Below are 144,179 nucleotides of genomic sequence, written 5' to 3' on the forward strand. Positions count from 1 at the left end.
TGTGGTAGTTTACCCAGACATGACAATTGTTAAAATTTTAGCAGAACACTGAGTTACATGAATGTTTTATGAGAAATTATGCCTCTTATTATGTGCAGAAATTGAACACATTCAAATGTTCTGGATTGGAACTCCCCCTTTCCAAAGCTGTACATGAAGTCTCTTGAAAGTATAGGAGTTCGTGTACTTCGTGGTGGAGGGTATACCAAGGCCTTGGCCTTAGTGACCCACCAGGAGAAATCATTTCAAAAACTCTCTGCAGCTAGTCTGTCTACTCCAAGGTCAGTAGAATGAGTGGCGAGCAACTACAGAGAGGAAAGAGTTGATAATGGTTCACTTTGTATGAAATTCACTGGAGTTTAAGTGTAATAATCTACATATAATGCCGCCATCCACAAATACCACTCAGCTTTTAAAAGTGGGGGGAGGGTGGATTTAATGTGGAAATTGTCCTTAGCTGGTTTCACACATACATGCTTTGATTATAAACCTGATGAAGACTAGCCATGATCAGGCAGCAGGGCTCTGATGTTAATTGGAAGAGGATATGGTATTATCACAATAAGGACAGAGATTTCCTCCATCAACATCCTACTGAGAAATCTGTCAAATGTGGCAGAAACTCACAATATTTTCAGGATTCAAATAACTTTCAGAGAAGTTACACTCCTATTGGGTCAAGTCCTCATTCAGAAACATTACTCAATTGAGACATCAATTTGTCCAATGAAGGCATTATGGACTACAGGGACCAAATAGGACTTTTGTTAAAACAAGTGAGGCTTTATGTTTCAATTATGATCCCAAGTCCTACCATTACTAAAGAGTGTTCTTGTAGTTTCTCATAATTCTTAGCCAAAGTCTCTGTACCACTTTCTGCTAGCTTCCCAGGTGGCGCTAGTGGTAAAGATCCCACCTGCCAATGCAGGAGACATAAGAGACACAGGTTCAATCCCTGGGTTGGAAAGAGCCCCTGGAGGAGGGCATGGCAACCCACTCCAGTATTCTTGCCTGGGAAATCCCATGGACCGAGGAGCCTGGCAGGCTACAGTCCGTAGGGTCGCAGAGTTGGACACGACTAAAGCAACTTGCACGCACTGCTTGAATGAGCTGCTCCAGCAAGGCTTACAATGTGACTGATTCTACATTATTTTCTGCTGCTAGAATCAATCACCTGTCTCAACTTGTGCATTCTCCTAGCTGTATAGGGATAGCCAGAGGTAGGCTTTGTGGACATAAGTGTACCTGCAAAGCTCTTGTCTCTTCACCTAGTACTTTCAGTGTTAAACTAGTTGTCAGAGTTTGGGCACGAATCAGTTGGACTGATTTAGGTATCTTGATGGGCTGTTATAAAAGATGAAAGGGAGAAACTAGCTCAGTTTGATGAACTGGTATCACTAGAACAAGGCTTGAAATTTAGTGTACAAGTGTGCATGTGTGTCCATGCATTTGGGATAGCAAACCAGCAATTTTTTACCTGATTTCCAGGATAAAGCTGGTTAAAGGGTAGTGGGGAATCTATAGATTACTGCTAGTTAAGTTCAACTGAAAAATCCTTTTAACTATTAAAAATTGGGGAATATTAGAAACAAAACACAACTCCACAGAAATATCAACATTTTCAGTAGATGAATTTCTATGCACATTTTCATAGAGTTGAGATCATGTGTATATATTGTCTTGTACTTGAACTTAAGATGCTCCGTGCATTTCCCTATATGTCATCTTTGAAATTATTTTTAATCTCAAAAATATTCTATTGTAGTTATATTCTAATATGGTTAACTGCTTTATTACTGTTCAGTTCAGTTGCTCAGTTGTGTCCAACTCTTTGTGACTCCATGGACTGCAGCACGCCAGGTTTCCTTGTCCATCATCAACCCTCGGAGCTTGCTCAAACTCATGTTCATCAAGTTGGTGATGCCATCCAATCATCTCATTCTCTGTCATCCCCTTCTCCTCCTGCTTTCAATCCTTCCCAGCATCAGAGTCTTTTCCAAGGAGTCAGTTCTTCACATCAGATGGCGAAAGTATTGGAGTTTCAGCTTCAGCATCAGTCCTTCAATGAATATTCAGGACTGATTTCCTTTAGGATTGACTGGATTATTACTGTTACACATAGGGTTTTACTGTAAAAAAGAATGCTATTATGAACATTTGTGCATAAGTGTACTTTTTCACTTTAAGATTTTTTCTGTAAAATAAAATGATGAGATAAAGAGTTTATATATTTTTAAGGCTCTGGTTAAATTTTACCAAATATTTGGTCAAAATGCTCTCCCAGCAGCAGTGTATGATAACGGTCCACCTTGCGGCATCATTGTCAGTACTGAATGTTTCTTTAAAGGAAAAAGTCCTTGCTATTTTGATGGTAAAACAGTATTCTAATTTTCTTCACATTTTAAAAATTACTAGTTATAGTTCCCCTTTTGTTTTCTCTTATCAACAACTTGTTTATGTCCTTTGCCTTTCCCCCCTTTTCCTACCACATTAATAAAATTATTTTGTTTTGTAAAGTCTCCATTAAGGCAGCAATAAAACACTCACTAGAGTTCATTTTATTGAATTGATTTTAGTATTTTATTTAAGGAAATATTCTGAAGACTATAGTTCATTATTTATAGGAAAAATATAAAGCATACATGTTTAAAGATCATTTTGTAGTGACATTATGGGAAATAGATTTCTCCAAATAACATAATTAGTTTTTTAGTGCTACCAGCGGAATGCATCCTGCAGAAACATGGTTTTACCTTCAGGTCTGAGCACACTGCCCTTACATCAAAAAGGAAAACAGGATAATAAAAAAACACAACTTTGACTAAATTTTTAGTAGACCACATCTGATTTGTTGAAGAGCAAGTTCTTTTATTTACCTCTTCAAGGAAGTGCTTATTTTTTTCACCTCTTTCTGAGCATCTTCATCCTTTAAAGAAAATACAAATACACAATAAAATTTCACACTTCACCCTGATACTCTAGGTACTTTGAAACAGACTTGTTGAACAAGGGTTACTTTTTGAAAGACCATCACAAAGAAAACTGTGCATGTCTTAGCACCAGGCATGATTTGGATCTCTGAGAATGTAAGTGATACAGAGAGCTATTTCCAGGCTCTTTCTCCAGGTGGTCTGGGGTGGTAGATACAGGAAGCAGAGCCCTTTCTGCGTAAGCTGACACACTGGATCCATCACGGTGTTAATGATAACGTTGTTTTCTTCTTCAACTATAACATGTGGAAAAGGTCTGAGTCCTACCTAGCAGCAGAATTTGAACAACTCTGAGATTCCTCTGTAAGATCCAGACAAGATTCCATGGTAAGATCCAAACTACCTATTTTTTATCAGGTAATTTAAGATTTAAAATCTGGAGATCCAACTAGTCCATCCTAAAGGAGACCAGTCCTGGGTGTTCACTGGAAGGACTGATGCTGAAGCTGAAACTCCAGTACTTTGGCCACCTCATGCGAAGAGCTGACTCATTGGAAAAGACCCTAATGCTAGGAGGGATTGGGGGCAGGAGGAGAAGGGGACGACAGAGGATGAGATGGCTGGATGGCATCACCTACTCGATGGACATGAGTTTGAGTGAACTCCGGGAGTTGGTGATGGACAGGGAGGCCTGGCGTGCTGCAATTCATGGGGTCGCAAAGAGTTGGACACGACTGAGTGACTGAACTGAACTGAATGTGTTTTATAGGACTCTATGTGTGTTATTATTTCCTTAAAACAAGTGTGGAAGTTATGAAGAGTGGAAATAAATTCAGATGGTAGGGTGCTCCTATGCATTTTTTGTGTTTGACAGACACTTACCAACCACCTATCAGAAAGGATTTAAGGTATTTAACATATTTAAAGAAAACAGGAGGAAAAACTGGACAGTTTTTGGAAGCAGTTGTTGGCTATATTTTTTTTTTAACAAACTGGAAGTTCTTCAATAGTTTTAATCATAAGCTTTAATACAGTGATTCTATTGCAATGACTGATGAAGTCTACCTTCTATCAAATCAGTATTTTTGAAGACTGTGAGAAAATAGGGCTAATGAATCTAGGTGAGTGATGCATTATTAAAAAGAACTTACAGAAAAGTCACAATTCAAGGTTAACTTTGTAATCCTAGGGCCAGCTCAGTGCCTGGCACCTAGAAGATTCTAAATAAGTGCCTATTAAATAGGCAGTTGGCTACCAGAGCTCAGTAACATTTTCTCAAATCTAGGAACCAATTTCTTACAGATAAATGATGGAGACGAAAGAACTGTTTCAATTAAATGCCTAAAGAAATAAATATACTCAAACTACAATAAAAGGTTTAAAATTAAGAGCATGGCTTAGCAATATCTGCCCTCTGGAGGCACCACAAAGAATTCCTCTAATTCCTACCCAATCCAACTGGTAACACCACACACACACCTTCCTTTTTTTACCTTCTTCCCAGGGCTTCCACCCCAGTCTTTAATTTATTTACCTTTCTTTTTTAAATGGATAGAGGACACTGGCAGTGCCTTTCAGCTAAAACAAACAACAAAACAAAACAAAACACCAGCTAAAACCACCACCTCCAGTCATGCTTGTCACTGCCTACAATGCACCCTATTTAGACCATTAATCCTCTTTGGTACTCACCCCAATACTGCTCTTCTCTGCTCTCTCTTCCCTGACTCAACCTCTCACTTCTCCCCCTTTTCCCAAACAAAGATCCCTGGAACTCCTGTTAGGAGACTTGTTTTGAAGTCATATTTGCATAACCAGCAAGGTACTTGCTAAGAGAATATTTCTGAGGGGGGCTCAGGAAGAGAATGAGGGAGTGGTTACGGCCAATGGCAGAGGGTAATTGCGCTCGACAGTTCCTCATATTTGTTAACAAACTCCTGATCACTCTCTTTTATTTTTGATGACTTTGGCACCTTGGTCACTCTCTCCGAGTTCTCCCACCACTGTTGGAGACTTCACTGTTCCCATGGTCTGCGTATCCCAGCCTTGCAGAAGGGTGCCTCTTCATCTTTCCTTCCTCCCCCATGAGCACACCCTGGGATGTGTCAGACCTAAAACTGCTCCATCTCTGAGACAGGGATCTTGTTCTCTAAACACTGCTTATCCTTGAGAGTCATTTACCTATCCATCTCTTCTCTCTCTCAAGAATTCAACATTTCAGCCATACTATACTTGCTGAAGCTGAAGTTCCAGTACTTTGATGTGAAGAGCCGACTCACTGAAAAAGACCCTGATGCTGGGAAAGACTGAGGACAGGAGGAGAAGGGCATGACAGAGGATGAGATGGTTGGATGGCATCACCAACTCAATGGACATGAGTCTGAGCAGACTCTGGGAGATGGTGAAGGAAGGACAGGCAAACCTGGTGTGCTGCAGTCCACGGGATCGCAAAGAGTCAGACACGAATGAGTGACTGAAAAACAACAATACACTTGTAGAGTGCTTTTTCACATCATAGTTACCAGTTCCAAGCCTTTGTTAGTTCTCTAGTATTTCATAAAATATGGTGTGTATACCACCCACATTGGTATCACCTGGGATATTTGAATTACTTATAAAGTATGCATAATTGTCCATGTTTTCATTCACCCTTGCCAAGTAGGTATGTATTTCAACAATAGAGTAATGAGAACACATTTTTTATGTTTCATTTTTTCAGTCACATTAAAAGGTGTTGTCTGATTAAGCCAAGTCTTTGTAAATATGTTTAGAGCTGTATAAAAAATGGAAACCGATTAATCCATTAACAGTGATGTAATAAAGGAAAACACCTCAATTACTCAGCACAATGTTTCACGACCTTTTAAAAATGTATTCTTTACTTTTTGGCTGTGCTGCTCTCTTCGTTGCTGCACAGGCTTTTGTCTAATCGCAGAGAGCGGGGGCTGCTCTCTAGCTGCGGTGCTCAGACTTCTCATTGCAGTGGCGTCTCTTGTTGCAGAGCTTGGGCTCTAGGGCGCAGGGACTTCAGTAGTTGAGGCTCCACGATTCAGGAGCACAGGCTCAGTAATTGCGGAGCACAGGATTAACTGTTCCATGGCATGTGAGATTTTCCCCAACCAGGGATCAAACCGATGTCTCCTGTACTGGCAGGCAGATTCTTTATCACTGAGCCACCAGGGAAGCCCCCATTTCATGATTTTTAAAAGACAAATACCCATGTATTAGATTTTTCATCAACAACTCTTATTAATCTCATTGTTTATTACATCTCACCAAAATCTGTCTTCAGCATTTCTAAGAATGCATCATAGTTTTACATCTTTACATGGCATTATTTTCAGTAATATATTTGGCAAAAGTCTAATTATATGTTGAATTTTGTACTAAAGGGTGCTTGATAGGTTCCCCCCGACCCGAGTATGAATTTTCTTATATAAAATCCAGATGAAGGCATTTCTACATTGACTTGAGGCCTGAGGAATTCTGAAGTGTAAGAACTTGAAGGCTGACTAAAGCATGATCACTTCATTCATAACACTAGAGTGTCTGATACAGTGAAAATCTTTGCATGTCCTGGAGCGTTGCTTTATGAGCAATGGGTTTCCCATGTTTATCTCACTTAATTGCTTCTCCAACATGAACTGTCTTGTAGTTTCCAAATGGCTTTCTCCTCCTGGTAAAGACTTGCTGCTTCCCTTCCTGTTTGACTCTGAGTTTTCTGTAAGGCTTGAGCGCTGGCTGACGGCTGCAGGGTTTCTCCCCTCTATGAGCTCTCTGCTGTTTACTAACATTAGTGCTGAGACTGAAGATTCCTCCACACTCTCTAGGGTTCCTCTCCGGTGTACGTTGTTTTATGATAGCTAAGGTTAGAGCATCAACTAAAGGCTTTACCACATAGATGATATTCATAGTTTCTCTGCAATGTGAATTCACTCATATCATTTCAAAGACAGACTTACTACTGGAGGTATTTCCATAATGATCACAAAGGGATTCTGTCTGGTGTGAGTTCTCTGGTATGAAGAAAAGGTAACTCTCTGGCCAAAGTGTTCCCCATGTTCGTTATAGGGTTTCTCCTCAGTGTGAGCTAACGTGTTAAGTTATTGCTGAGCTGTGAGCGAATACTTCCCCATTCTCATTATGTTCAAAGAACTCCTTTCCAGTGTGAAATTTCTGCTACTGATGAGAGGCTGTAAAAGGTTGGCCCACATCCATTCATCAACTCATTGATTTACATATGAATTATATGCTGATCATTCAGTGATAACCTTTAGTTAAAAGTCTTTGCAACACTGGTTACATTCAAAAGGTCTGTTATTCTCCTGCAGGTACACATGTCTTCTTTGTATTGAAGCATGTTCAATGCACAGCTATCTGATTAATTTTGAGGCCTTAATTATGCTTCAAGCACTTGATATTTGCCCATGTTTATGCAAATGTCCTCTTATAAGAAGCCAGGTTATTGTTTTGAGTTCAGGTTACTCCTTTCTTCCTCAAATTCAAACTATTTACTCTGACAGTGGAGGTGAAAAATATCTTTAAGGGATTAGATCTGATAGAGTGCCTGAAGAACTAAGGACAGATTCCTGACATTGTACAGGAGACAGGGATCAAGACCATCCCCAAGAAAAAGAAATACAAAAAAGCAAAATGGCTGTCTGAGGAGGCCTTACAAATAGCTGAGAAAAGAAGAGAAGCGAAAAGCAAAGGAGAAAAGGAAAGATATATCCATTTGAATGCAGAGTTCCAAAGAATAGCAAGGAAAGATAAGACAGACTTCTTCAGTGATCAGTGCAAAGAAATAGGGAAAAACAATAGATGGGGAAAGACTAGAGATCTCTTCAAGAAAATTAGAGATACCAAGGGAACATTTCATGCAAAGATGGGCTCAATAAAGGACAGAAATGGTATGGACCTAACAGAAGTAGAAGATATTAAGAAAAGGTGGCAAGAATACATGGAAAAACTGTACAAAAAAGATCTTCACGACCCAGATAATCATGATGGTGTGATCACTCACCTAGAGCCAGACATCCTGGAATGTGAAGTCAAGTGGGCCTTAGGGAGCATCTCTACAAACAAAGCTAGTGGAGGTGATGGAATCCCAGCTGAGCTATTTCAAATCCTAAAAGATGATGCTGTGAAAGTGCTGCACTTGATATGCCAGCAAATCTGGAAAACTTAGCAGTGGCCACAGGACTGGAAAAGGTCCATTTTCATTCCAATCCCAAAGAAAGGCAATGCCAAAGAATGCTCAAACTACCAGACAATTGCACTCATCTCACACACTAGCAAAGTAATGTTCAAAATTCTCCAAGCCAAGCTTCAGCAGTACGTGAACTGTGAACTTCCACATGTTCAAGCTGGCTTTAGAAAAGGCAGGGGAGCCAGAGATCAAATTGCCAACATCTGCTGGATCATGGAAAAAGCAAGAGAGTTCCAGAAAAACATCAATTTCTGCTTTCTTGACTATGCCAAAGCCTTTGACTGTGTGGATTACAATAAACTGTGGAAAATTCTTCAAGAGATGGGAATACCAGCACACCTGACCTGCCTCTTGAGAAATCTGTATGCAAGTCAGGAAGCAACAGTTAGAACTGGACATGGAACAACAGACTGGTTCCAAATAAGAAAAGGAGTACGGCAAACTTGTATATTGTCACCCTGCTTATTTAACTTATATGCAGAGTACATCATGAGAAATGCTGGGCTGGAGGAAGCACAAGCTGGAATCAAGATTGCTGGGAGAAATATCAATAACCTCAGATATGCAATTGACATCACCTTTATGGCAGAAAGTGAAGAAGAACTAAAGCTCTCTTGATGAAAGTGAAAGAGAAGAGTGAAAAAGTTGGCTTAAACTCAACATTCAGAAAACAACGATCATGGCATCTGGTCCCATCCCTTTATGGCAAATAGATGCGGAAACAGTGGCAGACTTTATTTTGGGGGGGGCTCCAAAATCACTACAGATGGTGATTGCAGCCATGAAATTAGAAGACGCTTGCTCCTTGGAAGGAAAGTTATGACCAACCTACACAGCATATTCAAAAGCAGAGACATTACTTTGCCAACAAAGGTCCGTCTAGTCAAGGCTATGGTTTTTCCAGCAGTCATGTATGGATGTGAGAGCTGGACTATAAAGAAAGCTGAGTGCTGAAGAATTTGATGCTTTTGAATTGTGGTGTTGGAGAAGACTCTTGAGAGTCCTTTGGACTGCAAGGAGTTCCAACCAGTCCATCCTGAAGGAGATCAGTCCTGAGTGTTCATTGGAAGGCATGATGTTGAAGCTGAAACTTTAATACTTTGGCCACCTGATGCAAAGAGCTGACTCATTTGAAAAGACCCTGATGTTGGGAAAGATTGAAGGTGGGAGGAGAAGGGGACAACAGAGGATGAGATGGTTGGATGGCATCACTGGCTCAATGGACATGAGTTATGTAAACTCCGGGAGTTGGTGATGGACAGGGAGGCCTGGCGTGCTGCAGTCCATGAGGTGGCAAAGAGTCGGATACAACTGAGCGACTGAACTGAACTGAACCCTGACACTAGGTGGCTTCTTCCTACAGATATTCTGCATGGAAGTTAGGTCCTAGCTTTTACGACTTTTCAGCCTAGACTCTGGCCTTGGGCAAGTCCTCTCCCTCCCCAGCCCTAGCTCTTCCCCTTGAACCAAGTGGGCAGGCACATCTGATTTTCAGAGCTCAACCCCCAGGCAGATCCTACGACTGATGTTTTCCATCAGTCATGTCTCTGTATGGTTTCCTCTGAGATGGGTCCAGCAGGCCCACTCTCCCTAAGTCCACAGTCTTGTCCTCAAAGGTCCTCATCTCCTGTGGCTGCAATGCTAAGAACTCAGCCACCACGTGCCCTCCTCTGTTCTCTCACCCAGGGACCATCGGAGCGCTAGGCCAGCAGAGCAGACCCTAGTGGACAGAGTGAGTCACATTGATAGCGAGGTTGCTGTCACCACCCTCTGCAGCTCGGCACTTTTTTCTATTAAAAGGCCAGGAATTCATATTTTTAACAAGCCTCCCACATCCAAGAAAGTTTTAAAGATTTAAACGACTGGGTTTAAATTCTAATTTCCTCAGAATCTCAGTTACCCGTCAGAACCTCAAGAAGGCTTTTCTTAGCCCCTGGTTCAGGTTGCAGTCCCAGTTTTATTTTCTCATAAGCTCGGTGCTTTCATCTCCATTACCCTCATCATACTTTATTGCTATTACTTGTTCAGTGCCTGCCTCAGACTGTAGAATTCATGGTGGCAAAGACAGGATCTGCTTTATTTCTCACTGTATCCCAAGCCTCTGACAGAGCAGCACCGTATTTGCAATATAAACGAGTAAAGGTAATTTTTTTCACTTACTCAAGCACACACATTTAAAAATACAGATTTATTTGATCTGAAAGTGTCAGAAAATATTACATTTTGAGAAAATACATCAATACTGTCCACTAAAGACTTCAGATAAATAAGAGAGAGACTTATATTAAGCCATTATACTCTGGGCATTTGAATAATGATTTATCAGACATCAACTTTACTAGACTGCATACTGGTTAAAAATGACTGATCCCAACTGATGCTATATGCTATATACAGTTATTTTAAGAAAATTAAGTTAATTACAGTTAAGTTCAGTTGCTCAGTCGTGTCTGACTCTTTGTGACCCCATGGATGGCAGCACACCAGGCTTCCTTGTCCATCACCAACTCCCGGAGCTTACTCAAACTCATGTCCATCGAGTCATGAGTTTCTTTTTTTTTTTAAGACATCATATTAAAAAAAATTAATTACAAGGAAGGCTAAAAAACTTCTTTAAGGTGTTTTTTATATAGCTAAGGCCATTAGATACTGAGAAAGCGTAAGAAATAATATATATATATGTATATTTTAGAAATAATATATTTTGAATGCAGATAAACAGAAGGTAAGAGACAAGGAGTGCAAATTGGAGTATGTAAACAGAGTAACACTTCCTACCTACAATTCAGGAAATGTCTGTTCAGAGAGTGGGAAAGTATCCACTCCAAAATGGCTTTATCAAAAAAAATTTCTTAGTATACAGGAAGAATATATTCTCCAGGCAAGAACAGCACAGAAGATAATGTACAAGAAATACATTTAAATGAGAAAAAAATAGGCAAATACAAATTTCTAACAAATGAGACCCTGGACAACATTGCTGGATTCCCTACAACAGGAAGATAGGTTAAGAGCTGGGGACTGACTATGCTTTCTAAACTTATCTGAAAAATGGATAGTCTTAACTAGGACAATCAAATATGAGATCTTAATTAAAACAGAACTTAGAACTGAAGATATTTAAAGTAGAATTAGGATTTTAGGGAAGTCTCTGATGGCCCAGTGGTTAGAATCAGTGCTTCCACTGCCAGGGCTCTGGGTTCAATCCCTGGTTGGGGAAGTAAGATCCCACAAGCCGAGTGGTGCAGCCAAAAACAAAATAAATTTAGGATTTTTTTCTTTTACTAAGAGTGGTTACTAAGGAAAGTGATGATTATCAATCTGTAGAACAGGTTGTAAATAAAGCCCAGGACTTTAAATTACAAGTAATTTCAAAGACAACAATATCACTTGCTTTGATTTCTACACTCCCAGAGGCATATTCTTTCTGTAGTTGTTTCTGGTACATTGTATTTATCGTCCAAAAAGAGTTTGTCTTAGAGGAGCAATGAATGTCATTTCAAAGTTTTATAACATTTTTAAAGTAGTTTTTTTTTCTTTACTGAATTAGCACATCCCTCACTGAAACACAAATCTTACACAATGTTTTTTCACATTTGAGCTTTCTCAGTTTGCTCTGAGCCAATAACTTGGACACTTCCTCTGGGCAAACAACTTTCAGGCCACTGAGGTCATCATTATTTCACTCAGTGATCATTCTCACATTGTCTCAGACACAGGAATCACTTCTATTTTAAAAGAAGGAATGCTTCCCAGGACCTGACATTACCTTTCTAGGGTCAAGAAAAGTCCACATGAATAATAAAATACCGTAATTTCAGATTCTGGAAACATAAAGCAGCTTACATGCACGAATCTGGGCTCTAGAGGCCCAAGGGCTGACAGTCCCAATATTAAGTGCTGTGTGACGAGCTCCAGGCTCCTTGATCAGGACAGAAGTCATTTCACAAATAACTGTGATGCCAAGAAGAGGGTACGAGTGCCATGGAAAGAAGCACAGATGCTATGCAAGTTCACAAAAGGGAGAGAAAACCAACGGCTGAGCTGCCTTTGTTGTAACGAATGCCAAAGCTAGATATGTTGGAAGGAAATAACTGGGTCAGCAAAATCACTGATGTGATATACTTCAGCTTAGAAAACCTTTACAGAAAGTGGATACTACAGATAACTTGCCTCATTCGAGTTTCTAACTGAAAAAGAAATTGAGATATTCCTGACAGTATCTGAACAACATTTAAAAAAAAACAAAAACTAGGAATATAAATTATTAGAAAAAAAAAGTAATGTGGGAAATATTTGCTAATACTGTTTTGCTTATTACATAAATAGTTCCACATGGCCCAGCTTTCTTAGCTACATTTATTACTAGCTCAGCTGGTAAAGAATCTACCTGCAATGCAGGAGACCCTGGTTTGATTCCTGGATGGAGAAGATTCCCTGGAGAAGGAATAGGCCACCCACTCCAGTATTCTTGGGCTTCCCTGGTGGTTTAGACGGTAAAGAATCTGCCTGCAATGTGGAAGACCTGGGTTCGATTCCTGGGTAGGGAAGCTCCCCTGGAGAAGGGATAGGCTACCCATTCCAGTATTCTTGGACTTCTCTGGTGGCTCAGAAAGGAAAGAATCTGCCTGCAATGTGAAAGACTTGGGTTCGATTCCTGGGTTGGGAAGATCCTCTGGAGGAGGGCATGGCAACCCATTCCAGTGTTCTTGCCTGGAGAATCCTCATGGACAGAGAAGCCCGGGAGGCTACAGTCCATGGGGTCGCAAAGAGTCGGACAAAACTGAGTGACTCAGCACAGCGTAGCTATTTAGTATTACTTATTAGCACTATTCTTTTTCTTTTGTATGGTATTAGTCTTTGGAGGCTTCCTACCAATACTTATGGAGTCCTTGTTATATGCCAGGCGCTGTATTTGGCACCAGGAAGAGAGCGATGAATGAAAACCACCTAGTTGCTACTTTCATGGAACAACCACGCAAATAACTATAGAATCACAACTGTGCCAAATGACAAGAAGGAAAAGCATGAGGTACCTTCTTGCCTGAGAGTGCCAGGGGAATCTTGCCTGAAGAAATGCTGTTTATGGTGAGGCTTGAAGGATGAAGGGAGTGGGGGGTGGTTCGTAAGGGAGTGCTTCAGAAAGAGGGAACACCATATGACAAGGGCGCAAGGCGGGAGGAGCACGGTGCAGAGGAGGAGAGACGGGAACTATGAAGCCTGAGAGGCTGAGCGGCGCCAGCCCTGAAAGGCGTGCTAAAAATTCTGAACTACATCCTAAAAGCAAAGTGTGTTCAAGCAAGGAAGTGACATGTGAGGCTTATGCTTAATCTATGGCTTTGGCTGACATTGAGAGCCAGCAATGACTGAGCAGGGGCAAGAGGCTATGAGACTGGCTGGAAGGTTTACATGATTGTAGCTCGGGTGAAAGAGGATGGTGCCCTGCTTGGAGGGCTGGCTGGAGACTGAGATGGGGAGAGAGAGAGGGGGCACACACGCATGCCTGGATGACTCAAGGCATGTTTTAGAACAACTCTGAGAACTTGGTGACAGGGGAGACATCTGGTTTGGGGGTGCTGAGAGACAAGGAAGAGTCAAAGAGCATTCCCAGCTTTCCTAGTTATGGGGATGGAGGTGCCGTTTACTAAGAGGGGCAGATGGAGGAAGAGTGGATGCAAAGGCCTAACGATGAGTTGAGTCTGAGATGTCTGTGAGTCATCCAAGCGGAGATGTCAAGCAGGACATTGGATAATCAGGTCTAGACCCAGAGGAGAGGTCTAGAGACACACACTTGAGGATCCCTGGTAGGTATGTAGCATTTGAAGCCATGGAGGATAGGTTTGGCTGGCAGGGAGAAGGAAAGGGAGATAAGACTTAGCAACCAAGGATCAAACCCTAAAGCTCATTAATTTGGCCCTCTTGTGAGAGCCCTAAATGTCATGCATAGATACTTGCATTTCACACCAGGTATTATCATATTAAATTACCATATCGCATTTTAATTTTGTACTCTAATAAGAATGCATAGGCTTCCCTGGTGGCTTAGTTGGTAAAGAATCACCTGCAATGTGGGGGACTTGGGTTTGATCCCTGGGTTGGGAAGATTCCCCTGGAGAAGGGAATGGCTACCCACTCTAGTATTCTGGCCAGGAGAATTCCATGGACTGTATAATCCATGGGGTTGCAAAGAGTCGGACATGACTGAGCAACTTTCATTTTAACTTTCTAATAAGAATGCATAGACACTTAGTTTAAAATGACTGCATGTAACCCAAACTGGCATTGCTCAGGAGAGATGTGAAAGACAATAGGGTCCAGACCACTAAAAAGGAGCAGGCAACCTGGGGGTACAAAACCTGTTTTCTGCTGAAAAAGTTACACAACCTGTCTTCTGGAGAAGGAGGGCTGTTTCCTTTCCAGGTGGCTCAGTGGTAAGAATCCGCCTGCCTACGCAGGAGACACAAAAGGCACAAGTTTGATCCCTGGGTCAGGAAGATCCCCCTAGAGAAGGAAATGGCAACCCAAGCCAGTATTCTTGCCTGAAAAATCCCACGGACAGAGGAGCCTGGCCAAAGGGTCACAAAGAGTTCAATGAGCCCAGCCCAGCACATGAGATGGGAACAGGAAAACATTTATCTATTTCTTTTTGTTCCCACAATACCTGTATACAGGAACACAGACTGAGCTGTTAACACTGTGAAATTCTTAAAACTTAGAGCACATCCAGAATTCTGAATTAGTGGGAAAAGAGGCAAGAAGTAATATGACTGCTTCTTTTTCATTAACGGGGTTCAAAGACTGAGAAAATGTTAGTACGTGTTTTTAGTCCTCTCCACGGCCTTGGACAGTCACAGCCTGCTGTGCACTGGGGACTGATGGTGGCCACTGCATGGACCCTCCTCCTGCTGTCGGGGGGGTGGCCTGTCTAGCTTGCTTGCTGCCTCCCCCAGTGTAATCACCAGCTCTGCAGAATTACACCTTCCTCCATCCTTCCTCTGGGACTTGTCTTACTCCCCGCTGTGTAACACCCAACGAGCATCACCATATCTTAACTGCTAGCTCACAACTGATTTTCACGGCTATTAAAGATACAAGGGGTCTCCTGGTGAAGGGTTATCTATAGCAGCTTTTAAAACTTCATAGTACATGTTAAATCCAAGTTAAAATCTTTTAGGATAGAGAAAAACTCCAGATGTATCTACGCCACTTGCTCGTAGTTGAGGCTGGAATTGTGCTAATAAAGTAAATAGTGCTCCTGGTTACTGTGTGGACTTACCTCTTTGGTGATACACGGAAGCAACATCGCCAAATTACAGAACTTCACAGCATTGTCGATTTGATTAAGATCGGCATAACACTAGAAATGAAAACAATAATATGAAGGGCAGCGCATTTTTGTGCAATGGATTCAAAGTGATCTTAGAAAAGTGTTCTTCATTACCTTGGCCATGAACATGTAATTGGACTTAGAAAACCCAGGCTGTAGTTCTTCAACCTGATTTTAAGAGAAAACAGAAAAGAGACTATCAGGGAAATATTAGAACACCAAGTAAAGGAGATATATTTCAATAAATCAGACATGAACCACGTTACCCTAAGAATTTAGGCTGGTTGTGTCACATTGGAATCATTTTATCAGCTCAAGTATCTTTTGGGTGGAAATACAGCTTTTGAGCTTACCCATTAAAATGGGATTGTTACTGTAGTCATAAAGCTTACAGAGCAATGAGATACTTTAAGATTTGGGGATCACCTTGTATAACCATCTTCCTCACTTCCCCTTCTCTATCCTTTCTTTTTTTTTTCCAGGGACAAAACAACTGGTGGTACAGTCCCCTCAGGACAAGTCCCTACAATCTCCTTAGGAAGCAGGAGTGGAGTGTGACTTGCATTCCACGGCAAGCATCTTCCACTACATTAATATTTGATTTCTGATGATTTCAACACATTCTGTACGAGCTGAATAATAACTGAGGCCCATGATGTCAAGTTCTTTTAAATAAAAGGCAGATGCTTAAAATAACTAGTCAAAGTGGCAAGCCACCTTGCAGATTTTAGTTAGTGGGTATGATAAAGTTCTTTACGCCTCATCTGCTAGTGTCTCATTTACCACTTCCTTTTCTTTACCTCTGGTAAATAAGAACTTCGCCAGATATGTGGTGTTGCTACTAGAGAACTCTTCTTAGAACCTAAGCCTGTCTTTGCATTGGAGCCAGATTTTGAAGCTCCCAGGTTGGGACCCCGACCCCCAACACAGAAGGAGGCAGAAGCCAAAAGGAGGATGCTTTAAAAAAATTTACAAATATATGCTTGTTTTACAACTTATCAGACATATTCAAAATTAAAAAGTGAAAGCTTCTCTGTTTCAATTTTATTCTCAATTATGATCTATTTCCCCAGGGGCAACCACTCTTAACAGTTTGACAAATGCATCCTATAGACCTTTAAGCAGAGGAACTCCCTGCCTCCCACCTCCTACCTCCCCACTACTCAAGATGACTCATTTCTGAAAAAAAAATTTAAATAGGAGCATTTCCTACTTATTGGTCCCACACTCTTTTTTCCCCTCAACATATCACAGACACAAACACAAATCTACCTCATTGTTTCTAGGAGCTGTATTTCATACTACATATACACTATGATTAAATTAAGCATCGCCGTTAGACATTTAGACTTATTTTTCACTATTACTAACAATGATCAATGTACACACTTGCTCCTACATGCCCGTGTGATGTGTGCAGGAGAGATTCCCAGAAGTTGGATTTCGGAGTCAAAAGATACCTACATTTTAAGGATGAACAGAGGGGAAAGCAAGAGCTAGGGTTCTGAGGAATGTTCCAATACCTTATGAGAGCACATCCCTTGTAAAGGCCACTTATTCCCTGCAGAATCCAAGAGAAGGGTCCTGGGAGGAGGAGGAGGAGGACAAAGTCTCTTGGGCTAGGAAGCCAGACTAGGTGTAACTCTTTAAGACTGAGTGGATGAACAGTGTGTGGATCTGGCCTAGAACCTGTTAGCGAAACACCGGAGCTGCCAACAGACTGAAGGCAGTTGCTGTTCAGCCCTGGCCAAAGCCTTGAAAGCCCAACAGAGCCATCCATGGTGCCAGTGGGTTCTGGTCCTCCCGCTTCTTCTCTCTTGTCCAATTATTTCCATTTTAACTCTTTGAGTTAAAAAATTTTAAATTTCTTTAATGTTGTTCCCACATGGAGATGATGAATGCTCACTAAACTTACTGTGATAATCATTTCGTGATATATATAAGTCAAATCGTTATTCTGTACACTTTAAACTTATGCAGTGCTACATGTCCATTATACTGCAATAAAAGCAGAAGAAAAAAAAAGAAGGACCTGGATTAAACTTTATTTGATTGATGTCCAGTAGCTGCCCTCATTCTGTCCAAATCCTATCTAGATAACTTGTCCCAACAGAGGCACATCAGCAGCTTAATTCTTTAATGTTGGCATTTTAATTTCACATATATACTTTAATACTTATGTCTAATTAACCAGAAAGATCATAAGTCAGAGCACCTCTTTTTGTGCTTATGGTTAAAAAAAAAAGAAATCCAAAGGAACAAAATCACTGAGGACAGTGCAGCTGTGAAATTAAAAGACGCTTACTCCTCAGAAGGAAAACCCTGACAAACCTAGACAGTGTATTAAAAAGCAGAGACATCACTGCTGACAAAGGTCCGTATAGTCAGTTTTTTGGTTTTGCCATCTGAGCCACCCTATGGCTGATTCATGTTGATGTTTAACAGAAAACAACAAAATTATGTAAAGCATTTATCCTTCAGTTAATAAATAAATAAATAAATATCTTTAAAAGCTATGGTTTTTCCAGTAATCATGCATGGATGTGAGAGGTGGACCACAGGGAAGGCTGAGCGTTAAAGAATTGATGTTTTTGAATCGTAGTATTGGAGAAGACTCTTGAGAGTCTCTTGGGCAGTAAGGAGATCAAACCAGTCAATCCCAAAGGAAATCAAGCCTGAATATTCATTGGAAGGACTGATGCTGAAGCTGAAGCTCCAATACTCTGGCCATCTGAAGGGAAGAGCCAACTCATTGAAAAGACCCTGATGCTGGGAAAGATTGAAAGCAGGATGACAGGGTGCAGGAGAGGGAAGCCTGGTCTGCTGCAGCCATGGGGTGGCAAAGAGCTGGACACGACTTAGTGACTGAACAACAACAAAGGAACAGAGGCAGGCTGCTAACAACACTTACATAGTAAAATGGAGCAGATTCTGACCTTTGCCAAAGGCATTAGCTGCATAACAAGGAAGGCTGGGCTATTCAATAGAATGTTTTAATTAACAGGCAGTTTCTATGATGTTCTTCAAACTATGCCATAACATCTGGTAGAAAATACTGTACTTGCTTACTTCATCTTGGTCATCCAAGTTCCCCAAAGGCAGGAGCTGTTACGGTCATTTCTGTGTTCCCTTTATTTGGTATTAGGTGTATGCTTAAAAAACACTGCTGAATAAATCAGCTTTGTTTTAAAACATCTCATGAACTCATGCAGCAGCCCTCTGTCATATCAAGTCACAGAAGACAGCTTAGCAGCTGGTGAAACCACTAAGGAAGATTTGGGGATCTTGTGACTGCTAACAGTGAGTGACATCAGGATGGTCAAAATTGCCACACCTGTCTTCTACCACACACACCCATCCAGGAGTGCTCCAACATGTCACGGGCTGCACATGAAGGACCTTGAGATCTATAAAAACAGGTCAAGCTTTAAAACCGCGTTGTACCACAATTCCAATCATAGGTATTTACCTAAGAAAATTTAAAACATGTCTACATGAAAGCTTGCCTATGAATGATCATAAACACTTTATTCATAACAGCTCCAAGCTGGGAACAACTCAAATGTCCATCAATTGGTAAATGCATAAGTAAATTGTTATAAATCCATGTGATGGAATATTATGAGGCAATCACAAATACATTCAATAAATTGACTGCCTCTCAAAACATGCAGAGCAAAGGAAGCCAGATATACAAAGTATCAAAGCTATGATTCCATTTATACAAAACTTTAAAATAGGCCAAGTGGTGGTAGTTACATAAGTATACCAACTTGTCAAATTTCACAGAACTATACACATAAAATGGGTGTATATAATTGTACATAAACTATATCTTAATATATTCAGATATTCTGAAGTAATTAGTCTGGGTTGTAGCCTGGATTAGCATTTTTTAAAGCTCTCCATACAATTCAAATGTATCAGTTCTGTTCAGTTCGCATAGACAAGGTTAAAAACCACTGACTGAGGGAATCAGGCCATAATTTTGGATGAAGTGGGAAGCATGCTATATCTTAAAAGAATCCCATTTGCAGATGTCTTGGTCTCAAACCACCTCCCTAGATGTTTTGAGGCTATGGAGAACTAGATTTCACTGGTTATATAAAAAAAATAACAGCAATATCAGCAATGTTTCTTTTAGTTAGAGCCCTTAGTGTGTGAGACCATGGGCCAAGAAAACTACATGTATTATTTCATGTAATTTTCACAAAAACAAAATTAGGTATTATTATGCCTACCTTACTGATAAAGAATTTAAGGTTAGGAGAAATAAACAAACAGGTCCATATCATATTAACAGTAAAAGTCTCAGCTCTTAAACTGTCTGATTCTAAAACTAGAGCTCTCTCTCTACAGGAGTGAACGGCATGGCTCTGGAGCTGTATTCCTGTGAACCTCTTTGGAGGCAATGGAGTGGGGCAGGACTTAAACAGTCTGGGTTCTGATAACATGACTTCCTGTTGGGACCAGAGGGGGTGCAGAAACATGGAGTGTGGGAGCCATGGTATGTGCTGTTTCTTTCTCCTTGCTTGTCCCCCCAGGCTTCTCAGTTCCTCCACAGCCCTCAGCCCTCAGCACTCTAGGCTGCTCGGTACCCTCGTGTGCTGCAGTAAATATGGGGTGAAGCACTCCTGATGCCTTCTCACCCTCTTGACAAACACTGTGGAACGCATTTCAGACAATATCTAAGTCATAACGGAATGGTGAGGTCCTCAAGATGGTTCGACGAGGTGTTTACAATGAGGGTTTCCCTGCTGGCTCAGACAGTGAAGAATCTGCCTGCAATGCAGGAGACTCAGGTTCAGTCCCTGGGTGGGGAAGATCCCCTGGAGAAGGGAATGGCTACCCACCCCAGTATTCCTTCCTGGAGAATTCCATGGTCAGAGGAGCCTGGTGGGCTAGAGTCCATGGGCTCTCAGACAGACAGACACAACTGAGCGACTAACTTTCTTTCTTTTCTTTTACATTTTAATGAAGTTAAAATTCTCTGAGCCTTTATTGAGCACTTATGAGGTCCTGGGCACTCTCTAAGCAATCTGATTGGATTAACTTATTTAACCTTCACAACAATACTATCACCTCCATGTTATTGATTAAACTGAGACAGAAAGATATTAAGCAACTTGCCCACTGTCAGTCAGCCAGTAAAAAGCAGAACTGGGATTTAACCAGGTGGTCTGGTTTCAGAGTTTGTACCTCTATATCACTGTGCTTCTTACTTACTTTTGATTTTATCTGTGTGATACTGCAGGTGCAGAAGCACCTTAAGAACTTTTGTTCCATGTCCTGAAAACCTGACCCTCTAATTATAACTCTGATACCATCAAAAATGGGTTTAAAGTTCAAATGAGATTTTTGCTAATGAACATGTGATTAGTCACTTAGTTGTGTCTGAGTCTTTGTGACCCCATGGAGTGTAGCCCACCAGGCTCCTCAGTCCATGGGGATTCTCCAGGCAAGAATACTGGAGTGGGTAGCTGTTACCTTCTCCAAGGAATCTTCCCAACCCAGGAATTGGACCCAGGTCTCCCACATTGCAGGCAGATTCTTTACCAGCTGGGCCACCAGGGAAGCCCAAGAACACTGGAGTGGGTAGCCTACCCCTTCTCCAGGGAAACCTCCCAACCCAGCAATTGAACCAGGGTCTCCTGCATTGCAGGCTGATTCTTTACCAGCTGGGCTACCAGGGAAGCCCCATAAACACAGCAACTTTTATAAATCATTTTAAATGCACGATGATCTATATCCTTATAAAATTTAACAAGGGAAAACTAATTCTTGATGTTAGAAAGAAGCTGAAGGGATAATACAGTATCAGACTTCACTCATGTCTTTGACCTGCTACTGTGTGACACTGGAAAAAGTTACATTCCTGATGTCTTACAAAATTCCCTTTCTTACAAAACAAAAACCATCACACTAAATAAAAAAGAAGAAACATACAGCCCTTGTACTTATATATCCATACTTTATCCCACTGGGTACAGGCTTGATTTCAGAATACTTATTTCTTCAAAAAGCTACTAGCCATTGTTCAGAGAAGTGAAGTATATTTGCTATCTTAGAATATGATTTTTAAACTCCCTCTAGGTTCTACAAAATCGAGCCCCAAAATATACCAAAAAATACTAGCCTTTAAAATATATTTGACAATACTGTTCAGAGCCTGATTTTCTCTATATTGTAACAAATCTGAAGTAGGCAGGAGGGAAAAGAAAAATCAGTAAGATTCCATAATTGGTTCCAGAGAAAAATGAAGAGATTAGCCCAACAGCAAGTTGGTTAAATGTGTGGATATATTATACATTCTCATGTGTGCACACATACATATTACTATTTAGAGTTTATCAGCAGAGCAATTGTACATTTTAGGATGGTAATGAAAATCCTGGTTTGGTCTGATGCCCCACGAATCCATAGAACCGTCTGCAATTCAAAGAGTAACTTTTAAAATAACTCATCTTCTTGGCAACTTTTATATTTAAGATTAAACTGGTTCTATGTTAGGATAATCAGGAGTATTTTGGACCAAGTCTAATAATCAGGAGGGTTTCCCAGGTGGGCCCAGTGGTAAAGAATCCATCTGCCAATGCAAGAGAAGCAGGAGACATGGGTTCGATCCCGCGGACGGGAAGATCCCCTGGAGGAGGAAATGGAAACCTATGCCAGCATTCTTGATGGGAAAATCCCATGGACAGAGGAGCCTGGCAGGCTACAGACCATGGGGTGCCAAAGAGTTGGACATGACTGAGCAACTGAGCATGCACGCTTTCTAAAAATTAGGACGTGAATGCTTTTGTACATAAACAGTCTGGAGAGCTATACTGGATTTGGCAGTAAGGGCTGCCACACCTAGGACTTAGCACAGAACTATCCTCTAAGAAGTAGTTTGAACATGCCACAATGAGGACACAATCTGGGGCTTCAGTTAGAGGTCTACACATGGACAAGAGAAAGATTTTCTTGACAGCAATGGTAGGTGGGCCTGATGAAGACAGGAGCCAGACTGACATTGAAATAATGGATAGGCAAAACATACCTTAAGGAAATTTTGCAAAGCTTCTTGTACAGTTGAGGATGGTATACTTCCAAACAGAGTAGCAGCCATTTTTCTCTCAATCCAGCTCAGTTTTGAGACCTGCAAATACACAGCAACATCACTCAGACCGCTGACCACCTTTTGAATAATCTCTCCTCAGATGCACGCGTGTATGCACCTATGGAGGGGATGCACACAATATCAGGCTGCCAGTTTCAGTTTAGTCATTCAGTCCTGTCTGACCCTTTGTGACCCCATGGACTGCAGCATGCCAGGCTTCCCTGTCCTTCACCACCTCCTGGTGCTTGCTCAAACTCATGTCCATAGAGTTGGTGATGCCGTCCAAACATCTTATCCTTTGTTGTCCCCTTCTCCTGCCTTCAATCTTGCCCAGCATCAGAGTCTTTGCAAATGAGTCCGTTTTTCGCATCAGGTAGCCAAAGTATTGGAGTTTCAGCTTCAGCATCAGTCCTTCCAATGAATATTCAGGACTGATTTCCTTTAGGATGGGCTGTTTGGATCACCTTGCTGTCCAAGGGACTCTCAAGAGACTTCTCCAACACCACAGTTCAAAAGCATCAATTCTTTGGCTCCCAGCTTTCTTTATAGTCCAGTTCTCAAATCCATGTACGACTACTGGAAAAACCATCGCTTTGACTAGACAAACCCTTGTTGGCAAAGTACTGTCTCTGCTTTTTAATATGCTATCTAGGTTGGCCATAGCCTTTCTTCCAAGGAGCAAGCATCTTTTAATTTCATGGCTGAAGTCACCATCTGCAGTGATTTTGGAGATCCCCCCAAAATAAAGTCTCTTCCTGTTTGCATTGTTTCCCCATCTATTTGCCAAGAAGTGATGGGACCAGATGCCATGATCTTAGATTTTTGAATGTTGAGTTTTAAATCAACTTTTTCACTCTCCTCTTTGACTTTCATCAAGAGGCTCTTTAGTTCTTCTTCACTTTCTGCAATAAGGGTGGTGTCATCTGCATATCTGAGATATTGATATTTCTCCTAGCAATCTTGATTCCAGCTTGTGCTTCATTCAGTCTGGCATTTCACATGATATACTCTGCATGTAAGTTAAATATGCAGGGTGACAATATACAGCCTTGACGTACTCCTTTCCCGATTTGGAACCAGTCTGTTGCATCATGTCCAGTTCTAACTGTTGCTTACTAATCTGCATACAGATTTCTCAGGAGGCAGGTCAGGTGGTCTGGTATTCCCATCTCTCTCAGAATTTTCCACAGTTTGTTGTGATCCACACAGTCAAAGGCTTTGGCATAGTCAATAAACAGAAATAGATGTTTTTCTGGAACTCTCTTTTTCAGTGATCCAGCAGATGTTAGCAACCAGATCTCTGGTTCCTCTGCCTTTTTAAAATCCAGCTTGAACATCTGGAAGTTCACAGTTCACATACTGTTGAAGCCTGGCTTGGAGAATTTTGAGCATTACTTTACTAGTGTGTGAGATGAGTGCAACTGTGCAGTAATTTGAGCATTCCTTGGCATTGCCTTTCTTTGGGATTGGAATGAAAATGGACCTTTTCCAGTCCTGTGGCCACTGCTGAGTTTTCCAAATGTGCTGGCATATTGAGGGCAGCACTTTCACAGCATCATCTTTTAGGATTTGAAATAGCTCAACTGGAATTCCATCACCTCCACTAGCTTTGTTCGTAGTGATGCTTCCTAAGGCCCACTTGACTTCACATTCCAGGATGTCTGGCTCTAGGTGAGTGATCACACCATCGTGATTATCTGGGTCGTGAAGATCTTTTTTGTACAGTTTTTCTGTGTATTCTTGCCACCTTTTCTTAATATCTTCTGCTTCTGTTAGGTCCATACCATTTCTTTTCTTTCCTTTTTTTTTTTTACTTTATGTTACTTTACAATACTGTATTGGTTTTGCCATACATCAACATGAATCCGCCACAGGTGTACAAGAGTTCCCAATCCTGAACCCTCCTCCCACCTCCCTTCCCATACCATCTCTCTGGGTCCTCCCAGTGCACCAGCGCCAAGCATCCTGTATCCTGCATCAAACCTAGACTGGCGATTTGTTTCTTACATGATATTATACATGCTTCAATGCCATTCTCCCAAATCATCCCACCCTCTCCCTCTCCCACAGAGTCCAAAAGTCTGTTCTATACATCTGTGTCTCTTTTGCTGTCTTGCATACAGGGTTATCGTTACCATCTTTCTAAACTCCATATATACGCGTTAGTATACTGTATTGGTGTTTTTCTTTCTGGCTTACTTCACTCTGTATAATCGGCTCCAGTTTCATCCACCTCATTAGAACTGATTCAAACGTATTCTTTTTAATGGCTGAGTAATACTCCATTGTGTATATGTACCACAGCTTTCTTATCCATTCATCTGCTGAGGTCTATACCATTTCTGTCCTTTATTGAGCCCATCTTTGCATGAAATGTTCCCTTAGTATCTTTAATTTTCTTTAAGAGATCTCTAGTCTTTCCCCTTCTAGTGTTTTCCTCTATTTCTTTGCACTGATCACTGGAGAGGGCTTTCTTATCTCTCCTTGCTATTCTTTGGAACTTTGCATTCAAAGGGGTATATCTTTCCTTTTCTCCTTTTCCTTTCACTTCTCTTTTCTCAGCTATTTGTAAGGCCTCCTCAGACAATCATTTTGCCTTTTTGCATTTCTTCTTCTTGGGGATGGTCTTGATCACTGCCTCCTGTACAATGTCATGAACACCCGTCCATAGTTCTTCAGGCACTCTATCAGATCTAATCCCTTGAATCTATTTGTCACTTCCACTGTATAATCATAAGGGATTTGATTCCAATCATGCCTGAATGGTCTAGTGGTTTTCCCTACTTTCTTCAATTTAAGTCTGATTTTGGCAAGAAGGAGTTCATGATCTGAGCCACAATCAGCTCCCAGTCTTGTTTTTGCTGACTGTATGGAGCTTCTCCATCTTTGGCTGCAAAGAATATAATCAATCTGATTTCGGTATTGACTATCTGGTGATGTCCATGTGTAGAGTCTTCTCTTGTGTTGTTGGAAGGTGTTTGCTATGACCTGTTTGATCTATTGGCAAAACTCTGTTGGCCTTTGCCCTTCTTCATTTTGTACTCCAAGGCCAAATTTGCCTATTACTCCAGGTATCTCTTGACTTCCTACTTTTGCATTCCTGTCCCCTATAATGAAAGGACATCTTTTTTGGGTGTTCTAGAAGGTCTTATAGGTCTTCATAGAACCATTCAACTTCAGCTTCTTCAGCATTACTAGTTATGGCACAGACTGGGATTACTGTGATATTGAATGGTTTGCCTTGGAAATGAATAGAGATCATTCTGTTCTATTCTCATCATGAATCAAGGTAAATTGGAAGTGGTCAAGCAGCAGATGGCAAGAGTGAACATCAACATTTTAGGAATCAGTGAACTAAAATGGACTGGAATGGCGAATTTAATTCAGATGACCATTATATCTACTACTGTGGGCAAGAATCCCTTAGAAGAAATGGAGTAGCCCTTATAGTCAACAAAAGAGTCCGAAATGCATACAATACAATATATATAAATATATATCCATGTTATATACACTAGAAATATAACCTTTATGGTATTATTTCTTGCCTTCCTTTTTCATAATTCTAACAAACCATGAGCTCTAAAAGCACTGGTTACCAAACCAATCTAAAATACTCTTAAGCAGGCTTGTATCCAAAGAAAGGGGTTGGGGGTGGGGAATGATGCTGATCCTGTTTGTTCACGTGATTCTTGACTGTGAGATGGTGAATAGTATTTCCTTGTACAGAATACAGTAGCTACAGGACTCAGCCTTTGCCATGTTCCCAACCTGACCAGAATGCAGCAGCTCAGAAACGTAAACAGGCCAAGGCTCCTCAATCCAGAAGGAGTGTGCCATGAGGGCAATGTATTTATAATTCAGGGGAATTTTTAAAAAAGCAACAACCACCAAAATTAAATCTCATATTGTCATTTGTTTTTTGCTTTCTTTTTAAATTTTTTCACTTTTAACAAATATGAATAGTAAATATATAATATAAAAGATTAAAGGGATTCAGAAATGAGTACTTAAAAGGGGAACTATGCTCTCCACAACCCCATCAAATGTCTTCCTTCTCAAGGCCATTTTCAAGGGTACTAGGTAGCCATTGTTTTGTTGTTGTTCAGTTGCCCAGTTGTGTCCAGCTCTTTGCAACCCTATGGAATGCAGCATGCTAGCCCTCTGAGGTAGCCATTCAATTCAGTTCAGTTCAGTCACTCAGTCGTGTCTGACTCTTTGCAACCCCATGGTCTGCAGCACACCAGGCCTCCCTGTCCATCACCAACTCCAGGAGTTTACTCAAACTCATGTCCATCGAGTCAGTAATGCCATCCAGGCATTTCATCCCCTGTCAGCCCCTTCTCCTCCTGCCTCCAATCTTCCCAGCATCAGGGTCTTTTCAAAGAGTCAGTTCTTTGCATCAGGTGGCCAAAGTATTGGAGTTTCAGCTTCAGCATCAGTGCTTCCAAAGAATATTCAGGACTGACTTCCTTTAAGAAGGTAGCCATTAATCCCTATTTTAAAAAAATTATTCTATAAATATTTTATAATAACTTCAAATGGACTGTAACCTTTAAGAAGTGTGAATTACTATGTTGTACACCTGAAACTTACATAATATTGTACATCAACTATAGCTCAGTTAAAAAAAAAGAGGTACTAACTATTGATATTATGTAACTATTAACATCGGAGAAGGCAATGGCACCCCACTCCAATATTCTTGCCTGGAAAATCCCATGGATGGAGGAGCCTGGTAGGCTGCAGTCTATGGGGTCGCTAAGGGTCGGACATGACTGACTGAATTCATTTTCACTTTTCACGTTCATGCATTGGAGAAGGAAATGGCAACCCACTCCAGTGTTCTTGCCTATAGAATCCCAGGGACGGGGGAGCCTGGTAGGCTGCCGACTATGAGGTCGCACAGAGTTGGACACGACTGAATCGACTTAGCAGCAGCAGCAGCAACTATTAACTTATGTAAGCTATAAGGATACACCGTATAGCACAGGGGATATAACCAACATTTTATGATAACTTTAAATGTAGTATAATCTAAAAGCAAAAATAAACAAATGGGATCTAATTAAAATTAAAAGCTTCTGTACAACAAAGGAAAATATAAGCAAGGTGAAAAGACAGCCTTCTGAATGGGAGAAAATAATAGCAAATGAAGTAACTGACAAACAACTAATCTCAAAAATATACAAGCAACTTATGCAGCTCAATTCCAGAAAAATAAACGACCCAATCAAAAAATGGGCCAAAGAACTAAATAGACATTTCTCCAAAGAAGACATACGGATGGCTAACAAACACATGAAAAGATGCTCAACATCACTCATTATTAGAGAAATGCAAATCAAAACCACAATGAGGTACCACTTCACACCAGTCAGAATGGCTGCGATCCAAAAATCTGCAAGCAATAAATGCTGGAGAGGGTGTGGAGAAAAGGGAACCCTCCTACACTGTTGGTGGGAATGCAAACTAGTACAGCCACTATGGAGAACAGTGTGGAGATTCCTTAAAAAATTGCAAATAGAACTTATGACCCAGCAATCCCACTGCTGGGCATACACACCAAGGAAACCAGAATTGAAAGAGACACATGTACCCCAATGTTCATCGCAGCACTGTTTATAATAGCCAGGACATGGAAACAACCTAGATGTCCATCAGCAGATGAATGGATAAGAAAGCTGTGTTACATATACACAATGGAGTATTACTCAGCCGTAAAAAAGAATTCATTTGAATCAGTTCTGATGAGATGGATGAAACTGGAGCCGATTATACAGAGTGAAGTAAGCCAGAAAGAAAAACACCAATACAGTATACTAACACATATATATGGAATTTAGGAAGATGGCAATGACGACCCTGTATGCAAGACAGGAAAAAAGACACAGATGTGTATAACGGACTTTTGGACTCAGAGGGAGAGGGAGAGGGTGGGATGATTTGGGAGAATGGCATTCTAACATGTATACTATCATGTAAGAATTGAATCGCCAGTCTATGTCTGACGCAGGATACAGCATGCTTGGGGCTGGTGCATGGAGATGACCCAGAGAGATGTTATGGGGAGGGAGGTGGGAGGGGGGTTCAGGTTTGGGAACTCATGTAAGAATTAAAGATTTTAAAATTTAAAAAATAAAAAAACTGAAAAAAAAAAAAGACAAAAAAAACCCCCAAAAAACTTTAAATGTAGTATAATCTATACAAGCGGCTTCCCAGGTGGCCCTAGTGGTAAAGAACTTGTCTACCAATGCAGGAGACGTAAGAAACTCTGGTTAAATCCCTGGGTCAGGAAGATCCCCTGGAGGAGGGCATGACAACCCACTCCAGTATTCTTGCCTGGGAAATCCTATGGACAGAAGATCCTGGTGGGCCACAGTCCCTGGCATCACAAGGAGTCTGACACAAACCAACTGAACACACACGCATAATCTGTAAAAACTACATTCACCACGTTCTACACCTGAAACTAAGATGATAACCATAAGTCAACCATACTTCAAAAAGAATACTGCTGCTGCTACGTCACTTTAGTCGTGTCTGACTCTGTGCGACCCCAGAGACGGCAGCCCACCAGGCTCCCCTGTCCCTGGGATTCTCCAGAGTTGGTATACCCCCAAAATTATTCTCTGGCTTTTCTACATATTGTTACTTTATTGCTATGCTTATTTTTTCTTTTTTGAACTAGAAAAAGAAGATATCTTGTTCATCTCCTTCTTTGACTTGTTTTCTCTTAACATTATAGGTTTTAAGAGTTCATCTAGAGTAATTGAAGTTCAGTCATTTAAACAGCTCTGAGACATCCATCATTTAAACATATATCAATGATTTTTCACCCACTCTTTTTTTCAGTGGACATTTGGGTCTTTTTCCATTTTTTTGCTCTTAGAAACAAGGCTGCTACAGCCATTCTTATATATCCTTCTAACGCACATTTGCAAGAGTTTCTATAGGGTAGGTACCAGTGTCATACAGTAAACAAACAATCAAATTCAAGAGATAATACCCAATTGTTTCTAAGATGGTTACATCAATTTGTACTCCCACAACAATGTAAGAATTTCTATTATTCCATATTTTTGAAACATCTCATATTAATAATTTAAACTTTTATCAAATGGGAATAAAATGGCATCTCCTTATTTAATTATCATTTCCTATTATTTCTAATTCAAGATTTATGGTTTTTAAGCTGTTTTGTTTCTGAATTTCTAATACTGATATAATTGCTTTATGATCAGAAAACCCGTATGATATCAATTCTGACTTGCTTCATGATCTCATGTATGGTTAATTTTGTAAACATTCTGCATATGCTTGAAGAATGTATGTCCTCTTTGGCTAGCTACATGTTTTCAACTATGTTTATTAGATCAAAATTATTAAATGTGAGGCTCTAATCAATGTTTTAGATACTTATTAGCACTTTTTTGTCTCTTATTCTTATTAATTATCAAAGGAGGGGGTGAAAATCCACCACTATGTAGTATCCTTACTTCCTTTCTGTGTCTTTTGATCTCCCCTTCATATTTTGTCTGTTCCTCTGTGCTGCTTCCTGGCAACGCTTTCAGATTTATCCTGCTGCTGCTGCTGCTAAGTCGCTTCAGTCGTGTCCGACTCTGTGCGACCCCATAGACGGCAGCCCACCAAGCTCCCCCATCCCTGGGATCCTCCAGGCAAGAACACTGGAGTGGGTTGCCATTTCCTTCTCTAATGCATGAAAGTGAAAAGTGAAAGTGAAGTCGGTTAGTTGTGTCCGACTCTTCGCGACCCCATGGACTGCAGCCTACCAATCCCATGCATGGGATTTTCCAGGCAAGAGTACTGGACTGGGGTGCCACTGCCTTCTCCATCAGATTTATCCTAAAGGTCGTTAATTCTCTCTTTAGCAGTACCTATCTACTACTAAATCCTTCCACTGAATTTTCATTTAATCACAAATAATATACTTCTTTTTAAAATCTATTTTTAATTGGAGGATAATTGCTTTACAATGTTGTATTGGTTATTGCTGTACAATAGTGTGGATCAGCCATATGGATACATGTATCCACTCCCTCTTGAACCTCCCTCCCACCCCTCTGGCTGTCACAGAGCACTGGGTTGAGCTGCCTGTGTTATGCAGCAATTTCCCACTAGCTATCTATTTTACATATGGCAATGTATATTAAAAACTGTATATACAATTGTATATAAAAATGTTATATGCAAAAATATACATTAAAATTGTTTCTTTTTTTTCATATCTACCTGTTCATTTTTGTAGTCTCATGTTCTTTATCCATTTTCCCCTGATTCATTTTATTTTTAGGAACACATTATATGGGGCTTCCCTGGTAGCTCAGCTGGTAAAGAATCCGCCTGCAATGCAGGAGACCCCGGTTTGACTCCTGGGTTGGGAAGATCCTCTGGAGAAAGGGTAGGCTACCCACTCCAGTATTCTTGGGCTTCCCTGGTGGCTCAGATGGTAAGGAATCCACCTGCAATGTGAGAGACCTGGGTCCGATCCCTGGGTTGGGAAGATCCCCTGGAGAAGGGAATAGCTACTCAATCTAGTATTTTTGATATACATAGATCTATCAGAAACTGTTCTATCTCTTTCATATCGATCTGATCATTTTTATAGTCTCATGCTCCTTATCCATTTTCCCCTAATTCATTTTATTTTTGGGAACACAATATGTAGATAGCTGTTTAAAACACTGTTTAATACTCTGTATTCCATGTTTGCAAAATCTGAAGTCCTTTCAGATTTGTACTTCTCTTCTTTCTGTTTGTTTGTTTGTTCTACTGACTGCCATATATGATGTTTCCTTGTATGTATTCTGTTATTTTTGACTATGATATGAGCTCAACTCGGTAAGAATGTTCTAAGGCTTGTGTGTGAAGGTACAATCCTCCAGGAAGGATTAGCATCAGCTTCTGCCATTTGCCTATGGCATGAAGATCAGGTTCCATTTGGAATTAAATTTTCCTTCTTGGGTTTTTGGTTTTTTTTTTTTAAGCCTAATCCAATAGTGTACATTCTAGGTCCAGGCTCCTATGAGTCTGGGTCAACAATTTTTAAATCAGGGGAGTCCCTTACCATCATGATACTATTTTTAAAAAAATATTTAAAACTGGCATAATAGAAACTGCTTACATAAAAGGATGAAATGTGATAAGAAATATAAAGTATAAAATGCACACGTGACATACACAGCAGGTGCTCATTAAAAGTAAAACCTCCTGCTTTATCTCTAATCCTCTATAAGCCACAATTAAAAAAAAGCTTCATCTTCTGCCTACCCCAGTTTTCTCATTCAGAAATAGCATTTCTCTTTGGGGCAATTTTTCATGCAGCTGTTAAGATATACTTTCACATTCTGTTAACTTTCTGTAAATGAGTGTCATTTAACACACTGGGTCTCAGACTTACCAGCTGCTTTTATTTATTTCTATACATCTTAGGTCCCTATCTAAATTAAGTTCCTTGACAATAAGGATGGTTTTTTATTTACGTTCTGGCCAGTGAGCACATAATTTATGCTCAGTAAACTCAGATAAATGAAAAAATCCTCTCACAAAACAGACAGCAGTACATCAGTCTAGGGTATACGGGTGTAGGTGGCTGATCACCATCTGAGAAAAGATACATCAAGGGAAACACTGTGACTACTTCTAGGGAAAAGGGAAAGGCGGTAAAGAAAAAGGACATATACATTGATAAAATCAAACAGCCTATGTGGCCCTTCCGACTGGCTCAGCAGTAAAGAATCCACCAGCAATGCAGGTGATTCAGGAGATGTGGGTTCAATTCCTGAGTCAGGAAGATCTCCTGGAGGAGGGCAAGGCAACCCACTCCAGTATTCTTGCCTTGAGAATCCCATGGACAAAGGACCCTGATGGACTACAGGGCGTGGTGTCACGAAGAGTCAGACACAACTAAAGCAACTGAGCATATTGTATGTAATGCAACATATATTTATATAATATGTTAAACTTATAAACTCATAAAATATGTACTGATTTCACAATTTTCTCTATAGCAGGCACTAGGTAAAACAAGAGTAAGCCACTGAAAATCTATCATATAATCATAATATATTCAAATAAGATTTATAGATAGAAGCATTCAACTTACAGAATAACAGTATCTTCCCTTGAGGTAATACAAAAAGGGTTCTTCAGGTAAAAATTCGATTGCTTTATCTAGATGTTCCTGAAAGACAATTCAAAAGAAAATGTCATCTCCCAAGTTTCAGGCAGTGGTGAATGGAACTCTGCCTACCAATTTCAAAGGGACTTTATGATATTGTTTCTTCCTTCTCTTTATCATTAATACAATTAAGCTTATCAATAATCCAATCATCAAAATGCTCACAACTAGAAGTATGATTATGATTTAATAAGGCTACAGAGGATGTCATTTTAAAAAGAGAAAACATCCAAGTCGCATTTTTGTCTGCCTATGACTTGCTACCTCATACTTACTGATTGTCAAATGATGTGGGTACAATGGAGAAAAAGAAGGGCAGAACCAGGTGATAGAGGAATCTACCCACCTGACATTGTCAAATGGGTCTAGGGAGCTGGAAAACAAAGAACTCTTTGCCCATCCTTACAATTATTGACCCTGAGGGGTTATTTACTGAGTGACTGTTTATTGTTGCTGTTCAATTGCTAAGTCATATCTATGCTTTGTGGCCCCATGGACTATAGCATGCCGGGCTCCTCTGTCCTACACTGTCTCCTGGAGTTTGCTCAAATTCATGTCCATTGCATTAGAGATGCTATCTAACCAACTCATCCTGGGCGGCCCTCTTCTCCTTTTGCCTTCAATCTTGCCAGGCATCAGAGGCTTTTCCAATGAGTTAGTTCTTTGCATCAGGTAGCCAAAGTATTGGAGCTTCAGCTCCAGCATCAGCCCTTCCAGTGAATATTCAGGTTTGATCTCATTTAGGATGGACTGGTTGGATCTCCTTGCAGTCCAAGAGACTCTCAAGAGTCTTTTCCAACACCGCAATTCAAAAGTATCAATTCTTCAGCACTCAGCCTTCTTTATGGTCCAACTTTCACAACCACACATGACTACTGGAAAAACCATAGCTTTGCCTTTACAGACCTTTGCTGGCAGTGTGGCGTCTGCTTTTTAATATGCTGTCTAGGTTTGTCTTAGCTTTTCTTCCAAGAAGCAAGCATCTTTTCATTTCATGGCTGCAGTCACCATCTGCAGTGAGCCCATTTAGAGCCCATCTGCCTTTAGAGCCCAAGAAAATAAAACCTGTCACTGTTTCCACTTTTTCCCCATCTATTTGCCATGAAGTAATGAGATCGGGTGCCATGATCTTAGTTTTTTGAATGGTGAGTTTCAAGTCAGCTTTTTCACTCTCCTCTTTCACCCTTATCAAGAGGCTCTTTAGATTCTCTTTACTTTCATTGGAGCAGTATCATCATATCAGAGCTTGTAGATATTTGTCCCAGAAATCTTGATTCCAGCTGGTGAGTCAGTCAGTCCAGTATTTCACATGATGTACTTTACAAAGAAGTTAAATAACCAGGGTGACAATATACAGTCTTGATGTACTCCTTTCCCAGTTTTGAACCAGTCAGTTGTTCCATGTCCAATTCTAACTGTTGCTTCTTGACCCACGAACAGGCGCTTCTCAGGAGACAGGTATGGTGGTCTGGTACTCCCATCTCTTTGAAAATTTTCCAGTTGCTGAACCACACAGTCAAAGGCTTTAGCATAGTCAATGGAGCAGAAGTAGATATTTTTCTGGATCTCCCTTGCTTTCTCCATGATGTAACAAACATTGGCAATCTGGTCTCTAGTTCCTCTGCCTCTTCGAAATCCAGCTTGTACATCTGGAAGTTCTCGGTTCACGTACTGCTGAAGCCTAACTTGAAGGAGTCTAAACATAACTTTGCTAGCATGTGAGTGCAATTGTATGGTAGCTTGAACATTCTTTGCCATTGCACTTCTTGGATTGGAATGAAAATTGATCTTTTCCAGTCCGGTAACCACTGTGACTAAAACTACAGGCACATTATGAATAATGAGTATGTTCAGTACTCATTTTACTCATGCATTATGGCAAATTTAAGCCCTACATTGAATTCTACTCCTCCTAACAAATTAATTTGTAGAAAATGTTAATGAATTAATTCCAGCCATGTTTATGATGTAGGTGAACTCACGACCAAAAGGCTAAGACTCTGTCTTTAGAAAAACAACACTCATTTACTTTGTGACTTCTTTCAGGTTCTATAGTAATAATAATAATAATAATAATAATTTTTAATCAACCAAAGAGCTTGATTCTTTTTGGCACAGTGTTTTTAAAGACTGACATTTCATTTAAGTAAAAAAGATGAAGTCCTAGAGATAAATTGGTTGAACAATTTGATTTATACTTGTTAATGGAACATTACAAGCTACATTAAAACATTTTTAATATCAAGAAATACCTTGAAGCGATATCCACAGTTAATTTTGTTTTGTAAGCCCTCAAACTCAGATACATAGCCACACAAAACTGCATACCTGAAAAGGATAAAAACAGTGGACACTGGGTAAATTTTTAATGAAATATCATGAAATTTAACATTTAAAAAACATATCTAAACTATTCATTAATATTTAACAAAAGTATTCATATAGATGCAAGGACCCTAAAAATAATAAATACTTGACATAAACATGAGGCCAGTTTCCTCGTCTATAACTGGGGATACTAACACCTTATATCTTGTATATATGCTGTGAGATAAAATATCTAAAATGTAATTGCTTAGAATAGTGCCTGGCATGAGTGAATTTCATGAAAGATGAGATGCTGCTGTCACAATCATCAACATCAAAGTCACTAAGAGACTCTCAGGAAAGTCTAATCAAATTAAAAGTATTAAACTGAAAAATATACTGCATCAACAGATTCCTGTTTCTTTTTCATAAAATAAAAAGTTCACGGTTCCCTTTAATGTCATTTGAAAATTAAAATAAATATCATCACTAAAAACAAAAACCAATAAAATTTTTTTTAAATACTAAAATCAAAGATAATTTTAGACTACGTTTTTTCAAAAATTCCCCAGGCCCTTCAATCCTTCACTGGAAACACACTACTACAATATTGCATCTCGTGAATTCTTTACCTTTTTTCCATTAGGAATATAAAATTTACATCAGTGCAGCCATGAAATTAAAAGACGCTTACTCCTTGGAAGAAAAGTTATGACCAACCTAGACAGTATATTCAAAAGCAGAGATATTACTTTGCCGATTAAGGTCCGTCTAATCAAGGCTATGGTTTTTCCTGTGGTCATGTATGGATGTGAGAGTTGGACTGTGAAGAAGGCTGAGTGCCGAAGAATTGATGCTTTTGAACTGTGGTGTTGGAGAAGAGTCTTGAGAGTCCCTTGGACTGCAAGGAGATCCAACCAGTCCATTCTAAACGAGATCAGCCCTGGGATTTCTTTGGAAGGAACGATGCTAAAGCTGAAACTCCAGTACTTTGGCCACCTCATGCGAAGAGTTGACTCATTGGAAAAGACTCTGATGCTGGGAGGGATTCGGGGCAGGAGGAGAGGGGGACAACGGAGGATGAGATGGCTGGATGGCATCACGGACTCGATGGACGTGAGTTTGAGTGAACTCCGGGAGTTGGTGATGGACAGGGAGGCCTGGCGTGCTGAGATTCATGGGGTCACAAAGAGTCAGACACGACTGAGTGACTAAACTGAACTGAACTGAATTACTTGACTATAAATTGGATACAATATTTGTTCAGCAAACTGCTTCCTCTAAAAATTGGGCATATATTACTTTTTATATTCAGACTATTTCTGTACAAAAGTATTTAGAGTTTTTCTGTCTGAGGCTGTATATTGTCACCCTGCTTATTTAACTTATATGCAAATATCAGTATTTCAAAAGTAGGTCCTAATTTTCCCTTGCATTGTCATAACTGAAGAGGAAAATGCAATTTTGGGTGTTATTTATCTTGGTTGTTTCTGTGGATACACATATGAACATTCAAATAAGAAGTTGAAGACAACAATTTTCTTAATTTGGAATACTCAGCCCATTCCTGGACACAGAAGATCACACAATTCACAAAAACTTCTGCACAACCAATAAAATGACCCCTTTTCAGTTATAACTTTTTTGACCTCTTAATTTTCATTAGAAAATCAATAATCTCCTAACAGTAAAAGCAAGCGTTATGACAAAAGCAACCTATTAAAGGTGAGCCGAGAACTTACCTATATTAGGAGATACTACTTAAATTACTATATTTAAGTACTATCTTAAATTACGATAATACATTTATCATAACTGTTGTTGTTTAGCCACTCAGCCATGCCTGACTCTTTTGTGACCCCATGGCTCCTCTGTCCATGGGATTTCCCAGGCAAGAACACTCGAGTGGGTTACCATTTCCTTCTCCAGGGGATCTTCCCAACCCAGGGATTGAACCTGAATCTCCTGCGTTGGCAGGCACATTCTTCACCACTAAGCCACCTGGGAAGCCCATCACAACTGTAGCAATATTGATATACAATATTGAAAAATTTTATAATGAACCAATATTAATACATTATTGTTAACTACGCTCATGCTTCCTTCCAATTTCCATCTGTTTTTCCCTCATGTCCTTAAATTCTGACATTTTTCTCTCCACCCCTCCTTTCATATTTATCCCTGTTAATTCATATCTTTTCTAGTATCTCTTTCCCATGTGAAAATCTTTTAATTACTCCCGTCATCCATTATCCATCCTGTTTCTCCTAATTTTGTGCCAGTTGCAACCTTTATAAGAATACCTTCCATATCTTCACCCACTGAAAAAATGACTGAACACACTAGTGTCTAAGATTCAGATCTGGCATGATAGAATAATGATATTGTCAACAGATATTCTGTTGAATAATTGAGGCTCAAACCATTCTCACAGCACAGGTAACCCAGAATCTTGCCTGTACTTTAACATTGTCTCCAAGAAGATTACAGGTGAACTTGTCTTCATGCTTTCCTTAAATCCAGATAATTCTCTACTCTATCCACTAGCAAAGAAAAAACAGATCATGTCACATTTTTAGAAAAATCTATGTTGGATCTACTTGAACTTCATCATTCACAGAAAACCCAACCAACTATTTGTGTGGGAGTCAAAGGAAAAGATTTGATGTTCACTGATCTATAGTGGTGGAATAAATCTTCTGTTTTGCGAAAAATCAGAAAAGCTTATGTACATCTGATCTAGCTTTACAGAGTTCTTTCAGCACATTCTTTACAAGTTACTCTAAGTGAAGGGGAAAAAAAGGAAAAAACACGACTTATGAAAACCATAATATGAAATATGTGCATTTTCCCTTATAAATAATCTGTCACCAGAGTCTTACTTTTTTTTAAGTCTGATTCTTTAAAGTCTAAAGTATTATTTATCTTCTTACAAACCATAAATTCAAAGTTCACCTGACCACTTTTCCCCAAAGAATCATCATTTCTTTTCTGGCAATCAATCTCACCTATATCTACATGTATGTGGTATATAGGTTGTTCTTTTTGATATTGTTTGTCTTGAAAAATGTAATTTAAAATTTTACTTTGTAAACTCTTAGGTTGATGGGAACAAGTAAGAAACTATATACAATATGGTCTATGACCTCCATCTAGAGGTTGTTCTAACTATATTTGCTTTAACAAAAATTCTGTATTTTGTTTTCATCTATAGCAAATATTTTAATAATTGTCAAGCAGCCCTGTCTCAACAACTAGTAAGCAACTATTAAATCAACTCCAAGAAGCACTTTTGATTTAGTACCAATGCTATTTATGTTGTGAAAAAGCAGAGGAAGAGTAATGTAAAAGATGAAATACTGAGTATATACAAATATAAGATCTGGCTTTTATTTTCCCCACTTATTGTGTGACCCTTGGTTACTAATCACAACACCACACGACACACACATATACCAGCCCCCACACACAAACACCATCCACACAGACTGCCTTGCTTACACTTGCCATAAAATGGAAACATGTTGTTCTGCAAAACACATGCATGTGGATATAATTTGTGAACAGTAGAGCACAATGAATATGCAAGACATTATTTATAATTAAGGTCAGGCCTGATTAGTTAACAAACTGCGAATCCATTGCTAATTTTGCTGTCTTGATTCGAGAGGTATTTTAGACCCATACAACAAAAACAACAGAATTTTACAGAAAGCTTATGTAGCTTTAAAGTTACAAGGCAATTTAACTTGGAAAATATGAAGATGAAAAACAAGTTTTTAAATAACATTTGTTTTTCAATTATTCCCTTGATATCAATCCTTTATGAAATTATTTCTAATGATTGCTCTTTTATTTCAAATTGAAGGCTTATAAACCATCACAGCACCCTGTAAACCGTGAGTCAACAAACTTATGCTTCAGGGTTAGGTGGTAAACATTTTAGGTTGTGGGATCAGAGAGTCTGTTACAACTATTCAACATCATTGCTATGCACAAATGCACAGGGATGGCTGTGTTCCAATCAAATTTTATTTACAAAAGCAGGCAGTTGCATTTGGCCTGGCGGCCATGGTTTGTCATTTATGCTGAATGAATGAGAAAAAGTCTTAACAAATTGAGGAAAATTCCAGCAGAATAAGACATTTTCATGATATTTTATTACAATTGACTATGGAATCAGTCAACCTAAATTTCACCTATTGCTTCTCAAATCAATGTTTTAATTTTTCTTTCCCATCAGCCTAAACCTCTATTACTATATTCAATTGAATGAGGATTCTTAAATCTAGTAGGTACATCATAATAAATTCTAAAAATTAAGATAAAATTGACTTTTGAATTTATTAAATTTTATTAACTGACCAGATTTTAAATGTTTTTTAATTAAAAAGTTATACTGAATAAAAAATAACGTGAACCACAAATGAATCAGTGCTCTGTGTGTTTCTGTGTGTATAAGGACCAGATTTCCCGCATGGTCAAATACCATGGTTATAAATAAGGCAGTTGTGTGCCAGCTAAGTCGCTTTAGTCTTGTTCATCTCTTTGTGACCCCATGGGCTGTAGCCTGCCAGGTTCTTTTGTCTGTGGGGATTCTCCAGGCAAGAATACTGGAGTGAGTCACCTCCAGGGCATGGACAGAGGAGCCTGGTGGGCTACAATCCATAGGGTGGCAAAGAGTTGGCCATGACTGAAGCGACTTTGCACACAGGCACACACACAAAAGTGAAAACAGACGAACAAAGTAGCCAGATCAGTGGAAGACAGGCTGGGAAATACACTAAGGAAGAGTTAAGCATAATCTGTCCTCACACAGTGAATTTTAAAGTGTTTATGATGCCTTCAGGGAAGATTCAGGATTGTTCTTGTATGGAAATTTGGAAGTTCACACTGATTAGTATCCTCAAGTTGAGGATTAACATCAAACGTAATGTGATTCTTCACTGACACAGATTCATGTATGGGAGGAGGGCTTCCCTGGTGGTCCAGACAGTAAAGAATCCACCCCCAGTGCGGGAGACCTGGGTTCAGTCCCTGGGTTGGGAAGATGTTCTGGAGGAGGGCATGGCAACCCACTCTAGTATTCTTGCCTGGAGAATCCCCATGGACAGAGGAGCCTGGTGGGCTACAATCCATGGGGTTGCAAAGAGTCAGACATGACTGAGCGAATAAGCACACACAGCACATAGGAAAAGGCAGAGGACACCAGAGAAAGAGGAAGTTGTCTAAGAGAAGGCAAAGAATTCTCTGTAGCAGAAGAGAGCTGGAGGGGGGTATTTCTGCAAATAGAATTGCTTAGGGTACCTGGAGTCTTGTCCCACCTTCTCATGGGAGAGGGAATGGGGTAGGCTTGTATCTCATTTTATGCCATGTGATGGCAGCTTCAAAAGATTTGCTGTTATTTTGGTATGTCCCTTAGAGTCTGTCCTTTAGTGTTTGGGGGACATAAAAAATGTTCTGATTCCTGCCCAGGGAATTTTAAAATGAGAGTTTGTGAGTGGTGCTCCCCCTGCTGGTAGCAATGAAAAGAAACAGGTCTGCTTTGAGAAAATGGATTGCAATTTTGAATTGGAGAAAATACGAATTTCCTGGAGAATAAACGTGAACCTGCAGGAAAAAAGCCACTTTAAGAGAGATTTTGCCTGAAGCATCTCTGAATAATAAAATAATCCCAAAGAGGTGTGGATTTCTGAAAACCTAGGTCTGAGAGAAGGGTCATAGATAAATTTATTACTAGCACCTAACATATCTATATTGCTGGGGAAAAAAAATAATTAAGGAACTGAGAAATGTTGCAAAAATGCAACTGTGAGTAAAATGAAATATTCATTAAAAACAATACATTTATTCTTGTGTTTTATAATTCTAAATATACAAAGGATCCAAAACAAAACAATACTCTCAAGAATAAATTTCTTGTCCCAAGGATACCCACCTACAACCATCCAACTAATTAAATTTCCTTTGTTTGAGTTTTCTTATATTAGAAATGGCTTTTCTTTCACTTATGGAGTGTGTATACCTTGTCATCAAGGTATAATGGCTGATGTGCTTTTATTCTTTGAAGCATTCTCCCTACATTTAGAAACATGGCATCATTTTAGCATTTGTTTCCAAACAAAATCTTATACAAATATAATTTAATTAGAATTTATCATATTCAAAGTTATTGGACTTGGTAGATTCAGTTATGAAATATTCAATGAAAGTTTATCTTAAAAACATTTAAAATATATATACTGAAAAATACATGAGAATAAACAGAACAATTATTGCATAAATTTTATGTACTTACCATAGATGACAATATCCATTCTTGGGTGCTCTCATAATAGCTTTTTCACCTAATGTCTTTCCTGAAAGATAAATGTACTTACAGTTTGGTACCTTCATGTGAGTTGGTAGGAGGTAAATTATTGAATTAAGCCAGTAGTTCCCAAAAGTATGGTCCTAATACCAGAAGTCATTACCTAGAATCTTGTTATAAAAGCAAATTTGGGGCCACATAGAAGACTTACTCGATCATAACCTCTGAGACAGCTATCTGCATTAACTGGCCTTTAGCGGGTTAATGGCCTTTATTTCTGATACAAATTCAAGTGTAGACTCATTGGACTAAGTGATTTAACCAAATGCAAAAGTCATTCGATCATTATTAATAGATACTGCTTTATAATTAACTCAACCAACATTTACTGAGTACTTTCTAAATGTCATTGTGTGAGCCCCTGGGAATAAAAAGTCAAATAAAACACAATTCTTGACCTCTAAGAATTCATTGTTCAGTAGGCAGCAGGTATATAAACAAAGAAATTATGTATAAAGATAAAGGTTAAAAAGAGCACAGCAGAGAATGGAGAGAGCAACTCTATCTAAAGGAGTAAGGGAAGGTGTCCCAGAGAAGCTCTTATCGAACCATTCATGATAGTGAACACACTCAGTGCATAAATAATTCCCCTAAATAATTTAACTTCATTTTAGAATAACTTTTAATAATCTGTTAATTTCTGGATAGAGGTTTGTCTAAACCACATTCTCAAAATCTTTCTCAAAAAGCTGCTGTTTTATTTCATACACTCTCCTTTTCTCTGCTCTTTTTCTTTTGCTTGAAGAGCAATGATGTGATCCAATGATTTGAAAAATGCTCTTCTAAATAAGTAGTTTAGATAATCTTTATAAATAAAGATCTTTTATTCTAAAATCATTCTCCTATTTGTTAAGGTGGTATTCTATAGCTCTCTCCATTAAGAGAACCACGCAGTGTAGAAATCTACACAAATTGGAAAAAAATTAAAAAGCAGTCTCTTAAAATGACAACTGATATTACATTGTGGGCATATATTAGAAGAGTTAATAATTTGATAATGAGTGCTTGAAAAACATAAATATTTTTAATGTATAAACATTAAAACTACATCAACATCTTACCTACATTACCAAGTGAACAAAAATAGCTTTGAGGGCACTGCCTAAAATAGAGGCAATTCCATCGCTCTGAGAATATAAAAGGGAGCCAGGTAGTATACATACTGGTTTTGTACCCTCACTGATGCCGCTTCAGCCTGAAAAGAAACCTATTTCCCATAAAAAAATTTTTATTTTGTGGTCTATTTGTGTCCATCATCCAATCTTGAAAGTTACAAATATGTTCTTTTAGATATGATTCATATTTGATTTGCAAGACAAGTGTGATCAGTCATAGGACTTCAACAGATGTACTGCAAAAATGGGACACCACAGTTAGCAGGTTAGGAAAGAATTTTATACTCTCCAGGGATCCAATCTTCCCTCCACATAACAAGTTCAAATATACTGTCAGGAGGAGCAAGAGTCAGCAAACTCTTCCTCCTTCATACTGAGTGCCCATGCCCTTCAACTCCAGTCTCCAATTTCCTGCTTCTCTGCCAGGCACTTATTACCTGTGCACTGAATTACAATTGCCTTTCTCTGTACTGATCTTGTCAGATCATTTAGCATTCTGGCTGTTATTCTTTTGTTGTTACTTTAGAAAACAGGATGATATAATGAACAATCATGGACTCATCACTCTGCTTAAACAATTGTCAACTCAAGGCTTATCTTGTTTTACTGAGATGAATTTTGAAAAAACATTAAAGTCTGAGTAGTTATTTCTTTGTGGTACCTGGAGTTCTATGTTATAGGAAGTAAGAAGGGTTATTTTAATTTTGGTGAAAGACCTACTATTATTATTGCTTCTCAAATTATTACCACTTAATGTATCATCTTTCTACGATTTTATAAATTTTGAAAGCCGGAATTTGAGTTTTTCAGTTGCCTATTTTAATATACTCAAATATTTTTAAAGACCATATACTTTTATCTAAAAATTCATTTGTGTTTACTATAACAATTACTACCTGAGAATAATTAATATTCACAAAATACTTACCAATATTAGCATAATGCTTCTTTTCTTGTGTATTTGTAGATAGCTCATACATGTCTCCATAAGCACGAGCAAACCGCCAAATAAACTCTATTTCATCTCTAAACTGAACACACAGAACTGCCCATTAGATAAACTTAGTAATGTGACTATACCACTGCAACCTTTTAAAAAAATTAGGTAGGTAAACTGGTACTTAGAAATGACTGCATTCATGTGCATATCACACTTTAAATTGAAATATTCATGGCTATAAAGTGTGATCTAGTGTAGTGTTACATTTGGGTCTTAGAAACCAATGAATATTATGCAGACACCAGTTCCGCACCTATGAAGAAGAGAAAACTAAGTGTTAGAATTTATGAATTCTCTCTGGGTGGTAGTATCCTCTCCTTGCTTTCCTTTCTAACTTAACTACTGTCAATATGATGCCTCAATGGGCATTTCACATAATATCTGTAAGTTATTAGAGATTACATATATTCAAAAGAGCAGTCATATTTTTTTTACCTAAATTACCTAAAGAACAATGCTAGAGATTTAAAAACTTGAGTTCATGTATTTAGAGTTTCTATATCCTCAAAAGTTAGCCTTAAATTTCTCATGGGAAAGAAGATTTATGGATCTTTGTGATATTGCAAAATCCTTTCTTCCCCTTTGGTGGTGGTGGTGGTGGTGGGAAGGATGAGCTTTGTTAATTCAGTCCAACACTAAACACTGAAAAATGATTACTAGTAGAAACACAGTGAAATACTAATGGCTGTTACATTAATAACTGAAAGATAGTGAGCTTAAAGTGTAGCTTTTCCTCCCTCGAGAAGCAGTACATCTTGCCCTTTATCTGTTATAAAATATTTTAAAAATGTATCAAATTGATAAAATCAATGTCAATCTGTATAATCAACCAGATCTCTGGTTCTCGTTTTTATGACCTTTGAGCCTAATAAACCCTTTGTTGTTGTTGTGTCTGACTCCAAGTTGAGACCAACCCTTTGCTACTCCATGGGACTGCAGCACGCCAGGTTCCTCTCTTCTCTACTATCTCCAGGAGTTTGCACAAATTCATGTCCATCGTGTCGACGATGCCATCCAACCATCTCATCCTCTGTTGCCCTCTTCTCCTCCTTCCTTCAATCTTTTCCAACATCAGGGTTTTTTCCAATGAGTCAGCTTTTCCCACCAGGTGGCCAAAATACATATTGGAGCTTCAGCTTCAGCATCAGTCCTTCCAATGAATATTCAGGGTTGACTTACTTTAGGATTGACTGATTTGATCTCCTTGCTGTCTAAGGGACTCTCAAGAGTTTTCTTCACAAGTTTGAAAACATCAGTTCCTTGATGTTCAGTTTTCTTTACAGCCCAACTCTCGCATCTATACATGACTACTGTAAAAACTATAGCTTTGGCTATATGAACTTTTGTCAGCAAAGTGATATCTCAGCTTTTTAATATGCTGTCTAGGTTTGTCATACCTTTTCTTCCAAGGAGCAAGTGTCTTTCAATTTCATGGCTGCAGTCACCATCTGCAGTGATTTTTTAGCCCAAGAAAATAAAATCTGTCACTGTTTCCACTTTTTCCCCATCTATATGCCATGAAGGGATGCGACTGAATGCCATGATCTTGGTTTTCTGAATAAACTTTTTTATTTAGTTTAAAAAAATTTTTAGTAATATTATTTAAAAAATTTACACCAGTCATTTCACTTTTGTAAACTGTGACACAATTGTTGTGGTCATAACATGAATGGAAAAGTAAATTAAATAAAAATTAAAACTATACAAACAAGTTATTATCACGTATATCTCACCTTTTCTTTGTGGTCACAAAGCAGCTCAAAACTCTCCACTTTTTTGCCCTCATTCACTCGTAAATTATCAGCCATCTGAATAAGGGCATCTAAATTTAATTCCTCCACATGAGTGTTAAACGCCTTAGGGACTGGAAAACTCTGTTCTTCGGTGTCAGTATTAGCTGTAACATACCTAAAATTGCAGAAATAATCATCAACTCTCTGGAAAGTTATACTTTAATGGCCAGAGAGATCCTTTTGAAATGTAAGTCAAATCATTCTACTCTTAGGCTTGAAATCCTGCAATGGTACCTCCTTTCACTCAGAGAAAGCTCATGGACTAATCCCTGGAGGAGGGCATGACAACCCACCCCAGTATTCTTGCCTGGAGAATCACAGCAGCCTGTACAGTCTGTGGGGTCACAAAGGGTCAGACACGACTGAGCGACGAATCACATTTCCTAATAACAAAACTGGATGAGATTTGCCTCCCACCTCAATCGACTCTCTGACCTTATCTCCCAGCTTGTTTCTCATTCAGTCCATTGCATGCTGGCTGCCCAGCTACTCCTTAAACAAACCAGGACATTCCTACATCAAGACCTTTGCTTTCTGTTCCCACTGATGGGATGGCTCTTCCTTCAGTGCTGTGCTGCACTTAGTCACGCAGCTGTGTCCAACTCTTTGCAACCCCATGGACAGTAGCCCACCGTGTCCAGGGGGATTCTCCAGGCAAGAATACTGGCGTGGGTTAGCATGCCCTTCTCCAGGGACTCTTCCTAACCCAGGGATCAAACCCAGGTCTCCTGCATTGCAGGCGGATTCTTTACCATCTGAGCCATAACTCACACCTTCACCTCCTTCAAGTCTCTGTTGAACGTCATATCTCAATATAGCTCATCCAGACCACTTTATTTAACGTTGCAACCATTACTTCCCAACCCATGTGCATTTCCTTCACCAATCTCCCTTATCGTGCTTGACTTTTTTTTTAATCTTCTGTAGTACATACTGTCTTCTGATACATTGTGTATTCTACTAACCTACTACATGTGTTATTTTTTGTCAGGATCTCTCCCACTAGAATGCATGCTCCCTCACAACATGATCCCTAAAACAATTCTTTGTTTTATTAACTGATGTCATCAAGTGCCTAGAACAGCACCTGACACATAGGGGATACTCACTGGATACTGCTGAATGAATGATATAGAGTTGTAGGAACTCGGAGGCAGTCAGGTATATATATAAATTAAATATATATATATATTCATGTATTTACATATACATATGTATATACACACATATATTCACACACGCACACACATATATATATATACGTATAAATTTGTGGTTCAAGATGATGTTCTAACCCTTAGCTTAGTTGTTAAAAATTCATGCTACCTCTCACATTTCCTTTTTGGTGGCATATAATGCAACAATTTATTTTCATTTATTCACACATTACCTTGTTCTAAAAAAGATCTTAAGGAAGTATATAAGGATATATAACACAGAAGAGAATGAATTAGAAGTGGTGGGAAAAGATAAAAACAAAGTCAAATGTGAATAAGGCCAATAAAAAAGTACATATACTTTAGATACCTATACCCTTGCTAAAAGGCACATAAATGTGACTTCACATCTTCTAATAGCTGAAGCAGTCACAGTCTCCAGCAGATACTAACAAAGAGAAAGGAAGCAAGTTCTCGAGAGAAGTACACCTATTTTCAATACTGACTCAAATAAATTTTCTTCAAAGTCCTTATAAAGAAGACACTATATGATATTCAACTTCTGTAACAACATTATTAATGGCAACTTCATTCTTCTAATTGCTCAAACCAAAAATTTAGAATCATCCTTGACTTCTTTGTCTAACCTAAGCAACGTTCAGAAATCTCTGTTGTTTCTATCTTCAAAATATATCCAGGATCCAGCTGCCTTTACCCACTGCTCCCCTGGTCTAGACCACCACCAGGTTACCTGTATTAATGCAATCCTGTCATGTCTCCCTGCTTTAGTCCTTGACCATTATAGTTTATTCTCAACATAGGAGCCACAATGGTCCTCTAAAAAGCTGAATCAGATCATGTAACCCTTTGCTCAAAACCCTCCAATGGGTGACAAAAGCATAGTAAGAATGTTAAGTCCTTAGAGTTATCTATAGGATCCTTTATAATTGAGTCCACTACCTCTGACCTCATCTATCACTCTCCTGCTTGATCAGCACTCCAGGAATACTGGCTTCCTTCCTGCTTTAATATCTTCGTGTTTGCTGGTCTTTCTGCCTGCTATGTTCTCCACTGAGTATCTATGTTAACTTACCTCCTCACCTGTTGGACACCCTTATTCAAACATAATCTTCATATTATGGCAGAAGCTATGGTTACCTACATAGCATACATTAGATATCTACAAATTGCGGGACTAACAGAGTTTAGCAAGTTGGCTGCATATAATACTGAAATATGAGTCAGTTTCATTTCTAATATATTAGCAGCAAAAGCCTAAAAAACAAAATTAAATAAAGTATTTCACTTATGATGATCTCAGAGAATGCCAGACACCCAGGAATAAACTTAATAAAACATGTAGAAATTATATGGAGAAGATATAAAAGATATATTAAAAACTGCTTATAAAAGAACCTAAATTCATGAAAAAATATATCATGTTCATGGCTACAAACAACTGATATTATAAATGAATGAATTCTCTCTAGATTACAGATTCAATGTAACTCCAATTTTATAAACCTAAGAAGAAATTTCATACAATTTAATGAAATGATTCTAAAAGTTACATGAAAAGGTAAACAGCCTAGAATAGTCAAAGCACTGTTAAGAAAGAGAACAGGGAGAGAAGACTTACCTCACCAGATATTAGACCTATCTTGCAGCTACAATAATTAAAGACAGACTGCAATTGGTAAAAGGATGGATGAGTAACTGAAAACAGAACAGAGTCAAGAAACAACCTCATACGCAAATGAAAAGTATGCTATAAGACAGACATGGCATGTCAGATTAGTCTTGCTTTAGCAGGTGGTTTCACAGATGCTTATTATATTGTTTATAATAGCAAACTAAGTAAATGAGTAAAAGTGGCACATGCATGGACCATTAATCAGAGTTTGCATAAACTAAAGAGTTTTTAGTACAATTCTGTGCACCTGAGATACAGTAAGAAAATAATAACCAGAAGAAAGAAACTAGTTTAATATTAGACACTATTACTTAAACTAAAACCCACCAAACAGTACACTTTAGAAGGGTGAATTTTATGTTATACAAATAATATCTCAATAGAGATGATATTTTTTATAAGAAAAAACTGAATATTCTATAGCCATTAAATCAATTAAACCAGAATTTGTATGTCTATTCTAATAGAGAGAGGGAAAACACAGAATAGCTATATAGAGAGTTCCATCAATATATGCAAAGAATTTGATTTATTCAAATTCTAAGGAATTAAAAAAGAGGAAACATTACTTACATCGTTTTATGAAGCTAGTAAAACTAATGCCAAAACCAAATAAGTACAGTAAAATAAGTAATAAAAATTATAGGCCAATTTCACATATAAATTTTGACACAAAAATCCTCCAGAATATCAGCCAAAAAATTTCAACACACATGAGAGGATGCATCATAACCAAATTGAGTTTATCTCATGAATTACAAGCACAGTTAACATTAGAAAATTTCTCTAGTGTAACAGATAAAATGAGGAAAACTATATGATCTTTATAATGGTCACCAAAATTTTTTTTTCAATGAATTCAATACCATTTCAAGACAAAAGAAATACCAAACCCATAAACAAGGAACAGAACTTCTTATACTAGAATATAAACCCCAAACCATGATACAGTTCACATATAATGATGAAACTTTATAAGCATTCTCTTTAAAATCAGAAATAGAGAAGGATATCCAATATTGTTGCTTCTATTTAACAGAGCACTGCAGGTTCTGTTAGCACAATATTAAAAGAAAAACAAAAAATAGATAAGAATTGGGAAATAAGAAACACAACTGGCATTATTTGAAGATTATTCAATAAAAAGAAAATCTAGCTCCCTTCACCCAGCAAGAACACCACAAGAAGTTGTCTGTGAACCAGAAAGTAGGTTTTCACCAGATACTGAATCTGCTGTAACCTTGATCATGAGCTTCCCAGCCTCCAGAACTGTGAAAAAGAAATTTATGTTGTTTATAAGCTACCCATTCTATGGTACTTTTAGCAGCTCAAACAGACAGACAGTATTCAGTATTTAAATTGAAAGAAAATCTAACAGAGTTTACAGATGAGTAAATAAAACTAACATATATGATCAATTATCCCCATGGACAGAGGAGCCTGGCAGGCTATAGTCTATGGGAAAGCAAAGAATCAGACATGACTGAGTGACTAAGCACACAAGTTCCTATATCTGTAGAACAAGTTACAAAATGTAATTTTATAAAATATAGCCTTTTACTATAGGACTATATACAGGAAAAATACACAGTATCCAGGAAAAAATTCCACAAGAAGTTTGTAAGATTTTTCTATAGAAAATTATAAAATATCATCAGAGAACATTAAAACATGTTTAAATAGATAGGAAAAGATGTCATATCCACTGACAGAAAACCTTAACTTTAAACCAGTTTCATATGGTACCAAATTAATAGTTTTAACATAATTCCAATCAAAACCACAATGGTATTTTCCTATGGAACTTACCTGACTCTAAACAATATGGAAGCACAAGTGTAAAAAGAACCAAACCACTACTCAAGGAAATAGACAGATTCAATGCAATCCCAATCAAATTACCAATGACATTTTTTACAGAACTAGAACTTAAAATTATAAAATTTGCATATAAACAGAAAAAACTCCCAACAGCTCAACCAATCTTGAGAAAGAAGAATGAAGCTAGAGGGATCAGGCATCCTGACTTCAGAGTACACTACAAAGCTACAGTAATCAAAACAGTGTGTTACTGGCACAAAAATAGACATATAAATCAATGGAACGGAACAGAAAGCCCAGAAATAAGCCACGCACTTATGGGCAATTAATTTACAACGGAGGCAATAATATAAAATGGACAATAACCAGTCTCTTTAATAAGTAGTGCTAGGAAAACTGGACAGTTACATGTAAAAGAAAGAAGTTATAACATTCTCTAACACCATATACAAAAATTAACTCAGAATGGATTAAAGAAGACCAGATGTAAGACCTAAATGTAAGACCAGATACTATAAAACTCCTAAAAGAAAACACAGGCAGAACACTCTTTGACATAAATTGCAGCAATATTTTTTGGGGGGATGTATCTCCTAAAGTAATGGAAATAAAAGCAAAAACAAACAAATGGAACCTAATTAAACTTAAAAGCATTTGCACATCAAAGGAAACCATAAAGAAAAATGAAAAGACAACTGATACTGTGAGAAAATGTTTGCAAACAGTGCTACTGGCAAGGGATTAATTTCCAAAATATATAAATAGCTCATACAGCTTAACATAAAAAAATAATAAAAAATGGGCAGAAGACAAGTAGACATTTCTCCAAAGAAGATATAGAGATGACCAATAGACACATGAAAAAATGCTCAATATCACTAATTATTAGAGAAATGCAAACCAAAACTACAATGGATATCACTTCACACCAGTCAGAATAGCTATCATTAAAGAGTCTATAAGTAATAAGTGCTGGAGATGGTATGGAGAAAAATAAATCCTCCTACACTGTTGGTGGGAATGTAAATTTGTACAACCACTATGGAGAACAGTATGGAAAGTTCTTAAAAAATAAAAAATTGAGTTACCATATGATCCTGCAATCCCACTCTTGAGCATATATCCAGAGAAAACTCTACAGCAAAAAATCATTTTACTGTACACTTGAAACAACCACAAAATTGTAAATTAACTGTACTTCAAAAAAAATTTTTTTAAGAGAAAAAAATAAGAAGAGCCAAGACAGTTTTAAAGAACAGATATCAGGACTATCATACAGAGAATAAAGCAATGATAAATCAGTGTGGTATTGGCATGACAATAGACAAACTGGCCAGAAAAACTAAAAAGAGAACAACTAGCCTGGTCTCTCCTCCACATTAAAAAAACACCCAAGTGCAAAAAAAATTGTGAAAAGGAATCTTCTACTTATAATTGGGCATTATTAAAAATTATAAGAAAGTTTTAAAAGCAAACTTTAAAAATAGGGCCTGGGAAATAAATATGCCTTGGAAAATATACAACACACATACTGACTTTGCGTTAGAGCTTAGATTTCTACTGGGGGCAAAACAACAACAACAACAACAACATTTCATAGGTTATCTAATATCTAACAGTCTTCCAACACTCTTTCAGCAGGCCTGGAAAAGTCTGCCCTCAAATGTCAAATTTACTTACAAACATTCATCTTCCAATAGGACTTTTCTGGCTTATTTTCTGCTCCAAATTTGACTAAGAATTGTGCCATTTTATGTATCTCTTTATTGTTGCACAATTGATTCCTTGCTTTAACAGAACAATAGCATATTTGCAGGCATAGTTTTATTATTTAAAGAGAAAATGACATTATTTGCTGTGAAAATAGTGTATTTATAGAAATATATCAGTAGTGAGTTGCATCAGAATATGCAAAAACATGTCTGCCTTCAGTACTGTGGCCTCTCTCCATATCAGGCATTCTGATTTAGTTCCTTTTGCCTAACCTTACCCACACACACCTAACTGCTCCTACATTAGAGACAGATGTCAGCAAGGAACCTCTAGGCCCTCATTCCTCCATGGAAACACTAAATGACAGACAGATTGAAACAGCTTTGTGGGAGATCTAAAAAGTACTCAAGGATTTGCAGCAATCAAGAAAAACCCATATTCAAACGGCAGAACACTTCACAGTGTTTTCACTCACCCTTGCTTCACCCTTCCCTGGTATGGCACAGCATGGCTGGGAAAAAGTCATGCAGTTCTCAGCTCCTCCCTTAGGACAGAAGGAAGTGAGTGCATCTGGTTTGCAATGTTCTAGCATGTTGAGGGGCTTCCCAGAAAACTAGTTTCTGTTTGGCTTTCCTTAGAGTTCAGGCAGAAATGAAGGCATAATATGGGCATCATATTAGAGGCCAGCGAAAGTTGTGGCAATTACTGTGACATGTGAGAGCTACAGGGGAACCATAGACTAATGGATGCCTGGGCACAAGAGATTATGGGGAGAGGAATATTATAAGACACCTATGGTGCCAAGAAGAACAGAATGAGATTCTTATTGAAAAGATATTTTAAAATGGTTATGTATTTGGGGGAAAGCACATACTCAGGCCCTCAGAAAACTAATGCCTAGGAAAGACCTGAAAAGCCCATAAGTCTTTGTAATGGGCTAATTAGTGGGTCTTCCCTGTATACAGCCAATCTGCAAATCTAGAATAGATGGCTATTTTTTCAAAATGTACAATTTTCAACAAAAGATCACAAAGAATACAAAGTTCAGGGAAAGACTGCCCTTCAAATGAACAAAATAAATTTCCAGAACCTGACTCTAAAGAAATACAGCCTTTGTGCTTATTGAGACAACAATTTTTAAAACAATAGCCTTAAATATGTTCAAAGAGTTAAAGGAAAAAAATGGAGAAAGAACAAAAGGAAATTGGGAAAATAAATGAACAAAAAGAGAAAACAAAGAGCTAGAAATTATTAAAAAGAGGACCAACAGAAATTCTGGAACATGAAAAGCAGTAAGCAGAGAAATCCACTGCTGCTGCTGCTGCTGCTGCTAAGTCACTTCAGTCGTGTCCGACTCTGTGCGACCCCATAGACGGCAGCCCACCAGGCTCCCCCGTCCCTGGGATTCTCCACTAGAAAGGATCAAGAAAATACTTGAACAAGCAGAAGAAAGAAGCAGGAAATCTGACGATAAAACACTTAAAACTATTGAGTCTGAAGAGTCAAAAGAAAAAAAGAATGAAGAAATAGAGCCTAGGAGACTTTACGGAACATCATAAATCAGGCCAATGTATATATTATAAGAGTCACAGAAGGAGAAGAAAGAAAGATGCAGAGAGCTTATTTTGAAGAATAATGGCCAAAAACTCCCCAAATTTGAGAAAAGACATGGATATATAAATACAAGAAGTTCGATTAACTCCAAATAGGATGAACGCAAAGAGATTCACACCAAGACACATACTCAAACTGAGGGACATTATGACAAATCATAAAAATCTTGAAATCAGCAAAAGAAAAGCAAATCATTACAAAAGAAGTGAAGTAAAGAAGTAAAGTTGCTCAGTCGTGTCTGACTCTTTGCGACCCCATGGACTGTAGCCTACCAGACTCTTCCCATGGGATTTTCCAGGCAAGAGTACTGGAGTGTGTTGCCATTTCCAAAGTGATCCTCAATAAAATCACCACCAGGCTTCTCAGAAGAAACCTTGCAAACCTAAAGACAACAGGATGATATATTTAAAGGGCTGAAAGAAAAAAACTATCAGCCAAGAAGTATATATCCTTAAAGGAAAACTGTTCTTGAAAACATGATAGAGAAATTAAGGCATTCCCAAATAAACAAAAAAATGAGGGTGCTCATTACCCCTACACCTGCCTTACAAGAAATGGTAAAGGGAGTTCTTCAAGTTAAAACAGGCTATTAGGCAGGACTAACTTGAAGTCATATGAAAATACAGTCTTCTGGTAACAGTAAATAAAAATGTGGTTAAATATAAAAATTAGCATTATTGTAATTCTGGCTCATAATTCCATTTTTATTCTCTTACAGTATTTAAAAGAGAAAAGTATTAATGTAAAAAAAGGAGTATAAAAATAATGATAAATCTAGCTAACAGCTATACAACTATATAGACGTAATACGTGCTATCAATAACATAAATAGGGGAGTAAAGTTATAAAGGAGAAAGCTTTTATATACAGTTGAAGTTAAGTTGGTATCAGTTTAAAATAGATTGCTATTACTTTAGGACGTTATTCATAATGCCCACGCTAAACACACAAACATATCTACAGAATATACACAAAAGTAAATGAGAAAGGAATAAAAAAATGTATCACTATAAAAAAATTAAGTCAACACAAAGGAACGGAGTAAGGGGGGAATGAAGGACAACAGGGTATAAGATACATGGAAACGAAATAACAAAAAGGCAGCTACTAGTAATTGGATTTAAATGTAAATGGATTAAATTCTCCAATCAAAAGACTCAGGCTGGTAGTATGGATGAAATATCAGGATCAACTGTATGGGGTCTATAAAAGACTCACTTTAGAATTGAGGACACATAGGTAGAAAGTAAAAGGATGAAAAAAGATATTCAATGTAAAATAATATCCAAAAGAGAACAGGGGTGGCTATATTAATATCAGATAAAATCAACTAAGTCTAAAACTTATGAGACAAAGAAGAACATTTTATAATTATAAAAGATTCAATTTAACAAGCATATATAACAATAATAAACATATATATAATAAACATTAGAGCTTCTAAATATATGAAGCAAACACTGGCATAATCGAAGCGAGAAATAGCAACATAAAAATATAAAACTCTTTAGAGAAAACAAAGGAAAAGCTTCATGGCATTGTATTTGGCAATGACTTCTTGGATATGACATCAAAAGCACAAACAAAATAAAAAATAGATAAACAGCTTCAAAATGTGTCAAAGGACACAATCAATAGTGAAAGGCAATCCACACAATGGGAGAAAATGCAAATCAAAACCATAAAGAGATACACCTCACCCTCATTAGGACAGCTATTATCAAAAAAAACAAAATAACAAGTATTGACAGGGATGTGAAGAAACTTGAGTCCTTTTGTGTTCTTAGAGGAATATAAAATGGTGCAGTTACTATGGAAAAAAGTAGGATAGTTCTTTAGAAAATTAAAATAGATTTATCATATGATCTAGTAATTCCATTTCTAGGTGTAAATCAAAAGAACTGAAAGTAGGGCCTAGAGGAGATAATTTATATACCCGTGTTCACAGCAGCATTATTCATTATTCAAAAGGCAGAAGCAACCAAAGTAAACATCAACAGAGAGTGAAAGAGAAAAATGTGGTACATATATACAATGGAACACTATTCCGCCTTAAACAGGGAAATGCTGACACATGCTACAGTATGGGTGAAACTTGGGAACACTATGCCAAGTGAAACAAGCCGATCACAAAAAGACAAATACTGTATAACTCCACTTATAGGAGGTACCTAGAGGAATCAAATTTACAGAGACAGCAAGTAGAATAGCAGCTGTCAAGAAGCTAGGGGAAGAGAGGACTGGGGAGCTATTACTTATTGGGTATGCTACTGCTGCTACTGCTAAGTCGCTTCAGTCGTGTCCAACTCTGCGACCCCATAGACGGCAGCCCACCAGGCTCCCCCGTCCCTGGGATCCTCCAGGCAAGAACACTGGAGTGGGGTGCCATTTCCTTCTCCCATGCATGAAAGTGAAAAGTGAAAGTGAAGTCGCTCGGCTATGTCCGACTCATGACAGATAGTGATGGTTGCACAACAGTATGAATGCACTTAATGCCACCAACCTTAAAAGTGGCTATAATAATGAACTTTGTGTGTGCATTTCACACAACAAAAAAATTAAAATAGAAAAGGAAGTATGACACACTAAAAGGAAAAAAAACATGAGTAGAATTATCTTAGTACAAATGATATTAACTTAGGGGGCATTTTATTATGACAAATAATTGAAAATAATTCAAATTTGTTCCCTCTACAGAAACCAATTTTTTCTAAATATTTTTAATTCTTATATGACTTTCCATGTTATTCTGATGAACATATTTATAAACTTTATTAATAGAATGGAAAAAACTAAATATTCACTTCAAAATTAAAATTTTGGAGACATGTTTTAAAATAAAAATTTTATTAAAATTTTTTTAAAATAAAAATTTTGGAAAAAAATCTAAAAATTTTCGCTTTAAAAAAGTCATAAAAATCTCTGATTTCAGAGTTTTCTGAATTCTCATATACATACACAAATGTGTATTAAAACTATTTAATTAATATATCTGGTTTCAATATATTCTATTTCTGACAGTATATTTTTATTTATGATTTGATCCTTGTGTAGTATAAAAACATTGTCTATCAGTGGGATGTCTGGCATGAGAAATAGGGCTAGCAAGGCTGATATAAATAGGAATTAGTAAACTAATATAGATCTATAGATTATATAGGAATACTATTTTAATGACTAGAGTAGATTAAAGGAGATGTTAAACTCTCTAAGAATGTAACACATTTAGAAGACCTATTTATCAAAACTTGATGTTATTTTCAGACCACAAAAGCATTACAACAGTAACTCAGAAATTTGGGACTAGGCAATCGGTAAGCAGTAAATCTGTTAAAAGCCAGAAACAGATGAATAATCGTTGACTTCCATATTCCAATGTTAATAAACTATCTTTAAAAAATACAGAAATTAACATTAGACTGTAATGTAGAAATCTTTTTCAGAAAGTGCAATCAAGCTTAGCAACGGAGACTTCTTGAAACCTGAGCAGTGATTTCTATAGCCTATATACTATGCCTGCAGGGAGAGCTTCTTGTTTGAGCTGCCCTTCCAAGAGAGGGTAAAGTCTAAGGTTGACCTTATTTTAGGAATTTCATTAAGTGAAGATTTGTCTTCATCTTTAAATGAGAGAGCATTGTTTTTGTCTTCAAAGGGATCTGAGGTAACCATTTTGAGGTAAGGCAAAGCCACTAGCATTTTTACAAAATGAAGTAAATTCAACATTATGGAGAATAGGGAAAGTTGCACTTTGAGAGGGATGCTGTTGAACCATAGCTGGAGAAGCGTTTCTACTGTGACTTTGAGAAGAGGGATAAACAGAATTGCTTCTTAACTGGTCTCCTTCTTGATTATCATTGTCAATTCCATGTTGTTCAGAGGAACAGGAAATAAAACTTGGAGTAAGCATGGTTGCTGTGCTTTGACACAAGGTAGCAACAGTGTCCGGATAGGCAGAGGAATTCCTTTTTGATTTAGAACTCATAAAATATGTAGTGTTATATTCAGGAGAATAAGAGTGTATATATTTTTCAGCACCAGTAATATTCGAGTTTTTGGAAATGATTTCCACTTCATTTGGATTAAATATGCATGAACTACTTGCATCAAAAGTACTAGCAGTCTCATAACAGGAAATTATACTTAATTTCGGGGCAGAGAAAACACTTCTGGATCTAAAGTGAAAATGTTCTGAGGCCGACTTTAAATCACTGAAGCTGGTTTTTTCTTCAGAATCAAAGTTAGCTCTACTTTGTACACAATGAAGGGACGTACTGCTTTTCCGAAATTTAGGAAATAAAGAATGTCTTCTTTCAAGGAAAGCTGAGTAAAAAGACATGCTTGATGAAGATGAGGAAATTTTACTTCCTTTACGTGAACGGCCTTTAAGCATCGGAGAAGGATGAGCTGCTTTAAAATCAAGAAATTTTGTTGGCTGAAAAACAGAAGAGGCTCCACGATGCAGGAGGTCTGAAGTAAGTTGATCTGCAGGACATTTTGGTGGGCAGTTCTGCTCCTCTTTGCAGCAACTGGAGTGAGAAAAGTGTCAAATGAGGAAAAAAGAACAGGGAGCACAGGTGGAAACCTGCCAAGCGTCCTGAAGAATAATAGCTACCTTATCAATATGGAAACAGGGAATAAGAAATTAAGACAGGTGAAGTTGATGGTTACCCAGATGTACCCCCAAAGAATGCCTAAGTCTAAAAGATTATTTCTAACTACCTACCCAGTACCTGCCCACTCTACTAAACCTTGGGGAGATAAATTGAAAGACTCAGGGTGGTAGGCAGAAAGAAAGGTCAGGGGAAAATAGAATAGAGGGCACCAAAACAAACGGGTTCCCTGTAGGTGAAGGGGGAACTTCCTGTTTTTAAAATAATTAAGTCATAATATCTGTTTCAGACTAGTGAACTAACAGATTTGAAGGAGTTGATAAGTACAATAAACGTATACCCCACTGGCTAATGCTATTTTAAAATATTAATCATGGATAAAGCAGAAGCTCTCTGGAGAGAATAGTTCAGATAAATATCCAGATATTCAGTTACTGTGGGAAACTAAAGGAAGCCTTAAAGCTTGGTTTATGAACATTTCAATGTTCTTTAGCACATGAAACATATGGAGACGTGTTTTGTTTTCTTTTTAAAGGCTTACCTTAAGCATTTTCCCATACTGAATTTAATACAAAGCAAATCTTTCCCTTCCTTTCTAAGCCATCATCCTTAGCCATAAAAATGTCCTGTGTAGGTGGAACAGGTTAGATGCTGAATGCTTAAGCTGCATATAGAATTAACACGGCAATAACATAGAATATGATGATAGCAGATTCTAGAATCTAATGACATCAGTTTAAAATAAAATTGTTCTATGGCTCATCTTTCTGAAAAACTGCAATTCATGTGACTGTGGAATGTGTATTCTAACTTCAAAGCTAAATTTATCTTGGCAATTAAGCATGGTATCCAATTACACGGGCCACATGCACAGATTATGGAGGTCTACTGTTATACTGTAACCCATTTAAAGGCAAGATTAACAAAACTATTAGAATACCGTCCTCTTCCTTTTCCACCTATGACATAAGACACTCCCTCAACAAGCTTCTCCATATCCTGCATACTGTAATACTACATCTTGCTTTTGTTCCCTTTCTAACAACCTTCTTTGGGAAACCCTTGAATAAATCCCTTTCAAAGCTCTCTAATTCTCACCGTACCATTGTCAGTTTATAGTCTAATTTTATCCAACATTCAAATGAATTAATCTGTTCCTGTTTCATGGTTGCTGGTAGAAGACACATGATTCTTGCATAAGAGACAGAGGACTTTGCTACTCACAGCAAATTAAGCAGTGTGATCACCCGCTTATTTATGTTGGTTTTCCTTGACCTCAGGACCCACAAGGGCAATGTGGAGAGCCCAGAGACACTTAATATCTAGTGAGCTGCGTTTCAAAGAAGGCACACCAAGCTCAGGGAATCCCCCACTTTTAGAGCAAGCAGTAACCAAATCTGTTCAATCTGTTTTTAGTCCAGAAGGGAAACACTGCCTTATTCTTCAGAGTTTCTCATCACAAACCAGAGAATGGCCTGGAGAGAGAGGCCGCACCAACCTTACACCCGTCACAAAAATGAACTCAAAATGGGCCACAAACTTATATATAATATGTAAAACTATGAAGCTCCTAGAAGATAACATGGGAGAAAACCTAGATGAATTTGGCAATGACTTTTTAAATAACAATACCAAAGGCATGATCCATGAAAGAAACAGCTGATAAGCTTCTGCTCTGAGAAAGATAATGTCAAGAGAATGAGAAGCTACAGACTAAGAGAAAGTATTTGCAAAATACTTGCAAAGAATAGGGACTTGAAAAGGGACCGTTATCCAAAATATACAATGACCTCTTAAAACTCAACAATATAAAAATGAACAATCTCATTTAAAAAATGGGCCACAGACCTTAACAGATACCTCACCAAGGATGCACAAATGGTAAACAAGCATATGAAACGATGTTCCACGATATGTCATTAGAGAAATAGAAACTAAAGCAACAATGTGATGCTATTGCATACCTATTAGAATGGTCAAAATCCAACACTGACAACACCAAATGCTGTGAGGATGTACAGCAGCAGGAGTTCATTGCTTCTGGGAATTCAAAATGGTAGAGCCACTTTGGAAAACAGCTGGAGGTTTTCTACATAACTAAGCATATACTTACCATACAATCCAGTAATCATGCTCCTTGGTAATTCCCCAAATGAAACGAAAATTTCTGTCTACTCAAAAACCTGTACATGAATGGTTACTGCAGCAATTTTCATAATTACTAAAACTTGGACCCGACCAAGATGTCCTTCAGTAGGCGAATGGATAAACTGTGGTATATCCAGACAATGGAACATTATTCAGTGCTAAAAAGAAATGTGCTATTAATGCACTATGAAAAAGTACAGAGGAAACTTAAATACACATTACTAAGTAAAAGACATCAAGTTGACTACATACTATATGATTCCAACAATATGACATTCTAGAAAAGGCAAAACAGTAGAGGAAGTATAAAGATCAGAGGTTGCCAAGGGTTTAAGGGGAGAGAGGGATAAACTGGCAGAGCACAGAGGATTTTTAGGGCAGTGTAAGACCAGCAAGAACAAATGGTTCTTCTAGAATACATGAGTTTGAAAACTAGATAATTCTATTAAGTGAGCAAGGTTGTATGGCCCAGGTAGTCTCTTAAAGCCCAAATGAAATGGACAAACAATGAATTTTATTATGGGGTATTACTTTAACCTAAACGGAAATAAAATCTAATTTTTGAAAGGGAGATTTCTAAAGCTTTATATAACACTGTGATACAAATAACACCGTTTTTTTGGCCTGGGGTGGGGTGGGGTTTAATGCCTGAACAAGACAGACAAGACTGAAGCTTCTGGAAAAACTATTTGTTCTTGCTGGTCTTGTATCTCTCCTCGAACTTGAACTTGGCTTCTCGTCAGGCTTTGCATTTGACAGCAGGGTCTCTGAAGATATTCTTGTTGGCAACAGTTTCGTCCAAGGGGATACCCACAGAGTACATTGTGGGCCTGAGGTGATTATCATGATAAACTTTCACGAAAGACTTGATCTTTGACCTCTTGGCCATGGCAGCTGTCACTCTGCAGGGAGAGTGATTAGTTCCAGCCACCAGGGCATGGCTGTGGGCTGTGTCTGAGGTGCTGTCTTCAATGCTCTTCACGATGACCACTTTGTGTCCTTAGTAGTGACTGGCCAGGGCCAGCATCGCATTCCCGGGTTTCATGAACTTGCTCATATCGGCAGCTACCACTCAGGACGACGGCAGAAAACTAAATAATTATTTTAAACCCATGGTTTGATAGAGCAATACAAGTAAAAGATTGACAGCCTGGCATATTTCAGTCCAGGGGGTCACAAAGAGACGGATATGACTAGGGGATTGAACAACAACAAGCATTGACCTCAAAAGACTTGATTAATCATTTGCATTTCTTCATGTATGAAATCACCTTTAAATCCCTTCTCTTTGTTTCCTTTCTCTAGATCCCTCCTCCTTCTCCCAATTCTATATTCAGCAGATCACCTATTAATTTAAGTAATAGTTATTGTCATCTACTCGGCTTTCCTGGCAGCTCAGCAATAAAGCATCTGCCTGTAATACAGGAGCCACAGAAGACGGAGGGTTCGATTCCTGGGTTGGGAAGATTCCCTGGGGAAGAGAATGGCAATCCATTCCAGTATTCTTGCCTGGAGAATCCAATGGACAGAGGAGCGTGATGGGCTGCAGTCCATAGGGTCACAGAGTCAGACATGACTGAAGTGACTTGGCACATACACATGGTGGTAGGCATAAGAACAGGAGTTAGGAATACAGTGATGAAAACATCCTTGCCCTGATGAATTTCAGGCTATGTTACATTCACTAGTGCATCCTTATTTACTTTCCTATTTTACTCCTTAGAAACATTAGTCAGGCACAATTCCTTTTTTTCATAAATCATTTGTTTTTCCCCCAAAGGATATTATTCATGCTTTGACTTTAGAATCCAATGAATTATCCCATGTAAGGATGAGTCACTGAGTCACTTGTACATTCTCGACTCTTTTTAGGTCTGTACTGCCCAATTCAGCAGCCACTGCTGCCATGTGACTGTTTAATTTTAAATTAATTACAATAAAATGAGATTAAAACTTTTCAGTTCCTCAGCTGCACAAGCTACACTTCAAGTGCTTAAGAGTTACGCATGGCTTGTGGCTACCATACTGGGCAGACAGATTTAGATCTTTTCTACGATCACAGAAAGTTTTATTAGACCACTTATTGGACAGTTCTTAATTACATGAGGGGTCAGAGACTGGCCACATTTAAAATCAGGTTGCACGTGTTGGCAAACGATCACTGTCTTCCTCATACTCATGTGACACCACCAGCACTAGTAAGTTACTTATATTCTCTTTGTCAATGAGCTCTAAACTAAAATACTGACCTCCACTGAATATGGTTTTAATTATAACATAAGCCACAACAATCACTCCTTTTTAATGCCTTGTTATTAAATAGTAACAGCATATATGACTGGGAATGTATAATGAAAATACCTAAATAATAGCAATACTGCAATAAAGAATCAATTTAACATAGAAAACATCTTAAAGAAACTTACCCTCCCTCACTTTCTGCTTCCTCTGAACTATTACTTGTTGCTGAACTTTGAACTGTGGCAAGCCTTCTTTTTCTAGCTCTGTGCTGAGGACTTATCTTGTGAACAGTTACCTTCCCTCCAAGTTCACCTTGTATATACTCCTCCAGCTTTGGAATGGCTTCTTTAAGAACTCTGATTTCCTTTTTGAGTTCTTCCATATTTGTCAGTAATTCATTTAACTTCTCCAGTATTTGAAGCTGCCTTCCTTGAAAGATCTCTGTTGTTCCTTGGCCACTAGGCATTTCATCTTGCAAAGTCATCAGATCAAGCGAATTACCCAGAGAAAGAAATTTAGGCAAATCCATTGCTGTCCTTGGTTTACGAACCTTGTGATACCACAAAAGCAGCAAGCTGATTCCGGCAGTTCCCACCACAATGCCAAGTATCATTTCTCTATTTGTGGAATGAGGCATTTCTTAGGTTTTGTTTCTAAAAAAAAAAAAAAAAAAAGTAAATGAACATTATTTCTGTCTTTGCCCAGGACGAAAATACTGGAGTTTTTTTCCCCATCAACAAAAATCAAGTCTGCATCATCACAAAAAATTTAATAACACTTGATAAATCACAAACTAAAATAAATTATGAGTAATTGCCTCTGTACGGCAATTACTATCTGAGTTTCCCCAATGGCTCAGCAGTAAAGAATCCACTTATAATGCAGGAGATGTGGCAGAAACCACATCCCTGGGTCGGAAAGATCCCCTGGAAAAGGAAATGGCAACTCACTCTAGTATTCCTGCCTGGAAACTCCCATGGATAGAGAAGCCTGGCAGGTCGCAACAGAGGTGGACACGACTTAGTGACTAAACGACAACAAAAAACCAAACTGCCTCTATAATGTATGTGGGTGAGTAGAAATACTACCTTTAAGGATATTACTGACAGCCAATGTAAAATATCACCTTTAATTCAGAATCTGTATTCTATACATCTGATCTGAAATTTACTCTTTATCATGTATTGTTAAAGGGCATGACAGAGGTAAAAGCATCGTTATAAATTTCTGAAAAAAACTATTTCTGAATTCAAATTATGCCTAACTGTATCTGAACCTCTTATTTGTATAAAATTAACTTTGCGACGCTATGGACTGTAGCTAGTGTGCTAATGTCTGGGTTTTACTTTATCTTTCAGGAAAGCCCAAGAGAAAGCTTTTCCTTAGCATCTAGTTCACATTTCGTACTCCAGTTTAGAGTGATCAACAACATTTTAAAATGGGCTTTGGGATATATAATATAGAGAAAGTTTTGGCTTGCTTGTACCCACTTCATCTTCTGCTTTATTCAATGCGGAAAGCAGAAACTCGAATGTACGTGCAGGCTTCACCTCATTTCTTCTGACCAGGAGTTCTTCTGCTTCTTAGTCATAGTTCTACTTCTGTCTGAGGCCTTAATGCTTTTATTTTCTTTCAAATGTTCACTTACTTTTAAAGTAACAAAAAACTAATTTCTTTGACTCCTTCCTCCTTCTGAACTTTCACCATTTGCATTAAAGACCTAAGCTCTGGCTCATCTAATTCCACATAACCTCAGCTACCTTGACAAAATGCACCATAATCTTTCTTTACTTTATCCCTTCTTCACTAGTTTTATTGCTTATCACTGTTCTTAAAGTCAGAAGGCCACTAAAGGAAAACAATAGTATAAATCTTTCCGCCACATAAAGTTACAGCAAGAAGCTGTCATCTCCTGTCTCAGGAAGCAGGCCCTCACAAGATACTGAATCTGCCAGCGCCCTGATCTTGGATTTCTTAGACTATAAAATAACGAAAAATAAATTTTTGCTCTATATAAGCCACCCAATCTACAGGATTTTGTTATTGCAGTCGAAATGGCCTAAGACATCATCTCTAAAGCAGGCAGATTTTGAAAAAAAGGACTAAACAAAAAAACCAAGTAGAGCCTATAGTATCAAGCAGTCTAAAACATATATAGCTAAAAGGAAGTAGGGGTACCAAAAAAAAAAAACCAAAAACTTAAAGGAAAAATGGCCAAAAAAATTCCAAGTTGGACAAAGCCTATAAACCCAAAGAGCCAAGAAGATCAACATAATCCAAGAAAAATAAAATCAAACCAAGGCCACACATTATTAAAATGCTGAAAGCTAGTGGGAAATCTTAAAAGCACCCAGTGATGGGGGAAAAAAAGACACTACTTACAGAGAAAGAAGATAAGATTATAGCACACAGTGTCTCAGAGACGTCACCTTAGAAACTAATCAAGCAAGAAAGCAATGGAGTGACACCTTGAAAGGGCTGAAAGAAACGTTCAACTTGCATTTCTATACCCAGTAAAATATTTTTCAGAAATGAGGGTATTTTAAACAAAGAAGTATTTAAAATACTATTTTAAATATCATTTAAGATACTATTTATTTTAAAAATTGAACTATTTTAATATTTTAAAGACTATTTTAAACAAACAAAAGTTGAGAGAATCCTTTACCAGCAGCCATTCACGATAAAAAATGCTAATGGGGTTCATCAGGCAGAAGTAAAGTGATAACCATAGAAATTTGGAATTATGCAAAGGATGAAGAACATCAGTGGTGGCCAACATGTGGCAAAATATGAAAGTCATTTTTTTCTCATTTTAAGATCGATTCATTAAATACTTGCTTATTACAGCAAAAAATGACAGTAACATCATGAGGTTTTTATCAGATGTAGAAGTAAGAAAGTAGGATAACAACAGCACAAAGGATAAGGGAAAAAGAAAATCTGCTGTTGTAAGGGCCCTGGGTTATAAAGCAGTGTTATAGTAAGTTCAAGATCCCAGTTGTAAGCCCCAGGGCAACCACGCAAAAGATAAAAACAATCACACCAAAAAAACCCAAAAACTTCCATAAAAATATAAATAATCAGCCAAAAGTGGCAATAATAATGGGAAAACTGAAGCTATTTCAATTAGTCCACATGAAGTCAGGAAAAGAGGGAAAAGAACAAATGGGCAACCAGAAAACTAGAAGAAAAGAAATGTCATGACGATACTGGAAAACAGCACCAAAAGATGGAGAAATAACATTTTTGTTTGTCAATGGAAAAGATCCAGCTTTTTTTAAAGAAAGATTAAATAAATGACAGTAAAAGAGAGATTAGAGAATCGCTGCAATTAACATGAGAAGGCAAAGAGGATGGATGGTCTCCAGTGCACAAGTACAGAGGCCGACCTCTGATGAAACACAAACCATTCATTAGAGTAATGAAAGAGAAGACAGATTATGTAAGCAGGTTCAAGAAGGCGGGTAGATGTGATGGTGGGACCTTATGAAAGTTCTCTTCAATTGCTTCACTATTCTAAGTGAAATGGGAACAAAATAAACCACTGAGGGGGAGAATGGGAGGAAGTAGTACGGTAAAGATGCAAATTCTGAATTCAGTTGTATACCTGAAATACGCCTCCCTATGGCTCATAGCCTATAATCTCACATACTGAAGCGAAGCATTACTGGGATTACCTGGCGGTCCCGTGGGTTAGGACTGGGTGCTTCCACTGCAGTGGTCTGGGTTCAGTCCCTGGCTGGGTAACTAAGATATCACAAATTATACAGTGTGGCCAAAAATTGTTTTAATTGAAAAAAAAAAAAAAAGGCATTACTCTTATACTCTAAACAGTCAAATAAATATGTTTCAATGATGCCCTGTGGAAGAGAAAGACTAAGACTCTATTACCAAGAAGTCTTCCTAAAAGAAACTTTATTATTTATTTTTATTTTATTTGGCTATGCCGCACAGCACACAGAATCCTAGTTCCCTGATCAGGGATCAAACCTGTGCTCCCTGCAGTGAAACCATAGAGTCCTAACCACTGGACTGGCAAGGAAGTCCCAAGAATATCTCTCTTTAGATTCCTCTGTAATATACTAGACTACAAGCATTGAACACATGGATTACCCTATTTGGATATATTACTGCATCACAGGTTTAAATATAAAAGAACGAATGCTTTTTAAATAATAATTTTCCAGAAACTATCTTGCATATTGGTGAATATTATATCCAAGAGACTTAAGAATTACTTCTCCTGAAGCCAAAGGTTCCAGTAGCAAGCCTGTGTGCTTAATCTGGCCTACCTGAATTCAGGATATAGTTTGCGCTCGTGCTTTGTCGCTCAGTCTTGTTGGACTCTTTGAGAACCCATGGACCATAGCCTGTCAGGTTCCTCTGTCCATGGGATTCTCCAGGCAAGAATACTACAGTAAATTGCTATGCCCTCCTCCAGGGGGATCTTCCCAACCCAGGGATCCAACCCAGGTCTCCTGCATTGCAGGCAGTCGCTTTAACCTGAGCCACCAGGGAAGCCCAGATTAATCATATGCTAAGTATTATTTCTGCCACATGTTTCAATTTGTAAGGTGCTAATAATAATGTACAATAAGATACAATTTTATTACAAATTATTGGTAGCTAAAATTAATATGTAATACATAATTAAAAGATTTGCAGAGATGAGAATTAAGAATTCTGTTGACATAGTAAATCATCAAAATGTTGATTCTACAGAAACTTCTACATTAAAATTCCTTTGTAGAACATGTCATAAAAAATTAACTTCAGAAAACATTTAATTTTTATGTTCGTTTCAATTAAAATTAATTTTCAGATATGGAAAGTATGCTTTACCAAGTTATTTACCAGTGCTTTCAAACAGTATTTAGCATATACATTCACTTAGTTCTTCAGCAGATTCGTAGCGGGGAAATACATAAAATACAGAACTCTGATAAACTCGGAAGACAGATGAAAACTTGTGCAAATCAGGTAAAAGTACACAGTACGGGTTACAAGTGACCATGAGTTTTAAGCATAAGGGAATTCCCTGAGACCTTGAATTAGCGATTAGATTCCCCACAGCGACCTGGATAACTCGACACTTTCTAAGTGAATTCTAATAATACTCTTATTTCATTCGGTTTTCACTTTTTCCCTCCTACTTAATAATTCTTTATTTCGGGCTCCCTGATGTTTGCCTTATTTGCAAATGTTTGTCGAACTAAAAATCTAGCCTTCATTCTCTGTAAAACAAGTAGAGAATCCGAGTTTGCCAAAACAAAACAAAAAACGTTTGCCGAAGGCTGGAAGGTATGAAAGACCCAGGGAGCTCAAGCGAGAGGAAGGCAAGTGTCTCCGGCGGAAACTCAGCTGGGTCTGCTGCCTCCGCCTGGCTGAGGCAACACGCTGCCCACGCACCCCAAGCCGGGGGCCCGCGCGGAAATACTGGCGACCTCTGGGGTCGAAGGCGGCGCTGGAGGAAGCCGCTGTAAACCCGCTCTGCGGCCCCCAAAATACCCAGCACCGCGGGCCAGCGGGAGGATGCCCACTAGCAAGGCGGCGGCCGACAAGACGCCTGCACGACCCGGAAGTGCGGTGGCCGCCGCCGGAAGTGCCGCCTGGGCCCTCGGCTTTCGGTCCTTGCCCGCGTCCCACCCCGGCCCGCAGAGACGCACACTGCCAACCCGCTCCCGCACCTGTTTTCGCGGCGCTGGTCTCTCTGCCGTCGGAGACCTGGGACCTGCTAGCGGGGTGATCGGGAGCGAAGCGGCGGGCGGACAGTAGTCCGGGAGCTTCCGAGTCCCAAGGTCCAGCGCCGCGGTTGCAGCGTCCTGACCCAGCTACCGGAGGCGCCGGGGGAGGGGCCGGCTCCACTCGCCCCGCGGGCTCCCGCCTCTTCCCGCTGGCGGTCAACTCACCGGGGCGGGGGCCCGGCGCATCTTTTACAAAAGGAGACAAGTGCGCCCTACCTGGCGCCTCGACCCGCATCGGACTTTGCCGCCGGGTTGTCGCCTCCCCCAAAGCTCAATTCCCCGCCCTGACCACCGCGCCCTGGCTCAGGGCCATCCGCGGAGGTTCGGCGCGTTCTTGCTGCCTCCGGCGCGCTGTCGTCCATCGCTGAGGCTCCCCAAACCCACCTCCTTGCCTTAGTATCATTCTTTTTCTCTGCCGTTTTCTAGATAATAATCTTGAACCGTCCACATGACAGAGTCAAACGTGATGTCTTGCACGAATTACTGATCAAGTTATCCTAACTTTAACTCACTTTCTTTTTATTTTTAATTGGGGGATAATTGTTTTGCAATACTGTGTTGATATCTGCCATACATCACCATGAATCAGTCACAGGTATGCATATATATTCTGGGTCCTGAACACCAGCCCCCCCCACACCCCACGCCGCCCATCTCCCTCCCCATCCTTCCTGTCTAGGTTGTCACAGAGCGCTGGGTTGAACTCCCTGCGTCACACAGAATTCCCTCTTGCTATCTATTTTACATATGGTAATTGTATATTTCCAGTTAATTTTCTCAGTTCTTCTTACCCTCTCCTTTGTCCTTCCCCCAACCCCCACCATGGTCCTGAGTTGCGTTTAGGTAAAAACCTTTTTCTTCTCAGATGCTTAACAACAGAGATTTTATCCAGCTTCACCTTGTGTGGTTTGTGTCAACATAAGGAAAATAAGATTCTGTCAAATGGACTATTAAAAAAAACTGCACACTCACTCTTTCTGTATTGTCCTTGCTTTGAGCTTTAAATTTAGGCTTGCAGGAAACTTGGTCTTGAGTAGTAGATTTCCTACCAGTGTGTTGAATGGAATTAAAAATGGATGCATTTATCAACCCCTTCTCCCACAAAAACCACCAAAAAGCTGCTCTGAAGAGTCAGAAGACTAATTTCACAGTCCATATGAAGCTATTTACTAAAGGAGCTTCTATAGGACCTTTAAGACTATAAAATGTTTTCTGAGCTTTAGGAAAGCTATATTTAAGAGTAAGTAAGCCTGCTGCTACTGCTGCTAAGTCACTTCAGCTGTGTCCGACTCTGTGCGACCCCATAGACGGCAGCCTAGCCAAGTCATTTTATTAAAACTAAGTTATATTTTGGAAGACAGCAAACTAATGTGTGTGTGCTCAGTCTCTAGGTTGTGTCTGACTCTAACCCCTGGGACTGTAACCCGCTGGACTCTCCATGGGGTATTCTAGGCATGAGTACAGGAGTGGGTTGCCATTTCCTCCTCCACGGGGTCTTCCAAACCCAGGGATGGAACCAGCCTCTCCCCTTGAGTCTCCTGCATTGGCAAGTGGATTCTTTACCACTGAGCCACCTGGGAAGCCCCAAAGTCATTTTATTAAAGCAATGTTATATTTTGGAAGACAGCAGACTAATATTTAGCATCTAAGATTTGAAACTGCAAAGCAGTCCCTTCTAAGAACCACTTTTGTTCACATCTTGTGGTTTGCAAGGATATTACAATATGATGCTAATGTTTGCTCTATGTAAACAGAATACAAAATGTAAACCTGTCCAGCAGGTTTACATAGGTTTCTCTTTTAACAAGATTTTTTTCCTAAAGAAATTCATCTCTCTTCGATAACACTTAAAAGGTTTGGAAGCGCCTTGAGATGTAAGCTTTTCCAGGAGTCCATTCACTTGTTCACCACTGTTCCCCCAGCATACATCACAGAAGAGGTCTGCAACAAAAATGTGGAATACGGGCTGAGAACAGTACCTTACCAACCCCCTGCTCCAAAAGAAAGTGCTGACTTGTTCTTCACATTCAGGGAGTAGGGTAAAAGAGCCAGATTCTTTCATATGCCTGTGTGGCACCTGTTTCCCCTTGATTATGTTTCTTGAGCAGTAAAAATTATCTGAGACGTAGAAACTTAGTGGTAGCCATTGATCTTTGGCAAAGTTAAAACCAAAAAGTAAAACAAGAGGAGCTGTATTTGGCAGGCATTGTAGGAATGCTATGAAAGAGAAGGAATGACTCCACCTGCCTCTACTAGGAATGAGGTCTAAATGTCTGATGGGAAAAAGAAAATCACTAGGAATCTCAGTAGACTCAATGGACATCAGTTTGAACAAACTGTAGGAGACAGTGAAGGACAGGGAAGCCTGGCGAGCTACAGTCCATGGGGTCACAGAGCGGAACAGGACTGAGCAAATGAACAGCAACAACAAACGAATCTCAGAGACGTTGTTTGTCATGAACTGAATGTTTATTTTCCTCCAAAATTCATTATATTTAATGCTAATCCCCAATGTGGTGGTATTTGGAGGTGAGGCCTTTGGAAATAATTAGGTTATGAGACTGGACCTCTCTAGAATGTGATTGATGCCCTCATAAGGAGACATGGGGGCTGTTTCTTATTCTACCATGTGAGGATACAACGAGAAGCCAGCCATGTGCAACCCAGAAGAGGACCTTCACCAGAAACCAATGTTTCTGGTGCTATGATCTCTGATATCCCGCCTCCAGAATCATGAGAAATGAATCTTGGCTAGTTAAGTCACCCAGTCTATGGTAATTTGTTACAGCAGCCCAAACTAAAGGCATTTTGATTCATCAGCACTAGCACGGCATTACAGTCAGCTAACACCTCTGCCGTATGGGCCTTCACAATTTGTCCCCACCTACTTTTCCAGCTTTTCTCTACCATTTTCACCAGACATCAATTCTTCACTTCAGCTATAGGCAAACTACCTTATTTTCTTTCCATCAATCACATATTTCCCCAGTCTCTGTGTCCTTTTTAGGCTGCTCTCTGTGTCTGTAATACTCTGCTCTTTGCCACCTGTCAAAAACCAATTCATCTAATTTAATCTGCTTCCCTTGAGAAGCTACTTCACACACTCTCCTTCTCCCCCAAAGAAGTACTCCTCCACGCCCTGCCAAAACTCTGTGGAAGGGTGAGGAGTTCCTGTGAGCACAAACCCACTCCTGGCTGACTTTCTGCGCCCTGCTCTCAGGTACACTGGGTTATTATCACCGCTTGCTCACTCACTGCTGCGTCCTGGAGTCCGAACATATTCAAGGCAAGGATGTATTCATCTTTGTATCCCCAGCACCTGGCACAGTGCTCATATTCTATATTAATAAATATTTGAAAAGCTTTCTTTGAAAATATTATTTACTCTCAAGAGAAAGTGAAGTGAAGTTGCTCAGTCGTGTCCGACTCTTTGCGACCCCATGGAATGTAGCCCACCAGGCTCCTCCGTCCATGGGATTTTCCAGGCAAGAATACTGGAGTGGGTTGCCGTTTCCTTCTCCAGGGCATCTTCGCCACCCGGGGATTGAAACCGGGTCTCCCACATTGCAGGCAGATGCTTTACTCTCTGAGCCACCAGAGAAGACTTTTCAAGAGAAAAGCATTACGAAATCTGTAGTCCTTTGGATGGTGGAAACATGAGAAGTGTCAAGGGTGTGTGGTGCAGGGGGGAGTGTTTCATTTTTATTTCTTGGGTTCTACCTACATGGTTTTATTTCCAGGAAGAAACTGAATGACAAAGTTGGTGGATGAAGGAGCCATCCAGGCATAACTGAAGCTCCACGTTCCCCAGCTTAGGTCTATAAACTGGAGGGAGATCTAATAGCAACTGCAGCCACAACAGAAAGTTTGATGGACTCCTACACTCAGTTCCTGCTTTATTCTGTATATGAATCATCTTAGTTCATCTTCCCAACGGTCTTGTGAGGTAGGTTATTTTACAGATGAGGCTTTGCTGCCTGTGATGGAATGTTGGAAGGGGACTCTTCATAACACCTTCGGTAAGCACATCATAGCACTTCTCAAGTAATACCGTTCTGTCTGCGTGCCCTACTTTAGTTACTTGGCATTCAGCCTTCTCTGCTCCCTCTATGGGGATTGAACCTCCAGATCAGAGCATTTATCCCATGGAAGGCTTCCTCATTAGGGCTCTGCCACTATCTCTAAACCACAGGGTTTAAAGTTATGGCAGGTCTATCATATTCAGTGTAAGCTAGGAATAGAGTTTTGGGGAAAATAAGCCTGTCTAATATAAACAGTTTGGGGCTTTTTAAAATTATTGTTATATCAGGGATCTATAGAACACAAGAAAATTATTCCCAAAATTTCTGGAAAAATACCTATGACTACATTGGACCTGCCAAGGGAAAAATGCTTTTACTGAGAAAGGTATAAGGATAAGTTTATTAACTATTTCCATAAGACTAAGCAATTAGTATAATAAATTATCAGTCACATCATACAATAAAATAGCCCAATATTTTCATACTGAATGAATATTAAATGGTATTTTTAAAAGGCATGTATAAAAAGAAGCTAGCAACAATATTTATGTAATACAATGTAGCAATTCAATATTAATCAATTTGTTAAAAATATAACCACCTCATTAAAGTATAGAATTCTTATAAGAAAATTTTTGTTGTGTTAGAAAAATTAAGTTTTTGTTCAATGCCATATAAGTTGCCTGATTGATGCTAACCTTGGTCAATGATTATCAGCTGTTTTTCCATGACAGATAAAGATGGGGATGAAGCTTCTTCAGATATTGCAGGAGTTTTGTAAGTCACGTTCTTAACACTGAGTTTCTGAGTACAGCCTGTTCAAACAACCACTTTGGATATACTCTAAAGTGGAATTCAACCAACGCAGAGCAAAAAGTCAGCTTGTCCCTCCCTTCTGCATTCTTTCTTCATCTTGAGAGCAAGTGTTATGGGACATCTTTGACAGTATGTACGTCAACTGTATACGTCAAGGTCAGTTTCATTGTTTGTGGCAGATTGCAAAGAAGTCAAATGTTCGTCAGTTAGACAAAATATTGTTACAATATATGTATATATAAATTAGGCAAAATAACAGAATAGTTTTAATTATATATAAAACTAGAACAAACGATTTCATTTAGGACATGGATAGAAAGTCAATTTTGTGTATGGTTCTCCTGGGGAAAATTGGGGTTAGCAATTTTCCAGACCTACTGTCCTCAGACAATCCAAAGAAAACTTATTTTCCCTTTAGGAACAATATCTCATTCAGGAAATCGTTCAGTAGACAGAGGCAGCCTCTTGGTGTGCAAATCAGCTTATAGAGACAGTTACTTTCCTAATGCAATGGAGACACATTAACTAGTCTTCCACTTTTAAAACTTTTTCCATTTTATAAAAGTTGTGTTCCTATCTTTATAATTAAGGTGTGTATTTGGACTCTCATTCAAAGAAGTGAATCTAGAAAAAGAAGGAAATTCACCACTGTAATGATTTTTAGAAGAAAGCTTGTCTCATTAAGCAAGTGACCAAGTCATTTGTATTGTAATCAAAAATAATTGTAGTTTGACTGCTTAGAACTGGAACAATACTGTAAAAGTCATGCTATAGAAATTGTGGTTTGTTACTTAAGTAACCCCATAAAATCCTTTTAATCCATATGATAACATGCTCAATGGTTTTCAGCTGAATTCTAACAGAACTGCTGATGTCAGGAAGTTGTCTTCTGTACTATGGCCTTGGCTGCTTCCATTAAAAGAAAAAAGTGCCCTTGACTTTACCAGCTGCAGCAGATAATAACTGTCCAATGAAAGAGAAACACCCATCCTCCAGCTATGACGTCTGCTTACCAGCTAATGCTAACACATCCTACCGCCAGTCAGCCTCTGCCAGGTTTTTAGCAATGAAAGAACTACCTATTCAGTAATGGGGCTCTTTGACTTTCTCACATGAAGCAAAGCAACCCTTCTGATCCTCCCTAAAACAAAAAAGAAATTCTGACAGTAATAACATTTATTCTCTCTCTTACTAATGGAAACCTCCCATTTCTCAAAACAAACAAAAGGGTGCTAAGAGGAGCTTCTCTTCCAGATGTAATGACATCATACAGGAGACACAACTCAGAAGGCACAACTCATTTATATATTTCATAAATGAAAGACTGCTGACAAAAACTAACTCGAATAATTCAGTTATTCACATACAGACATTTTGCAGAGTGAAAATAGCTTCAAAACTTTTCATGAACCACTTAATTATGAGAATCCAACTTTAGACGTAAAGGCATTTCCCTTATTTTCCTCTGCTAAGTGTTTGCTATTATGGAGACGTGACCATAATTATGTACCACGATTTTCTCCTCTTTTTAGGAGGTAGAATCTATAAAGATCTTTCATCAAAATAATTTACTGCCACTGTGGCTTAAGTCATGGCTTTAAAGGCATCAAACATCTAAATAAAAAATGAAAATTTCAGTTGATCCAAATACTTTTAAATATTTTGGTACCACCTATTATCTTTCCTAAAACCCTGCCTCTCCTCTGTGTCAGTACCGTATCTCACAGCTATCACTATCAAACACTTCAAGAGAAAAATTTCCACTCACAGCCTTCACTTCCTGGCTTCTTACTCACATATCAGCTTGCTGCAGAAACCGCTAAGGCTACACTGATACTGCTCTCACAAGAAGGACAAGTTCTCATTTCCCCCAGATAGTGGCTTTTGGTCTCTTTAGAAAGTTTCTCAACTTCAGCGCTATTGATTTCTGTTGTTGTTTTTGGACTGGAGAATTATTTGCTGTAGGGAGAATTCTCTGTTTGGGGATATTTAGCAGCATCCTTGGCCTTGACCCATGAGTTAGTACGAGTATGATCGTGCTCAATCATGTCTGACTCTTTGCGACCCCATAGGCTGCACCCCACCAGGCTCCTCTGTCCATGGGATTTTCCAGGCAAGTATACTGAATTGGGTTGCCATTTCCTCCTCCAGGGGATCTGCCTAACCCAGGGATCAAACCCATGTCTCTTGCGTCTCCTGTATTGGCAGGTGGGTTCTTTACCATTGCACCACCTAGGAAGCTACCATATAGTAAGTACATTTTCCTAGTGAAATAAACAAAACTTGCTAAGCAATGCCCCAGCATTGAAAGAGGAGGCCCTAAACTCTTAATTCCTAAGTTTTGGAGAACTTTTTCTTAAAAGCATGGACCATTTGTTTTTCTACCCTCAGTACCTGAAGTTCAGTGACATAGATTGCAAATGAATAAATAGATTGATGGGCAAAGGAAAATATCTAGGTATCTAAAATTTTCACTTTTCAACCAGAAATTTTGGCAAGTTTGAACTTCTGTGATCAGCCTATGTGATTGCTTTTAAAAAATTATTTTAATTGGCTAATTCCAAGTAAGGTAATGTAAAGGGAGAAAGTCCCCTAGGCCATGTGACATGGAAATGCAAGGAAGCTGAAAGAGGAAATTTCCAAAATTAAATAGAAATTTTTTATTTCACCTCAGATACCTAAATCTTGCCTAAAGTCAGCTCTGTTTATCAAAAAGGCTTTTCTCATGAGAATTATACTATAGAGAGTTTGGAATTCTTTCAAAATATATGTACTCTTTGAAATGTTTTAGTGTCACTGGTTTCTGGTTTGCAAAGTGCACTAAGTCTTTTAGCTAGCATTTATAACTAAGAAGACAAACTGAAAGACTGGGATATGTAGGTGCATACAAATCAACTGAACTGCTTGCTGATTATGTACAGTCTCTGAGGACCAAAGCTCCCGATTCTTATTTCCAAGATGGGATCCAGGAATTTGTATGTCAAAATATTATCCTGAGTTGATGTTGCATAGACCACCCCTCAAGAAACAGAGCGTGTAGCTGAATTTCTAAAGTAAAAACAGGATCAGGCAGCCTTATTCTAGAGGAACAACTGTTGAATCTGGTTTTTATTCACTTTTGTTCTTTTATGCAAAAAGGGGTTCAAAGACCATGTTGAAAGGAACCAAATGAAATTCTGGTTTTGGAAACTAAGTATTTCATTAGGAGTGTTCTTTACTCTTTCTGCTACCAGAGGGAGAATGGTAAGAAAATAGTCCTTTTTCATTCAGCAGGAGACTAAATGGTCCCTGCTTCTCCAGCCTCTTCTGACAGGTGCACACCCCTGGCTCAGGGCCTGTGGTGCGGCTCTCGGCCATGTGTCCTAGCATGCCTGCAGGAGGTGAGATGCGGCAACCCTCACGTGAGCAGCACCTGCTCTTTCATTCTTGGCCAGCAGGTTTAGAGCTATCATCCAGATCAATCATTTATGTCACAATCGTTCTCTGCTCCCAAATTCCTTTGCTCCCACCATTTAATTCCCAGAATGTGTATAACCTGTGAACACAGTCAAAGATTTCACACAAGAGGTGTGAGAATGCTTTCTGCCTCCTTTATCAGACTCAGGACAGTTCACAGTCGTGGGGCACTTGGGAGCATTCAAAGCTTCTACATGTTAGTGTTTGATGGTTATCCCAACGGAGCAGGGATTTTCATTTTCACTTCACAGATGAGGAATCAGCCTCTCAGCGATTAAGTCACACAGTGGAAAACAATAGTCATTTCTCTAGAATAAGGCTGCCCTGATCTCATCTTTACTTTAGAAATTTGGCTACATATGATGTTTCTCAAAGGGTGGCCCATGCAACGTCAACTCATGACCTTATTTTGAAATGCAAACTCCTGGACCCCATCTCAGAACTAAGAATCTGAAGGTTTGGCGCTCAGAGAACCTATGTAATCAGCAAGCAACCTCATTGATTTATATGCACATAAATTTAAAAAGCTCAGTACTCTCGACTTACTATGAAGGGCGCTTTCTTGCCTCTCCTGCTGAAGCCTAGCTGCTAGTGTGCATTTCTGCTCCTTGTTGGCTGAATTGTGAGAGCAAGTTTAGGCCCAGATGATGAGTGAGCAGAAAGGTAAAACTGTGGTAGTTCATTTTTCATGCACAGATTCTGAAGTTCATTAATGTTTCCCACTTGTGCATTACTTATTTTAATCAGCTGGAAAAGAAAACTTTAAAGTGTTAAAGAGTATAAATAATACCCTTTATTGTTGAGAGACTAGCAATATACTATTCATTGTTTCATAAAGTTTTTATGAAATGTCTTTCAAATCTTGATCTTAGAGATGATAAAGCATGTTCATTATCTTCATCTAGCACTGATTTCCCATTCCTTAAGATTATTTCCAGTCCAGTGCTTTTGTGGAAAACACAACTTGTTCAGATCTTTGCTACAAGGTTTCATAGTGTGTTTGTAAATTCCTACACTCAGAAGCACTTAGGGAGAGAATCCCAGGGACAGAGGAGCCTGGTAGGAGGCCGTCTATGGGGTCGCACAGAGTCGGACACGACTGAAGTGACTTAGCAGCAGCAGCAGCAGCAGCAGGGAGGTCACTTAGGTGACATCTAAAGGAATATTTCTAGGGTTCTACATATAAAATCAAAGGCCTTGTTGGGGATGACACAAGGTCTTGTGACCTTTACTAGTACAGCATGGGGGAAAATCTGTTGCACTTTACTTAGAAGGAGTAAGCAAGTAAACACACTTTCAAATGAAAGCTTCGAATAACTGACAAGGACAATTTAAATCTGCAGGTTCAAAACACTTGAGAAGTTGGGAATTTGCTTTTCCAAATAGTGCCTCAATTTCTAACAACCATCGTCACAAAAAGTAAGAGCCTCCTGAAGTATATCTCAGGAATAAAAGAGTGATAAAATTTGGCAGCTTTTGAACTCATGGAGTAACCAGCGAAGATAACACAGACTCGAGTTCATTACATGAATTGATGAAAAATCATTCTTGTGATTCCAGGGAAATGGTGTCTCTCAGTACTTTTGGTTAATCCTAAACATTATGCTTTTATGAGACTTACTAGATTGGGTTCTAGGGAACATCACTTAGATCACTGAAAGTAAACAGGGAATAAGTTCATGAAGAGTTGTGGTAGGAAGAGGGAAAATGTAAAGAATGAAAATCTAGAAGAAGATGGGGTCACAAAATCACAGTACAGAGGCCACATCCTCAGTCCACATGTATACTCACTTACAATATCTAAATATTCATGGTAGTAAGTCTTTTATTTGATCTGTCATGGTATTATGCAAAAGCCACCTAAAACACTGAAGACAGAAACCCATATGGTAAGGCCGGACCCGGGGGGCCATGATGGGCCACCCCTCCTCGCCCTCCTGCCAGCAGGGGAGGTCCCTAACGGAAGGAGCCTCCCAGATCCCGGGGACCAATGACAGCACACTTCGGCCAGCTAAAGCTGCCCCACCGCAGCCACGTAGAAGGACCTGTCAGCCCGTGATGCCTCGGCCTGGCGACCTATCCGAACCCCTGTCCATCTAGCCTGACCATCCCTCGCAACAAACGTATAAAAACCACCCCCAACATGATCCGGGTGCGGACTTCCCCGACCTGCCTCGTTAGGGTCCGGGAACCCCGCCCAGTAGTGCTTCGCCATTAAAAAGCCTGTTAGACACTCTTTTGGTGTCCTGGTCATCTTTACTTAACACATATCAGGAGCAGAACTAGAATTAGAAGCAAGGGACTAAGAGGATGGTTCTGAGAGGACGTAGCCTTCTCCTGTTGGATGTAAACATCTCACGGAACATCCAACTCAGACAAAGATACACAACAAAAAGGCCAAACACATTCCCCTCTTGCAAAATGAGTAACTTCGAATTCTTCACTGGCTACAGTTTTTTCTTACCTCTAGTCTGCTCTCCTTATACATAGATTTATTGATACCCTTCAGGAAGCTCCCCTGGAGAAGGAAAGGGCAACCCACTTTAGTATTCTTGCCTGGAGAAGCCCACGGACAGAGGAGCCTGGTGGGCTACAGTCCATGGGGTCACAAAGAGTCGGACACGACTTAGCACATTCACTTCCTAGAATTGCTCCCTGTTTCTGACAACGCACACTTTAGAGCATTCCTTATATCCTCCCCAAAACTACCCAACCCAAACTCAAATCCTGTAGGTGCATTCTAATACTCTTTTATGAAACATCTCGCTGTCAATTGCCAATTGTGCTCCTGGTGGTCTTTGGCTGGAGAGTATTGACAGTTAAAGTATTCCTTAAAGAGGTAGGTAAATTTTTTTGAATTGGAACTCTGAGATCAAAGGGACTAATGTTTGAAACTGTGATCAATATTGCCTAATTGCCCTCAAAATAATATTCATTTCAAATGCTCATCAGCAGTTTTTCTATTGGTTGTTAGTCTTTTCTTATGGTTGTGCAAGATTTTCTGTTATAATGATAACATCGGTTACAATAAAGCAAACACTCTTCTAAGTGTTTTCCATGCTACAAACTCTTGTTAATCCTCATACCAAACCTGTGATGTAAATTCTATTATTCCCATCGTACAAATTAGAAAACTGCAGTAATTAGAGATTATGCAGTTTGTACATGGTCACGTGGCTGGGAAGTGCTGGCGCTGGGATTTGGATCCAGAGCCTCTGCCTATAGTCACAATATCATGGTGATTTATTGCAACAGTGGAAAGTAAGCAGTGCTCACATGAAGACGTTAAAGCCCTAGGGAGAGACATAAAAATAGGCTGGAATAAATGAAAAGCCATGCTACATTCCTAAAGATTTACTATTTTAAGAATGTTATGTGTTCTCATTTCAAGCCACACAATTTCATCTCAAAACAGGCCATTCTGGGTGCTTTACAAAAGCATTATTTTAATGTTCCACTGGAAAAATAAACTGTATGAATAATAAAAAACAACTCTGAACAATAATAATGAAATTAGACCAGCTCTACCAATTATTAACATTTGCTATAAGATGGATACTATAGCACAGAACTGGTACAGGAATAACATAATTAGTCCTGACTGTGGGCTTTTCACCTTAATAAGTCCTAGTGACAGTTTGACCTCTGGAGGAAATTTGGCTGTTTCTGGAGACACTTGGGTTGTCACCACCAGGGAGAAGCTATTAATATCTAGGGGACACAGGGCAGGGAAGCTGTCAAATGTCTTTCAATGTCCAAGACAGCCCTGTAGAGAGAAAAAGGATCAGTTCTAAGTGTTGTAGTGCTGAGGCAGGAATTCTGCCTGAGATGAACTTTGGAGTAGAAGATGGTATCATAACCCCTTAAATCACATCATTTAGGCACCTTAAATTTTTTTTTAAATTTTACTTCTAGAGTGACTTACTATTGGATCTTTTTCATGAAAATCATTTCCTGATTTTTTGTGAAGATCTAAGAGCAAAAACGATGGCTTCAAGCTCAACATTCAGAAAACAAAGATCATGGCATCTGGTCCCATCACTTCATGGGAAGTAGATGGGGAAACAGTGGAAACAGTGTCAGACTTTATTTTGGGGGCTCCAAAATCACTGCAGATGGTGACTGTAGCCATGAAAATAAAAGACACTTACTCCTTGGAAGGAAAGTTATGACCAACCTAGATAGCATATTCAAAAACAGAGACATTACTTTGCCAACAAAGGTCCGTCTAGTCAAGGCTATGGTTTTTCCTGTGGTCATGTATGGATGTGAGAGTTGGACTGTGAAGAAAGCTGAGTGCTGAAGAATCGATGCTTTTGAACTGTGGGGTTGGAGAAGACTCTTGAGAGTCCCTTGGACTGCAAGGAGATCCAACCAGTCCATTCTGAAGGAGATCAGCCCTGGGATTTCTTTGGAAGGACTGATGCTAAAGCTGAAACTCCAGTACTTTGGCCACCTCATGTGAAGAGTTGACTCATTGGAAAAGACTCTGATGCGGGGAGGGATTGGGGGCAGGAGGAGAAGGGGACGACAGAGGATGAGATGGCTGGATGGCATCACTGACTCGATGGACGCGAGTCTGAGTGAACTCTGGGAGTTGGTGATGGACAGGGAGGCCTGGCGTGCTGTGATTTATGGTCTTCCAAAGAGTCAGACATGACTGAGCAACTGAATTGAACTGAACTGAAACACATTGGAAGAAAATTTATGACCAACCTAGACAGCACGTAAAAGCAGAGACATTATTTTGCCAACAAAGGTCAATCTAGTTAAAGCTATGGTTTTTCCAGGAGTCATGTATGGATGTGAGAGTTGGGCTATAAAGAAAGCTGAGCACCAGAGAATTGATGCTTTTGAACTGTGATGTTGGAGAAGACTCTTGAGAGTCCTTTGGACTGCAAGGAGATCCAACCAGTCCATCCTAAAGGAGATCAGTCCTGGGTGTTCATTGGAAGGACTGATGTTGAAGCTGAAACTCCAATACTTTGGCCCCCTGATGCGAAGAACTTACTCATTTGAAAAGACCCTGATGCTGGGAAAGATTGAAAGTGGGTGAAGGGGACGACAGAGGATGAGATGGTTGGATGACATCACTGACTCAATGGACATGAGTTTGAGTAAGCTCTGGGAGTTGGTGATGAACAGGGAGGCCTGGCATGCTGCAGCCCATGGGGTCACAAAGAGTGAGTGACTGAACTGAACTGCAACACATTCCATAGGATGCCTTTTGGAGCTTTGAAAGGAAAAGGTCTATAGGAATAAAAAGGTTTTGCTGCAAGTCTATAACTAAGGCTGTATATTTACAACCCAGGCTATATCCAAGGGCCCACCGTGCACCTGCTGTCTGCCTGGCATGGTCGGGAGCCTGAGAATGCAGTGAACAAGACACTCAGGGTGACGCAGGGTAGGGGGAGACGACAAACAAATCACCAACTCTAAAGCATGCTGGCAGAGCTGAGGGCTATGGTAAGCTGAAATGGGGGAACATGGACTTCCCGGCTTGTCCAGTGCTTAAGATTCCATGCTCTTTATGCGAGGAGCTTGAGTTTGATCCCCAGCGGGGGAAGATCCCACGTGCCACATGCGCTAAGTTGCCTCAGTCATGTCCGACTCTTTGTGACACTATGGGCTGTAGCCCACCAGGCTCTCTATTCATGGGATTCTCCAGGCAAGAATACTAGAGTGGGTTGTCATGCCCTCCTCCAGAGGATCTTCTCCACCCAGGGATGGAATCCCTGTCTCTTATGTCTCCTGCATTGGCAGGCAGGTTCTTTACCACTAGCGCCACCTGGAAAGCCCTTTGGTGGTGGCCAAAGAGAAAAAAGGAAAGAAATAGGGGAACATGATGGAGGGGCAAGTTTAGACTGGACAGTCAGAGGAAATCTTGTGGAGAAGAGTGCTCTAAGCCTCTGAGCTGAGATTCAAGTGAAGGACAATACAAACAGAGGGAAGAGCTGGGCAAATGCGTTAAGCTAGGGGTGAGCTTGGCCACAAGATGAATGAGAAGACGGCTGGTATAGCTGCACCATAGTGATGGAGAGACAGTGTGTACAGGATGAGATTGGAGGTGTAGGCAGAACCACATGACGGACACCATGTAAGAAGTGTGGATTTCATTCTAAGTAAAATAAGGAGCGGGAGGGTGTAAGGATTTGGTTTTCATTTTTAAAGGATTGGCCTGGATACTCTGAGCATGAAGTAGAGGACAAATGTAGAAGCAGAGAGTCCAGCCGGGAGGGATGTTAGTTCATCCAGTGGAGAGGCAGTGGTGGTGTGGACAGGGGAAATAACAGGTGACATGGAGAGAGAGTGTCTTGGGATTTGGGTGTGGCTTGGCTCATTTTGTGAACTCATAGGGCAGGTCCTGAATAGCTTACTTATGTTGATAATAAAATTCTGTTCACGTAAAGTAGGAGTGATGAGGTTAGGGACCTAGAGAAAGAAAACGAGATGGAGAACATGATCTAATGTCCCAATAAGATCTCTCTAGTGGAGGGCTTCACATGAGAGGTATAAGCAACATTCTTTTGTCCTGCTTGACAAGCAAGATACAGGATGAAGGGTTTGAAGGTTCCTTTGCCACTGTGAAGACTCTAATATATGTAATATAAGGTCTGAAAGACCAGGGCTGAGTCCTGGGGAAGCCATGGTGTCCACTGGAAAACAGCAGATGGCCAGTGGATACAGTCACACACAGAGGAGGATTTTTCTAAAAGCAGAACTGATGTGTTTGTGAGGACATATAAGATGCTTGCTGGGGATTTTTAAAATTCACGAGGCATCCTAATTTTTGGGAATCAAGATACTATTATCAGTGATTAGGGACAGTGAGTCATCAAATACAAGCTAATATTAATGTGATGTTACATATGTTCACCCTCTGGGGCATCTTGGTGAAATGTGGGTTATGTTTAGGCTATTAGGTTGAGTCAACAGATCTACTTCATTGTCTGTATGGAACAACCAGCTCTCCCAAGTATCTTAAAATTCAGATAATGATGTGTTTTCCCTAGCATGTGGCACTTACTGCTGCTAAGTTCAGCGGTTAAAGTACTTTTTCTTCCACCTTTAAATTTTATGTATGCAGAAAATATCACTGGTTAAAGTCACATACTCACCATTAGCAGTTATAAATATCTAGATAAAGGATGATGAGACTAGGAATGGAGCATAGGAAGGGACGCATAAAGTGAAAGCAAGGAATATATTTGATACTTTTGTGTGTTTGATTGGCCACATGCTCTAAATGTGATGAGCTGTAAGAATTTTTGCCTAAAGGAGAAAAGTGGAAAATACATATCACTCTGGAAGCTTTTTAAAAAAATAATTTTATTTATTTTTGGCAGTGTTGGGTCTTTGTTGCTGCGCAGGTTTTTCTCTAACTGCGGAGAGCAGGGGTTGCTTTCTAGTTGCAATGCTCAGGCTTCTCTTGTCACAAAGCACGGACTCTGGGGCATAAGGCTTCAGCAGTTGCAGCACATAGGTTCAGTAGTTGTGATCCGAGGCTCTAGAGCACAGGCTCAATCGTTGTGGCGCGTGGGCTTAGCTGTTCCATGGCATGTGGGATCTTCCTGGATCAGGGATCGAACCCATGTCTCCTGCATTGGCAGGTGGATTCTTTACCACTGAGCCAGTGGGGAAATCCCACTCAGGAATGCTTTTAACCACAAGCAACAATTACAAAATAATCCAACTAACAGTAGCTTAAAAAAAGGCAAGTGCTTTCTGGCTTTGATTCACCAGTCAAAGATGCCATCAAAGGCCAGACTCAATCTTTCTGCACAGTCATCTACAGCACTGGCTCTTGGTCCTAAGGCTTGTCTTGCTCATGGTGGGAAGAAGAGAGGGAGAGAGACATGTTACCAGTTTCCAGGAAAGAGAAGCTGTCTCAGAAATCCGCGGGAGGCTTATGCTTGTAACTCCTTGGCCAGAAATGGAACATGTAGCCATTTCTAGTTGCAAGAGAATCCGGGCAAGGGGTTTTCTGACCTCCAGAGTTGAAGAATGAAAGAGTAAAGGATACTGCAAATGGTTTTTGGTTAATCAGCCAACAGGGTCTGCTATTCTGATCAAGTCGGAGGTGGAGTGTGTAACTGAGATCCAGACGCTGATCTCTGCAGTACACAGCAGGGGATCTCAGCCTACTGTGTACACTGGCTGTCTTCTCAGTCTCTCCCTTGTCTTGATACAATACTCTCTCAGTACTTAACATCATGTGGTTAACATATTAATGCAAATATTGAGAGATCTCTTGCACCGAAGAGCTTTTAAACAAATTCATTGTCTCATCACCTAATTTTTAGTTGCCATTCAATGCTCTATTTTCATACACTATGGATTCTAAGAACATTTTTATACAAACTGCCAATTGCTGGCAGACTCAGGCAAGATTTCTTTCTGAAATAAGAATTCTTATGTACTCAGTGGTCTATGTAAGAGCCTATGGTTTGAGATCCCTTCAGCAGAATGGAGGAAGTGAACTGGAAGAAAAAAAACAGAAGATAGCAACCAGGTGGTGAGGACGTTGAAAGAAGGGAGTTCTCAAAAATATTGTCTTAGGAATATTATAGAGGTAGCTACGATAAAGCTGTAAGGAAAGACATTGGGCCTGGAAAGTATGGTTTTTGCAAAAGAGGAGAAATATAAATTTTAAAACTAGAAAGTTAAAGGATTAGGAATCATTAAAGGTAAACTAAAATTTATTTTTTATCTTTTTTCTTTAAATGTTTAAAATGACTGAAATGAATGTCCAATCAAAGTGTCTGGATTCTAATCTGCCTGATTTTCCCTGTCTAATTTTTCTAGATCCAGAGAATCACAGCAGGAAAATTAGAATACAAACTAAGACATTTTAATTCCATCTTCACAGCTTATGGGAATTAGTTCTGCCTTCTGTGACTTTTAATATATTGCTTGGACATCTCTGGTTGCAAGTAATGAAAAACCAACTTGAAGTGCCTTAAACACTCAAGATTTTTCTTATCCCACATCTTAAAAAGTCTAGAAGTTAGACTGATTCGGCATCTCAGCACTGTCATTAGAAGCCCAGACACTTTCCTTATGTCCATGCTACTAGCTAAAGCATATTGACTTCCAGTCAAGGCTTGTATTCTCATGACTGCAAGATGGCTGAGCATCTCTAGGAATCATGCCTTCTCACAGCTCCTTCCAAAGACAAGAAAGAAGACAGAGGCTCTCTTCATGCATTGCTTTCTCTGTGAGAGTAAAAAAGATTTCCCTATTTGTGCCTTATGTCTCAATGGCCTGAACGGATCATCCCTGTGCATAGCTGTTTTAGAAAAGTACGTGACTGTTATCTTGCACCCCTTTTGTGGGAGGTAGTCTCTGTCAAACAGCAGGAACAGGAAGGGGAATAGCTATTGTGCAGGGAGCCTTGTGAGTAAGGAAACAAAATGATAAATACTTCATTAACAGATTTGGTATCTTTCCTAAGACATTTCAATAAAAGTGAGTCCGATTTTAAACCTGACTTCAAATCAGAATAGTTCAGTCTTGAGTGTTTCCTATCTCCTGAGAATAATTCTAGTTAATTAACCACCTTCAGAAAATAGAATGCTGATCATGAACCTAAGCTAGCCCCCTGCTAATACTTATGCCCTTTGAGGAGTAATGCCTGCATGAAAAATAAGGATGTGTTCCAGCAACATTTTACATTGCCAGAAGCATCATTAACAGAGACCCAGATAATATAGGAAGTCAAGAATCTTTAACCACTTAATCCTGGCTAGCAAGGAGATAGGAGAAATCAAAATTGCCTATTCAAGGCAACTCAGTTATTTTCAGGTTTTAAGTCTGGGATTCTCCCTGTTTCCGTTCACTTTCTCTTTCTGGGTTCATGCTCTGGCTTCAGCTGCTGAGTCATGTCCGTGGCCTTCAGTGTCAAGGTCTAGCATTCTGCTTCTCGTGTGGCTTGGTCATAAGCATTTTCTGGTCTCTGGCCCTCTCCGCACTCAGCTCCCGCCTCCTACTCCATCCCTTGGGGTTTCAGAAACCCTGGCCTGCTTTCCTGCCTGGGCTGGGTAGCAGAACTTTCGGAGACAAACTGGCCTATTCATAAAAAAATAATAGTGACACAGTTAAGCATCAATATCTAAAGAGACACTTCTTGACCATGAGATTCTACAAAATCTCTAGTTTCCTTTTACATATGTGCTTGCAAGTTGCGATTATGATAGAGGAAAATAAGAAATAAGCATTGTTCCACAAGAGTTGCTCTGGGGAAACAGGAAGAATTCAATCCTTTCTCCTTCAATAATGGAACAAAGTCAGAGATAAGATAGTGTTGCCTTGGAAAAAAATGTTTGCTTTCAGTGGTTTCCCTCATGGGACCCTGACTGGCATTTGGGGATTCAGTACTCAGAACTGTGTGGGCTTTTGTGCCAGTGACCTTCCCTTATAAAGTATTCACCTTCTGGAATGAAAAACTGTGAGATGCTAAGTAGTCGCATACCGAATCAGTGCCTCAGGATCTGAGTGGCATGGGGGCTATGGAATGAAACTGACATTTTTTTGTTTTGTTTTGTTTTAAAAAAAAACAAACAAAAAACGTGGAAAGAAAGAGACGACTGATGTAGTTTTACCACCATCTTTAAATGTTACTTGCAGTTTAAAGGAAGAGTTTTGAATGATGATAATCTACATGTTTCACTACATACCATTTGGCAAGGTAACATTTAACTGAAGTTCCACACAGATATAAATCTATCAAGGATTTTTTTCTGTGGGTGGTGGTGGATGGGATTTTAGCCTTGGGCTCTTGATGAAATAAACCTTCCAGGGAGAACTGGGCTGTTGTTTTGACCTCTGAAATTATTTATTTTGTGACCTCAAGCAGGTCACTTCAAAGGATTTTTGTCATAGTGAGTCAAGGACAAAATCATCCACTGGAGAAGGGAATGGCAAACCAGTTCACTATTCTTGCCTTGAGAACCCCATGAACAGTATGAAAAGGCAAAATGATAGGACACTGAATGATGAACTCCCCAGGTCAGTAGGTGCCCAATAGGCTACCGGAGATCAGTGGAGAAATAACTCCAGAAAGAATGAAGAGATGGAGCCAAAGCAAAAACAACACCCAGGTGTGGATGTGACTAGTGATGGAAGTAAAGTCTGATGCTGTAAGGAACAATATAGCATAGGAACCTGGAATGTTAGGTCCATGAATCAAAGTAAATTGGAAGTGGTCAAACAGGAAATGGCAAGAGTGAACATGAACATTATAAGAATCAGTGAATGAAAATGGACCAGAATGGGTGAATTTACCTCAGATGGCTATTATATTTACTACTGTGGGCAAGAATCCCTTGGAAGAAATGGAGTAGCCATCATAGTCAACAAAAGAGCGTGAAATGCAGTACTTGGATGCAATCTCAAAAACGACAGAATGGTCTCTGTTTTCAAGGCAAACCATTCAATATCACAGTAATCCAAGTCTAGCCCCTGACCAGTAATGCTGAAGAAGCTGAAGTTGAACGGTTCTATGAAGACCTATGAAACCTTCTAGAACTAACAACCAAAAGAGATGTCTGTGTCCATTTCATTATAGTGGACTGGAATGCAAGTAGGACGTCAAGAGATACCTGGAGTAACAGGCAAATTTGGCCTTGGAGTACAGAATGAAGCAGGGCAAAGGCTAACAGAATTTTGCCATGAGGAAGCACTGGTCATAGCAAACACCCTCTTCCAACAACACAAGAGAAGACTCTACACATGGACATCACCAGATGGTCAACACCAAAATCACGTTGATTATATTCTTTGCAGCCAAAGATGGAGAAGCTCCATACAGTCAGCAAAAACAAGACTGGGAGCTGATTGTGGCTCAAAGCAAGAACTCCTCATTGCCAAATTCAGACTTAAATTGAAGAAAGTAGGGAAAACCACTAGACCATTCAGGCATGATCTAAATCATATCCCTTATGGTTATACAATGGATGTGAGAAATACATTCAAGGGGTTAGATCTGATAGAGTGCCTGAAGAACTATGGACAGAGGTTTGTGGCATTTTACAGAAGGCACTAATCAAGATCACCCCCAAGAAAAAGAAATGTAAAAAGGCAAAATGATTGTCTGAGGAGGCCTTACAAATAGCTGAGAAAAGAAGAGTTCAATTCAGTTCATTTCAGTTCAGTAGCTCAGTCATGTCCGATTCTTTGCAACCCCATGTATAGCAGCATGCCAGGCCTCCCTGCCCATCACCAACTCCCGGAGATCACTCAGACTCATGTCCACTGAGTTGGTGATGCCATCCAGCCATCTTATCCTCTGTCATCCCCTTCTCCTCCTGCCCCCAATCCCTCCCAGCATCAGAGTCTTTTCAATGAGTCAGCTCTTCGCATGAGGTGGCCAAGTACTGGAGTTTCAGCTTCAGCATCAGTCCTTCCAATGAACACCCAGGACTGATCTTCAGAATAGACTGGTTGGACCTCTTTGCAGTCCAAGGGACTCTCAAGACTCTTCTCCAACACCACAGTTCAAAAGCATCAATTCTTCAGCACTCAGCTTTCTTCACAGTCCAACTCTCACATCCATACATGACCACTGGAAAAACCATAGCCTTGACTAGGCGGTCCTTTGTTGGCAAAGTAATGTCTCTGCTTTTGAATATGCTGTCTAGGTTGGTCATAACTTTTCTTCCAAGGAGTAAGTGTCTTTTAATTTCATGGCTGCAATCACCATCTGCACTGATATTGGAGCCCCAAAAAATAAAGTCTGACACTGTTTCCACTGTTTCCCCATCTACTTCCCATGAAGTGATGAGACCAGACGCCATGATCTCCGTTTTCTGAATGTTGAGCTTTAAGCCAACTTTTTCACTCTCCTCTTTCACTTTCATCAAGAGGCTTTTTCGTTCCTCTTCACTTTCTGCCATAACGGTGGTGTCATCTGCATACCTGAGGTTATTTATATTTCTCCCGGCAATCTTGATTCCAGCTTGTGCTTCTTCCAGCCCAGCGTTTGTCATGATGTACTCTGCATAGAAGTTAGATAAGCAGGGTGACAATATACAGCCTTGACGTACTCCTTTTCCTATTTGGAACCAGTCTGTTGTTCCATGTCCAGTTCTAACTGTTGCTTCCTGACCTGCATATAGGTTTCTCAAGAGGCAGGTCAGGTGGTCTGGTATTCCCATCTCTTTCAGAATTTTCGACAGTTTATTGTCATCCACAAAGTCAAAGGCTTTGGCATAGTCAATAAAGCAGAAACAGATGTTTTTCTTAAATTGAAGAAAGTAGGGAAAACCACTGGACCATTCAGGTATGACCTAAATTATATCCCTTATGATTATACAGTGGAAGTGAGAAATAGATTTAAGGGATTAGATCTGATAGAGTGCGTGATGAACTATGGAACTCTGAACTATGGAACTCTGAACTATAGAACTATGGAACTATGAACTATGGAACTCTCTTGCTTTTTCGATGATCCAGCGGATATCGGCACTTAGATCTCTGGTTCCGCTGCCTTTTCTAAAATCAGCTTGAACATCTGGAAGTTCATGGTTCACATATTGCTGAAGTCTGGCTTGGAGAATTTGGAGCATTACTTTACTAGCATGTGAGATGAGTGCAATTGTGCAGTAGTTTGAGCATTCCTTGGCATTGCCTTTCTTTGGGATTGGAATGAAAACTGACCTTTTCCAGTCCTGTGGCCACTGCTGAGTTTTCCAAGTTTGCTGGCATATTGAGTGCAGCACTTGCACAGCATCATCTTTTAGGATTTGAAATAGCTCAGCTGGAATTCCATCACCTCCACTAGCTTTGTTTGTAATGATGCTTTCTAAGGCCCACTTGACTTCACATTCCAGGATGTCTGGCTCTAGGTGAGTGATCACACCATCGTGATTATCTGGGTCATGAAGATCTTTTTTGTACAGTTCTTCTGTGTATTCTTGCCACCTCTTCTTAATGTCATCTGCTTCTGTTAGGTCCATACCTTTTCTGTCCTTTATCGAGCCCATCTTTGCATGAAATGTTCCCTTGGTATCTCTAACTTTCTTGAAGAGCTCTCTAGTCTTTCCCATTCTGTTGTTTTCCTCTATTTCTTTGCATTGATCACTGAGGAAGGCTTTCTTATCTCTTGTTGCTGTTCTTTGGAACTCTGCATTCAAATGGGAATATCTTTCCATTTCTCCTTTGCTTTTCACTTCCCTTCTTTTCACAGCTATTTGTAAGGCCTCCTCAGACAGCCATTTTGCTTTTTTGCATTTCTTTTCCATAGGGATGCTCTTGATCCCTCTCTCCTGTACAATGTCATGAACACCCATCCATAGTTCATCAGGCACTCTATCAGACCTAATACCTTAAATCTATTTCTCACTTCCACTGTATAATCATAAGGGATATAATTTAGGTCATACCTGAATGGTCTAGTGGTTTTCCCTACTTTCTTCAATTTAAGTCTGAATTTGGCAATGAGGAGTTCTTGCTTTGAGCCACAATCAGCTCCCAGTCTTGTTTTTGCTGACTGTATGGAGCTTCTCCATCTTTGGCTGCAAAGAATATAATCAACGTGATTTTGGTGTTGACTATCTGGTGATGTCCATGTGTAGAGTCTTCTCTTGTGTTGTTGGAAGAGGGTGTTTGCTATGACCAGTGCGTTCTCTTGGCAAAACTCTGTTAGCCTTTGCCCTGCTTCATTCTGTACTCCAAGGCCAAATTTGCCTGTTACTCCAGGTGTTTCTTGACTTCTTACTTTTGCAATCCAGTCCCCTATAATGAAAGGGACATCTTTTATGGGTGTTAGTTTTAAAAGATCTTGTAGGTCTTCATAGAACCATTCAACTTCAGCTTCTTCAATGTTACTGGCTGGGACATAGGCTTGGGTTACCATGATATTGAATGGTTTGCCTTGGAAATGAATAGAGATCATTCTGTTGTTTTTGAGATTGCGTCCAAGTACTGCATTTTGGACTCTTTTGTGGACTATGATGGCTATTCCATTTCTTCTAAGGGATTCCTGCCCACAGTAGTAGATATAATGGTCTTCTGAGTTAAATTCACCCATTCCAGTCCATTTTAGTTCGCTGATTCCTAGAATGTCAACATTCACTCTTGCCATCTCCTGTTTGACCACTTCCAATTTACCTTGATTCATGGACCTAACATTCCAGATTCCTATGAAATATTGCTATTTACAGCATCGGACCTTGCTTCTATCATGTCACATCCACAACTGGGTATTGTTTTTGCTTTGGCTCCATCCCTTCATTCTTTATGGAGTTATTTCTCCACTGATGTCCAGTAGCATATTGGGCACTTACTGACCTGGGGAGTTCCTCTTTCAGTATCCTATCATTTTGCCTTTTCATATTGTTCATGGGGTTCTCAAGGCAAGAATACTGAAGTGGTTTGCCATTCCTTTCTCTAGTGGACCACATTCTGTCAGACCTCTCCACCATGACCGCCCGTCTTGGGTGGCCCCACACAGCATGGCTTAGTTTCATTGAGTTAGACAACAATGTGGTCTGTGTGATTAGATTGACTAGTTTTCTGTGATTATGGTTTCAGTGTGTCTCCCCTCTGATGCCCTCTTGCAACACCTACTGTCTTACTTGGGTTTCTCTTGCCTTGGACGTGGGTTATCTCTTCACAGCTGCTCCAGCAAAGCACAGCCGCTGCTCCTTACCTTGGACGAGGGGTATCTCCTCACAGCCACCCCTCCTGACCTTGAATGTGGAGTAGCTCCTCTCCGCCCTCCTGCGCCCATACAGCTGCCACTACTTGGACGTGGAGTTGCTCTTCTCAGCCGCTGCCCCTGACCCTGGGGGTGGGGTAGCTCCTCTCCTCCCTGATCTTAATGGTCCTGTGATATCCTCCAGCTGCTAAGGACTCCAGGGACCACAGCAGGGATGGAGGTGAGGTTCCCAGCTGCTTCCAGGTCTGGACCTGGCTGGTGGGCAGTATGAGAGGGGCTGTGAAGTGAAAAGCAAAGGGGAAAAGGAAAGGTATATCCATTTGAATGCAGAGTTCCAAAGAATAGCAAGGAGAGATAAGAAAGCCTTCCTCAGTGATCAGTGAACAGAAATAGAGGAAAGAAATAGAATGTGAAAGACTAGAAAATTAGAGATACCAAGGGAACATTTCATGCAAAGATAGGCACAATAAAGGACATAAATGGTATGGACTTAACAGAAGCAGAAGATATAAGGAAAAGGTAGCAAGAATACACAGAAGAATTGTACAAAAAATCTTCATGATCCAGATAATCACGATGGTGTAATCACTTACCCAGAGCCAGACATCCTGGAATGCGAAGTCAAGTGGGCCTTAGGAAGCATCACTACGAACAAAGCTAGTGGAGGTGATGGAATTCCAGTTGAGCTGTTTCAAATCCTGAAAGATGATGCTGTGCAAGTGCTGCACTCAATATCCCAGCACATTTGGAAAACTCAGCAGCGGCCACAGGACTGGAAAAAGGTCAGTTTTCATTCCAATCCCAAAGAAAGACAATGCCAATGAATGTTCAAACTACCACACAATTGCACTCATCTCACACACTAGCAAAGTGATGCTCAAAATTCTCCAAGCCAAGCTTCAACAGTATGTGAACTGTGAACGTCCAGATGTTCAAGCTGGATTCATCTCTGGTTCGAGCAGAGGAACAACAGATCAAATTGCCAACATCTGCTAGATCATTGAAAAAGCAAGAGAGCTCTAGAAAAACATCTGCTTTATTGATTATGCCAAAGCCTTTGACTGTGTGGATCACAACAAACTGTGGATAATTCTGAAAGTGATGGGAATACCAGACCACCTCACCTGCCTCTTGAGAAATCTGTATCCAGGTCAGGAAGCAACAGTTAGAACTGGACATGGAACAACAGACTGGTTCCAAATTGGGAAAGGAGTACGTCAAGGCTATATATTCTCACCCTGCTTATTTAACTTATATGCAGAGTACATTATGTGAAATGCTGGGCTGGATGATTCCACAATATGGAATCAAGATTGTTGGGAGAAATATCAATAAACTCAGATATGCAGATGACACCACCCTTATGGCAGAAAGTGAAGAGGAACTAAAAAGCCTCTTGATGAACGTGAAGGAGGAGAGTGAAAAAGTTGGCTTAAAACTCAACATTCAGAAAACGAAGATCATGGCATCTGGTCCCATCACTTCATGGGAAGTAGATGGGGAAACAGTGTCAGACTTTATTTTGGGGGGCTCCAAAATCACTGCAGGTAGTGATTGCAGCCTTGAAATGTAAAGATGCTTACTCTTTGGAAGAAAAGCTATGACCAACCTAGACAGCATATTAAAAAGCAGAGACATTACTTTGCCAACAAAGGTCTGTCTGGTCAAAGCTATGGTTTTTCCTGTGGTCATGTATGGATGTGAGAGTTGGACTGTGAAGAAAGCTGAGCACTGAAGAATTGATGCTTTTGAACTGTGGTGTTGGAGAAGACTCTTGAGTGTCCCTTAGACTGCAAGGAGATCCAACCAGTCCATCCTAAAGGATATCAGCCCTGGGTGTTCATTGGAAGGACTGATGCTGAGGCTGAAACTCCAATACTTTGGCCACCTGATGTGAAGGACTTGCTCATTTGAAAAGACCCTTGTGCTGGGAAAGACTGAAGGTGGAGAAGGGGACGACAGAGGAAGAGGTGGTTGGATGACATCACCAACTCAATGGACATGAGTTTGAGTAAGCTCTGGGAGTTGGTGATGAACAGGGAGGCCTGGCATGCTGCAGTCCATGGGGTCACAAAGAGTCAGAAATGACTGAGCGACTGAACTGAACTGAACTGAGTCAAGGATCTATCCTTGACATTCATTGAGAAATGAAGCAGACAGACATGTTGGCTCAACCCCTGGAGTTTCTCAGAAGGGAGCCACTGCACGAAAAATTCATATGACTTTCCTGTGCGACAGTGAACCTGGTTTTGACCCATCAGAGCTGGGTAGATCTGTTAGACCATCCAGTTCAGTCTTATCCTCAGGTGAAGCACCCATAGGGGAGAAAATAATTCTTAGTGAGATCACGAAGCCAATGAGGGCAGAGTTGGGCTCATAACTTAGGTCTTATGGTTACTGTGAGGTTTTCATTTTCTGCAGTGTCTAATTATGAATAAAGAGTTTGTTTTATGGTTAAATGCATGGCGAGTGAGGTCACAGTACTCTCAGTAACACTCCAGGTTCTATGTCTAAGGAAATAGAGGGGTGGCTTAAGGGAACGTCCCCAGTGAATCAGGCAGAAGTTGCTTTGGGCACGAATTCTAGTCAATGCCACAGTCCATGGGAATGAGCTGTTGAGGTGGCCCTGGGGTTGCTGTCTTCAAGCAGGAGGTAATAGGGAGTGGTCTGTGCTCCCCACCACCGAGACTTGACCAGCCAGGACAGCAATGAGTAAGCAAGTCAAAGTTGAGGGTAGGGCCAGAGGCCTGGGGTAGGTGGGTGGGGATGGAACACAGGAATAGAGCAATATCAAATCTAAGCTGGGGACAAAAGGGGAACAAAATGAGTGGGAACTCCACATACTTAAAATCTTCCCTTGGTGTCTGGTCCAGGATCCTCGTTTGACTTATTCCAACTCCATGATTTTTTTTTATGAGCCAACCTGCCCATTCCAAGCTCAGTGTCAGGAATCAGAAACTCTGACCATTTGAGGAAGGAAGAGAGAAAAAGGAGGAGGAAAGATGTTGGAGGTGGGAGAAGCAGCAAGCACTGGGCATGTTCATTTCCACCTCAGAGGCTTCCCCTGCCTCAGGGCTGAAGTTCTCTGTGGCTTTGGGTCTTACCCTCTTTACAGCCCTGGTCTTGCGGAAGTCACAGGCAGGAGAGGATCCTGCAGGCGAGTACAGCACCAGGTCTGGTTAGACCACAAACACTTGTTCAGGCAGAATAGTAACATAAGACAGATGTAACATAAGACAGATGTGTGTATGAAAGGTGGGTCCAGGTGGGAGGCAGGATCCAGAATCAGAGCATAGGGCAGGAGTGTCAGGAGCCAGGTAGGAAGAGTCTGTGGGGCCCTGAGATCATCACTGTCAGAAGGAGAGCACAGATAAGACTCAGGAGAGTAAGTCGGGCGAGAGCACTTAAGGCTTCAACATAAATACTAGACAAGCTTGTGGGTTCTAGGTGCCGTGTTTTGGCATCTAGCCCAACTGTGCAAAGTTCTCAGAGCCACCACCAAACCAGGACAGAACACTGACCCAGGCAGAAGTGGTCCCTTGCTCCTTGTGGCTGGCTCCTCTGTTCAGGTTGGGTGGGAAAACTGGCCACAAGAGGGCAGTAGGGAGCCGCAGACACCCTTAGGTTTTGCAGAGGACTAATAGATGGGGAAACAGTGGAAACAGTGTCAGACTTCATTTTTTTGGGCTCCAAAATCACTGCAGATGGTGATCGCAGCCATAAAATTAAAAGACGCTTATTCCTTGGAAGGAAAGTTATTACCAACCTAGATAGCATATTCAAAAGCAGAGACATTACTTTGCCAACAAAGGTCCATCTAGTCAAGGCTATGGTTTTTCCTCTGGTCATGTGTGGATGTGAGAGTTGGACTGTGAAGAAGGCTGAGCACCGAAGAATTGATGCTTTCGAATTGTGGTGTTGGGGAAGACTCTTGAGAGTCCCTTGGACTGCAAGGAGATCCAACCAATCCATTCTGAGGGAGATCAGCCCTGGGATTTCTTTGCAAGGAACGATGCTAAAGCTGAAACTCCAATACTTTGGCCACCTCATGCAAAGGAAGAGTTGACTCATTGGAAAAGACTGTGATGCTGGGAGGGATTGGGGGCAGGAGGAGAAGGGGACGACAGAGGATGAGATGGCTGGATGGCATCACTGACTCGATGGACATGGGTTTGGGTGAACTCCGGGAGTTGGTGATGGACAGGGAGGCCTGGCGTGCTGCGATTCATGGAGTTGCAAACCGTCAGACATGACTGAGTGACTGAACTGAACTGAACTGAGGACTAGTACCTCAAATATGGAGATGACACCACCTTTATGGCAGAAAGTGAAGAGGAACTAAAAAGCCTCTTGTTGAAAGTGAAAGAGAAGAGTGAAAAAGTTGGCTTAAAGCTCAATATTCAGAAAACGAAGATCATGGCATCTGGTCCCATCACTTCATGGGAAATAGATGGGGAAATAGTGGAAATAGTGTCAGAATTTATTTTGGGGGGCTCCAAAATCACTACAGATGGTGACTGCAGCCATGAAATTAAAAGACACTTGCTCCTTGGAAGGAAAACTATGGTCAACCTAGACAGCATATTAAAAAGCAGAGACATTACTTTGCCAACAAAGCTCCATCTAGTCAAGGATATGGTTTTTCCATTAGTCATGTATGGATGTGAGAGTTGGACTATAAAGAAACCTGAGCACTGCAGAATTGATGCTTTTGAGCTGTGGTGTTGGAGAAGACTCTTGAGAGTCCCTTGGACTGCAAGGAGATCCAACTAGTCAATCCTAAAGGAAATCAGTCCTGAATATTCATTGGAAGGACTGATGTTGAAGCTGAAACTCCAATACTTGGGCTACCTGATCCAAAGAACTGACTCATTGGAAAAGACCCTGATGCTGGGAAAGATTGAAGGCAGGAGGAGAAAGTGATGATAGATGATGAGATGGTTGGATGGCATCACTGACTTTATGGAAATGAGTTTGAGCAAGCTTCGGGAGTTGGTGATGAACAGGGAAGCCTGGTGTGCTGCGGTCCATGGGGTCACAAAGAGTAGGACATGACTGAATGACTGAACTGAAGTGCTCTGGGGTGGCTCAACACAAAATTACTTGGTCAAAATGACACTCATTCTCAGCCCCACCCTGGACGTTCAGATTCTGTCACCTAAGTGGGGGCTGGCAGTCTGTAGTTTTAATTCACACCCCACAAGATTCTGATGTAACAGCTCCACAGCTGGCTTTTGGGAATTTCCCCCTTAAAATATTCAGAATCTTCTATTCAGCTCCCTTAAAGCAAATGACAAATACAATTGTTAGGAGAATAATATCTGTTGAAGTATTTCATTGGAAAAGTAGATCCTATAACAACAAGCACATAAAGCAGATTCTCATTTCAAAGAGGATCATAAAGCAAAGAGCTATGCAAACACATCTTAGGATAAAAAGAACTTCAGAAGCCCCAGCAATTAGATGCCCCCTGTGTGCCCCTCTCATCTCACATTCCCTCCTTCTCCCCAGAGGTTACCTTAATCCTGAGGTTTGGGAAAATAGCCCCCTTCCTCTTCTTTAAAGCTTAACATGTCTGTTTTACCCCCAAATAATATATTTTTTAACATGGGCTGATTTTGAATTTTAATGATTATTTTTTTTGGTTAATGGTATATTGTTGTTGTTCAGTCGCCAAGTCACGTCCAACTCTTCATGACCCCATGGACTGTAGCATGCTGGGTTTCCCTGTCCCTTACCATCTCCTGGAGTTTGCTCAAGTTCATGTTCATTGAAATAAATCCACGTGGATGCATGCATTTGTAGTTCATTACCTTGTATGGATATGCCTACATGGATGTATCTCCTTTCTTGATGGACATTTAGGGAGCATCTGAGTTTGGGTTATTTTTTTTTTTTTTTCCTATTAGGAACAATGCCACCATGAATGTTTTTACCCCTGGAGAATTTTGCACAAGTTTTTCTAGGACACATATCTAGGAGTAGAATTAGTTTTAGTGTATGTACTAAAACTTCAGTTCAGTTCAGTCGCTCAGTCGTGTCCGACTCTGCGACCCCATGAATCACAGCTCGCCAGGCCTCCCTGTCCATCACCAACTCCTGGAGTTCACCCAAACCCCTGTCCATAGAGTTGGAGATGCCATCCAGCCATCTCATCCTCTGTCGTCCCCTTCTCCTCCTGCCCCTCAATCCTTCCCAGCATCGCAGTCTTTTCCAATGAGTCAACTCTTCCTTTGCATGAGGTGGCCAAAGTATTGGAGTTTCAGCTTTAGCATCAGTCCTTCCAATGAACACCCAGGACTGATCTCCTTTAGGATGGACTGGTTGGATCTCCTTGCAGTCCAAGGGACTCTCAAGATCTCCAACACCACAGTTCAAAAGCATCAATTCTTCCATGCTCAGCTTTCTTCACAGTCCAACTCTCACATCCACACATGACCACTGGAAAAACCATAGCCTTGACTAGATGGACCTTTGTTGGCAAAGTAATGTCTCTGCTTTTCAATATGCTGTCTAGGTTGGTCATAACTTTCCTTCCAAGGAGTAAGCATCTTTTAATTTCATGGCTGCAATCACCATCTGCAGTGATTTGGGAGCCCAAAAAAATAAAGTCTGACATGGTTTCCACTGTTTCCCCATCTATTTCCCATGAAGTGATGGGACGAGATGCCATGATCTTAGTTTTCTGAATGTTGAGCTTTAAGCCAACTTTTTCACTCTCCTCTTTCACTTTCATCAAGAGTCTTTTTAGTTCCTCTTCACTTTCTGCCATAAGAGTGGTGTCATCTGCATATCTGAGGTTACTGATATTTCTCCCGGCAATCTTGATTCCAGCTTGTGCTTCTTCCAGCCCAGCGTTTCTCATGATGTACTCTGCATATAAGTTAAATAAACAGGGTGACAATATACAGCCTTGACGTATTCCTTTTCCTATTTGGAACCAATCTGTTGTTCCATGTCCAGTTCTAACTATTGCTTCCTGACCTGCATACAGGTTTCTCAAGAGACAGGTCAGATGGTCTGATATTCCCATCTCTTTCAGAATTTTCCACAGTTTACTGTGATCCACACAGTCAAAGGCTTTGGCATAGTCAATAAAGCAGAAATAGATGTTTTACTGAAACTCTATTGCTTTTTCGATGATCCAGTAGATGTTAGCAATTTGATCTCTGGTTCCTCTGCCTTTTCTAAAACCAGCTTGAACATCTGGAAGTTCATGGTTCACGTGTTGCTGAAGTCTGGCTTGGAGAATTTTGAGCATTACTTTACTAGCATGTGAGATGAGTGCAATTGTGTGGTAGTTCGAGCATTCTTTGGCATTGCCTTTCTTTGGGATTGGAATGAAAACTGACCTTTTCCAGTCCTATGGCCACTGCTGAGTTTTCCAAACTTGCTGGCATATTGAGTGCAGCACTTGCACAGCATCATCTTTCAGGATTTGAAACAGCTCAACTGGAATTCCATCACCTCCACTAGCTTTGTTCGTAGTGATGCTTTCTAAGGTTCACTGACTTCACATTCCAGGATGTCTGGCTCTAGGTGAGTGATCACACCATTGTGATTATCTGGATCGTGATTACCATTAAAAAAGAATTGATTAAATTTGATCCCATCAAAATTAGGAATTTTTTAAGGATAGTGAAAAAACAAGCTCATACTGAAACAAGATTTTTGCGATACATATAATTGAGGAATACCCAGAGCATGTAAAGAACATGAACCAATATGAAAATGTTTGTAAAGTCACTAGTGCTTCACGAACAAGCAAATCCAGAAGGATACTACAAATATTAAAGGATGTCCAACCTCATTATCAAGGAAATGCAAATTAAAACCTCAAGCTTATATCTGTTTTGTAAATAAGTTTGTTTGTAATATCACTTTTTAGATTCCAGCTATAAGTGATATCATGTGATATTTGTGTTCCTCTGTCTGACTTACTTCACTCAGATGATAATCTCTAGGTCCATCCATGTTGCTGCAAATAGTATTATTTTGTGCCTTTTTATTTGCCACAGTTTTAAACAAAAGGATTTAACAGTGTTTTTTTAATATTGAAGTTAAAAAGCAAGCACAATGATAAAAACTAATGAAGGTTTTCAAAAGACCCTTTCTCAGAATGGATTTCCTAGCCAATCTCTTCTTAAATTATTTGCTAAAAATATGTCTCAGCCCTGAACTTCAAAGCTGAGTAGTTACACTATCAGAACTAAAAGTAAAGACGAGAGTGATGTGGCCAAGATATCCCTCCATTATGGTCAAAAACGAAATTGCAAATGTTTAGGATCAAGATATTTTCTCAGTTGAAATATTAGTTTCAAATAGCTGTTTTAAAGGGTCTCAGAGTGGTTTGATTTCTTACTGTCTTGAAAGTGTTTAGCTTAACTTCATCTCAAACGAAATTTTTTGACTGTAAACCACACTGAAGGAATCCCTTGGACCACTTATCTCAAAGCTTCTGCTTGCAACCACAGAATGCACACACATACACACACCCACACCATTTGAAGTGCTTGCCTAGCGTATAACCATCTCTGTGGTTATAATTTTCAAATATCTATTTCTGTACCCTTTAATGGAGAATTCAAGTCTCGAGCAGAAAATACTCTTCAAACAAACCCTACTCATTGCATTGGGCAACCAGACTACCTGGAGAGCCTTCAAAGACCACATTTTCAGAAACTGTACTATAGAGCATAAAGGGAACCATGGTGTCTTGAGTAGAGGCGGACTGAAAAGATACCTGGTACCACCTCCCCCCTCTCCCCTAAACTTAAAAACCAGAAAAGGGAGTAATCTGCATTGATTCAGAAATAAAAAACATTTTAAAGTGATCAACCATGGAACCCCAGTGTCACCTGAGACCTCCCAGCCCTTAGGAATTTAGAATGCTTCCTAATGGAACATGGCTAAGCTCCCGCATTCGCAAATGTTTCTCTGTTTTGCCTTCCCTCAACCTGGACACTGAGGCCCTTGGCGGTCTCTGGAACCAGTCATTCTCCTCTCACAAAGTTAGTGATGTCACAGAGGGTTAGAGGGGGTCAGACGGCACCACTCCATATTCTGCCATCTGCTACATCTCCCGCCCTCCCTCGCCCACTTCCTAACTCCCCCTCCACCCTTCCATAGGGAGTGGACACCCACCTTGTGGCACTGTATGCTCTTCCTGCATGGCCTCGGCACCAGCTCACCACCACCCCCTGCCCCAATCACCTCCCCTTCCTGAGCCCAGCCTTCGAGAGGCTCTATTGAGTATTTTCCTAATGAGGATGGGACTCTTGAAGAGGAATTCACCTACCAGCTGCCGAAAGAAAAAAAAAAAATCTTTGTCTCGTTATATTGTGTTGGCCATAACACTGTATGGAAAAGCCCAGATGAAATTTGTGGCCTACCCGCTACACGTGGCAGGTATGCCTGCGCGCGTGCTATGCCACTTCAGTTGTGCCCGACTCTTTGTGACCTTATGGACTATAGCTCGCCAGGCTTCTCTGTCCGTGGGATTCTCAAGGCAAGAATACTGGAGTAGGTTGCCATTTCATCCTCCAGGGGACCTTCCCGACCCAGGGATGGAACCTGCATTTCTTACGTCTCCTGCATCGGCAGTTGGGTTCTTTAGCACTAGCTCCACCTGGGAAGCTCCCCCCGTGTATGACAGGTGGGCGAGTGCATGTGTGCGTGTGTGCTAAGTTGCTTCAGTCGTGTCCAACTCTTTGCGACCCCATGGACTGTAGCCGGCCAGGTTTCCCTGTCCAGGGGATTCTCCAGGCAAGAATACTAGTGTGGACTGCCACTTCCCTCTCCAGGTATAATGATCAAATCACGAAACTACACGAAAAGTGATTTAGTCTAACCCTCCACAGATAAAAACCCACACCGAAAAGCCCAGACAGAGAGGTGAGGACAGATGAGAGGGTGTCTAAAGGCTTCGCCTCATAACCAACTCCTTTCCTCAGCAAGTTCAGCAAATATGTGTGACCTGAAATTACGCCTTTCCCGGTGCTACAGTCAGAGTACGTGTCTCTCCCAAAACTACAACCAGAGTAGGCTGCTGTTCCTCTACTTTCTTTTCCAGCCCTGGGATATCCTTCTTCCCCATTAACTAAATCTATCATTCAATTCATTCTCCTTGTTTATAGGAACACATCCACAACATAAAATTTATGCTTCTGGGTTTTGTACTTATTTCACTTGCTGTTGAAAAGACAATGTTACGGTGAACTGAACTCATCTGATATTTCATATATAGAAATTAATAAGTCCTTATGACAAAAAATAAGATGGAGTCTTATATTTTTCTTTAAGTTTCATGCACACGTGTGTTGTTTTCCTGACAAGGCAGCAAGCTCCTGAAACCCTGTCTTGTATTTCCTTTCAACCTTCACCTAATCTAGCATGCTGCCACCTACTTGCTTTAGAAATGAACATAAATCCCTGAGCCTCACTGGGCTGCTTCCTACGAAGTCAAACCAAAGAGGGCACTGTCTGCTTTCAAACAGGACTTGAAGGAGCACCATGATGTAATAGGCAACACTGGGGTTAGAGTCCAAGGGCCTGATGTCGAAAGTGGTCCAGGCAGGTTACTGAGCTTCTCTGAGTTTCTTTGGTTTTCTTGTTTATAAAATAATTAATCATAATCACTGCCCAGCATAACGCTGTTGTGAGAATCAAATACGATTGGGCATATTGAATTGTCTGTGTGGACTGTAAAACATTTTATGATATAGAGATATCAAGCAGGGTCTAGCCCTCAATACACCACATAGGATGTGAAAGGAAAGAAATATGGATAGAGGAAATTATGAGTCCTCAGGTGCATTTCTTGGACTTAACCCTCAAATCCCTTCCTCCAGCTCAATTTTTCATACAAATCTTTCCTTTATTTCCAACAGTAGCCTTGGGTTTGTGATGCGCTGGTTGTAGCCTGGGTCAACAAAATAAATCTGTATGAACACGTAAGCTCAGCCGTCATAAAGCAAGGCCTCCCTGCACCATGATTGTCCAGGAGTGATCCATTCGACTTTCCAAGGCTGCAGGCTGCAAGCCTGCCTCTATGGGTTGGGCCTTTGCTTTCCTTCTAGGACTTGTCTGAGCAGCACTCCAGGGCATGGAATCAGACATAATCTGATCAGCCAGGCTGTGTCATTCAGGCTCGAGCAAATCTTCATCTCTCTGACCCAACCAAACCCTCCAAGAAGGGTCTACCGAACATTCCTCTTGTGGACTCCAGGGGACTCAACAGCCAGATTTGGCAGAGACCTGACTAGGGTGGGCACAGAAGTATTTTACCAAGCCCACAGGGCTAGGGAGGGTCTGGAAGTCCCCCGGTAGGTCGGGCATTCACCACCACCACCCCCTTTTTTTGGAGTTTCCTTGTATTTATTTACTTCATTATTATTATTATTTTAATTTTGGCTGCCTTGGGTCTTCACTGCTGAGCCCAGGCTCTTCACTGTGGTGCTCAAGCTTCTCTTATTGTGGAGCATGGGCTCTAGAGCACGTGTGCTCTCTAGTTGCAGCTTGAAGGTTTGTGCGATGTAGGATCTTAATTCCCAGAGGAGGGATTGAACCCTCATCCCCTGCATTGGCAGGCAGATTCTCAACCACTGGGCCACCAGGAAAGTCCTAGGCATTCATTTTTTTAGTTTCTAGATCCAAGGGGAATGGAAAGGCACAGAATTGGGAGTGAGAGTAGGGAGGAGGAGGTTGGAGGGGAGCCCTTAAGGAAACTGGACCAGCAGCTATTTGCCACCCTGCAGGAAAGTATTTGTGGGCTACCCTGGTGGCTCAGACAGTAAAGAAACTGCCTGCAATGTAGGAAACCTGGGTTTGATCCCTGGGTTGGGAAGACCCTCTGGAGAAGGGAATAGCTATCCACTCTAGTATTCTTGCCTGGGAAATTTCATGGACAGAAGAGTCTGTCCATGGTGCGACGAGTCGGACATGACTGAGCAACTTTTTATGGGTTTCCCAAGTGGCTCCAGCTCCTTTCTCTGTTCTCTTTCCTACCCTTCCCTGTGTCTAAAGAGAGAATTTCCTCTCTTCTTTTTAAATTTCCTGTACGGACTTTAACGGTCCTATATGGACTTTCAGGCTTCCCAGGTGGGGCTAGTGTAAAGAACCTGTCTGCCAATGCAGCAGAGATAAGAGACGTTGATTTGAACCTTGGGTCAGGAAGATCCCCTGGAGGAGGGCGTGGCAACCCACTCCAGTATTCTTGCCTGGAGAATCCCAAGGACAGAGGGGCCTGGAGGGCCAGAGCTACAGTTCATGTGGTCGCAAAGAGTGGGACAGGACTGAAGGAAGCATAGAGACATTCATATGTGAAAGAAGGGTGAAAAAAATTTGGGGACAGTTTCTGTTACTATGAATTAGGCCTAGTTTTTAGGCTTAGTGTTTTGATACGAAATACTATTTTAAATATCTAAAGCTGTTATTCAAATATCAGTTTTTTTCCACTTTGCATTCTTGCTGTGACAATCTTTTTTAAAAAATTATTTTGGCTGTGTGGCATTCAGGATCTTAGTTCCCTGACCAGCAATCGAACCTGTGACCCCTGCAGTGGAAGTACAGAGTCTTAGCCATTGGACCACCAGGGAAGTTCCCCTGCTATAACAGTATTAATCTTGGAGATGATGCCTCAGGCTGCCTAGGGAGAAGGGCATGTACACGCAACATGTGAATGGCAAACACACTAATATCTTGCAGCCTCTTTCTTTGCAGACCTTGGTCGGTTGGTTTCTACAGAAGGCTTCGCAGAGTGTTCTGCAGACCGTGGTTTGCCGCCTGATGTTTGAGCAGCACTAGCTGTGTGGCGCTGCAGTTTGTGGCTCTCTGAGGATTCCGTCTGGGTTCTCTGTCATGATTAGTGTTTCCCCCATCATGCTCCAGCTACAGCAGTTCTGGGCTTTGCTCTTTAATTTCTTCCTGTCCACTGCCCCCAGGGATGCTCTGACCCACCACAGGAAGTCTCCAATTTGTGAATGGTCTCTGTTTGGAATGCCTATAAGTGTAGCATTTGAAACCCAGAACTCATTTTTCTGTAGAGAGAATGTTAGACGTGTTTGTTGGGTCTCCAGGTCAACCCACAAAGGCCCATTCAACCCCTAGTACAGGTAATGAATTTTCCCTCTGCTCCTTTTATGTATCATAGCCAGACAGAATGTCAGAGCTGAAAATGGAATTTAGAACATTGTGTTGTACACTGGTAATAGAGTTGTTTTCCACTGTATTCTATTACAAATACCCCACATTCCATCTACATTAGACTTAAGTAGGGTTCCATGATCTAGCCTGGAAACCCATCACCCTTTATAGCACAGGAAATCAAATAGTTATAAGGCAGGAAACAGTCTTGCCAGAGAGAACATCCCCTTACCTCTTTTTCTTTACAACCTTCGGAGCACACTGCAGAACTAGTCTTTGTCAGTGATGCTGTTTCTTCTAGGTACACAGAGGTGATGTGGCCTGTCCTTGTGCGGCCGCTAATCATTTCGGTCCTCCTGTTTGAAATACTTTCCCCCAGACATCCTTGTAAGATGTCATCGGTTCTCTGCTCAAGTGTCTCTGCTCTGAGATGCCTGGAGTACCTGTTCTATCTAGACCAGCACTTCCTGGTGCTCTGGCCTCCTGTCCCCTCGCTGCTTTTCTCCATAGCATCTCATGATTATTTGTCAGATTCCTTGTCTGTCTCTCCCAATTCCCATGTGAGCTTCATGAGGGTAGGATTTTACTTCGTTTACTCGGTACCATCACAGCCTAGAACACTGTCTACCCAACACACAGTAGGAGTTCAGGACATTTATTTTTAAGTGAAAAGATGAAGTGAGTGAGAATGAAGCGAGCAGTAAGTGCTAATTGCTCAGTATACGCTATTTCATTTAAAACACTTATATGGGGACTTCCCTAGCCTTCCAATGGAGGGAGTGCAGGTTTGATTCCTGGTTGGGAAGCTAAGATCCCACATCCCTGGTGGCCAAAAAACCAAACGTAAGACAGAAACAATATTGTAACAAATACAGAAAAAACAACTTCCTTCCAAAAAAAAAAAGTTCTATGTGGTTACGTGGCTGCTTCTCCCTCCCCCTCTCCTCCTCCTCCTTCTCAAAGGAGAGGCAAACCACCTTCAGTTTAAAATGCCACTTTGGCAATATAATTTGTGATTTGCATATGCATTTTTTGCAGTATCTAATTATTGATATCTTGAATATCACTAAAAGCCTCTCACATTTCCTACAGGAGAAAGTTGAAATAAAGGAAATTTTCTTTGGATTTAGTTATTAAAAAGAGGAAAGGATAGCAGCCCGCAAGTGATTTGTTGGTAAGGATATACCCTGAGGACAATTTTTAGCCAGCCTGATTCAATTCAAGTCAATAAATCTCACATGAGCAATTAGTATATGCTGGAGTGGGGAGAATTTTAAGGTCCCTATCCATCTCTTCATCCTGGGAGAAATGATATGTAATCATTTTTCATTCATCCATCATTCATTTAACAAGCATGCGTTCTACCCTTGAGAAATTCAGTTGCAGAGAGAAAGCTGTAAGATCAATTAATAATGCAGTGAGATGATAGTAACAGAGAGGTTTGTACAAAATGCTCTAAGGACTTGTGGAACTGTAGGTTCATTCTCCTTTTCATCCTCAGTTATGATCAAGGTTGCATATCAAACTCTCTAAGAGTCTGTTACTTTCACACACACACGCATACACACACATACACACACAGCATGGTTAGACCGACTGAGTTCAGTTCAGTAGCTCAGTCGTGTCCAACTCTTTGCGACCCCATGAATCGCAGCACGCCAGGCCTCCCTGTCCATCACCAGCTCCTGGAGTTCATGCAAACTCATATCCATTGAGTCGGTGATGCCATCCAGCCATCTCATCCTCTGCCGTCCCCTTCTCCTCCTGCCTTCAATCCTTCCCAGCATCAGGGTCTATTCAAATGAGTTAGCTCTTCACATCAGGTGGCCAAAGTATTGGAGTTTCAGCTTTAGCATCATTCCTTCCAATGAACACCCAGGACTGATCTCCTTTAGGATGGACTGGTTGAATCTCCTTGCAGTCCAAGGAACTCTCAAGAGTCTTCTCCAACACCACAGTTCAAAAGCATCAATTCTTCAGCACTCAGCTTCCTTTATAGTCCAACTCTCACATCCATACATGACTACTGGAAAAACCATAGTTTTGATTAGACAGGCCTTTGTTGGCAAAGTAATGTCTCTACCTTTTAGTATGCTGTCTAGGTTGGTCATAGCTTTTCTTCCAAGGAGCAAGCGTCTTTTAATTTCACGGCTGCAGTCACCACCTGCAGTGATTTTTGAGCCCTCCAAAATAAAGTCTGACACGGTTTCCACTGTTTCCCAATCTATTTGCCATGAAGAGATGGGACCTGATACCATGATCTTAGTTTTCTGAATGTTGACTTCTAAGCCAACTTTTTCACTCTCCTCTTTCACTTTCATCAAGAGGCTCTTTAGTTCCTCTTCACTTTCTGCCATAAGGGTGGTGTCATCTGCATATCTGAGGTTATTGATATTTCTCCTGGCAATCTTGATTCCAGCTTGTGCTTCTTCCAGCCCAGCGTTTCTCCTGATGTACTCTGCATATAAGTTAAATAAGCAGGGTGACAATATACAGCCTTGACGTACTCCTTTTCCTATTTGGACCAGTCTGTTGTTCCATGTCCAGTTCTAACTGTTGCTTCCTGACCTGCATACAGGTTTCTCAAGAGACAGATCAGGTGGTCTAGTATTTCCATCTCTTTCAGAATTTTCCACAGTTTATTGTGATTAGGTCAACTAGGCACATTTATATAATGCAGCAGATCTAATGCATTTACATAAGCATGGGACCACAAGGAAGGGGCCTGAATCAGTACGAGCAAAGGAGGTTCTCACTGAGGGCTCCAAAGAGCACATCCACAGAAATACATTGGAAGGCAATTTAGAGCCATGTTTAGTGAGTTAATAGGAATGAGAACAACTTTGGAACCAGAAGAAACATTTGATTTAAACTTGGCTCCCACTTAGTTGTGTAATCTTGGGAATGGTACCTACTATCTCAAAATGTCTCCATCTCACAGGATTGCTGTGAAGTTTCTAGCACAGTCTGACACTAAGCAAGTGCTCAATCAATGCAGTCACATAAAAATAGCTACTTGTTCTGCTAGCCTTGGGGTAAATTTTACATATATTACTTAATCAACAAAGTAACCTTATAATTATTCATATTTTATAGTTGAAAAGACGAAGAGTAAGCGAAGTCACATATCTACCAAGTGGTTTAGCTGAGACTCACCATCCTTTACCCTCTTTCAAAGTTAGTTCCTCTTTCCAGTATTCTTGCCTGAAGAATCCAAAGGACAGAGGAGCATGGTGGGTTACAGTCCATAGATCGCAGAGTCGGAGACGACTGAAGTGACTCGGCATGCAGCGTGCATGCCAGCATTACATAACTGTATTTTAATTTCATTTGGTTCTTTCTGTAAGCTGCTTAAGGATGTCATATGTATATACGAACCTTTGCCAATTAAGTCCCAGGATTATCAAATTGTCTTTCCCTCACTAAGCCCTAATTTTTGTTGACAAGTTCTAACGCTTCATTGGCTTATTTACTGACAGTAGATGGCGCTGCTGATTATCCAAAGTCACAAAGATGCTACCATGCACCCTACCCCCACTGCTTTCCTCAGCGCCTTAACCCCAACCCCCGCAAAAAACTGGTGAAATGAAAGCAAAATTTTCATTCTAATGAAAGGCTGAAATTAAGAGTTTGGAACTGCCTTGTAATTGATTTGGATGTCTGTATGATGCATCTGTGTTTTATTTGGGACTCTAGGGGAAATCTCCTGGGCTATTTGCGAAATTTCATGAACAGGATTAAAACAAAATATAGTAAAATTTAACTAGCGAAACAAACAATAAATTTAGAGTTCTTTGTTAGACAGATTTTATTTCCTGCCCATAATTTCCAGAAGAGATGAATATTAAAACAACTATGTCTAGATATACATAACTTCCATTCCAGAATTCTAAAACTAGTACAGAGGAATATAGTGGTTGAGATGAAAAAGGAAACAAATTAATGATCTGGTCTTTGAGTAAGTTATTTAACATCTCAGAACATCAATTTCCTCATCTATAAAAGTGAAATAGTTTTTGCCTAATCCCTAGGACAGTTACATGGATCAAATGTAGCAACGTAGTGTAAACACTTTGGTAATGATAATGTCCTATATCCAAATAAGTATTTATCTTTTCATACATTCACTGCAACTTCCTGTAGGTACTGTCACGTGTGTGTGTGTGTGTGTGTGTGTGTGTGTGTGTGTGTTAGTTGCTCAGTCGTGTCCAATTCTTTGTGAGCCCATGGACTTGTAGCCCACCAGACTCCTCTGTGCATGGAATTTCCCATGCAAGAATACTGGAGTGGGTTGCCATACCCATCTCCAGAGGATCTCCCCAATCCAGGGAACAAAGCCAGGTCTCCTGCATTGGCAGGTGGATTCTTTACCATCTTAGCCACCCCAGGAAAGAGTGAGAACTGAAATTCAAAATAAAAGACTTGAGGGTTCAATTTCCTCATTTGTCCACAAACAACAGAATAACTTTTGGTGTTTAGATTTATGTAAGAAAAGAGACTAAAGTATTTTCAACCATCAGAGGAAAGTTTAACTTAATATTCAGTAACCATAAAGTTAAATAAAAGAACATTTGAATCCAAGGTATATAACTAAATCGAAGTAGCCTGTTTTCACTGTCCTCTCTGTAGAAGTGTTTATGCTATGTATGGAGGCATTGGGGGAGCGTGTCTGTGGGGTATGTGCGGGCTACAGACCAAGCCGACTAGCTAGGTACACTTAAGCTGCAGAGATGGGCACAACCCTGAAGAAGGCTATGTTCCATGTCTCTCTTGACTTTCACACGAACCAAAGACATTCCCTTTGCTCTCCCTTTTTTTTTTTAATAGCTTATGGAAATGCCTTCAACATACATATGCAATATATATGAAATAGACACTTCTCAAAAGAAGAAATTCAAATGGCTAACAGGTATTGAGCATCTCTAATCATCAGGGAAATGCAACTGAAAACCGCGAGAAGATATTACCCTATTATCAAAAGGACAAAAGATAACAAGATTGGCAAGATTGTGGATAACGGGAATCCTGTGTGATGCTGGTGGGAATGTAAACTGGTGTAGCCACTATTAAAAAAACAGTATGGAGTTTCCTTAAAAAATTAAAAATAGAATTGCCATATGATTCTCTGCTGTTCTTTCAACTGTAGAGTCGCACATTGTTGCTGGCCACGTTAAGTATTGCCATTTCTGCCGGATCCCAGGCTGCTGCCCCAAGGGGTAAACACCTTCCATACCAGCAGCCCTAGGCGGCCAGGTGCAGCTTCTCCATCCCTGACAGGAGTAACCGTCCTGCTTTCACGCTCCACTATTTCATCTGGGCTTTGGGGACCTAAAGCATCATCGCCCTGGCCTAACAGACTGGCCAGCTTCTAAAAGCACAAGGAGCAGGTTTCCTGTCCCCTGTCCCCTCCTTCCTGCTTTTACAGATTCTATCACATTCTGCGGCAGGAATCTCAGCCTGGTGTCCATCAGGGCTACATCATATGCCCCTAGGAATATGCCCTTACAGGCCTATTGAACTTGTGATTATAGAAGGGTTTGTGTGGGCTGTTTAATTTCTCCCACTAGACTCTAAGTTCGAGGGGGAGTGAAACGCGTCTGTCCCTTTATTGCTGTGTCCCCAACCCTGGCACAAGCCCAGCACAAAGTAGGTACTAAGTAAAGAGCTGCTGAGTGAAGGAATGACTGGCTTTAACCTTCCCCAGAAAGGGCTGGCAGGCATCTAAGGGTTAAACGTACCCACTCGGTAGGTGCCCAGACTGGCTGTTGCTGCTGCTGCTAAGTCACCTCAGTTGTGTCTGACTCTTCGAGACGCCATGGACTGGCAGTCCACTAGGCTCCTCCATCCCTGGGATTCTCCAGGCAAGAACACTGGAGTGGGTTGCCATTTCCTTCTCCAATGCATGAAAGTGAGGTCGCTTTGAGACCCCATGGACAGCAGTCCACCAGGCTCCTCCGTCCACAGGATTTTCCAGGCAAGAGTACTGGAGTGGGTTGCCATTGGCCTTCTCCGGCCCAGACTGGCTGCCTTATGTTATTTCTCAGCCCTTTAAGAGGACAGGTCTACGGAGAGAAGGGGAGAGTTTCTGAGACAGGCTGGCTTTGCAGCCGGCAGCCCCCCATGCGCTGGGCTCTCCGGAGCCTGTCTTGCTAATCTGATCCCCTCAAACACGTGTCTGCCCGTCCTGTCCCCCTCTTTCCGTCATTGCTCCCTGTGGGTTGGCACTGACCTTTATCCTGAGTCAGTCTGTTCCAACAGGAAGTGAATAGTGTTTTTGCCCAGATGGAGGTGTTTCCTTCCTACAGAAGTTACAAAGGGCTCTTTTCACAGAGCAGGGGCCAGGCCCGTGTGTGGCCACGCGGCTGTCTGCCCTGTGCTGAGCGAAGCAGGTTCTGGACTCAGGGGCCTCCTCTTCCGGAAGAGGTACTGGCCTGTGCCCTGAAAGAGGGTGCCCAGGTCTCTGAGCCTCAGCCCCTAGCCTGCTGCCCACCAGCATCCTGTGGAAGCCCCAACTCTACCCGGGGTCACTGTGGATTGTTTCTTTCCTTGGCTCCCAGGTCACAGCAGTCTGGGTTTTGTTGCAATCTTGTGGTCTCCTTCCTGGATCCTCTTCATCTTTGTAATCTCATCATTCTATTTTCCCTGGGTCCCCAGAGTTCTGTTCTGGTCTTGAAGCCCCTCTTTTCCAGCCACACTCATTCCCGGGTGAGCACACCAAGTTTCATGGTTACAAACTCCCCCACGTGCCAAGGAATCCCACATGCTTAATTTTGGCTTTGCCCTCGACTCCAGGTTCTTAAAACTGACTCTCAACTCTACATTCCCCACTGGGGTGTCTAATAGGTGTTTCATGCTCACTGGAGTTAAAGCTGAACTCTTTTTTTGGAAGACTATAATACTACTTCTTTAGTAAGTGACAGAACATTAATGTAGACCTATGTAGTCTATAGCAGCAGCCCCAACCTTTTTGGTACCAGGGTCTGGTTTCATGGAAGATGGTTTTCCACAGAGAGGGGTCTGGGTTGGTGGTGGGGAATGGTTCGGGTGTTAATGCAAGTGATGGGGAGCAACAGATGCAACTGAGCTTGCTAGCCCCTGCTCGCCTCCTGCTGTGCAGCCCAGTTCCTAACAGGCTATGGATCGGGAGTGGTCCATGGCCTAGGGGTTGGGTACCGCAGGCTATAGCATGGACAATAGCGGAAAAATAAGGGCCTTCCTATTAAAGATCAAGAGGACTGTAAGGAGTTGACCATCTTGCTGCTATTGTAACGATGAGGAGGAGGTTCTAGTCAATTAAACGCAATGAAGGGAGCAGGTAGAAGAGAGTGAAAATTATTGTTTGCAAATGGTATGATTGTCTTCACCACAAACTAAAGAAAAACAATTGATGAAGAAAATCATATAAAAGATATCAAATAATAGTCAGTTAGAAAATAACTCTACATATATTAATACCTTGTTCAAGCAGTAACAAATTCAAAATATAATAAAAAGTTCCCATATCCAGTGCGTGCTATATCTCTCAATCGTGTCCAACTCTTTACAACTCTATGGACTGTAGCCCACCAGGCTTCTCTGTCGGTGGCATTCCCTCCTCCATGCCACGCCCTCCTCCAGGAGATTGTCCCAACTCAGGGACCGAACCTGGGCTTCCTGCTTTGCAGGCATATACCACCTGAGCCACCAGGGAAGCCCTGGGCCATCACAATAGTCACAGATCTTTCTGCCTCCACTCTTGTCCTGCTACAAGCAGCTTTCTATATAGCAGTCAGAGTGACCTTCTTATTTATGGAATCAGGCCTCCCCCTGCTTGAAACCATCTGGGGGATCCTATTATATACAAGTGAAATGCAAATTCCACACAGTGGGATAGCCGATTTCACTGGCTCCAGCCCCTGATTATCCTTCTGACTTCAACTTCTATCTCTGCTCTTTCCACAGGCCTTTTTGGAATTCCTGACTCACAACCTCGTTACTGCCTCATATTTGCCCCAATGTCCTCTCTCTGCGCCTCTCTTTCCCTAGGTATTGATGTGGCTTTGCTTTCTGGAGAGACTTAGAAGTCTCACCCTGAGAAAAGCTGTGTTGATCGCCTAAACAAGATGGTCTCCCTCACCGAACACTCCTCATGTGCCTTTGTTTTTACCATTGTACCTGTGCCCGGTGTTGTTAGGGGAAGCACACTGATTGAAACCGCCCACCCTGGCCAGGCACCATAGTAACCATTTGCATGAGTTGTTTTATGACAGGAGATCCTGATAAGGAATATGGAACTAATAAGCCACCACCAACCGGAAGAGTTCGGGAAAGGTCTAAAGGAGACACTGCGTGTCCGTCCACTTCCCAGAATCCCTCTCGCTAGCATCCATCTTGGTTGAGTGATGCGTGCGCCACCAGGAAAGACTCTGAATTAGAATAATTGGCCAAAGACCACTCGGAAACTAATCCCATCACCAAAAAACCCAAGAATGCGAGCCACGTGGCAGAGCAGTTCTCCTGGGTTCCCTTACCCTCCTGCTCTCCACCCGGGTGCCCTTTCCCAATAAAATCTCTTGCTTTGCCAGCACATGTGTCTCCTCAGACAATTCATTTCTGAGTGTTAGACAAGAGCCCAGTTTCGGGCCCTGGAAGGGGTCCCCCTTCCTGCAACAGTGTTACCTATCTTTAGGTAAAAGCATGAGAAACCCTAGCTAGTTTAAGTGGAAAGGCGATCTATTAACAGACTTTGAGACTTTGCCTTTTACCATCTGTGTCCTCAGAGCCCAGAACAGTGTGTCCCCTTCCCCATAACTATGTGTTGAATGAATATCGGACACTGTATCGAAAGTCTTGCCAAATGTAAAGCTTAAACAGTCTACTTGTGTTACCATTCTTCCTTTTGGTGGTTGATGTTCCTGACTCCTCTTCCAGCCTTTCCTCCCCACAGACCCCGACCCCTCCCCCCGACCCCCAAAGCAAAAGCAAGCCAGTCTAGACTGATGAGGCTAGAAAGCAGACAGAGCGGGGCCAGGGGCTCTGTACCAGGGACAGTCAGTAGCAACAAAAGAGAACCCTAGGGAATTTGAAGGAGGGAGGGTGGCGCGAATCAGGGGTGAGGGCCAGAGCACAAGCAAGTGAGATGTGGGTGATGAAAAGCCGTGTCTGTAAGCAACTTCCTCGAACAGGTCAGAGCCCCAGGAATTAGGGCTTCCTTGGCTACCCTGTGCTTTCAGACTCAGCAGGCCAAGGGAGGAGGTGAGACTCCTGCACTGCCCCAGGGGAGCTGTCTGCTTACCCTTCCGTGGGCTGTACTTCAATGTCCTGTAACTGCATTCTTCCTCGAAACCTTTCAACATTTTGCCTGCAATTGGGGGTGGGAATGGCTGGTGGTTTGTCCTGCGGCAGCTCCGGGGGAGTTAGGAGAAGAGCAGGCGTGTTGTAAGAGCACAGGGTCACTTGTCTTGGCTGCAGCCTTACAGTCCTGGAGCAGGAGTTGGAGTTAATGCTGTCATGGGATGTAAGCCTCCCAGCCAACTGGTTGCCTCTGTTTCTACCCTTTGCTCAGCCTCCTTCCTTCCTGCCTCCCCTCCCCATCCTGGAGTCTAGACATCATGGTACCTCCCACCGCAGCTAGCCCTAAGTCGCCTGGACTCCTGGACTCCTGCAGGGTGGGGCACAGGCATCGTTGGGGTGCCCTTTAGGGAGGCTGTAAGAAAGAAGACACAGGGAACTCTGCTCACTTGGTGGGGTGGGGGAGGGTCATCTGCAAAATGTTTCTCTTCTAATAAAAAAGAGAAACAGTGAGAAGGAGTGTCTGGGCTGGATTGCCTGTAGGAGAGGGCTGGGTGGAGGAAGCAGAGACTAACAGAGAAGAGAACAGAGGAAGAGAGACAAAGGACAGTTGGAGGGGAGGGTGTGACTGACTATAAGGTGGGGAATGCTTAACATATTCTATTTATAGATTCTAGAGACTTCTAAGAAGAGATGCCGGGAGCTGGTTTGGCTGTGTTAAAAGATGACTAATTACAGTCATTGATGGGAATAGCTGCTTAGCATTCTAGCTAATCACTGTGCAGGCTGTAAGGATTATCTGCACCCTGAATATCTGTCAGAGCATCTTTTGTGGTAAATTTTAGTCTACTGTGACACCTGCTTGTGAAGATTCCCTCTGTTCTTAGGCAGCATTGCTGCTTGCTCAGGACTAAAACAAAACAACCTGGAAGGAATGCTTTCTAAGAACAAAGAAGGAAAATGACTATAAATATATTACATTATTGTTTTTTTGTTATTTGGGGTGCAGGTTGGCTGCTAGGAGATGGTCAAAGAAAGCATTAAGATTTTTTTTTTTTTTGCAGTTTCTTCTACTCCCATTCTCCATCCTCACTAGCATCACACATACGCACACACATATGCACACACACACACCCCAGTCTGAACATGGGACCTATGAAAGTTTCAGAAACGCTATCCATTGTGGTGCTTTGCAGATGAACAGAAGTTGTTTCTCCCATTTTCCAAGAAAGAGTACAAAACCCTACGTGCCTGTGACTCCTGATGCCCGGGTCACTCAGGAAATCTGCGTCATATCAAGCAATATGGAGTTGGATCAAAAGAAAAGAAGATCAGGTTAAATCCACGCAGAAATATCTGACGTTCTGCTTGGAAAGGCACGTAGTTCCCCGCGTGAGATTCAGTTTTGTAAAATAACTTTCCAAAGCGCATTTTGTGTGTGTGCATGTAAGTAAACCCGTCAGCCTTGGAACAGTTTGGAAAGAAGCAGGTTGACCTGGCCCCCACTGTCAACCTCCACCATGTCTGTGCAGAGGCGATAACTGGGGCCGCCTCTCCACCAAGGCTGGAATGCAGACAGGGAATTGCATACACAGAAAAAAGGAAAACAGATTGAAATTGCTTAGTTCCTATATAAATTCATCAACTTCTATCCAGTCAATGCTTGGCTTCGGCACTGGGGGATCAACCTTTCCAGGCCTGTTGTTCAGATGAAGACATTACCGAACACAAAAGGCACGTCAAGTCCTGTAGCACGGCAGCACGCCCGAGATAAAAACCAGACTCTGGAGTCAGAGTGGAAACATGCTACACAGTTTAAAAATGTTACTTACTTACTGTAAAAAGAAAAGTAAGGGATCAGAATCAGAAAATTAAATTTAAGAGCAAAACAAAAAAATCAAGCATTTTCCCTTAAAAAAAATACTACTTCCATGTAAAATTGTGATTTGGCCCTTAGTCCCCTCGACAACTGGGTTATTGAGTAAGAACAAGATGATGAAAACTTAGAAGCCATTCAGTGTGATTCTCAGCTGCTATTTGAATTCCCTCTTTGTGCCCCAGTATCTTGTCATCCTGCTTCAGCCTTAAAACTCTAAGTGACAGTGACCCCATTGCCTGTCGAGGCACCCGTCCGTCTCAGAGCATCCTGAAGGGACACAGAGCACTCTGCTACGGCCTCACTGTGTCGTCCTCCCATCGCTTTTGGAGACACACAAATCCAGTCTCTCTTGCAAGTGCAAGCTCTTCCTTTACCATCAGGAATCCTCAGTCATGTGCTTTGGGGATTGGCTTTTATGTCTCTGAATATGTTTGAGTCACAGCGTCAGGCTCTCTCTTTCAATGTGCAAGTGTGTCTCTTCAGTGGGACGGTACTGGAAACAGAACCCCAGCCAAAATCTGAGGTTTGGCTAGGTTCAGTAGGTATCTGTCATCTTTTTGACCACTTAGCAACTTATTTTGAACCCTTTCTCTTAGGAACCTGCTTATCCTCGAGGAAGAGGCCAGAACCTGCTCTCCAAGCCTCTCTTGCAGCCAAGGTTTAGGCAGTGATCCAGGCTCCCCTGATCACATCCAACTGTGATTTGAAAGCTCTGGGCAGAAAGAAGGCCTGTACTGAGGCCATTCTGATAAGGGTGGGTGTGGTGACATCCAGCATGTTACAGACAGGGGTGCTGAGGTCCTTCGAACAGAGGCCTGACCCCAGAATTTGAGGGAAAATTCTGTGGAAGGCAGAATAACGGCCTTCTGAAGATGGCCATGTTCAAATCTTCAGAACCTGAATATGAGTATGTGATTTTACAGGGCAGATGTGATTGCACTCAGAAGCCTGAGATGGGAGATTCTCCTGGATTGTGGGGGTGGACCTACATATCCATAGTGCCCCTGTAAGAGGGAGGCAGGAGGATCAGTGTCAGAGAAAGTGATGGGAGGACAGAAGCTGAAAGGAGTGAAGATGTGACAAGAAAAGCAAAGAGATTTGGGACTCCCCTGGTGGTCCAGTGGTTAAGACTGCACGCTTCCAACACAGGGGGTGCAGGTTCGATCCCTGGTCTGGGAAATAAGATCCCACATGCTACAGGGCATGGCCAAAAAAAAAAGAAAAGGCAGAGAGTTTTGACAATGTCACTCCACTGACTTTGAGATGTTGGAAGAAGGCATGGGTCAAGGAGCTAGGTGGCCCCTAGAAACTGGAAAAGGCAGAGCAACCCTCCCTAGAACCTCCAGAATAGAATGCAGCTCTGCTGACACCTTGAGTTCAGCCCCGTGAGATCCATTTTGGACTTCTGACTTTCAGAACTATAAGAGAATAAATGCGTGTTGTCTTAGACTATAAATGTGTGGTAATTATTATAGCAGCAAGAGGAAATGAGTACTAGGTGCCTAAGTTCTTGGACTTCCCCGGCAGCTCAGCAGGTAAAGAATCTGCCTGCAGTGCAGGAGATACAGAAGACATGGGTTTGATCCCTGGGTCGGGGAGAGGCCCTGGAGGAGGCAATTGTGACCCACTCCAGGATTCTTGCCTAAAAACTCCCATGGACAGAGGAGTCTGGAGGGCCACAGTTCAAAAGGTCCTAAGAGTCAGAAACAACTCAGCAACTAAGCACGTATAAAGGAGTGGTACAGGGAAGTTCTTAAACCCAGTGATGGCAGCGGCAGGGCCTCCACTAGAAGAGTTTGACACAACTCAACATCTTCTCTGAGCTTCAACGCTTGCAAATCTGATTCTCTGGCCCTCCCCGAAGACTATGTAGGCATTCTTACATTATTTAGTAAAATAATTTTCTTCTTACATCAGATGGAATGCGCAGGATCCATGACTTTCAACAAAGAATCTCGTAACCCTGGCCAACCATCCCTCTACATGTATCTTTTCTCTTTTATTTCTGAATACTCTCTCAACTCTATCTTTGCTGTTCTATCACATCTTCTTTAGTTCAGGTCTTCAATATTCCTTACCCAGACTATTTTCATGCCCTCTTAATTGGTTTCTCTGCTGTATTTTTATCTTTTTGAAACAATTTAACAATGCTTTATTGCCCTATTGCAAACACATTGATGGCATCCCATTGCCAAAGTTTTAACATGGCATGGGGAGACCCTCATCAACTTGCCTGAACCTGGTCACACAATCAGTTCAGTTCAGTTCAGTTGCTCAGTCGTGTCTGACTCTTTGCAACCCCATGGCCTGCAGCATCCCAGGCCTCCCTGTCCATCACCAACTCCTGGAGTTTACCCAAACTCATGTTCTTTGAGTCAGTGATGCCATCCAACCATCTCATCCTCTGCCGTCCCCTTCTCCTCCTGCCCCTCAATCCTTCCCAGCATCAGGGTCTTTTCCAATGAGTCAACTCTTCATATCAGGTGACCAAGGTATTGGAATTTCAGCTTCAACATCAGTCCTTCCAATGAACACACAGGACTGATCTCCTTTAGGATGGACTGGTGGGAACTCCTTGCAGTCCAAGGGACTCTCAGGAGTCTTCTCCAACACCACAGTTCAAAAGCATCGATTCTTCAGTGCTCAGCTTTCTTTATAGTCCAACTCTCACATCCATACATGACCACTGGAAAAACCATAGCCTTGGCTAGATGGACTTCTGTTGACAAAGTAATGTCTCTGCTTTTTAATATGTTGTCTAGGTTGGTCATAACTTTCCTTCCAAGGAGTAAGCGTGTTTTAATTTCATGACTGCAATCACCATCTGCAGTGATTTTGGAGCTCCCCACAATAAAGTCTGACACTGTTTCCACTGTTTCCCCATCTATTTCCCATGAAGTGATGGGACGAGATGCCATGATCTTCGTTTTCTGAATGTTGAGTTTTAAGCCAACTTTTTCACTCTCCTCTTTCACTTTCATCAAGAGGCTCTTTAGTTCTTCATTTTCTGCCATAAGAGTGGTGTCATCTGCATATCTGAGGTTACTGATATTTCTCCCGGCAATCTTGATTCCAGCTTGTGCTTCTTCCTGCCCAGCGTTTGTCATGATGTACTCTGCATAGAAGTTAAATAAGCAGGGTGACAATATACAGCCTTGACGTACTCCTTTTCCTATTTGGAAGCATTCTGTTGTTCCATGTCCAGTTCTAACTGTTGCTTCCTGACCTGCATACAGATTTCTCAGGAGGCAGGTCAGGTGGTCTGGTATTCCCATCTCTTTCAGAATTTTCCACAGTTTGTTGCGATCCATACAGCCAAAGGTTTCGGCATAGTCAATAAAGCAGAAATAGATGCTTTTCTGGAACTCTCTTCCTTTTTCGATGATCCAGCAGATGTTGGCAATTTGATCTCTGGTTCCTCTGCGTTTTCTAAAACCAGCTTGAACATCTGGAAGTTCACAGTTCATGTATTGCTGAAGCCTGGCTTAGAGAATTTTGAGCATTACTTTACTAGTGTGTGAGATGAGTGCAATTGTGCAGTAGTTTGAGCATTCCTTGACATTGCCTCTCTTTGGGATTGGAATGAAAACTGACCTTTTCCAGTCCTGAGACCACTGCTGAGTTTTCCAAATTTGCTGGCATATTGAGTGCAGCACTTTCACAGCATCCTCTTTCAGGATTTGAAATAGCTCCATTGGAATTCCATCACCTCCACTAGCTTTGTTCGTAGTGATGCTTTCTAAGGCCCACTTGACTTCACATTCCAGGATGTCTGGCTCTAGGTGAGTGATCACACCTTCGTGATTATCTGGGTCGTGAAGATCTGTTTTGGACAGTTCTTCTGTGTGTTCTTGCCACCTCTTCTTAATATCCTCTGCTTCTGTTAGGTCCATACCATTTCTGTCCTTTACTGTGCCCATCTTTGTATGAAATGTTCCCTTGGTATCTCTAATTTTCTTGAAGAGATCTCTAGTCTTTCCCATTCTGTTGTTTTCCTCTATTTCTTTGCACTGATCGCTGAGGAAGGCTTTCTTATCTTTCCTTGCTCTTTCTTATCTCTCTGGAACTCTGCATGCAAATGGGTATATCTTTCCTTTTCTCCTTTGCTTTTCACTTCTCTTCTTTTCACAACTATTTGTAAGGCCTCAGATGGCCATTTTCCATTTTTGCATTTCTTTTTCTTGGGGATGGTCTTTATCCCTGTCTCCAGTACAATGTCAGGAACTTCTGTCCATAGTTCATCAGACACTTTGTCTATCAGATCTAATCCCTTAAATCTATTTGTCATCTCCACTGTATAATCATAAGGGATTTGATTTCGGTCATACCTGAATGGTCTAGTGGTTTTCCCTACTTTCTTCAATTTAAGTCTGAATTTGGCAGTAAGGAGTTCATGATCTGAGCCACAGTCAGCTCCCAGTCTTGTTTTTTCTGACTGTACAGAGCTTCTCCATCTTTGGCTGCAAAGAATATAATCGATCTGATTTTGATGTTGGCCATCTGGTGATGTCCACGTGTAGAGTCTTCTCTTATGATTGCTCACACAATCACTGAGACCAAAAGCTCTTGTGTAGTGACAACGAATGGGCTCTAGGGTCTTGGGTCAGTCCCTTCACCATACAGAGTCTTATCTCTAAAGCAGCAACCATAACACCTTTCTCATTTATAAAAGAGTGATTAAAAAATTTCTACCAAGTAGCATTGTCATGAAATTTAAACGAGATAATCAATAAACATGCACTTGGCCCAGTGCTTGCAATATAATGGGCATTTGATTATGCGTGTGTGTGCATGTATGTTTCATGAATTGCCACTCCCCACCTTGTACCACCAGATACTTTTCATATCGTCCCTGCATTTTCATGATGATATGTATACATGCATACACACACACACACATATATATTTACCTCAAAGTCCTTCCCTCCTTCTCTTTCGCCTGATCAGCTATTGCAGAATCAAGCTCAAATGTCACCTCCTTGTGGAAGTTTCTCTGACCCCTTCAAGCAAGGTGGTCAGTCTCTCTTCCTGGTGTGTCTCTGTGGGCAAATATCTGACCCTGTTGCAATGACTTGCTTGCAAAGTCATTTCCTCCACTGATAGTCTCTCACTTTGAGAACAACAAAGTCCAGTGTGGTGCCCAGCATATAGAAGCACTTCAATAAATGTCACCCGAATGAAACTAATGGTATAAAGGAGAAGGATGGAACAGACAGTTACCCTTTCTGGGAAATGAAGTTTAGCTGAAGGCATGAAAGTCCAAACCTGAAACCTTACATGATGACGTAGCAAACCTACATAGGTGTTCTAGATGGGCTTTAAGGAAACTCAAAACTACATAAACTACATAAAAAAGGAAAGCTCAAAACTACATAATGAGTAAGCAAGAGTAGTTATTTCGCAAAGGATTTTCAGGCACACCAAAGAACTGTCTTACAAAAAACACTAGTTTTATTTAAATAGAAAGTTCCAGGACTTGCCTGGTAGTCCAGTGGCTAAGACTCTGTGCTCCCAGTTTAGGGGCCCAGGTTTGATCCCTAGTCAGGGAACTAGATCCCACAAACTGCAACAAAGACCAGTTATGGGCAAATAAATAAATAAATAAACAAATGAATGAATAAATAAATAGTTGTCCAGTTGCTCTCTGCAGTTATTTACTGAATAATTCCAAGTATGGGCAGGGCAAAACCTTAGTGATAGTGGTCACTGCCAAGTGGAGTTCTATCTGAAACTAAGAGTTTCTCAGAGATGAGTGCCAGTGGGAAAGAGAACATTGGCTCTGCATGCAACTATTGACACTTGTGTAAGTGAAGAGCATCTGAGTGATAGCTGATTCTTTTTTCACAAACGTCAGCAAGAAGTTTCAATCATCTAATGTGTCTATATTTTCAATGTCAAATCACAAACAGTAACTAAGATCTTTGAGAAAAGGCTTACTTTGTAAGTTACCTGGACTTTCACACAAAATATGTAAAAGCCAGGATAACCTATTACTCCCTCAGAACCCTATGAATTTACTGTACAAATGTAATTTACAAGTCAGTGGGTCTGGAAACAATGAGAGGCTATGTCTATCTCCATAGACACACTTCCATGGGTGAAAACTGCTAATAGAACCATTGGCCAGTTTCTAGCCTCATTCTGCTGACATTAGCATCAGAGCCACACTCCTATGTCCAGAGACAACGTGAAACTTGGCTGGGGTCACTCAGGCCAGGGAACATTTTTAAGAACAAAAAACCCAAGAGGGTATGACCTTGGTTGCTTCTAAAGTAAAGACTTCACTGTTTTGGATTATAAACTGGTTTGGATGAAAACCAGCTGATGTGTGGACAATCTGATGGGTTCAATAGGTTTTTCAACCCTTGTAATTACCTCTTTGCTAAAGTAAATGTTAGCATAACCATTGGCATTTGATAAGTCACTCTGTGCTACCCAAGAAAGAAGATCAACTTTTATCATTTTGAGTAGTTGATATACATTTTTTATCAAAGAACACTATTCTATTTGTTGATATGATATACAGAAATATATTCCTATAAATGTGCAGTGAAGTTCAAATAATTGTACATGTATAAAGTTTTTCTGGTTTTCAATATGTACTTGGCTTTTAAAACATGGCACTCCTTGGAGAACAAATGGTGACTTCCATTTGTTCTTAACAAGTCTGAAGATCAGGCAGTGGTAGTGGAGAGGGTGGGATAAGGAGGACCTTCTGGGGAAACAAACCAAATTAAAGATGAAGTGGCTCTGTAGGGACCATGGCTTCTCGGGGTGTATTTTTGCCAAGACCGATTATACATTCCCTACTCCAGAGTCATGTTTAGTACCATGTCTCCGATTAAACAGAACAGTTTTTCTCAAAGGATAAGAAACATGCCATTTCTCAATAAGGGAATGATCCGTCAAAACTGTCCATAAATACAACCATACCTAAAGTATCTCAGTTATTTACAGCCATTCATTTCTTCTGTCCTCTGAAAACTCCCCAGGGACAAGAGGCAAGTGACAAGCAGCTCATACACAAAGACACGGATGTACCAGGGACTCCTGCCAACTCAACAGGATCTAAAATAGTCCTTTGACAACTCAGCAAGGAACAGGTTCCAGGCCCCGAGGCAAGTGTGCACATCAGAGGAACGGGTTCCCTCCCTCCAGCCTGGGCCTCAGCTAACCCTGTGGTCTACCGGAGCAGGCAGCACGGCTTTGAGGGCAGCCAACGAATGCTTGACAAAAGCCAGCTGGAGGCGCAGCCTGGCCGCAGCCTATACCCGCACACTGCTACTGCAAATGTCCTAAAGATTTCATAACGTCTCATTTACTTTCCTTAGCGAGAGGAACTGTCGGTGCCCTCCTCCCTTTCAGAATAGGCAGTCTCTTCCTCCCTTCAGGGGGTCTTCAAAGATCAGTTATTAATAACAGAAATCCCCACTCCAGGCATTATCAACACGTGTGTGAGTTGATCACGAGACTGGCATATTTTACACTCAGAAAACATGAGCCCTTGCTGTGTGAGGGGCCCTGTGCTATGGCTGGGGGCAGGGGGGGGGTGCGGGGGTTAAGTTCACCGAGGAGTAATGATGGTCATTAAAAAAAGACCAGCTCAGGGAGGAGTAATGAAAGTAAGGTCAGCCCCAGTGAGCTGTATTTCTACTAGCTGTCAGGCCTCATAGTACGTTCTTTACCTGTTTGATATGATCCTCAAAATAATCCTGTAGGGTATTTTGATCCCTATTACAGATGGCAAAACAGGCTCAGGGAAATTAAAAGCCTTGTGAAGCTCAGAATATTATGGGTTGTGAAGGGAACTGTTTCCGTGGTGAATGAGGAGTCCCTGCAGGCTGTTGAGCAATGAAATGACCTGAGCACAGAGTGGCATGGTGACGGAATAAGCCAAGAAGCAGGAGAACCTGTCAGGAGTTCAGGTAGCATTTGGTGGCAAATGTGTGAAGGTTGACATGCCAAATGTAAACAATGTACATAGACAGTTTCAAAAATATTTGGCTGCTCGGGGTCTTGGTTGCAGCATGTGGGATCTAGTTCCCTGACCAGGGATTGAACTCTAGTCCCCTGCATTGGGAGCAAACAGTCTTAGCCACCGGAACACCAAGGAAGTCCCCATATATGTTTTTTTTAAAAAAAAAAAAACAATAATCTGTAATTAAAACCTATGAAGAAAAGTCAGAGAATTATCCAGGCAACAATTTGGGCCAGTAGTTGCTTCTTGGAAGGGTGGACAGAATGAGGGGGAGGATATGATTAGGGATGAAATCGCAGTGGGCTTAAACATTATTTATTTATTTTTGTTTGTTAAAAAATATTTATTTGGCTGTGCTGGGTCCTAGTTGTGGTATGCAGCTCTTAGCTGTGTATGTGTGTGTTCAACCATTTCTGTCATGTCCGACTCTTCCCAACCCCGTGGACTGTAGCCCACGAGGCTCCTCTCCATGGGATTCTCCAGGCAAGAATACTGGAGTGGGTTACCATGCCCCACTCCAGGGGAATCTTCCTGACCCAGGGATTGACCTCATGCCTCTTGGGTTGCAGGCAGATTCTTAACTCACTGAGTTAACTCCCAGATTCTGGACTCGCTGAGCCACCTGGGTAGCCCAGGCTCTTAAATGTGCACATGGGATCTCCAGGGCGTCCTGCACTGGGAGCTCGGACTCGTAGCCACTGGAACACCAGGGGAGTCCCAATTTTTATTTTATTTTTCAACTTTATTAAGGTATGATTGACAAATAAAATTGCCATATATTTAAAACCTATAGTCAGATGATTTGATATATGTATACATTGTGACAGGATTCCCACCATCAAGCTAATTAAGTTAATTAACACACTCATCACCTCATGTATTTCCTTTTTTGTTTTTTGGTGGAAACGCAAGTTCTATTCAGCAAATTTTAATGATCCAACAGTATCCTTTGAACAGCAGCCACAAAAGCTGGGGCACCAAGCATAGATACAAGCTCCTTTCAGAGAGATGTTGGCACCTGGTTTCCTAGTTGGGATGAGTTAGAAGGAGAAGGTGGTAGAATGACCCACTGGCTCCGTGGCGTTCATGGAGGACTGCGAATTAAAAGCTGGGCCCTCAGGTAGGGGGTTGTAAAGTAAACAGTCAACCTCCTTCCGGGGTAAGTCTGGGAGATGGACATTTTTGCCTGCTCCCTCTGGGCTGAGCCCTGTGGGGCTAGCCTCAGCTTTTGCTCATGAACTCACAAAGAATCATTCCACTGTTCCCTATACTCTGATGGGTCTCCTGGTTGTAAGTACCATTGGCTTTCAGAGTCTGGCATGCTGGCATCCCATCTCAGGTGGGAACCTTAAAAGCTGCGGCACTAGGAGGACCTTGTGGCCTTAGGTTAATCAGAAGAGCCAGCACAAGCTTCCCTGCCACCTTTCTGAGACAGAGGCAGTGTGGACACAGAGCTGGGGCTGAGGACATACTCATATGCATGCCTCTCTCTGACCCTATAGAAGATTTCCACTATAGGTCTTGGTACTTGGAAGATCTCTAATCGTGGTTTTTTAACTTTGAGTTAACTGACTCTGCATCTCCAGTAAGTTTCTATTGAAATAGAATTAGTAATACAACAAAGGGCTTCCCAGATGGCTCTAACAGTGAAACACCCGCCTGCCAATGAAGGAGACTTTAGAGACATGGATTCGGGCTCTGGGTCAGGAAGATCCTCTGGAGGAGGGCATGGCAACCCACTTCAGTATTCCTGCCTGGAGAATCCCATGGACAGAGGAGCCTGGCAGGCTACAGTCCATGAGGTTGCAAAGAGTCAGACACGACAGAAATGGCTGAGGACAGACAATGCAAGAAAGCCACTCAATTAGATCAGGATGGACTGGAAATGTTGGAAGAGGCTTTAGGGGATGGAGCCCCACTCCAGTACTCTTGCCTGGAAAATCCCATGGACGGAGGAGCCTGGTAGGCTGCAGTCCATGGGGTCGCTAAGAGTCGGACATGACTGAGTTACTTCACTTTCACTTTTCACTTTCATGCATTGGAAAACGAAATGGCAACCCACTCCAGTGTTCTTGCCTAGAGAATCCCAGGGATGGAGGAGCCTGGTGGGCTGCCGTCTCTGGGGTCGCACAGAGTCGCACATGACTGAAGCGACTTAGCAGCCCTTACAGAAAGTTTGTGTTTGAAGAGACAGAGAGGAAGGGAAAAGGCCTTCTAGGGATGAGCTGAGTGGAGGTGGCCATGGGGACTGATGAATAGAGAGGCACAGGTCTGCCGAGGAGATGGTGACCATCTGGCTGATGCTCTGAGGAGAGGAGTTTGGACAGGTGAACTGGAACCTGGAGGACCTTGACTTCTGTACTGTGGATGGAGACATCACTCTGAAGGCAAAGGGAAACAGAGATCTCTGAACAGAGCCAGAGCATGTTGAAAATGGTATATTAGGGGAAAAAAACAAGCCCTGAGCACTGTGGCAGCATGAGGAACGGATAACAGGCAGGAAGAAGTCAGAGACAGGAAGATCGATGTATGGCTGTTTCAATAATCCAGGTGTGATGTGACGGGGACCTGAAGAGTGGCAGGGGCCCAAGGAAACAAAGGACGTGAGAGACTTTGGGAAGGACTATTCCATAGGATTAGGCTTCAGTAGGCCAGGATTCCGCTGGATTAGGAGGGTTCCAGGAGATGGATGAGATTCAAAACAAAGTTGACTCGTTGGAAGCACTTCCAAAATGTCACTTTATTGCTTATTCACAGATATTTATGACTTCTCCAGTGTCATTACCTAACTCGTTTACAATCTGGAGACTCACACCCACTTTATCCATCTGCAGATTCACTCCTACTCTACATGTCTTCACAGACAGATTGGCCTGAACCTTTAAGAAAGATTTTATATCATAAAAGTATATAGTAATTTTTAAACAAGGCTTACAGAATTCCAGATCTCCAAAATACAGGATGACTGCTGAAGAGTTAATACTTTCGAACTGTGCTGCTGGAGAAGACTTGAGAGTTCCTTGGACAGCAAGATCAAGCCAATCAATTCTAAAGGAAATTAACCTGAATATTCATTGGACAGACCGATGCTGAAGCTCCAATACTTTGGCCACCTGATGAGAAGAGCCAACTCATTGGAAAAGACTCTGATGCTGGGAAAGATTGAGGACAAGAGGAGAAGGGGACAACAGAGGATGAGATGGTTGGATGGCATCCCTGACTCAATGGACATGAGTTTGAGTAAACTCTGGAAGATAGTGAAGGACAGAGAAGCCTGGCATGCTACCGTTTATGGGGTCACAAAGAGTTGGACATGACTTAGCAACTGAACAACAACAAAAAAAAATACAGGCTTTGTCAAGAAGTGTTAAAGATGCTTTAATCTGGGAATTAAACATTAACTTAGTTTTTCCAACTGGAGGACAGAGTACACTGCCCTGCAGGTCACTCCAGTGCAATCCAAGCTGTCCTTGCATTACAGAGGAGGGTCAGATATGCCAGAAAAGAAGACCATCCTGTCACGAAAGAAATGATTATTCTGAGTGGTAAATGGAGCCCTTCCTAGAATTTTCCTTTGAGGTTCAATCAAGGCATTTAGATTTCAGGTGTGAATTAAATAGATAACATTGTATATAAATGTAAGGATGTATTAGGAAACAAACAATATAAATTATAATGAAAGAGATCCAGTGTTTGATCCAATCTGTGCATAGGGACAGAAGTTCTGTTCCCTTGATGAAAGATATTCTTTTGTGCCATATGTGAGCAATAATGCTATGATCACATGGTCACTGCTGTTTTCCCCCAGAGAATAATTTCCTCACTAGGAATTTTGACTATACCCTCAGAAGCAGAATTTCTATTTTAAGAACATAAAGCAGCTGAAGATCAATGAGCAGCAGTTACTACTCAGCCTGGTGAGTTTCCTACAAGCCTCCACACTTACCCCACAACACTGTGAACCCCTCTGGCAGACCCCATCAATTCACAGACCTAGTTCTCAACCACCTGCCTCGACCCATGGTTTCCCGCTCCCTGTCCTGCTTTTGAGTGTTCTGGTCATGAATTTCCTTCTCCCATTTCTGTCCTTCCTCCCATAGGACTCAATGTACGACGTTTGTTCCCTTCCAACGTTGACCTGGGTGCCACTGCTTGACGTTCTGATGCCCCATTCTGGCCATGCTTTCTACTTTTATGAGATTTTTTATTTACCCAAAATTAAAATAATAAATAACACATTGCCATCCTCTTGATTTGTAATTTTATTTATATATTTATTTTGGGCTGTGCTGGGTCTTTGTTGCTGGGCGGACCTTTCTCTAGTCGTGGAGAGTGGGGTCTACTCTCTAGCTGCGGTGTGTGGGTTTCTCACTGCAGTGACTTCTCTCGTTGCAGAGCATGGGCTCAGCAGCTGGGGCTCCCAGGCGCTAGAGCACAGGCGCAGTAGTTGTGGTGCACGGGCTTAGTTGCTCCTTGTGGGATCTTCCAGGGTCAGGGACAGAACCCGTGTCTGTTGCATTGGCAGGTGGATTCTTAACACTGAGCCACCAGGGAAATCCCCCTCCTCTTGATTTAAATGTATGCTTCTGGTGAGGTCCTAATATTGGGGCAATTTGTTTGTTTATTTAACGAATGTGTAGCCAGCGATTACTGAGTATCAGGCACTGGATTTAACACTGAGATATCAAAGTGAAAGTCATGTCCTCCTCCTCAAAGAGCTCTGAGGCTGCAAGAGACAGAAAATTGTAGCACACACGTGCACGCTAGCCACAAGCATCTCTGTCGATTTGAGCAGGAATTTGCTGCTCTCAGTCCAATCCCCAAATAAAATACCTAAAGCCTATCAGAAGGATTTGCCAAGAGTAAAATCAGTTGCTGTGTGGTGGGGGTCAGGGATGGTTTATATTCTTGCTTAAAATGTCCTTTAATGATAAGACAATTATACATAATTAAATACAAAAATAAATTTTGTATAATGTCCACTGTGACTAGCAGCCTCACTATCAACCTGCCATATTTGGTGGTGATGTCAGGCTGATGAGGTCAGACCTCCAAGCAGGAGCTGGGGACATCATCTGTCACCCCCTGCCTGTGGGGTGGACACCTACCTGCCCGAACTCGATTTCAAGAGCCCCAAGAACAGGCTCGAACTGGTGAGAGGCAAAAGATCTTTCTTTGGCTCTCCTCCAGCTCCCCCTGTCTTTAGCTCAGTTTGTCTTTGCACATTTGCTGCTTGTCTGCCCTTGAAAAGTGCAGCAGTGAGTTAAGCATCAGGGCGAATGCAAAGGAAACGAAATCCCTGCCTTCCTGCGTTGCCCCGAAGCGAGAATCCTGGCACAGCCATGGCTGTGAGAGGGTGGGAGAGGCAGAAAGAGCGGACAGAGGCCAGGACTAGCAGAATGTCTACCGGTATAGAGCACGGGCTTGGATGTCACCGCTTCAGTGGACTGGGGCTGGGCTGGGCCCAGAACCTCATCTCCCACTCAGCGTAGGGCCTTGAGAGGCTTCTGGAGGGGTTAATCGAGGTGCCTGTTATGTAACCAGGACCACTGCCTCTCGGGGAGTTCACAGCAGGACAGACATGTACTGTCAGGGTTTGCTCTGTGGCAACTTCCAAATTAGGAAGCTCAACTAGCCTGGAAAGCCAGGAATGCAGGAGGAGAAAAAGTCTTGTTCCAAGGAGGGGGCTGAAATAATTCTGCCCCACAGCCTGAAAAGGAAGCGACAGAGGTCCTCTCTGCCCAGAGCTCTTTCTGATCACCCCCTCCTCCAGGGCAGGGAGGACTTGTATTTCCTAAAACTCTTTAGGTTTAACTTTTGATAGTGAATCCATTTATCTATATTGAAAACATCAGGAAAGAACATCTGTAGCACTGTTCAGAGTTTGTGATAGAAGGTGATTCGCTCTTAGGTCATCATTGCCAATAAGCCAATAACAATGGGTGTGATTTTTCTTTGGTGTTAGGGACTCAGGCTCAGGCAATGTCAGTCAATGATTATCATTTATGGTAGAATTTAAAATGGAATTTTGATTAATGAATCCATTTTTAACTATTTGTTTTTAAAGAGTTCACCCACATAGTTTTTACATGAAGTCTCTAAGACAAACAGGTGCTTGGTTGAAGTTTTATGGTGACTAGTAGGTTAGGACTAGTAAGTTAGAAAGGTAGGGCCTGCACTATCTGTCCTGAAGCCAGGTGGGAAAAGGTGTAGGTTGTTGGATCACAGGCCCCCAGACAAATGTCTCTTCTGCTATCTTCCTGTCTTGCTTTGTTTCCCGGGTACACCCCCTGCTTTGGCCCCCAACCTCTGTGAGGGTCTTTGTGTGGGGCACAGAGTCTGTTCTCTGTATCCTTGGGTCCCTGAGAAATGACAGATTGCTCCCCAAAGGTAAGAAGGACAACGTCTCTGAAGAATCTGGGGAAACTTCCCTGGTTCCTGTCCCCACCCTGCCAGGCTGTTTCCCAGAGTGCACTTTCCCCCTTGATCAAACTGCTGCACGCCCAGCCATGGGACCCTTGTGTCATGGAATGTAGCAGCTCAGATGGGCATGCAGAGCACAGAGGGTGGGGGCAGTCAGTAGCCAAGCCCACGCCAAGAGGGGTCAACCATACAATATTGTACCTAGCGAATAATACTGTATTGTACATTTAAACCTTTGTTAAGAGGGTAGATCTTGAGTTTTTTTCTTACTGCAGCAAAATAAACCTTTTCTAGGTTTGATACAGGATGCTTGGGGCTGGTGCACTGGGATGACCCAGAGAGAGGATATGGAGAGGGTGGTGGGAGGGGGGTTCAGGGTTAGGAACTCATGTATACCTGTGGTGGATTCATGTCAATGTATGGCAAAACCAACACAGTATTGTAAAGTAAAAAAATAAAAAAATAAAAATTTAAAAAAATAAAGAAAGAATTCAGTTGATCAAGCTGCCTTTGGTTACTTTAGTTGCATGAAGAGAATAGATAGAAAAACTGAGGGCAAGAGGAGCAGCAACCTGCCTAAAGTCCCACAGAGGGTGGTGGTAAGACTAGAATTCTGGTACCAGGTCCCAGAGCATCATCTCTGCCCCCAGTAACGCCTGGAGGAAGCCTTGGAGGGAGTGAGAACCTGGCAAGGCAGATCTGGAGCATTTGTCCAAATTGTTTTCTAGGCCTTTTGTTAATTAATCAATTCGAAACATCTCTCGTCTAATAAATATCTGTGGGCCATTTAAACACTGGCCCGATGGTAAAACAAAACAAAACAAGAAAAAGTATAGTGCCTCGTGGAGCTTACTGTCCAGCTGAGAATAGAGATGAGCATCAGGCGATCGGTCCGCGTCGCAGTGAGGTGGGGCTCAGAGTTCTGTTGGAGGGGCACCCAGCCTCACTTGGCCCAGGGAAGGATGGCGGAGAACAGACATGGAAGCATGAGTAAGTGTCTGTCAGACAACCTGCAGGTGTGGGATGAGAAGACGCTGGTGAATGTGTTCTGAGCCCAAGGGCCAGCAAGCTTGCAGCCACCCCCTGCAGGCAGGAGGAAGTAGAATGGATTCCGGGAGCTGGGGAGGTTAGGGGCCTGGGGTAAAGGCACTGTAATCCTCCTAACCTGTGTATCATGGGCTGTAATGGTCAGCAGAATGCTGAAGAGAAGGTGACATTAGGCTGTAATGCTCTGGGTCTCATGGGGTCTGGAGAGTTCAGCCTCTGTGGAGTCTGTGCATGAAGAGTTTGAAGTCTGTCCCTGAATGCAACTTTGTTTTTCTTTTTTCTCTTTAGAATCACCGTTTTGTAGGCTCTAAGGCAGGTGGTATTCACTGCCAAGCCATGGCCTATCCATTCGGTCACTGAGCAGACGTCCATTGGTCGCTAACTCTGTGCACTGTCCTGGCCAGGTGATGGGGAAATGCATGGATGGAGGGCAGAGTGCCTTCCCTCAAGGAGTTCCGCTTAAGGCTTGATTGAGGCTTTGAGGTTCAGGGTCACTGGGGCTTGCCCAACTTTGGTCCTAGTGTACTGGCAGTCAACCAGTCTTATGACCAAGGTTAACCCAACCAAAGTGTTCCAATGACCCTTTGCACAGTGAACAAGGGCTTTCAATAGACTTGGATAATACAAGAGTGACTCTCTCTCTCTTTTTAATAATCTGGTGACTTCTGGAGGCTTCTTCTGACATCTTTTCCACATGGAAGGCTCTCAAAGCCACTTTTATCCCTTCTATCCCTTCCTCCCTGCTTCCATGTCACTTGACATGGGATAATTAGGAGGACTGTACTGGAGTTCTGGCACTGCCTCTTCCAGGCAGGTCACCCTGTTCTGTGTCTCAATTCCACCAATCAGAGATCAAAGACAATAACAACAAAAATTCCAAACAGCAAAAATAAAAATAAATACTGCAACAGGAAGGTATTAAGAGTAGTATCATAATGAAATGAAATAAAAATTAAATGAAATTAACTGAAAATTGAGTGAAATTAAAAGATGCTTGCTCCTCAGAAGGAAAGCTATGACAAAGCTAGACAAGTGTATTAAAGTAGAGATGTCACTTTGCCAACAAAGGTCTGTACAGTCAAAGCTATGGTTTTTCCATTAGTCATGTCTGTATGTGAGAGCTGGACCATAAAGAAGGCTGAACGCTGAAGAATTGATGCTTTTGAACTGTGGTGTTGGAGAAGACTCTTGAGAGTTCCTTGGACTACAAGGAGATCCAACCAGTCCATCCTAAAGGAAATCAGTCCTGAATATTTATTGGAAGGACTGATGCTGAAGCTGAAGTTCCAATACTTTGGCCACCTGATGTGAAGAGCCACCTCACTGGAAAAAACCCTGATGCTGGGAAAGATTGACGGCAGGAGGAGAAGGGGGTGACAGAGGGTGAGTTGGTTGGATGGCATCACTTACTCAATGGAAATGAGTTTGAGCAAACTGTAGGAGATAGGGAAGGACGGGAAAGCTTGGCGTGCTGTAGTCCATAGAGTTACAGAGTCAGACGTGACTTAGCAACTGAACAACAACAGTATCATAATGTGGGATATTCTCTGTAACAAAGTTGTGACACAGAGTTCCAGCCATGTCATAAATGCCTGAGGATATTAGTTTCCTGTGTTCCCCAACCCAGCAGCTGCTCAATAAATTCACACAAAACCGCCTTCAAGGCTTAGATGGTGACTGGCTTTCCCTTAATGGGGGCCATGGCTTGGTCCCAGGGAGGCAGACTCAGAGATGGAGTTTAGCATGCCGAGTGCTTATTTGGGTGTTTGCTTTTGGAACAAACACCTGTTGAAGGGAGGAGAAGGAAGCAGGGGTGGTCAGAGCTTTAGGATGCACTGTGGTGAGCAGACCACACAGGCTTTGGAGTGCCAATGGCTCTTCAGATTACCCCACATCCAGCCAACAGGGTCAGGTCTTCACAGCTCTGCATCCTCCTATTGTTTCATCCTTTGTGTTCTCTTTTGCTTCCAACTGGAGAAACTAAAGCATAGAGCAGAGGTAAGATACCCAAAACTAGAAGAGGGAGGGCCAAACCTCAAACCCCGACCTACTAACCTGCATCACGTGATGTGCTGAGAAGGAAGTTGGGGTGAATGAATGAAAGGGATCTGTGCGGCACAGGACCACAAAGTGCCTTCATCGTTTCTTTATCTGCTCATATTCAATAAATTTGTCATATGCTTAATTTTTTTACACACCCTGGTGGTTAAAACTGGACTCATCACCCCTGCATTTCACAAGCTCACATTTCCGCTCTCTGTTACAGTCATAGACTTATTCTTCTACAAGTTTTCTTTAGAGCATCTGCAAAGTCAACACATGCTTCTCATCCTTTAATAAGCTTGAGACTCTCCCAGGATCTTGTTAACAAGCAGATGCTGAGTCAGTAGGTCTGAGGCTTTGCATCAGGAATGTGATGCTGTTGGTCCTGGACCCGTTTGAGTAGCTACAATCTGCTCTTCAGAAGAAGTTTCTACTGTGGTCTCTCTAAGTCAGTCCCACCACATTTTCTCCTCCTAGCTGAAACTTTAGTCCAGCTGCAGCATATCGGAGGCATACCATCCACTGGACCTGTAGTGTGGTGGCTAAGAGTATTCATCTGGATGTCAAGTCATCTCAGTCTTGAGTCCTGGTTTGGCTTCATGCACGGAATTTGGGGAATTTACTTACACTCACTAAATTGCAGGTTTTTCACTGGTGATGGAAAAGCTAGTATTAGTACCTACCTTATGGATTGCTGTAGAAATTAAATGTGCAAACGCATGGATAGGACTTAGTACAGTTCCTTGTACCTAGGAAGAACCCTGTAAATTCTAAAAAACAATAAAAAGCCAATCTTTTTTGGCTGCCTTCAAGATGTGGCCTCTTAGCTGATGGGTCTACTCATAGCTAAAGAACAATTTAGATGGCTTGGAGGAGTTGCAGTATCATCTCCAAGGCCACAGAGTATTGTAATAGAGAAAGGTCCCTGATAATCTTGGTCCTGACTGCTGAAAAGAGCCAGAACAACTGCTGGCACTCTGAGTGGGACTTGTGGATTCTTCTGAAGGGACCTATGCCAAGAGAAATGGCATTGTTTAATGAATCACCTTCTGCTGTTGGTACTTCTGAGGAAATACTGGGACCAAATAGGTTCTCTTGGGACTTCCCTGATAGCTCAGTTGGTAAAGAATCCTCCTGCAATGCAGGAGATCCCAGATCATTCCTGGGTTGGAATGATCCGCTGGAGAAGGGATAGGTGACCCACTCCAGTATTCTTGGGCTTTCCTTGTGGCTCAGCTGCTAAAGAATCTGCCTGTATTGCAGGAGACCTGGGTTCAATCCCTGGGTTGAGAAGATCCCCTGGGGAAGGGAAAGGCTACCCACTCCAGTATTCTGGCCTGGAGAATTCCAAGGACTGTATAGTCCATGGGGTTGCAAAGAGTCAGGCACGACTGAGTGACTTTCACTTTCCCTTCCAGGGCCTCTTGGGAACTCAACCAGGAGCAAGTGTGTGTGTGTGGGGGTGCTTCTTGAGCCTTTTCTGTGGTTTCCAGGAGAATGCTAGATGTTACTGCCTCTACTCTGACTTCAAAGAGTGGCTGTGACTTTCTGTCTGTGAAAAGGAAAATGATTGGAACTGGACCTGACCACTGAATTTGCCTCAAAATGATAGAATTGGTTACACACAGAGCCTCCCAATAGAAGCCACTCAGCCTGCTGGGACAAGGGCAATAGGAAAAAGGGGAAGTTTTCCCAAATTAGTATACAGCTCTTTTCTAATGCTGTTGATATGACTGGCTTCTACTATGTTTAAATGCAAATCTCTTTCTTTTTTTTTAAGAACAGTGGCTCTTCTGATGCTGCTAAATGATAGCTTGTGCATTTCTCCCCCATGTATGCAGGTGACAAGCATGACACTAAGCTTACACTCGATGTGTTTCCAAGCACATTTAGGCTGATTTCAGGGAGTATGCATGATACAGGGGAGTGGTTGGTGTTAATTCATAGGTTTCTTCTGCTTCTCAGTAAGGAGGTAGATTGCCATAGTAACACATTTTGGGGGTTTTATTTCATGGAGAAAGTTGAAAATTGCCGTGTGAGGATAGCTCCACCCAATAATTATTCACAGAGTTTCAGATGCTAAAACTCACCATTTCTGTGCTTTATATTAATGGCTTTGATAAGTTGAGAAAATTAAAATATATTTCATTCTAGCTCAGGAAGGACCAAACCAAGAAGATAATTTATTTCAGAACTTTTAAAGAGGAGAAAAGAGCTTTCAAACTCATGGCTCTGAACCTCAAGAAACAAGATTTAGCAAGTTTAAGGACACAGGACACACAAGAGCAGAAAAGCAGAGAGGGGCTCTGACCTCAAGGAGTGTCTTGAGGGTAAGGCTATAGATAAGGAATAACTTGGCAAATACGTTAATTAAATAATTTCACAGCCTGATTAGGACTGTAGAGGCAACAACAGGAAATGTGCTGAAGAATAACCCAGGGCACCACCTACTTTGGCTATGATGGTAAAGATAGACCTTCCTGAAAAAGTGACATTTAAGCTGAGACTGTAGTATGAGAAGGAACAAGGGCATGCTCTCTTTCTCTGGCAATTTAAAGTTAATGAAAAGGGTAGAATAGATAACTTACTCTTCCTTGGTCAAGTCAGTTTCCCGCCTACTTCTCAGTGCCAGGGAGCTACCTTTCAGTGACTTTGTGTAAGCCCTGTGTGATGGGATGAGCCCATCTTTGGCAGAGGGAAGCAGTTCTGGAAGTTAAGAAACGTGGCCAGGGTTGCACAGGGAGTGTAACAACCTCGGTTGAGGAGCACCGAGTCAGGAAAATACAAGCACTGATTGCCTTTATTTTTCCAAAGATAACAGAGAACTTTTTTCTTTATTTTTGACCAGGACTCACGTCGCACACACTACTGAAGCAGAAGGCAGGGTTGGGGGAGAGAACATAAGACAGTTTTAAAGGTATCTTCCCAGGCGGCACTGCGTGTGCCATGACACTTCCCATGTCGCCCGCCAATGCAGGAGACATAAGAGACTCGAGTGCAATCCCTGGGTCAGGAACATCCCCCGGAGGAGGGCATGACAACCCACTCCAGTTTCTCGCCTGGAGAATCCCATGGACAGAAAAGCCTGGCAAGCTATAGTCCAAAGAGCTGGACACGACTGAAGCGACTTAGCACGCATGCAAGTTGCTTGCATTAGCTTGACTCCACAATTAGTAGCCTAATCTGGGTATTATATTTTTGGTCTCATTTTCCTGTATCCCCTCTAGTCCTAGCCTTTGTGGAGGACAGAGCAAGATTGATAGGAAAGATCAAGAGGTCAGTTTTGGAGTAGGTATGATTGATATATCCCCTGGACACTCTATTGGAGATGTTGACTGGGCAGTTTGACATATGAATTTAGAATTTAAGACAAAGATAAGTTAGAGGTGGATACTCACAGTTGTCAGCATACAAATGGCATTTAAAGTCTTGAGATTGGAATGAGGTCATCCATAGACTGAATGTGGCTAGAAAAGAGGCGTTCAAACACTGAACTCTGGGGTATTCCAAAGTTACTCTTTGGAGGGAAAATGAAGAATCAGCAAAGGAGGCTGAGAAATGCTGATGAGAAAAAAGAAAAACAAATGAAGCGAGGAGTCCGGAACACCAAGAGATAAAAGATTTCCAGGAGAAGGGAATGATCTACCACATCAAATTCTGCTACTAGGTCGAGTAAGATGCCGACTGAGAACTGAAGCAGCAATGTGGACGTCATTGGTGACCTTGAAGACAGTGGTCTTGGTGAAATATTGAGGACAAAGTCTTGGTTGGAATGATATGGAGAAGAGAAATTGGAGGAAGAAACTTTGAGAAGTTTTCTCTAAAGAGGGCAGAGCAGTGGGGCAGCAGCAGGACAGGAAGAGGGTTGAGGTTTTTGTTGTTTTTTTTTAAGACAGAAGAAATAACACCATATGTATGTTGATACGAATAGTCCAGGAAAAAGAGAAAGTGAAGGCAGAGGAGAGAGAGGAGAATTACTGAAATGATGTTCTTGCATAAGTGAGAGGGCATGGGAGCTGGTGCCCCAGTGGAGGGATTGGCCTTTTGGCACAAATGGTTCCTCCATGGTAACTGGAGAAAAAGTGGAAGGTAGTTGCTGATAGATATGTAGATGCGGAGTGGAAGTTTATGCGAGTTCTCTCTTATGTCTGCTTTAATTTTCAATATAGTTAGCTGGATGCCAAAAAGATAAGAGAAAATGAAAACCTGGGAAGGCAGGCTTGTGTGTATGTGCAGCAGCCACCATGAGGAGGGCATGGGAATAGGTCAGGCGCTGCCTTAGGTTGGATTTTAAGAACCATGAAGGGACAAAGATTCTCATAAAAGGAGCTGAGATGTCTGTATGAAGTTCAGACTTTTAATGGATTCCAGTGAAAGTCTGGACTAGAAAACATTCTGCCCAGTGGCCCAAGGAGATCATCCAGTTCTGTCTAGGCTCTGAGTGAATGGAAGTGTTTAGGGAAATGGAGACCTCTGGCCTGCACTCCTGGAAAATTAGTGGTTCAAGTACAGGCAACCTTCAGGGGCCAGAAGCCCCAAATCTATAGCTGGTGAGGCCTATGGGGCACCTGCAGAAGCAAATGAGAAGCAAGTGGCCCCCTACTCCCCTTCATATCCCTCTGGAGGGATGCTCCCACAATCAAGACTGCAGGCAAGTCTCACAGGAAAACAAGATTCCCACTAAGAACGAATTCACCATCAAGGTTAGAAATTACACGAGTTAAAAAAATCCAACATGAATAAGAAGATCTAGCTAATGACAGGATTGGAGGCTCGAATACTTCAGATAATAGAACAGTTGCCCAGGGACTTTAAAATAAATGTATTTAAATAATTAAGAACATAAAATAAGAAATCAGAAGCAAAAGAAAAGAATACAATAAAATTATATTTATTAATAAAATTTTAATTTATTAATAAAATAACAATACAATGGAATTTATAGAGATAAAACATTAATATTAAAATATCAGTGAAGAAATAAAAGATTAGAAACAGATGAAGAGGGGATCAGAAAATTAGAAGATCTTTCTGAGGAGAATTAACAAAGAGAAATAAAGAAACTGAAACCATAAAATAGATGTGAAAAGTGTGGAGGGAAAAAAAAGTCCAACCTATGCCTAATAGGAGTTTCAGAAGAGGAAAAGGAAAGGGAATAAAAAGAAAGCAAATGTTGAAAGAAAACAAACAAACTCAGTGACTAGGAATTTCCATAAGTGATGGCATAAGTCCTCAGAAATACAATAAGAAGTCCAATTCTCCAAAGAGAAGAAATAAAAAGTCAGATTCACATGTTAGATGCATCAGGGTGGAAATGTAGAACACTTACATAAAAGAAAATTCTGAAAGGAACCCAAGTTAAGAGATAATTTATCTAAAAAGAAATATTTCGACTTAGATTTCTTAATAATTGCAATAGAAACCAGATGACAAAGGAGTAATACATCAATGTGCTGAGCAAAAATTAAAATCATACTAGAATTCTACAGCTAGCTAACTTATCACTCAGGAGTGGTGGTAAAGTATGGACATTTTCAGATAAAAACTCAAAGAGTTTATTGCTAAAAGAACTACTAAATGATATGGTTCAGAAAGAAGGTATGGAGTTTGTTTTATCATATTTTTGTGTATTTCTGCTTCGATATGTTCCAAAAGTAAATTAAAATTCCTCATCTATTTATGTATCTAAATCTACCTAAAGCAGTATAGTTTCTAGCTGCTGCCTTCATTGCTCTTGAAAAAATTAAGTCCTACAGTTGGGTTAATTCTGGGGATGTTTTTCTTACTCCAGAGAAGGATGGGTCTTAATCAAAATGGCCTGAGAATAAATTTTTTAAAAAAGAAAGAAAAGAAGGAAGAGGAAAAACAGACCCTGGGGTAGATCCCTAGAGAATTACTGTAGTCAAAGTTTGTGAGTCTCAAAACTTCACAAAGATATGTTTCCAGAGGCAACCTCTGGCTGAAAACCAAAGACCATTACCAAAAAATTATTGAAATTCTCCACAAGCAGGTGAATCATCCATTTAGAAAGCAGTCAAAGACTCAGGAGACCTGGCTAATGTGGATGAATTAGCTTAAAAGAATGCTAAGCCTTTGGTTCACATATTTTATTTCTTTGAGTGGATACATCTCTGGGGGTAGAGAAAAGTACCTTTATGGGATAGTAAAAGTTTGTAAACATATGAAATTAATGCGATTTTCCTAAGGAAAATGTAAGAGAAAAAAAATTCGTGTGGAAAATGGGAAGAGGGGTTATAAAAATGATGGATGCTGGGAAACTGATGTTTAGAAAAAAACCTGTAAGGGAAGTAAAGGTACCAATAAAGAGAACAGTACGATGCTAGAAGAAACGTGGCAATAAAAATCTCTATTTGAGAAAGGAGCTTTCCAGGGTGAGTCTGTAATTCTGTCATTTGGCATAGGTTGGAGCCCTCTTTCGGATTGCCAGGAAAGATCTTAAATCACAACGTTTAGAGTTTCCTTCGATGGAACTTCAGGAAAATGGCCAAATATGCATTATCGAATATGGATTCAAATCTGATGGATTGAGTCATGCACTATATTGGGACTCTACTTCTCAAGTTGGCTCCTTCCTGAGGGTCTTGGGTCATCTTTCACTCAGAGAAGATGTACAGAGCCTGACTCCATGCCAGGCAGTGCACAAGGGGTCCAGCAGTCCTACTTCGGTTCTCTAGGTCATTAGTCTCCTCCACAATTATTTCACAACCCTTCTGTTTCCCCCGCCTTGCGATATGTTTTCTGTCCTCCCCTCTCAGCTAACACTCTCTTTCCTCATCTCACTGAGGAAATAGGAGTTCCCAGAAGAGAATTTTGACGGTTGCTACCAAGTGGATCTATACCACCATACTCAGTCTGCCCTCTCGATACGATGAATTAACTGCCTGGGCTCCTACTTGGGGCTAAATCCTCTCTAGGGTCACTGGCTCCCTTCTCCTCTCATCGACTCCAGTCATTCTCCTCTTCATTCAGAGCTCTCTGCCCTGGGATCACTTCCAGCATCATCTGAGCACTCCCTCGAGTCTGTGTGCAGCCCCATCTCCCGTGTCTCTGCTCTTCCTTCCCTCCTCCTGCTGCTGCTGCTGCTGCTACTACTACTCAATCTTCTGCAAAGAGTTATCTGTGTTTATAGCTGCCACTTCCTCTTCTCCCATTCTCTCTTAAATTCTTCCAGTCAGGCTTTCCTCTCCACAACTCTATGAAATCAGCTCTTGCCAAATTCACTGACAGCCCTCATGCTGCCAAGACTGATAATCATACCTCGGTTCTCATTATTTGACACAGTTGGTCACTCCTTCCCTTTTGAAACAGTCTCTTTGCATAGCCCTCAGTTCCCCACTTCTCTTCATTCTCCTTGCTGTCTCGAGGAATGTACCTTCTCAGTGTCCCTTACTTTATAAGGCTCTTCTCATATTCCTGATCTCCAGCTGCTGGAATGCCCTAGGACTCAGTCCTGGGAACTCTCACTGTAAGTGCAGGTCCTCCCTAGATCACCTTATACAATCCCATGACTTTAAATACCATCTGTCCATTAATAATTTCCAAATTTGTATATCCAGCATGACCTGTCTCTTGACCATAGACTTTACCCAGTTTCCCACTTGACATCTCCACTTGAATAGCTGATATGGGTGTCAAACTTCACACTTCCAAATACCAACTCTTTGTTTGTACTCTCATCCCATCTGTTTCTCTTCTATCCTCTCTCCCTCATTTAACCATGGTTCCTTTTTATTGGACTTCCCTGGTGGCTCAGATGGTAAAGCATCTGCCCACAATGCGGGAGACCCGGGTTCGATCCCTCGGTTGGGAAAATCCCCTGGAGAAGGAAATGGCAATCCACTCCAGGACTATTGCCTGGAAAACCCCATGGACAGAGGAGCCTGGTAGGCTACAGTCCACGGGGTTGCAAAGAGTCAGACACCACTGAACGACTTCACTTCACTCCTTTTTATTGATTGCTAGGTCAAAAATCTCATGCTATTGTGCAGTGAAAAAGAGTGGTCTGAGATTTAGGTGAAATGGTCTCTAGTCAGGTCCACCATGATAGACAATGTGCCATGGGCCTGTTGGCTGAATTCTCTGGGGAGAGGTCCCCTCCCCTCCCAGTTCCTTCTTCTGTAAAAGGAAGAGGTTCAGTAGTGATACTGCTGGGAAATCAACCTGATGTTCCGAGTTAGCACCACTTACAATTAACTCTGTTCCATTCCATCTAATAAATACATGTCAAACATCTTCCACGTCCACTATGTTAATGACAAGGAGAAACAAAAGGCACTCCTTACCCTCATATTATACCTCATGAGGAATAGATCTTGCATATTAGAATGAAAATAAATCTATATTTTGCAATGATGTAGTATAGTTTTACACCTGATCCTCATCTTCAGATGAGGACACTGAGCTGATATTCAGAAGATCATAAAACAGAAGCAATATTGCAACAAATTCAATAAAAACTTTAAAAATGATCCACATTAAAAAAAGCAATTTTACTATTAAAAAAAATTGAAGTGACTTATTCATGAATGCATAGTTAATATTTAGTGGAGTTGAGACTTTCCAAAAAGATCAAATTTGATTATTCCAAATATAGAATTCGGTTCATTTCACCATCATTAACCAGTTTTTAAAAATCAGAGTATAGGTTCCGAAGCTGAAAGTTTCTGTTTTATTTTGATAACCTTTTAGAAGCAGTATGAGATGAGAGGTCTCATTGGGAAATGATCCTTATATTTTTGCAGCTTGATAGTCTATCTATACCAATATGCAAGAGTAGGCAGGATTAAATGCTTAAAGATGAATAGCCTGTCCACCTGTGTACACAGTCCAGTGTTTGGACAGGATGAGCTATGATTAATTTAAATCAATAACTTAAAAACAAAGCACTCCACCCATTCTATAAGAAAGGATCGTGAAATTCACAAAGGGCACCTGAAACAGCCCATAAAAAACAGTCATGGTTAATGCCTGGGTCAATACTATCAAACTTTAGTTTAATTTATAAGAATGATGAGAGAGTCACAAGGGTCTCGACACACCCATCCTAACTATGAACTAATTTCTCCCAGACTATAAGGGAATCCTTTCCTAAGGAATTCAGTTCCTTGAACTTGACCTTGCTTAGTGTCTTTAGAGTGAAGAAGAAAACAACTGCCAGATTGAGGGAGAAATCTTTCATTCTTTGGCCAGACTCTGATCAGTGGAGAAATAAGATAACGATGCCTGGTGAATAAGCACCCAGAGGAGCCTTTCCTCACCTACAACTGCTGGAAATGAGGGGTAGTCAGGTGGAACAGTGGGGCTGCTGGAGGATTTGCAAGGCTGTTCTCTGTGAATAAGAACACTGCATTGTAAAATCTGAATTTGTCTTAGGTAAAAGGGACCTTTGTCATCACCTTTTAATCCCTTTGCTTCATAAATATGTCCTTGAGCTTAAAAAGCCCTGGACCCAGCATTATTATATTCATCTGTAAAGTAGAGGAGAAGGTCAATATTTCCATTTTAGATGAGACTATGAGCTCAGAAGATGTTCAATAATCACTCAAGGTCACACACAGCTAGTCTGTCAAGGAGAAAGAGCCTGAACCATGGTTCTATCCTCTGAGCTTGGTAACTGGCCACTGCTAATCTTACAAAGCAGGAGGCAAAGCTCATCAAGGTGAAGTCACTTCCCACAGTGACTAGGAAAGTTGTACAAAGGCGGGATTTGAGCATAGGCCTGTGATTATTCAGCAGCACCAAAGGGAGTGGTCACTGCTAAGTGCAGAGACGTGTTTCCCAGGGCAGCATCTTCCTTCCTTCCTGCCCCCTAAGCATCTGCCCATCTGCCCTTTTCTACTGCTGCCCTCTGCCTGCCAACTTGGATTCCACTGAAGAAGATGCCAGAAGATCCTGACCCACACACAACCCCTTCCTCCTCCTGACCCTGAGTATCAGGAAACGCTTTTGTGGAGTGTTGTTTTATTTTCAAATTTAATAACCATGGGAAAAAAGAAGACAAGTTAATGAGGTAACAAAGCCTCCAGTTACCAGAAAATTTAAAAATAATGGTGATCAGGACTTCCCTGGTAATCCAGTGGCTAAGACGCCACATTCCCAATGCAGAGGGCCCTGGTTTGATCCCTGTTCAGGGAACTAAATCCCATATGCCACAGCTAAGAGTTTGCATGCCACACCTAACAATCCCATGTTTGGCAATGAAGACCAGGCACAGCCAAACAAATAAATAAATATCAAAATTTTTGAAAATTAAAATTATGGTGATAATTTCCCTAAAATGATAACTATAAGTACTTAGCATAGGACCCAACCTATTAAACGCTCAG

At 41.1% G+C, this 144,179-nt stretch overlaps 2 protein-coding genes, 1 long non-coding RNA gene and 1 pseudogene across 4 annotated transcripts; 1 reads left to right on the forward strand and 3 right to left on the reverse strand.

The window, feature by feature from the left end:
- Positions 1 to 2,556: 2,556 nt before the first annotated feature.
- On the reverse strand, positions 2,557 to 114,735 carry LOC138437039 (regulator of microtubule dynamics protein 2). Of its 2 annotated transcripts, none has more exons than XM_069583532.1 (11): positions 114,468 to 114,735; positions 62,537 to 63,004; positions 45,295 to 45,469; positions 43,490 to 43,592; positions 41,375 to 41,435; positions 35,022 to 35,097; positions 32,695 to 32,772; positions 22,509 to 22,607; positions 15,581 to 15,634; positions 15,416 to 15,496; positions 2,557 to 2,926 (listed from the first exon to the last, which is right to left on the reverse strand). In XM_069583532.1, exons 2-11 carry the CDS (start codon positions 62,986 to 62,988, stop codon positions 2,873 to 2,875), a joined length of 1,233 nt encoding a protein of 410 aa, XP_069439633.1. In that variant the 5' UTR covers positions 62,989 to 63,004; positions 114,468 to 114,735; the 3' UTR covers positions 2,557 to 2,872. The 2 variants fall into 2 exon arrangements, with proteins under 2 accessions (XP_069439633.1, XP_069439632.1); XM_069583531.1 differs by lacking the exon at positions 114,468 to 114,735 and adding an exon at positions 68,042 to 68,512.
- LOC138435169 (uncharacterized) lies at positions 56,939 to 57,889 on the reverse strand (the record flags this gene model as incomplete). Its single annotated transcript, XM_069579549.1, has 1 exon — positions 56,939 to 57,889. A coding segment is annotated over one exon (891 nt), but the record flags the coding sequence as incomplete, so codon positions are not given.
- On the reverse strand, positions 60,643 to 61,167 carry LOC138435170 (large ribosomal subunit protein eL27-like; annotated as a pseudogene).
- LOC138437040 (uncharacterized) lies at positions 63,228 to 85,882 on the forward strand. Its single transcript, XR_011255738.1, has 4 exons — positions 63,228 to 63,422; positions 71,839 to 72,117; positions 72,855 to 73,092; positions 85,198 to 85,882. It is a non-coding gene; the product is annotated as an uncharacterized lncRNA (long non-coding RNA).
- Positions 114,736 to 144,179: the final 29,444 nt, after the last annotated feature.

This window comes from Ovis canadensis, chromosome 3 (assembly GCF_042477335.2).
Source record: "Ovis canadensis isolate MfBH-ARS-UI-01 breed Bighorn chromosome 3, ARS-UI_OviCan_v2, whole genome shotgun sequence".
Lineage (NCBI taxonomy): Eukaryota > Metazoa > Chordata > Mammalia > Artiodactyla > Bovidae > Ovis > Ovis canadensis.

Coding starts and splice junctions, on each gene's coding strand:
- LOC138437039 (XM_069583532.1), bottom strand. CDS start 62,988: ATGCCTCATTCCACAAATAGAGAAATGATACTTGGCATTGTGGTGGGA. Junction 22,608..32,694: donor AGGGAAGATACTGTTATTCT/GTAAGTTGAATG, acceptor GTGTATTTGCAG/GTCTCAAAACTGAGCTGGAT. Junction 15,635..22,508: donor CTTTGCAAAATTTCCTTAAG/GTATGTTTTGCC, acceptor TCTTAAAATCAG/GTTGAAGAACTACAGCCTGG.